The sequence below is a fragment of the Stegodyphus dumicola genome, chromosome 7 (assembly GCF_044657685.1).
Source record: "Stegodyphus dumicola isolate Sdum_Otavi_A_Nest chromosome 7, ASM4465768v1".
NCBI lineage: Eukaryota > Metazoa > Arthropoda > Arachnida > Araneae > Eresidae > Stegodyphus > Stegodyphus dumicola.
Genome location: NC_140774.1, coordinates 73,657,931 through 73,802,109, shown reverse-complemented (window position 1 = coordinate 73,802,109; position 144,179 = coordinate 73,657,931). Strand labels below are relative to the sequence as shown.

Sequence of the window (144,179 nt, the reverse complement as noted above, 5' to 3'; positions counted from 1 at the left end):
ATCGCCAGAAAACCGAAATACAGAACATGGCATCATACATTTAAATGAGCCATTAAAAAAGCAATGCCAAAAGTAATAGTAAAAAGAGATGATTTTTGATTTTCTAAGGATGTTTTTAACGTCATAAGCTTTTAAAAGATCAAGAATTCTGATTGCTAATTAACGATATTTATTATTAAAATTTTTAAAAACGTTCTGCGTCATTAATAGTGATTATTAATTGAAGGTACCTTATATGTTCAAATTCTCTTTCTTCTCTACACCTTTTGTACACTATTACCCTTTCACGTACGTTTAGAACAGGATACCGGTCGTATAAAGAAGTTAAAAAAAACTATCTTCTATTTAGAGTTCTTAACTTATAGTATCAACAACATCGGAGTGACTTGAATTTAAGCATCTCTGGCGCCAGTTGTCTTAAAATACGACAACGAAAATAAAAAGAAACTTTAAAACTATTACTTTTTTATCCTTCTTTTCAGACTTGTAAGGTCAAATTGTAACGACTGATGTCAAAATTCCAGTAGGACAAGTTTATTTAAAAGGTGGGTGTCGGCTCACTGAAAATAACGACTTACGAATCCGTGCCGTATTGCTACTGTCTTCCCAGCAAGTTGGGTGCAAAAGGTCACGATTCATGAAACGTGAGCTATTTTACAATGTCGAACCGCAGATAACATGTTTCCGCTCCCGAAGTTAGCTCTCATTATTAAAGATAGTAGGAAAGCGTATCGCTTTTTAACAAGGCAGAGCTTCTCAAATGAATGGGACCTATTGATACCCTTCACACTGTACAGAGAGATACAAAGAACTACATGTTGTGATGTAAAGTATATCCAGTCGAACTACCTTTATAGAATAACGTTAAATTTCAAATGTTACAATCTAAATTTTAAATTCAGAAAGCATTTCATCGATGCGTAGTTTTTTTTTTTTAACATTTTTTGGAGGTGTGACGAACTTTATTTTGCTCTTACATTTACCCTCGAAAATGAGTTTCGTTGGCCCAGTCGCGGGGATATCGTGTCAGCGCGCACATATATGCGTCACATGCCCATAAATTTAGAACTATAAAAAATTGAATCATTCTTTTTCACCTCATTCATATCGTAAAATCTTTATTAACTGAGTTTAATCTATAGTTATGCTCCGAGTTATCGATTATAGAATCAGAAATTCAAAACGAAATGGGTTGTGCTCTGCCACGTCCTGTTTCTCTCAGCCCATTCTCCATTATACGAGGATAGTACATGACGAAGAGCATACCGCATTCAGTCGGTACAGGAGCAAAGAGGTCTCCTCCCTTCTTCGCTTTCTTCCCACAATGCGAGAGACAGGTCGAATTGCATTGAGTTACAGCTACAAGCAGCGAATATTCATTGTTTACTAATGAATTTAACACAATGTATTATAAGAAATAAGTATGTTAAAAGCGGTTTTTCTGCTTTGAGGTTTACGTTGTACTACCTGTTTAATTTAAGGCTGGTTAATCCTTATTTCTGAACGTGGTACTTATATATTATCTCGACGACCATGAATCTGTCGCCAAGCAGCGCAATTTAGCGCCAGTTATAGATAAGCATGACGTCACAACACATTCGTAATATCTACGCCTTATTTTAATGTAACATCCACTGATACTCGATATGTTACCTTTTGTTTTTGAGAACAAAACTATAAATGTTATTGCTATAAATGTTTCTTGCATTTTGGAAAAAAAATTAGTTCGAGGATTGTAAAAACACGTTTAGGACTACACTCCGATTTATTTATATCTGGTTGAAGAAATTAACTTGTATTCAAGATGTGGATAGCTGGATATGACCGACACAACAATATTAGATTAGAACAAGTACCTGCGAGAAATGTATACTCATAGCCAAAGCTTAAATTGCGCCGGAACCCACCGGAGCCAGGTTCCAATACTTCTTAGTTTTGGGGATAAATAATAATTCTGGCCCAGGTGTGGGCCATCTACGGCCCGCCGGAGGGTACTATCCGCCTCGCGGATAGAATTTTAATTTGCCGATCCGAGGCAAATTAAAAGAAATATATGTTTATATATATAAACATCTCCTTTTCTACTTTGTTTAAATATTATTTTTTTCTTCCTTTTTTTCCAAAGGACTGATGACCTTTTTACTTTCTCTATTTTTGCTCTACAAAACATAAATCGACGGAAACAGCAAGCACAGACAGCGTTCAATCGGTAAAGTGTTAATTTGTTAGCTATAGTTGTAGATCGGCGCCAACAAGCGCTATCTCTTTCTCGGGAAGCAGACATATGGGAATCCAATATAGGTAAATTAGTCTTCACACGTGGTAGACTGCGCATTTTAAGCTTCAGCCAGCGGCTTTTTCTTTTGACGCAAGTTCTAATATTATTGATTGCGTATTGTGAACATATATAGCATCATCGTGAATAGTGGCGATATTAAAGGTATAGCATAGTGCCTGTTAGGGTTATTTGTAAAATATTTCAACCCCAAAATGGTTACTAAAAAACGTAAAGGTGATTCAGAGTGCCGTGCTTTTAATAATGGATGGACCTGGGAATATTTTTTACAGTTGTAAAAGATAAACCAGTGTGTCTCATCTGCAATGAAGCTGTCTTCAAAGAATATATCATTTCCCATCATTTCACATGTAAGCATGAGAATTTTAATTACGAAGCAATGCCCGAATATGAAAGAAAACAAAATGCAGAAAGTCTTTGTAAAATATTATCAGGCCGACAAAATTTTTTTAAGCAGGTAAACAGTATCCAAGAAACCATGCAAGTTACACATGCCATGCAAGTTAGTAACACACGCAAGTTACATTGTAGCATATAATATTGCTAAAAATAATAAAGCTCTCACTGATGGGGAGTTCGATAAACAATGCGTGCTCCAAGTTTGTGATGTTTTATGTCCAGACAAGAAAAATAATTTTGAGACTGCAAGCTTATCTCGAAAAACGGTGACTTCTAGAATCGAAGACATCGATAAAAATTTGACATCACAATTAGAGTCAAATATTGGCCAGTTTAAATTTTGCTTCATACCTATGGATGAAAGCACTGATATATATGATCAATTAGTATTATTTATAAGAGGTGTTACTGAGAACTTTGAAATTATCGAGAAACTGGCGTGCATGCGTTCTTTAAAGGGAACTACAACAGGATGTGATATTTTTCGTGAATTTTAGGAAGGGCTTTTAACTTTGAAAGCGCCTATAACAAATACATGTAATATTAGGACCGATGGAGCACCACATATGATAGGAAAAAAATCTGGATTTCTTGGACTCTTTAATCAAACCTGTCCCGGGAACAATGTTGTTTTTCAATATTATGTTTTTCAATGAAGATGCTCTGTGTAAATTTACATTGAATATGAGACCCGTGCTTGATGCAGTTGTGAAGCTTGTAGATATTAGTCGATCTCGTGAGCTTACTCACAGGCAATTTCGAGATTTTTTTCAGTCCGTGCAATCTGAATACTCTGATGTACTGTATTACACTAAAGTAAGGTGACTTAGTGCAGGATGTGTTTTCGAGCGAGTTTGCCAGCTGAAACTACATTACACTGGTGTGCAAAAATTAAGGACGAAGTCGAAAAATTAGCATATCAGCTGAACGAAGAGGCAGAGCGGACAGAAAGACCAATCATGAGATTAAGTAAGGTGATGTACGGTAGCACATGCGCAGATATGCAGGTAGACGTAATGGGGTATTTTCTGAGTAGTATAAAGCATGTTGTCGGTGTAAGATCAGTATTTCTGGCAAAGAGATTGCACGCCGTGTAGCAGTTAAAATCACACCGAGTTGCTGCCTCAGCGAGAAATGGCGAATAATCAATCTGTTAGACGACATCTGGATGCTTTAACCCGAGGTCGAATCATTGGGAAGTTGGAGGAAGGCCGCAGTGTGACAAGTGTGGCTGTAGAGTTCGGAATTGCTCACAGCATCGTTTCACGTCTTTGGAGACAATTTCAAACTACAGGAACAGCTATCCGGGGGTTTAGTAGTGGTCGTCCACGAGGAACCACACCCGCAGATGACCAGTATATTGCCTTACAGGCCAGAAGAAACAGGCGGCAGACAGCGGGAGAAATCGCTAGACATACGACACAGGCGACTGGACGACCGATATCGCGTTTTACCGTAGCCAGAAGACTGCACGGTGGTGGTCTGTTTGTACGACGCCCTGTACGGTGTGTACCTCTAACGCCTGCCCATCGGAGAAAGCGTTCTCTGTGGTGCCGGGAACACCGGAATTGGAGAGACAATGAATGGGGACGAGTACTCTTTACAGATGAGAGCAGATTCAGTCTGAGTAGCGATTCTCATCGCATACTTATCTGGAGAGAGCGGGGAAGCCGCAATCATCCCTCGAACATCATTGAAAGGGACAGGTATGGAGGTGGCGGTGTTTTCGTTTGGGGAGGCATCATGCTTGGTAGTCGTACAAACCTTCACATCTTCGACGCAGGTTCAGTCAACGGGACCCGTTATTGTAACGAGATTCTTCTTCCACATGTACGTCTTTTTAGAGGCGCTATGGGTCCGCAGTTCCTTTTCATGGACGACAATGCACCATGTCATCGCACAGTAGCTGCCGAACAGCTCTTAGAGAGTGAGGATATTGAACGTATGTATTGGCCGGCACGATCTCCGGATCTCAATCCCATCGAGCATGTATGGGATTTTCTAGGCAGACGCTTGGCAGCTCGTACCTTACCACCAGTAACGATTCCGGAGCTTCGATTGGCGCTGCAAGACGAATGGGAAGCAATGCCTCAACAACTCATTGACACCCTCATTCTCAGCGTGGGCAGACGCTGTGAAACCTGCCTAGCAGTCAGGGGAGATCATATCTCCTATTAAAGACGGGATGTTTCTTGCTGGACACCCATCACAGGGATGTTTCGGCCTTCAGTCGCATTGCGCTCCATGCTACTTTTTCAATAAAGCTTCTTTTTATCCCTCTGATTTCTCTTTTAATAAGTGTTGCTTACATTACTCATGTCCTTACGTATTAGGAATCTTACGGTATTAAATGTGTTGATTTGGAAAGCTTTTGTACAAAGTTATATTGAAAAAACCGTCTCGTCCTTAATTTTTGCACACCAGTGTATGTCGCTCTTCCATGAGAAACAGTATTCTGCGGAATGCGAAATGTTAGAAGATACAGAATGGCTTTCGGATTTTGCATTTTTCTCAGATCTTTTTCATATGAGCAACTTGAATGCCAAGATGCAAGGAGAAAATCAATTTATCGATGATATCTGGGCCCAACTCAAAGCTTTTAAACTAAAACTTCATTTGTTTGCTGGGCAGCTAGCTAAGAACGACTCGTCTCATTACCCGAGGTTAAATTTAATACCTTCAATAGATGAAGAGAAGCTTAAGAATTATGAAGATGGCTTGAAAAATCTGCATTTCGAGTACGAACTCAGGTTTCAAGATTTCAGTGCCATTCAAACAGAATTGGATATTTTTACCCTGTCTTTCAACTTAAAATGTTCAACGTAAAATGAGGTCAGTTTTGCAGCTTGAATTAATTGAGTTGCAATTTAACAGTCATCTCAAGCAGTTTGAGTTTTAAAATTTAACAGTCATCTCAATATGCCAAAGTTAGAGTTTTACAAATCATTATCGAAACTAAGTTTTCCAAATTTAATATCTTACGTCCAGAAAATCAGTGCTATGTTTGCTTCATTTTATATATGCGAGCAAGTGTTTTCAACTATGAACCTTAGAAAGAAGTTTTCAGAAGTAGACTGACAGATAAGCATTTAGCCTAGTTCCTTTACTTCGAGGCTCAATATAAGGAAATTTTAAAAATGAAATCGCAATTTCATTCATGTCATTAACATATTTAAATAGTAATACTTAAATATTGTTTTTAAAATTATAGAAAAATTTATCTTGGTTCACCAAACTTTTTTTTTTTTCGATTTTTGGCCCGCAACCGAAAACACTTGCAGATCCCTCTTCTAGCCGGAGCGCACCGTAGCCTTAAATCAGAATGCTTTGGCGCATCTTTGATGTAAGTGATCTCGAAAATTTTATGTTTCGCAATCAAATTATACTACAAATCGTTTATTAAATTTTAATTTATCCCTTTACACTTTATTTAATTTTAATTATTTAATTAGTTTAATATTTAATTAACTATTTTAATAATAATGATAATTAATTAATTTTATTTAATTAAATAATAATCATTAATTATATAGTTATTGACAACTATTAGTTATTAATATTAATTAAATAATAATCAATTTCGTAAGACTTAACAATTTGATTTTAAATTATTATTCCAAAGGGGCTTTGTCCCTGAGGGACTATTGTTTTCGTTTTGCGATTTTGTGTCGAATCACTCTAAATGTCCGTTTCACTTTCAAACTGTTTCCACGAAATATTATCGTCCTGTATCATATTTGAAGAAATTAAATAATAAAGAATCTCCATAAATGTAAGTATGTTTGTCGCATTGTGATAAAACAGCGGTACCTAGAGCCCCCAATTTTGAATGACGTAATTCTACTGAGAATATGGGCATCTGGAAGCCTTTGAAATTTGAAATTTGTTTTATTATCTATTTCCTATCTCGTAAAACTTTAAAGAATTTGCGATTAACGAACTCAAAGATTTCAAAGCAAACAATGGCAACGTTGTACAGAAAAAACATTTTTTTATCTCCAGCGCGTGAGAGTGTGTACCGAAAATTCTAAAGACATGCTCAATTTTGCAATTCAAGTTTTTGCGATATTGCTATTGAACTGAATTTTATGGTTTTAAGTGCGAAGGACATAATATTGAATAAGTAAAGGTAGCCCACAAAATGTTAAAAAAAAAAAAGACGTAATTTAAAATCTGAAACCTTAATAATTTTAATTATTATTTATTTTATTTATTTACTTTTGTTCTCTTTGCTGATGGTCTTCCATAGGGCTCCTACTTTTAGATTGCAGCTTTTTCTTTTTGATAATTGACAAATCTATTTTTATTAACTTGACATTTGTACATTAAGTACCTTTCAAACATGTCATAAAAAGTCCTCGCGTGGAATTTGAATAAACTTTTTTAATATTCAGATAAACGATATTTGAAGGCTATAAGCTAATTATTACGCTTCATGTTTAGATTGTAAATTATTTATTACTTTGAGCATAGTAGCCGAATGCTGCTGACCTCAGAAGAGATTCCTTCATAAAGGAAAAAAACTAGATTTTTATGTATTCAACCTATGCAGCTGACGGAAATACAGGTCTGGTAAGATCGAAAATCTTACAAAACATCAACCAAAAATGTTAGCAATGGCGATTTTACTGCTGATGTGCAGGCATTAAAAGGCATTTTAAGTAGGCATTAAAAATTACTCTAAATTCTAGATTATACGTGTGTGAATTATCTATGTATAGCCATAAAAAAGCGTCGTGAAAGTAATATTTATACCTTTTTGCTCTTGTCCTTCTTTTAGATTAAACTTGATGCTGATAAAGCTGAAACTGATGGTATGTCTGATGCGGTATATCTCAGTTCCATGCATCGAATGAAGTAAAAAGCTTATTGCTTAGTCATGGTTCTAGAGAAGGAGTGGTTGATTAATTAATTAAGATAAAGCGCGCAAGGGTTACAATTAATTAAGACAAAGCGTCCAAGGATGCTTTCGTGCAGGACTTCCTGAAGGAAACTGTCTTTATGTATTCTGTGCACGGTCAAAACACTAAACTCCACGTTCTAAAGAAAGGTTCTGCTAATGAAAAGACGAAAGCATATGTACTTTTTGAAAATTAGTTTTCAGTTCAGCAATTCGAAACTTTAAGTAAGGAAAACGTGGAAGAATGGCTATCGAAAGAAGGCAACGATAAAAACTGCAGAATTTCAATAAACTAACATTTTCTGGTGTAGTTATTTAAGAGGTACTAGTGCAAAAGCAAAAAGGAGTGAAGATGAAGTTTTAAGCGTAAACATGAAGGGACTGCAATGTATCCAAAAAGGCTGATAGACTATATGGTTGTAACGACCTCCCTTTGAAGAATTTTACTGTTAAGAAGCAAGACTACATGTTGCTGCCACAAACTGCATTTTATTTTCAACGGTTAACTGTTAATTTGTCAATTATCGAGAAAACTGTGCCATCCGCAGATACGTCAGGGATCTCTTTTCATAACCTCTGGTCAAAACTGAAATATTTCGTCTTGGGTGTTATACAAGAGACAGAGTGTTTGGAATGAGGGGGGGGGGGCAGAAACGGACGTGGTACCTTCTCTTTGTCTCATCTCTTGCAGCGAAATGTGAACTAGATTTATTTTACTGTGGTATAAATTTTCATGCAAATAATAAATCATATTTAATTCCGAAATGCTCTCCTGGTTATTTCTTCGGCCAAATTACATTGCCAGCAAACTCATTTAATAAAATGTTCGGCGTTCGTTAAACTCTCCGAAAGACTGTTTACATTGGTGATGATCAAAGCAATATTTAACATCTACCCATAATAAGAGAGAGGGGAAGAAATTATTCTTTGTTTAAGTGCCTAATATGTGATGATAAAAATTCATTTTGCTAATCAACAATAATTCTGTAAATATTCATAAAAATTTTGAATTAGATAAATTATAAATAATAGCAACTGAATACATAGTTACAAAAGAAATACAATTTATAAATTATTGAAATCCTTTTTTAACCACTCTTTTTTCTATGCAAATATAGTATTTGAAAGATGAAGATCTCATATCCTGTTGAATGGCAGCACTCTGGAATCTGGCTATTTGTCAGGCTATGTGGAAAATAAATTAAAATTCTCAGATTTCATTTAGTGCTAACTCTACCGAGGTTATGTGAGCAATAAATATCATGCAGTATTTAATTACTCTATAATCGTTTAAATATTTCTAAATATTTTGTTAACATCAAAAATGAAAATCTATTTAGGTTGTATTGATATTTTAAATAAGTGTTATTTTGAATATGCAATTACTTTGAACTCTATGGTTTGAGATCTTTTAAGAATTCATTTTAAAAATCTGTAACTTCATTTGTAGATTATTCATATTTTTGTCCAGATTGATGCATTAATTAAAACGAATGTTCGATAAATAAGCATATATATGTCGAAAAATAATAATAAATTAATAATAAAAGAAAAAACTAGAGACTGAGTTAGGGGATGTTCCAACTTTAACTTGAAGGTTTCTCCTTAATTTAATGGGGGATAATGATAATATATTCAAATGTTCAGTGATAATGTGAAAATATGATCATATAACATGATCTTATGATCAAGCATATGGTTCTCTGAGAACCAGAATGAGCTTTGAGAGGAGCCGTGGAATAAAGACATCATATTTTACAGTACTGAAATATAAAGCAACTGGATAGCACGCCAAACATAATCTAACCGGAAGACGGAAAAAAGTGAAAATGTTCATCGGATTCTAGTTACTTGTAATGCAGAAGTGCAGTTGGATTCTCGTCGATGATGATTAATCTAGCAAAAAACATGGTCGTGTGTTTTTTTCAAGTAATTTCTCTGAGCGCGTATGTTCTCTTCTGCATCAGTTCGCTAGTCTTCAAACACACATTCGTCAAGTTTGATAATGAAACCCATTTTTTTAATCAAAAGATATTCATCACAAAGTTGTTGAAACAAATTATATGCAGACGTGGTTAATCTCTCAAAGCTCGCGGCAGCTGCTGCGGGGAGCCATCATTTTTTCAAAAGATGTTGAATGAGAAATGATAAGAGCAAACAAGGTCTGGCATCACTGAGGGCGATTTGGAACGCCAGCTGCGGGATTCAAAGAGTTTAAATTAAGCAGTGACCTTTTGAACTTGCATTAATAATAAAACAACAAAATAATAAGTGCATAACTCTGCCACAAATTCTTTCGCGCTCATTTCGCTTCTTCACAATCAATTAGTTGGCTTGAATAGGACATTAATTTCAGAAAACTAGCATATTTTTTTTCCTCTCAAGAAGAACCGTAACGCCATTATGCTTGGATATAGTTGTATTTCTAAAAATCGACTACATCCAATAATAATAATAATAATAATAATAAATAATTAATTACGTCCAAAGGAGCGGTTTTTTAACATTTTGTGTGTTACCTTTACTTATTAAATATCATGTTCTTTGCACATAAAATTCAGTTCAACAGCAACGTCGCAAAATATCTTTAGAATTTCCGATACACAATTCCTCGCGCTGGAGATTAAAAGTTTTTTTTTTTTTTTTTTACTTCCTTGTACGAAGTAAAAAAGAAGTATTGTAATCGCGAAAAGTTTCAGGCAGCATATTTCAACGAAAATATCCATTTTGACCGCTATCGAATGCAATTTAACGATGTTTTTACGTAATATCTGTATGTAAGGACAGAATAAAAGACTCGTTTCCTCAAAAAAAAAAAAAAAAAAAATTATAAAACTACTTTGAAATTAATTCTGAAGAGAATTTTTCGTGGCGTCTGTACGAACGTATGTACGTACGTGCGTGCGTGCGTACGTACGTATCTAGCGTAACTCAAAAACGAGTAGTCTCAGAACGTTGAAATTTTGTATATAGGACTGCTATAACATGTAGATGTGCACCTCGTATTTTGGTTGCAATCGGCCGCACCAAACGTATATAAATACTATATTTATATATTTTGTTAAAACTTTTGTTACTCGTTTTGTACTTTGTTACTCGGCACAGTGATCTCAGTTTCTTTACTCTTATATGTTTGTAAATTGTACATCTTTTGCATTAAAAATGATTGAATTATGTTGTTCTTATCTTCCGGTTAAGGTTTTTATACCTTTCGTAATTCTGAAAGCAATATTTGTACAATTATCAACAATTTAAAAGCTGTTTAAGTGCGGTTAAGTTTTAAATAACATGGCGGACATATTTGTTTACATTTTAAACAGCAGAATTGTAGATTTGTTTCCAATCTAGAGAGACTAAGCTTCGCAACAACAAAAATAACGCCTTCATTTATTATTGCGAATTAAATCATGCTTAATCCTTTCTGGAATTTTTTCGAGGAAATAAGTGTGTAAGATTTACTTAATTTTTAATAATTAGTAATTTTTAATACAGATATTTTGAGCTTTTATGTATTTTTGTCTTATCGCGAAGTTAAAACTGAATTAATTGAATGAGAAATACTCAATCGTCTGTGAAAAACTGTTCTTTTTTGTTTTGTTTGCTTAATTTCTTTTTTACATCGTTCTAGCTTTATTATAGTATTTGAAAAGAACACGTGGCAACGATTAGATAATTCTCTAAATGATATACATTTTGTGCATTCTGAGTTATAATATGAATAAAATATAATAATGTTAAGTGAACCTAGTGCCAGAGTGTCGCTATGTTAAACAAATAGAGTGAATTTTAAAGAATGCCTTTATTCTATTGTGGTTTATGCGTTGTCGGCGAAGTAGATTCAATTAAATCCAATAAGTCTAAAAGAAATGCAAGAAACAAATGCGTATAATTTAATATTCCGTACAAGGAAGTCAAGGGTCTTCCTTCACTTCTGTATGTATTGTCAAATTTGGAATAGCAACAACAACCTTAAGATAATACATTCTTTCGCGTATGATTATCAGAGTTTTAGAAATTTTCCATTACTCTATCATGATAAGTGGATGATGCTTTTAAGATTCTCCTTATGCATATATGTAATATCGAGGTTCAGAATAACAACATTAGGACAGTATAACTCTTTCCCACTATCCTATCATGATTATTTTTACACATATGACGCCGGAAAGACTGGCTTCACAAATAAGACATGACAAGAATGTATTACGATAAGTGTTGATGAAATCATTTCGTTAATGTATGTTTTAGATAATTTTTGCTATTTAAGAATGCTACGTATTTCTATATCATTCAGAATTGTCGTTAGATTCAGAAGCGAATATGAGGAATATATGTGATACAGAGTTAAATGTGGAATTATACGAAGAATTTTATTCACGAAATGAAGCTGATATTTTGCTAGATGAACTATCAAATTATGATTTTAAAAATATTAGTTTTGAAATTAATGGGACTCAGTATGTTCCACGAAGAAAAGTACTCGGTTTTGGTGATGAAGGACTTAGTTACGAATTCTCTGGAACGAGCATTTGTGCAGAACCATGGACTCAAACTCTTCTAAATGTAAAAGATTATGTTGAAACGATAACTGGCAAAAAATATAATTTTGCTTTATTGAACAATTATCCTGACGGAGTGGCGAAAATTTCAACGCATAAAGACAATGAAACTTGTCTCGAACCTGAAAGTGATATACCTATCATCAGTTTAGGTGCAAAACGTCAAATGGTATTTACCAGGCGAAATTTCACATCTCGAAGCGTGGACTTAACTCATGGAACTCTCCTTGTAATGAAACCCCCAACGAATCAATTTTGGATGCACGGAATACCCTCTCAACCTGACGTTAAAGATCCTAGAATTAGTATCACATTCCGAAACATAAAAATTTCGAAAATTAAAAAACGACGCTTGGAAGATAATGAGGATGAACTTCCAGAGGATGACTGGTTTGCCCACTATATGAAGTCTGTTCCTGAAAATATCTTCATGCCGAATAATCGAGAACAGAAAAAAGAAAGTTCGAAGTTGATTGCACAGTGGACTCTTGGTTGGGGATATTTTGTGTCCATAAATCAGTTTGAAAACAGAATGAACATTCATCTACGTGAATGTGTGGAACAAAATAAAATATTATACCCTACTACACGCGGTGTTGTTATAACTCCTGCAACATGGCAAGAATTTTCCTCAAAAATATATGAATTTAACCTTGTCTATACGACTGCCAGCATCATTTGCAATAATGAGTTGGTAGTTTTCAACAAAGAAGGTGAGTGTATTTTTCAACAGGTTTTTAAACAAGATGAAAATTCTTTTAAACTAAAACCTACATACCTAAAAGTAAACTGTGATATTTTAAAAAAATTGAAAGAAATTATTCCTGATGTATCTAATACTTTATATAAAAGTATTTTTGAAATTATTTTACCGTTGCAAATCAAATGTAAAAACAATTGTTCGGATATGGTAAGTGATGATGATGAACTTTTTAAAGAACTCATAAACTCTATCAAAACTGAATTAAATTCAGTGATTACAAAACTATTTAAATGCGAAGGTTGTATTGTAAATCATCCTTCCCAAACAAGACATGATTGCATTATAATAAGTGTTGAGGATAGAATTAAATATATTGGGGAAGATATATTTTTATGTATTAATTTTAAAAATATAAGAGATTCTTTAAGGCAGAAAAAAATGTTTCATTTATTTTGTAATAGGTTTTTTGAATTGAAATGTTATGAAGATTATAAAAATGCACTAATATAAGTACAGCTATTCTATTTAAATTTCTGTCTTTGGTTGATGTTATGAGTATTTTTTTTTTCCTTATGTTTTTTTTAATAGAAATATATTGAAATTTTAGTTTTAATTTTAAAGCAAACATGTATATCAAATGTCAGTAAATGGATATTGCTGTTAATTTTATGTTAATTAATGTAAGAAAATTCTAAGTATATTTTATGTGTAATACAGAAACTTGTTCTTTGGAAATAAATAAATGTATTTAATAGAAAAGCTTCTTGGTGAAATGAATGTATTTTTATTTTTTATAACAATTTTTTTAAGTATTGTATGTTTACAGTGCAGTATATGCTTCAAGTGATTCACTCGTGTTGAAAATTTAAGAGTTTATGAAGCGATTATTCGCTGAACTTGTGTGATATATTTGTAAGGTTTCTTGAATACGAGTAATCTGAAGAGATATTTGAAATCTCATGAAAGAAACATCAGATGTAGTGTATGTCCTAAGAAATTTAAGTTTATAGTTTGAAAAGTCGCGAAGCTTCTCGTCTTAGAATTTTGTAGTGAATAATCACAAGTTCTTTTCATGTAAAAAGGATATGAAAACTTATAAAGTTACTTTTAAGAGTAAATCATGATAAAAAATATTTAGTGAGCATAAGAATTTAAAACAATATGAATCTTTACATCGTATTGAATGTTCGGACATTTTTTCAAGTAAAACAGAATTTGAAGAAAATCTCACGAACCTTTTTTTTTTTTTTAATTTTGCTGGTGTCAAAAGAAACAGAAATATGCTGATGATGATGTTTTGAAACAGCATGATACTTCTCTTCTTATAAATTGCATCCATTGTTTACAAGTGTTTAAAAGAAAAAGTGATCTCTTACACCACATTCGAATGCGAAATGGTTTGATACGAATCTTACAAAAACGAAGAAACGTTGACATCGTTAATACATGCAAGTCTTCTAAAATCGCAAGTCTTAATAGTATGTTCGCAATTGAATCGATTTGCTAGAACATAGAAAATGATCATGTCTTAGATGTACTTCTTGAATATATAAAATTGTAGTTAGTAGGGAAAAAATGAGTTATGATGTAGTTTTACACTGAGTTATGATATCGGTGTTTGAAATGGTAATCAATAGTTACATTTAAAATGTGTCGTAAGTGTGAAAATGCAGAAATAAAAGAGCTTTGGCGAATTTAATAAACGTGGTTCAATGTGGTTGATGGAAAAATTTGTTCCATGTGAATTAAATAGTGTAAGATATGAACCTCTTTCTCTCAATAGTTAATTATTCAATTGTAAGACAATTAAACTTTAAATATATATGCATATAGTACATGTAATGATTAATATTACATTGATTAATGTAAATAACTGATGATATGTGTATTAACATGGTGAATGTTCGCTTTTATGAAGTTCTAAGCATTACTTTAAATACCATTCATAAAACTTTTATCTCATATATACAAACATGAAAATATCTATTGAGTTTTCGTTTATTCTTTGGAATGTATGAAAGTTTAAATATTTTTTTAATTTAATGTAGATTGGAGTAAAATATCTGTATCTTTCTTCATTTCAATCGGTAATATCTGTATGCTGGTAAAGGTACGTATGTTCGTAAGAATTATACTGTGTCACATTTTTGACAATCTTCTTTCATTCATATTAGCTAATAAGAGAATTATTGAAGTTAGTAAAGTAATGAAAATCAACGTTATTGAAAGAAAACTCTAAAAGCATTTACATTTCCAGAAATATATCAAAGTTTCTTTTCTTAAAAACAGCAGGTGTATCGTAGTTTTTATTTCTATTTCATTAAAAGCTGAACTTGTAAAATAAAAATTTTCTATTAGTGTAAGGTAAACAAAAAGAAAATCAAGAGACAATCCGTATCATGAATGAAATTCAAGTCTTACATCAGATTAAAAACAAATATTCTGAATCTAAATGTTTATGCCTATTTAGCACAAAATGCGTTTATTTGTGTTATAAATTTAACTAAAACCATTCTTATAACAGTATGTTGCCTTTAAACTGGGTAAAAGTGTTAAGTATATTTTCTGATGGTATTGATATACTTGTCAAAGAAGTTCTAGAAACCTCAAATGTCGAAAGAGCATATGATAAGAATCTCCTTTCCTATCGCTACGTCAGTTACAGGTTAAGGGGTGGCTTGAATGGATAAAGGTAATGTTTGTGCAAAAATATAGTAGTTCTATTTTGAAATGAGAAATAATTCGCTTTTTGTCAATTAAGGAAACTTGTGGTATTATTAAACAGAATGTCAGTGAAAGACATTGCGTTTGCATAGTGAATTATGAAGGTACTGAAAGGTAGTAAAGAAGGTGAATGAAAGAATTAATTTGAACAAATAAGGTAAGGCTATCATTAAAAGAAAAAACTGTTTAAAAGATGTATGTTAGAATTAAAAGTAAGATGTTAAAATTTAAAAAGATGTAACAGAGTAAAACCAAAGAATACTGGTAATTCCCATCTGGAAAACAGTAATTTTAGTACGATATTGAAAAAGTTGGTTTTAAGAATTTCTTTATGCATGTGATGCAAAACAATTGATAGTTTATCATGAGTGCTGACATAGATGCAATTAGTGCAGAAAAAATAGTAAAATTAGTATAGTTAGTGTCTCTAAAACATGAAAAAATAATAGTGTGAGCAGTGTAAATTCATTTGAAGTACTGAAATATGACATAGACTAAATATCAGAAAATGTAAGAAATATTTTAGTATGTGTGGATGAAACACTGAACGTGGTTGTAAAATTAGAAATGAAAATTGAAAATTATCAACACACTTAAAGGTAATCGGGATTTAAAACTAAACATGATGTTATAAACTTTGAAGACCATAAAACTATGAGACCATAAAATTTCTGAGTAAAACCTGTAGATGATCTATTATGATCGAGGAATAAAACAAGTATTTTAAAAATTGCAAGGAAATATTTGAATATGGAGTAAATGAAAACAATCCATATCGTTAAAATGAATAAAAAGGGATAAAATGTTGGAATTACGGGTGATGAGACAGAAATAAAAACATTATAAATAAGTTAAGCTAGAATTAAGAAATATAAACACAGAAGGGAAATCATGAACGTAAGAAAAGCAATTAACAGTTATAGACTTAAGTTTTTTTTAAAAAATATTCGGTAATGTAAGGACGATATTGTTAAACACGTGAAAGAAATTAGAAATTCTGTAGAAAATTTAGTAAAAGAACTAAGATCATGAAAAATAAACGTTTCTTTTTAAATACAATTTCATACCACTAAGTTAAAGTGTGTATAGAATACTAGAATGGTTTAAAAAAAGTAAATGAAGTTAAAATTCAGAATATATTGAACATTATAACGTTAAAAAAAGTGTGAAATTGCATCTAAAATTAAGTAATGTAACAAATAACAGCACGTGCGGGAACGTTTGTGAAATATAACGTATAAGTTAAAAATCAGGTATTCTGAAATTTATGAAAGGTATGAAAAAAAATAGTATGTGGTAATTAAATAAAATATTACAAATTAGAAACGTTAAGTATTAAAAAAATATGACAGTAAATGAATATGTTATTATGAAACAGAAAACCTGAGAAATAAGTTAAAGTTTCATGAAAAACTAGAAAGGATAAAAGTATCAGAATAAATTGATGAGTCGATTCAAATTCCATTTTCTTAAATAGGCCTTTTTACCCGAATCTGAATGTATCACATCAGCTTAGTGGTTAAAATCTTCAAACTACTGAGCTGGTGAGATATTTTGTTTGAGAGTTCAATTCTATATTTTGAATAATAGAATTTTTTTTTTAAAAAAAAAAAGAAATTTCTAAAATAAATTAGTTTCTTTTTTCGTCCGTAGAGGACGCCATGAGCAATTCCTAAACAGATTATTTTCATTTTTCATCCCTAGAGGACGCCATGACCCCGTTGCCAATTTAAAAAAACTAACTTTAAATGAGAAGCAGGAGGTCTAACCCTCAATCAGCAATCTAAAAACAACTCAACTCCACTCGAAACCACGCCTCCTAGTGTGATGACGTTCCCTTTGGCCCCGCCTTCTGTGTGACGTCGTTGGTCACGCCCACACCGCACACCGCGTGTCGCAGAACCCGTATTTTTATACTACTCCGATGCCCATATTCGCAGGAAAATTACGTCATTCAAACTTGGATGTCTCTAGGTACCGTTGTTTTATTACCGTTGTTTTATCACAATGAGAGAAACATACATACATCTATGTAGATTTTTTATTATTTAATTTCTTTAAATATAATACAGGGTGATAGTATTTGGTGGCAACGATTTGAAAAGTGATACAGCCTTTTAAAGTTTTCAACGCAAAATCGCAAAACCAAAACAATAGTCCTTCAGGGACAAAGCCGCTTTGGATTAATAAATAAATAACAAATTAAAAAAAAAAGAATCGAACGTTTCGGCTTGTGACATAACACGCCATCTTGAATTTGTTTTAGTTGTAATTATGCATTGAGAACAACGGTGTTCAATAAATTAAATTGCTGGAGCTACGAAAGCAAAGCAAGCTACAAAAGGGCTTGAAACCTCCTTAAAATCTTCTGGTGAAAAATATGATACTCCTTCCGCTTTGCCATGAAATGCTTCAGAACTATTTTTAATATTCGTATCTTATTTCTATTTCGTCAGACTGTATTTCAAATAAGTAAAGAAATTGTTGTCATCACACATAACGTAATATAATTCGTTTGCTTTCCAAATCATAAGTGTATTTCTCATTACCGTAATAAAATAAGAATAACATGCACATCTTTACAAGATTATAATACTTTTCAAAGTAACAAGCATTATTAACAGTTGTAACTAGAATAAAATAAGTAAAAGAAGTTTTAATTCCCTATTTATGTACCTTTGATTATTTTTGTAACTGAAGAATGGCCAGACCTATCACATACTTCACTATCTCAGCGCCAAACTTTGCCAATATATATTAGAAGGTGTACGCTTATTTTGAACGCACCAAGGAGCAAACGAAAAGTTCGTCAACTTCCCTGCCTTGCTTGGGATTCGCACTCGGGCCCACAAAAGTGCAAGCTGCGTCACAAAAAACTGGCTTAGGGGTTTTGGTATATAGTTCGAAGTTTTCAGTTTTATGCCCCCTTTATTAGTATGAAAGTCGATCAATCAGAGCAAACGCTCGAAACCTATTGAGCGGGAAAGTTGTACATAAATCCACGCATGCGCAAATTTAGGTTCTCTAATTGGCTACGGCTTAGACCCTGTCTCTCAGGTGTGTATGGAACTCCTGTTTTTTATGCCTTATGACTATGCCTCCATGATATTTATTCTACCGTCTAAACGGTTCGTTAAAGCTTCGTTCTGATGACGATTTTGTTCTCATAAAGCTTTGTGGTTTAAGGCATAAAAGTCATTACGTCCGTTTACACCTGTTCAGCAGGGTTTAAGCTACAGCCAGTCAGGGAAGGGAAAATGGCGCATGCGTAAATGTGTAGTTGACTCAGCGAAACCATCGACTGATGTTTGCTTCGCTGTAATTGGCGGTTCTTATACAAGCTTGACAGCTAAAAAGTTAGACCTTTAAGTCAAAATCCTTAAACCTTTTATGGGACGCAGCAAGTTCTGCTTGCTTAGCAACGAAGCAAAATCACTTATGTCATTAAAATCACCGTCTGAATGAAGCTTTAACCACCGTACTGACATTGCGGCAAAGTATAAAGCCTAATGATAATAATTAAACTCTGCAGTAAAACACAGAATGCAATACTGTATTCTTAAAATATGTATTCTTAAATTCTTCTATCTCGCCAGCTCTGTGGCATTCCGTACATTAATATTTAGCATTGAGAAATTTTAATTATTGTTACTTGTTTCAATTCGTAGAGTTGAACAAATAATAGCTTACCGAACTTCCTGATCTCTGAGTTTTTCAGACTAAATTTTAGTTAATTAGCTAATTCATTGTGAAAAAATAAAATAAATATACCATGAAAGTTAATGTCATTCTTTTTAATATTACTTAGTTAATTGAGTGCTATGAGAAACATTCCTGTATTAAATTATAAGGTATTTCTCCCGCCTACTTAGCATGCCTTCATATTGCAGTGGTCTGCCCGCTGGGCGCGATTCCGGAGAGGGTGTTGCTCATCTTTCATACTTCCAAAAAATCCTAATGTCTCTACGAAGTAAGTAAATAAGTCAACAAACGGGTGCGATGTAAATTTTTGTGTACACATCCACATTGTAATCCTGATTATTTGGTCAACGAATCCCTCAAACATTGCTCAGGTATCATTAGATAAAAAAAATCTTTGAACTAAAATCACCATTTTTATTGTAATGAATCTCATTGCTAAGATTTGTGTATTTAGAAGCTAATTCATGGATGAAGAAAAATGTTAATTCAAATTGCCATAAAGTGAGAGGTTTCTCCAAACAGTGTTGGGCTTCACTGAAATCATTTGAGATATTAAAGAGGTTGGAAAAAAAAAAAGAAAAGAAAACACAAAAGCAGGAAAGGGGATAAACATTATAAGGTTTCCTTCAGAATGAAACATTTTTGATGCAGTGAATTTAAGGGAAACAGTAGGACAGAGAATAATTCACACTTTGTCTATACAATTCACTGCCTATAGTATACCAGTTTTCAAGCGTGATTAGAAAACTTAAAATAAATATGGCTAGCATTTTATTAAACAGTGCACAGAATTATGTTCATTTGAAATCTTCTGAAGAATTTCTTTCTTATTTTGACTATGCATTAATTTTGCGAGGGCGGCATGTTTGCATTATTCTGTTTCCCATTTATCCTTTCATACCAGTGTCTTAATTATCTCAAATAAACGAGAGTTCAGTGTATACACATATGATTATTTTGAATTTACTTATGTGCTAAGTACTATATTTTATACCCCTCATTTTCATTTGTTGGTATGAGTTGCCTAATTAAAGTGATATACTAAATATATTTTTTAATGCTTACTGTTAAATACATATATGCATAATTTTTCTTACGTAGATTAACGTCGAAAACAAATGACGGTTTTTAAAGCGAAATAGAACGCTAATAAAGTGGTAGTTTCTCAGTTCATTTACTGCAGAATTTCTCTACTTTGCATAGATAGTTTCATGTCTTATTATGAAGATCACACAACACAGTTACTCTGCTGGTAAATACATAATTGTTCTTGCGATGCCAAGGATGTGAAGCATCGCCTGGAAATTTTGCTGCACATACTCCTGAAACATACTCCTTGATCTCTTAATTCAACAGTGGTATAAGGACCTGTCTCTTTGAGATAGTCAAAATGAAAACCGTTTACGGCTAAGCGATTAGGCCGAAACAGTTAATATCCTCTCAAAGAGATATCAACAGGCTTGAAAGTAACTTTCACAAAATAGCCATAATGATCTCAGCAGTTGCCCAATCCTGCTGAAATACCAACTCATAGCTAGCAATAGCATATGCCATCTCGAAGAAGCATTTGAAGCATAACAGTGTACCTTACATTCACTGAAACTGCTTCATCTGTTGCATTATAAATAAAAAATACGAAAGAATGATACCAAGTTTCACGCTACCAGGAAGTCCATATATTGGGACTATGCAGAGAGAGTTGAATCTTCTAGAACCAGTACTAATATTTTTTTTTAATTAATAAATAATTTTTACACTGGTATTCCAACCCCATGCAGCACGCATTGTGTCTGACCGTAGTGACTATCACTACAACAGCATATGATTATTTCAATCATATATTTTTGAAGCAACCTATACTTATAATTATCTGAATTTTTCTTTAGTAAACCCTTCGCTTTCAGTATAACATGAATAGCTTATTTTGCAAGTTTAACACTAGCTCGTATTAAATATACCAATGTTTAGTGTCTTTGACCCTTGGCTTCTCTCAGTACCAGTGATAAATATATATCGCTAAGAATTAAAATACTTCAGGAGAAAAAAAATTTAATTAGCACTGAAATTCTTTGGATGAAAATGTCTCTGGGTTAACAATCACACATCCTAAAGAAACTCTGGAAGTCCCATTGAGTTCAAATAAAATTCCTGATATACGTGAATGAAATTCTGATGAGAAACAGATTCCGTTTATTTTCTTCAACAATCAAGCGGAGAACTTATGGAGATTAATTTAATTTTACTAACAGTTAATTTTTAGTTAAAGCAACTTTCCTTTCAGTCTCGTTTTCACCCACGCTTTCTTGCCAGAATGTTAATAAGCTAGCTCATATATTCAAATGTGGTACTATTTAAGGGAAGGTGATCTTAGAGCGTGTTATGCCTGCTTGGAGGCCCCGTTGTTGTTCTAAATCACTAGCGATTAGAGTGCTGTAGCAATAAGTGCTTTTAGCCATTAGATAGGTTTTCTACCGACTTCTACGAGTCATAGCCTTCCTGCGCATTAAATTATCCCGTGAAGCGTTAGGCTAGATGTACTATATTTTACTTTAAGTTCATCGTTACCTGGTTGAGTGAAACCCGAGTGTTGGCTTTGTGTGAGCCCAAGTCGAGCCATCTGTTAGATTGTATTGAATGAATAAAGGGTTCTTTATATCCTTGTTATGACCTTTCTTTTGTACCTTTAGATAATTCCTCATACAGTCTTTTAGAGCTCGTTAATTTATGCTTCCAAACAGAAACAGACTCTACAAACTGCAACTAATTCCTTGAACTTCTTGAATTCCTTGAAGCAAATAAAAATTTAAATCGAGAGATAATAAATATACTAATGCAAAAGAAGGTCCTATCCTTAATACGAGGAAATGGAAAAAAAAAAAAAAAAAAACGTGAGATATTCAAATCCTGACTCAGGCCAAAGATCAAAATGGCACCCAAGGACTCTTTCAATATACATCAAAAGCCCAAATTTTTGTTTTCTTATACACGGAAATGCAAAGGTGATGGTAGTCTTTGAAATGCTTTTTGACTTCAAAACTTTTGAAGTTTGATCCCATTAATAAAATGCTGAACCCGGAAAATTCCGTCGTCTGTAAGGAAATATGAATATTAACGAATGCAGATTTGAAACGACGGCAACTCTGAAGTTCTGGGTTAACCATGCTTACACAGTATTTTATAAAATACTGACTTTATCAAATATTTTTCTTTTAGTGCATAGGGAGAAAATATTTAAATTTAAAAGATTCTAATTAAAAATTGGTTTAAATTCAATTCATATTTCTAATAATAAGACTAACTTAGGCAACCCTAGGCAAAAAAACAGTAACAGTAAAATTAAACTAAAAACAATAAAGACCAGAAAAATTTTTATATTTTCTTATTTCAGTCAGAATTCTCACCCCCCCCCCCACACACACAATATTTAAAGATCACTTAACTCAGAATTTACCTTTCTTTTTAAATGAAAACTTTATATATTTTCGTATTTATTCTTTGTACAGAAAACTGCATAAGAAAATTACACTGCTGGATACACAGATGGAATAAAGATTTATACATTTTTATCGCTTTAAACTTTCTTAAAAAATGTCCTTCAGAATATTATAGCAATTTCTTGCTTCTTAGCTGCCAATTTCTGCAACCGGTTGGGATTCAAAATGATAGCTGTCTTGTATTTCTGCTTTGTGTATAACTATTGTTTCAATAGCATGTGTGTGATAAATACTGTGCATATTTTGTGCGTGCTTGAAACAACATTCAGAAAAATGCTTGAATGAATAATAGGAGAGTGCATAAAACTTTCAAATTCTTCTTTGGTAATGTAGAACATAAGTTAAATCGGTTCTGTAGCATTTAATCTAGCCCTCCAAAACCTATTGGCCCGAGAAACTTATGCAATCGAGATCACCCATTTTCATTCTGGTAATTAATTTGCCGCACGCTTTCTCAGCTATATTAGGGACCTAATTAAATAATGATTTGCTTAGCAATTGTTTCTATACGATAATTATAAACATTTGGTGCAATGTTACATCTCCGTGCAAAACTGAGTAACGAAAAAATTGAATTAATTTATCTTTAATCACATCTAAAATAAAAGATAATTAAACTGCTGCACGGAAGCGAAAATATGGGAAAACCCCCACTCACGTTATTCGAATTATGAAGCTCAACTAATTCATTATTAATTAGATCTCTCTGTCTTGGCAATTTAGAGCATCTAAACGAAGAGCGAGATAATTGCTTTAATGGCCTTATTTCTTTGGGGTAGTCATTTATCACGAAAATAAATTTTCATCTGAGTTTGGCCCTCTAATTTCCAAAGGACAACAAACGTGAATTACGGGTTGCTATTCTAACAAAAATACACACAATTTTTTTTCTGATTAAGTTCCATAAAATATTTTTTAAATCTGTTTTCTATAGAGTACTAATTTTTATCTAATATTTAAATTTTTTTTTGGGGGGGGAGGTATTTGCATTCTTGGCGAATGTTTCAAGTCATATTGCAAACGTATTCTTTGAAGACGTATTACGTACAGTATTTTATGCAACAGTATTTTTACAATTGCATAGTTTAAGTGTTCGAAGAATATTATTATAGGACTTGCAGTGCCATCCATACAAGTTGCAGATCGTCTAGGAACTGAAATCCAATGATAATGTTATGCGTCGACTGAATTAATGCTTCGAAAGATAAACAAGAACGAGGAGTTTATTAACAAGCTGTGGATGTCAGACGAAGCCCATTTCCACATTAGTGGATTTATTAACAAATAAAATTTTAGATATTGGGCACATGATAATCCTATGGAGCATCCATTGCACACCAAACTGTGGGGATATGCTATGTCATGACACAATATGATGGGCCCTTATTTTTTTGAGGACGAGAATAGCCATGCGATTACAACCACATCGAATCGTTACGCCGCCATGCTTCAAATTTTTGTTATGCAAAAACTACAGAGATATCCACACATTATTGACACTGTCTGGGTTCAAAAAGATGGATCAATGGTCCCACACAGCACGAATGTCGATGGCTGCCGTACGCTAAATGTTTACAAAACGTGTAATTTCGAATAACGGTGACATTCAGTGGCCTCCCAGATCCGCTGATTTGTCAGCTTGTGATTTCTTTTTGTGGGTCATATTAAAGACAAAGTGTTCCTTAGTTCACCTGCTACAATGGAAGAATTGAAAGCCAAAATCCGAGAAGCAATCGATCAAATTTTCAGTTGAGATGTTTCGTCAAACGACGAAATGTGTAACGAAAAGACTGTAGGAATGTTTACGTAGAGAAGGAGCTCACGTGCAAGATGTCATCTTAAAAAAAAAAAAAAAAAAAAAAAAATTGCACTGTATTTATTCTTAAATGACATAATTTTTACTATTAAATGAGATATATCATTTTTTAAACAATTTGTTTTCATAAAATTATTTAATTTTCAAAATTTCTCGGTTTTCTTTTTCTTTTTTTTTTTTTTTAAATCACTCTGTACCTATGTATGCTCGTTCTTGATTTTTGACCGCTGAAAGAGGTGAAGAAAGCACTGACGAAGCATGACGTTGATTTTTATCTCGGATTGACAACAACCTACGACTATCAGAACTCAAGGTCCTCGAGATCTTAAGTGTGAAAAAGCCATTCTGATTGTATTTCATTTAGATCACAACTGCCTTCTTAATGCGTACCCTCTCTGATCGGTATAACGGTTAGCGTTCCTGAGTTGTTGCTGCTGGGCCCGAATTCGAATGCAGGGGAAGATACGGATGTTTGTAAGCGTACAATGCCTGTACGCCATGAGGACGCTTAAAATAGTGATGAGTGTAACTTTCTGTCAAGAGGTTTGGTGGTAGGGGATCAAAAGGGGAAACCTTCGGATCTGTTTCCCGGGGTCATGACAGTATGTGGTGGCTAAGGTATTATCTAGTGTAATGTGCATATCGTGATGTGACTTCTAATGGATTTATTTCTGTGAATAATCTCATTCTTAACAAGGTTGCTCATATATTGTTATCATACTGTAGCACGTAAATGCAAAGATGTATTTTTGTATAGTCGAAATCAATGAAATAACGCATTTGTAACGTCTGAGTATGCTATAAAGTGTTTGAACGTGGAAGATGGTTTTTATATTCAGGATAAATAATCTGTTGTACCTTAGGTTGATCTGTTGTATCTGACTCGTACCTTAGATCAGAAGCCCTCTCAACGGTGTACGAGTTGTTCTTCATCAAAACAGAGAAGGAGCTGTACAGTTATTGCGATGGGTCTATATCTGTACAACTGCTTGTGAAATTCTGATGTCCTTTCCACGTAAGTTGTTGTGATTGCTGCAGAACAGCAGCATTAACAGTGAGAAACAAGCTGTATAATAACACAGTGATTAACATTACTTGCTTAAGTTACTAATAATATTACTGATAACATAGGAATTTGGTAATAATACTCGTAAAGCTTAAAATAACAGTAAATTTGGAAATACTATATGGCATTAATTGCAATCTCAAGTAGGCAGTCATGAGGTAACACTATACGACAAGCACTTTGTAAAAGGAAATAGATATCCGTAGGAAAGGTGATTATAATATAAATACCAAACTATTAAAAGTGGAAATTCTATGCATAATATCACAAGTTGAAAATAAGTTAGACACAATGACAAGTTGTAGCAATGGATGTCAAAATAGTAAATATGGCAGAAAAAGACATATGTTTGGTATATGTACAATAACCTGCTAAGTATAATAGTTACAATGTTCTTAACTAATCAGTTTTAAATTGTTAAATTATAAAATGAATATTTAATTTATTAGCAATATGAACAAATTTACATCACAAAACAGAAGTAATTAGATTTATATATAGCATTGTTCTCACACAGGTATTTTGACAAAAAATCGGACTTTTTCTGAAATAGCATACCAAATGTTTTCCATATTTTTTCCATTTTCTAAGGATAGTATGGGAGAGGGGTTCTCCGAAAACACCTTAAAGTTCTAAGGGTTCGGTGACTCGACAAAGTTTGAAGACCAATGCTCTAGGCAACTATCCTGATTTGTTCATAAGACATCTGTAGTTTTAATCAGTCTATACAGGTGAAAGGTTTTGTTGGTTTCTGGGAAGGAGGATTTAATTTACTTTGCAGGTTTAAATACTCTTTAGACAACAACAACAAAAAAAAAAAACAAAAAAAAAAAAAAAAAAAAAACGACGCACCAAGAAAGAGTTGTCTGAATGAGACGAAAATCGGTAGAAGTGATGTACATGTATAGAAAAACAAATGAGTTTGTTTTTTGAAAAGTTTGAGAAAAATTGGATGATTTATTGAAGTGATAGACCTTCACAAAGTGAAAAATTCAGTAACGCGTTTATCCACCTCTGGCCCTTATGCAAGCAGTTACAGTTATTCGGCTAGGCATCGATTGATAGAGGTTGCAGATGTCCTCCTGAAGGATATCGTGCCAAATTCTGTCCAACTGGCGCATTAGATCGTCAACATCCCGAGCTGATTGGAGGGCCCTGCCCATAATGCTCCAAACGTACTCAATAGGAGAGAGATCCGGCAACCTTGCTGGCCAAGGTAATGTTCAGTAAGCACTAAAGGAAAGCAGTAGAAACATGCACGGCGTAGTTCGGGCATTATCTTGCTGAAATGTAAGCCCAAGGGGGCGTGACATGAAGGGCAACACAACGGACTTAGAACTTCGTCGACGTACCGCTGTGCTGTAAGGTTGCGACGGATGACAACCAAAGGGGTCCTACTGTGAAATTAAATGGCACCCCAGACCATCACTCCTGGTTGCCGGCCTGTCTGCCGGAAGACAGTCAGGTTGGTATCACACCGCTGTCCGGGTCGTCTCCAGACTCACCTTCTCTGGTCATCTGGCCTCAGTTCAAAGCTGGACTCATCACTGAAGACTATCATACTCCAATCAGTGACATTCCAGAGTGAATGAGCCCGACACCACTGCAAAAGAGCTTGACGTTGTACAGAGGTCAAAGGTAGTCGGCGCAAGAGGCGACATGAACTCAGCCTCCTTTCTGTGAGCGTCCTTGCGGTCACTGAAGCACCAGTTACACTTGCAACAGATGATAATGATGCATCTGGGGCTGTGAGTACCGCTCTGACGATTGCTCGGTCTTCACGTTCTGCCGCTTTTCTAGGCCTGCCGCTTCCTTTTTGACGCTGTGTGCGGCCGTAGTTCACCCATTCCTGCCAACATCGTCTAATAGAGGTTTAGTGGTCGTGTGTGCTTAATGCATGATATAATTAAAGAAAATAAGAGTAGACAATCTCCTATAACAAAAGAATATATTAAGTACTAAATTATAATTTAAATTACATTGCGGAGATCAACGCAGAGCTCGGAACACAGTTCATGCTACCGTCGCGTACAGTTGTCTGACGAGAAGTCTGAGTGAGTAATGATGTCGCTTTGCTGCTCCGATTAAGAACTGGATTTTACACGTGGCGCCATCTCGTGAATAGAAGTTGAAGTATCTGTCGGAACGCCACAGTACTCCCCCCAAGTACCATCGGTACATTATAAGTACTTTGGGTTAAATTTAACCTTTCTTCCAGATCTGGTAGTTTTAGGTTGCTCTTTAACGGGATGTAAGCTTTCTTCCGGGAGTGATGTTGATGAGGAAGTTGTTGGATCTTGCATTAGAAATGCTGGTTTGAGACGATCGATTCCAATCACTGATTGTTTGCCATTGCAGATGATGGTGAAATGTTTCGGTGTTCGTTTGACAACTTTGGACCATCAAATGAAGGTGTTAAAGTTGGCTTAATTGCATCGTTGCGCACGAATACGTGCGAAGATGTCTCAAGCGCAGGATGTACAAAATAGCTTTTCTGGTTATGTGAAGATGCTGGCGTTGGCGAAATATTGCTCATGGTCTCACGTAAACGTTGAAGGAATGTTGGAGGGTCGATAACTGGAGTAGATTTTGGGTGAAAGAATTCACCTGGCAGATGGAGGGTTGCACCATATAACATTTCAGCACAAGTGCTACCAATGTCTTCTTTGAATGCTGTGCGAAGACCAAGCAAGACTAGGGCTAAGGCTTCTGTCCAGTGTGTGCTACTGTGGCACTTCAGACCTTGTTTGAGAGATCGGTGAAAGCGTTTCACCATCCCATTTCCAGATGGATGGTATGGTGTTGTGCGAATATGGCGAATGCCAAGAAGAGAGGTGAGGAATGCGAACAAGTGACATTGAAATTGTCGGCCTTGGTCAGTAGTGATGGTGGTAGCCATGCCAAATCTTGAAAGCCACTGGGAGATGAATGCTCGAGCTACAGTTTCAGCGGACATATTTTCAATAGAAATGGCTTCAGGCCATCTTGTGTACCGATCAATACAAGTGAGGAGGTAAGTGTAACCATTTGAAGGAGGCAATGGGCCAACCAAGTCTAAGTGCACATGATCAAAGCGTCTTGCTGGAAGGTTAAATTGTTGAATGGGGCTGTGAGTGTGACGGGATACTTTACACCGTTGACATCTAATACATGAACGAGTCCATTCTGTGATGTTTTGATTCATTGCTGGCCAGACAAATCTGTCTGCGATCAGCTTTTTGGTGGCACGGATTCCAGGATGTTCCAAATTGTGCAAGGCATTAAACACTTCACGTCTAAAATTGACAGGAATATAGGGACGTATTCTATTGTTCTTTATGTCACAGTAAATTTCAAGCGTTGGATCAATGTGCAGCGGTTGTAACTGAAGGGAGGTTTGTGGATTTGAGATTAGGTTCTTGAGTTCCTCATCATGCAATTGAGCTTTTGCAATTTCAGAGAAATCTGGGGTAGTGAGGTTGATATTGTTTACCCGAGACAAGGCATCAGCGACACAATTATCAGTACCAGAGACATATCTGATATCTGTACTAAACTGGGCGATGAAATCCAGATGTCGAAGCTGACGAGGAGAACATGAGTCAGAGTTTTTTCTAAAAGCGAAGGTTAATGGTCGACGATCGGTGAAAATGATGAAGTCGTGTCCTTCCAAGTTGTGCCGGAAGTATTTAACAGCACAGTACACAGCAAGTAGCTCTCTGTCATATGTGCTGTATTTACTTTCTGCAGTAGTAAGTTTTCTGGAGAAGAATGCCATTGGGGAAAGTCCTTTAGTGGTATGGGCTTGAAGCACTGCTCCTATGGCCGTGTCAGATGCATCTACCATTATAGAGAGCTGATCACTAGGTGAGTAATAAAAAAGTGTGGCTGCATTTTCCAGATCGTGTTTGCATTGCACGAATGCTGCAGATGCAGATTCAGTCCAAGGGACAGCTCGTTGATCTTTTTTTTTTTTTTTTTTTTTTTTTTTTTTTTTTTTTTTTTGCTATTCTTCAGAAACTCATGTAGGCAGGGTTGTGTTTTTTGCGGCATTTGGCAGAAAGCGTCGGTAGAAATTTAACATTGCTAGAAAATGCTTCAGTTCAGAGATGGTTTTGGGATGAGGTAGGTCGTTAATTGCTTTGACTCTTTCCGGTAAAGGTTTGACTCCATTCTGGGTGATAAGACATCCAAGAAAGGAAACTGAGGGTTGACCAAGTACACATTTGGATGGATTTAGTTTTAATCCATGATCTTTAAGGCGAGTGAAAATCTGACGCAGATGTTGAAAATGTTCTTCCGCATCTGTAGATGCAACCAGGATATCATCAAAATATGGGATGCAGAAATCGAGGCCAGACAGTACTTGGTGTATGAAACGCTGAAATGTTTGGCCAGCATTGCGAAGGCCAAATGGCATATATAAGTACTCAAAGAGACCAAATGGTGTAGTCACTGCGGTCTTGGGCACATCATGCACTGGGATCTGATGATATGCTCTGGCAAGATCGAGGGTAGAAAATATGTTTGTTCCATGAAAAAAATGGGTACAGTCTTGGATATGTGGGACTGGATATCTGTCAGGGACTGTGACGGCATTAAGTCGACGATAATCTCCACAAGGCCGCCAGTCATCATTAGACTTTTCAACCATGTGAAGTGGACTGGTCCATGGACTTTTAGATGGGCGAATGGTTCCCTGTGCTAGCATGAATTCAAATTCTTTGCGAGCAGCTTTTAGCATCTCTGGAGAAAGACGACGAGGCTTGGAAAATACAGGTGGGCCATGTGTTTCAATGTGATGATACACTTCTGGCTGATGAGTATGCTGCCCTGATTTGGATGGGTTTAAAATGTCAGGGAATTCTGCTAATAACCGATGAAACCGCGTGCTGCCCGATACAACACTTATGTTGGTAGGTACGTTCGATATGTGAGAAGCTTGGCCCTGTGATGTCAGCTGAGTTGTAGCATCAATTAAGCAATTATTCTTGACATCCACTAGAAGGTGGAAATGTGTCAAGAAGTCGACACCAATAATTGCTTGAGTTACATCCGCAATAATAAAAGGCCAGTTGAAAGTCCGGCGCAAATTTAAATCAAGTGTCAATAGTTTGGTGCCGTAGGTTGCAATTTGGGTACCATTGGCTGCATACAGTACAAGTTTATTAAGTTGGTGAGCATTTGTTTTAGTTCTTGGGAGCACTGATATGTCAGCTCCAGTATCTACTAGAAAACATAACTGAGTTGAACGATCAGCCAGTACTATTCTGTCGATGTGGCGGACATTCTGTTGGCCAGCAGAAGACCGCCCATTTAGTTTCCCGCTTGTTCAAAAGTGCATGGAGGGGCACACTTGCGAGCTTGAGCTCCAAAATTCATATGATAAAAACATATGCCACTTGTGGGTTCTTTGTACTGCGTTCGAGTATTAAGACGAGATGGACTCCTGCTTCGGGCACGAAATTTATTACGTGGGCCCTGATTTGATCGATTGTATCTCCGTGAAGCATGAAGACTTGTAGAGAGTTCAGATACTTTTTTGGTCAATTCAGCCACTTGTTGTTCGAGGGATGAACTGGAAGGTGCAGCATTAGCAGCACTGACATAAGCTGGAGTAACAAATTCATTAATTTTGTCAGCCATTGCTGCTAAACGGGTTAGATCTTCATTGGAAGCAGCAAGAATTATTTGTATGTTATTAGGGAGACGCGAAAGCCATAGTGACTTCAACAAGTCGTCACTAAAATGGCTTCCTGCCAGATCACGCATTCGTAACAGCAAGTATGAAGGTCGCTGATCTCCAAGTTCAAGTCCTTGTAGTAAAGTACGTATTTTTGAAGATTCACTTTCTGAATAGATTTTAATGAGCCGCTGTTTCAGTTTGGAGTATTTATCACAATCAGGTGGTTTGAGAATTAAGTCATGCACTGAATTCAGAATATCAGACTCCATTGCTGCAACTACATGGTTGAATTTTGGAGAATCCTCACTAATGCGAGCGATAGAAAATTGTGCTTCGATCTGAGCGAACCACAATGAAGGATTATTTTTCCAAAAAGGCGGTGGCTTCACCGCAACGCGTATGATTTGTGGCTCTGGTGGAATATCGTCGGGCATACTGATAGATAATTTTCACTTTAATTAATAAACACTTAACAGCATAAATATTGTAGCATGAGGATACACTATTGATATTTTACCATGATAACAATAAATATTTTAACCATGCAGAAAAAATTTACGTAACGATACACACACAAATAAGACAGGGTCAGCAATTACACACACAAATAATATTTTACAGAAATGCATTTGAAAGAAACCCCTATTTGAGAAAAAAAATGATGCGTTCATTTTGTATTGCAAAATCACCACTTCACACTGCTAAGGCACTTTCGAAGGAAAAAGGAAATCACTCCTGTAGCACATGGGAAAAAAATTCACTACTTTCGAACACTGAGGGAAGAATTTTGCCGTAGCACGTTGCAGAAAAATTACTGATGTAGCACATTTAGCGAAAATCACTATTGTATCACATTTGTCACAAAAGTTGAATGATCGAAGAATTATTGCACGACTGGCGAAGTCAGCGGAACGGAACAGATCCCATTGATGATTTGCTGAAGTTCCTTGCGATGATATGCACGACTTTGAAAAAAACACAAGCAATATATATCAATACTTCTAGAAATAATTGAAGGTGTACGTTGTAGCATACGTTTAATGTGCATATTCGTTGTTATTTTTAGTCAGTTCTTCAGAATGCCTTGGATGCACGTGGCTTAGGGTCGTTGAAAATCCATTGTCAGTAGCGTGCTCAGTCAAAAGGTCACCACTTTTGGTGGTCGTGTGTGCTTAATGCATGATATAATTAAAGAAAATAAGAGTAGACAATCTCCTATAACAAAAGAATATATTAAGTACTAAATTACAATTTAAATTACATTGCAGAGATCAACGCAGAGCTCGGAACACAGTTCATGCTACCGTCGCGTACAGTTGTCTGACGAGAAGTCTGAGTGAGTAATGATGTCACTTTGCTGCTCCGATTAAGAACTGGATTTTACACGTGGCACCATCTCATGAATAGAAGTTGAAGTATCTGTCGGAACGCCACAGAGGCATCGCTCCTGCTCAAATGTCGAGCTATTCGCCAATAAAACCAACCGGCTTCTTTGAGGCCAACTGCTCGACCTCTCTCAAATTCTGACATCTGCGCATATCGTTCGCGCACCTGTATGAGAGGCATAGTTACTGTCTACCTGAGTACACGGAATGAAATTCGTGAAGAATTTATGACCTGCAATCATAATTTCTCCTCTTAAATATCCCGCCAGTTGCGCAGATTAGATGAGCTGTAGCGACAACCGTTCATTCACTGGCAGCCAAAATGTAACATTTTGCATTTTCCGTCGAAACCTGTATACATATCAATTTGTGTCCAATTTGCTTTATACTTCTCGGTGCGTCGTTTTTTTTTTTTTTTTTTGGGGGGGGGGATCTAAGAGTGTATGTTGGACAGCAGGTAAGAACAGAACGAATGACTCAGTTTTCCTTGGAAGAGCAAAATGCATGATAAAATTCAGCAGCTGAGGAAGAAAATTCCCATTGTCAAAACGCGAACCCATCAGGAAGAGGAATTTTTATAGATTATATTTATGTGATGAAAGTGTCTAAATGCGTAAAACCAAAAATTAAAATGAATTTGTATCTCAGTGCGAAAAATACCAATAAAGTTATTATTTGTTTTATCGTTCCCCTGGATTATATAGCGGTTAGCGGAGGCTCACTGTTACTCTGAGCTACAAGTTGAGAGTTTAAATCTTGTGTAAGGCTTCGTTACTTAGTCTTTCCACCTTCTTGTGAGTATAATATCAGTCCAGCCTTAGTGGTATATCCTACACAACGTATTTTGGAAGGGGGGAGGAAGAGAGAGAAAAGAAAGAAAGAAAACTTGCCTTTTCTCATCCCCTGCATCATGCCTTGTTATTATGAACTTACTTATTTTTCATTTATTTAATCATTTAATTTAATGTTTTTATTCATATATTAATTTATAATTACTCATTTTCGTTAATTTTTTTTTTGAAATTTTGATGTATTATTTACTTTTATTAACATAATTCATTAATATTTCCCCGTTATATTTTATATCATTATTCATTATTTATAACTTTATCTATTATCTATTTCTGTTTCTGTTCCATCTGGCATTCTATAAAGAACCAGCACGTCTAACTTTAAAAATTAAGCCCTGGCTTTAACATTAGATTAGAGCTTTACACAATGATAAAGAATACATCTTCAGTAAAATAAGCATATAAACATATCTGTAAAAATTCATAAAGATGTGATAAAAAAGCAGTAAATCGATTAATAAATGTTAGCATAAATTTAGGTATTTTGCATAATGAAACTCGAAAGGCATACGAAACGAACGTAAGCCAAGATATATATTGGCGAGAGAAAGTACAGTTCGTGTGCAATGCAGTATATTTGATTTTCACCCTAGCTACTTGTACCTGGCCAAAGGTCTAATCAAGTTAGTACTTTCTTCTTTTTCAGGTGCGGTGTCAAAGTATATTCCTGTTTCTCTTTTCTTATTGCCTAAAATAGGTTAGCCTGGTGATATTTAGTACTGATGATGATTCTATGTAAGTTATTCTTTTGATACTTCAATTTTAATGTCTGTAAAGATTATTACTTTATTGTTATGCTTAAGTTAAGCAGAATTATCCTATTTTATTAAATAAAGATTTCGTAGTTAAAATTTTTGACTTATGATTCTTTAATTCTGTGCTTGAGGAAACGTACTCATTACGCCTTCAGTGCTAATGCACAATCCAACAAAAGATTATGAGACTGATAAATTGAAATTTTGTAATGTTGTAAGATTCCAGGGGCATAAAGTGTTAAAACTCTTTGTTGAAAATACTAGTTACAAAGTTTAAAAGAATAATTGTAACAAATAATAATGTCTATTCTAAAAGAATCAATTTGTATAGAAAAATTAACAGATGAAAATTATTCAGTGTGGAAATTTAAAATAGAACAAATTCTAATAAAAGAAGGTTTAGATGATGTTGTATTCGAAGAAAAATCGGAAATTGTTTCTGATATTTGGCTAAAGAACGATCGTAAAGCTAAAGCTTTAATGTGTCTAAACATTTCGGATTCGCAAATTATCCATGTTTTACATAATAAATCTGCAAAAGAAGTTTGGCAAAAGTTAAAATGTGTCCATGAACGTGTAAATTTAACAAATAAGTTATTTCTTCTTAGAAAACTATATTCCATTAGATATAATGAAAGTTCTAAAATGCAGGAACATATCAAAGGAGTACTAGAATTGGCTGAAAAGCTGCGTTATAGGTGAAGAAATTAAAGAAAATAACTTAATAGCAATATTACTATGTTCTTTACCAAATTCATACAACTCCTTAATAACTGCAATAGAAAGTAAATCGGAAGCTGAATTGTCGTTAGAATATGTTAAAAACAAACTAATAGATGAGTATTGTAGACGTGTGGAAATTAAGAAAGTTCAAAAATACGATTCAGTTGCTTTAAAAAAGTAAAAGCGAAAATAAATCACGATATTGTACTTATTGTAAGAGAAATAACCATACGATAAATGACTGTTTTAATTTAAAACGCAATGCTAGAACTTCCCCGAAAATAGATGTAAATAACAGTAAAGTAAGAAATTATTCTCAAAATTATAAAAGTAATGCATGCCAAATAGCAAATACGTAAAAAGTAGAAAACATAACAAAACTTAAAGAAAATAAGTATCTTAAAAGTATTGAAACTGAAAATTCGCAGATTCAGTTTAATGAAGTTCTAAAAGTGGAAAATAAACATGAAAACATGCATACGCAAGAATGGGTTATCGACTCAGGAGCCTCAACTCGTATGACGAGTGATAAGAATTTTTTCTCTCGGTTAAATGACTTTAATAAACAAATAGTAACTGTAGCCAATGGTGCTAAATTAAATTCTTATGGTATTGGTGAAGGTTATTTTAAAATTCAAAATTTAAAGGGTCAGGTTACACAAATAAAGTTATAAAATGTATTGTATGTACCAGGTTTAGATAGTAATTTACTTTCTGTTCAATCTGTTACCAGTAAAGGTTGCATTGTTACATTTGATAGTAATAAGTGTTACATAAAGCGTAACAATATACTCGTAGCCGACGGCAACGCTCAGCAGGGTTTATATAAATTGACCGTAAACTCAACTGACGAGAAAGCATACTTAGCTAATGATATTTCATGTTCTAATACGAACTGTATACTAAAATGGCATCAAAGATTAGGCCACAAAAATATAGATGCCATAAAAACACTTGAGAAAAATGATTTGGCAGACAGCATTAAACTTGGCAAATGCACTCATAATGTGGAATGTTCTACTTGTGTAAAAGCGAAACTAACTGAAACACCTTATCCCAAAATAGCTATAGATCTAAAAATCCACTGGATTTAGTGCACACAGATGTGTGTGGGCCAATTGAAGTCAACAGCTTAGGAGGGAAAAGATATTCGTAACTTTCATTGATGACTATTCGCGTTATACTCAAATTTATTTTATTACTTCAAAAGATGAAGTATTCGACAAACTTAAACAGTATGTTGCATCGACAACAAATAAATTTAGAAAGAAAATAAAGGTTCTCAGATCCGACAACGGTACAGAATACTGTAACAAAATCACTGAAAATTATTTAAAGAAACTTGGTATTTTCCATGAAACTTCGGTTCCTTATTGTCCGGCACAGAACGGCGTCGCAGAAAGGAAAAATCGCTCTTTAATAGAAATGACAAAAGCTATGCTAATAAACTCTAAATTACCGAAAGGATTCTGGGCTGAAGCAGCTGCTACTGCCGCATATCTTCAAAATAGGTTACCAACTAAAGCCACAGATAGAACACCATATGAACTGTGGAATGGTAGAAAACCAAACTTAAGTCACTTACGAGTATTTGGCTGTAAAGCATTTTATTACGTGAACAAACAAAAACGGCGTAAATTCGACAACAGACCTGAAGAAGGAATATTCGTAGGATACGATTTACTAAGTAAGGGATACAGGAGTTATGTAGGTGGAAGGAATATAATAATAAGTAGAACTGTTAAATTTTCAGAAAACGCGTCTTTATCTGACAAGCATGCAGAAAATAATGCTGAAAATTTAGAATTAATTCACTTCAATAACTCGCAAGAAGATGAAGAAAATAATGAAGAAACATCTCTTGGCGATGATTTTACAGAAGATTAAAAAAGTTCTGAAGAGTTAATTACATGTGAAGAAAATGTAGAAAGAAGAGCTTCGAGCAGATCAACCAAAGGGGTCCCACCGGAAAGATTCTCTTATAAAGCAGAAGACGAAGAATCAATCTTACCTAAAAATAAAGATTCAGAAAGCTTTGAAAAAATTCTAAACTTACCAAAATGTGAATAAGAAGCTTGGATCAAGGCTATGCAAGAAGAAATACATTCTCTAAAAGAAAATGAAACCTACACACTTACAGAATTACCACCAGGAAAACATGCAGTAGGCAGCAAATGGGTGTTTAAGACAAAATATGATGAAACTGGTAAAAATATAAAATTCAAAGCACGCTTAGTAGCCAAAGTATTTACTCAAAAATACGGCAGTGATTATGATGAAACATTTTCACCAGTAGTGAAACACACTACGATAAGAGCTTTCTTAGCATGGGCAGCGTATAATAATGCCAAGGTACATCAACTAGATGTTAAAACAGCCTTTTTGTATGGCAACTTAAATGAAGAAATATATGTGGAACAACCAGAAGGATTCGTGATTCCGGAAGAAAGACATAAAGTTTGTAAATTACAGAAGTCGATTTATGGTCTCAAACAAGCAGCTAGGTGCTGGAATGCAGAAATTAAAAATACATTGAAGAATCTTGGGTTCAATCAAAGCAAAGCAGATCCGTGTCTTTTCACAAAAGTGGTTCGTGATAAAAGAATTAATTTAATAGTGTATGTTGATGACATCCTAATAAGTTCTACAGAAGAAGGACTAATTCTTCAAACAATAAATAATTTAAAGAAACGTTACCAAATAACGCATCTTGGTGAAGCTAAATATTTCTTAGGCATGGAAATAAATCGCAAGGAAGATGGAAGTTATCTCTTATCACAGAAAAATAAAATAAATCAACTTGTCAAGCAATTCCAACTTGAAGAAGCGAAACTCGCTAGCACACCAATGGAAACAAACTATTATAACCTAAACAAGGAAGAAAATCTCCTAACTTCAAATGATAAATTTCGCCAAGCTATTGGAAGTCTCTTGTATATATCGTCTATCACAAGACCAGATATCACAGCTTCAACTCACATACTCAGCAGAAGGTGTAATAATCCACGTGAAAAGGACTGGAGTGCTGTTAAAAGAATCATTAGATACTTAAACACGACACAGAACCTATCCTTGCAAATTTCGTCGAGTGAAGAACCTAATATTACAGTTTATTCAGATGCTGATTGGGGACAAGATATTGAAGATAGAAAATCTACATCAGGAAGTGTTATTTTATTAGTAAAAATGTGTATATCGTGGTTTTCAAGAAAACAAACTTGTGTTTCTTTATCCTCAGCAGAAGCTGAATATGTTGCACTAACCCCTGGCCAAAGGTCTAATCAAGTTAGTACTTTCTTCTTTTTCAGGTGCGGTGTCAAAGTATATTCCTGTTTCTTTTTTCTTATTGCCTAAAATAGGTAAGCCTGGTGATATTTAGTACTGATGATGATTCAATGTAAGTTATTCTTTTGAATACTTCAATTTTAATGTCTGTGAAGATTATTACTTTATTGTTATGCTTAAGTTAAGCAGAATTATCCTATTTTATTAAAGATTTCGTAGTTAAAATTTTTGACTTATGATTCTTTAATTCTGTGCTTGAGGAAACTTACTCATTACGCCTTCAGTGCTAATGCACAATCCAACAATAAATTATATACATGCTTTCATAGCTGTCTTTAGAGGTCTTGATTTATCTGCTAGTTAAAAAATGGATAAAATTACATAAAATGGATATACAGTTAGTCAATATTCTGCCTACATCAAGAAAAGTAATATCAAATCCAAATTTTAAGGTGCGAAAAGGGTAGTTTCTTAAAGTTTTATTTTTTTAATATTTAGTTTCAATAAGGGACTTTGAAATTATTTAACTGTAATATTTTCATATCTAATAATTTATGCACACTAATTTTTAAAAGATAAGTGGCCAGAAATCAAAGCCAATAAAGTTTGCGTACGACGCGAAGGAGGCGGAGGATTTCTTATCTAACTTTTAAACATCAAACTTGAAAATGCAAAGAAGGTTACACTTTCAAGGTCATTGACTTCCGAAGCAACTTTCACGTTGGTTAGAAGTTGCTATTTCTATTTTCTTTGACGAAAATGACAACCAATAAAGAAATTCTTTTAGTTACGAGACAACTAATTATCAAATTGAGAGATGAAGGTAAAACTCTTCGTTATATTGGTAAAACTATTGGAAAACCATTTTCTAGTGTGCAAAGAGTTATTCAAAACTGTCTTGACACTGGTAGTCTTGCTGTAAAACCAAGATGTGGGAGACCGAAAAAGCTGACGCAGAGAGAAGAAAGAAAAATTCTTTTACGAATTAAACAAAATCCTAAACTTTCTGCTGCAAGCATTGCAAAAGACATTTTTTTTAACTAGCAACAAGGAAATTTCTCCTGAAACTGTACGAAAAGTGCTGCGAAAGTCCGATTATCATGGACGCAAACCTAGGTCTAAGCCATACATTTCCGAGACAAATAGAAAGAAAAGAATTGCTTTTGCCAAAACATATTTAAACTCTTCGCAGGACTTCTGGAACAATGTAATTTGGTCAGATGAAAGTAAATTTACAATATTTAAAGTTAATGGCCACCCTATTGTATGGAGAAAACCAGGAACAGAACTGAATCTGAGAAATTTAAATCCAACTGTCAAACATGGAGTTGGCGGTGTGATGGTATGGGGGTGTATGTCGTCGAAAGGAGTTGGAAATTTTCACATTATTGATAAAGTCATGGATAAGTATGTTTATCTGGATATTCTGAAGAAAAATCTACGAGACAGTGCCCGAAATTTAAACCTTTCTAATACCTTTATTTTCCAACAAGACAACGACCCGAAACATACAGCTAAAATTGTGAAGGAATATCTCCTCTACCACACTCCAAGACAGTTGCGTACTCCTCCACAGTCACCAGACCTCAATCCAATCGAACATTTGTGGGCAAAATTGGAGAAACGAATTCGAAAACACAATATTACGTCGCGAAATAAGCTAATTAGTAAATTGCAGGAAGAATGGGCGAAATTTACGTCGGATGACACTGAAAAACTAGTTCAGTCAATGCCCAGACGTCTGCAAGCTGTTTTGAAGAATAAAGGATATCCTACAAAGTATTGAAGTAATGTAAAAAACTTATATTTTGCTTTTTTTGAAAGTGTACGCAGACTTATTGGAGGGAATTTCTGAGTTTTTTTGACAAAATATATTTTTGAAAAAATGTAAAAAGTATTACACTGATATTATTTACTTTTTATTTAAGCTTACAATTTTAGCTAATAGAAGAAAAAAAATGCAATGATTAAAATACATTTTTCTATGCTTTAAGTGTTTTTTTAATTCAAAATTTAGTCTGTACGCAGACTTTTGTGACTAATTGTATTTGAATAAGAGGTGGAAGATACAGGCAAAATTTAGCATGGATATGTTTTATTCTGTAGAATGATTTAGAATGAGTTTTTTAGAATGATTGATGATATTTTATTGTCTAGAATGAAATGAAATTAAATTGAAGTTAAAAAATCGTATGAATCCGATATAAAAGAAACGGCTATTTTTCAGTATATTTCAATCAAAAAGCAGTAATAAGCCATAAAAAAGTACTTTTTTCCTCTAAAACAGAACATGTATAGAAAAATATGATATCATTTGCTTGAACTGTGAGACGACACAACACAATAGAACAAGAAAATAGACGAAAAAAGCTTAATTCTAATATTAATTGTGAATTAATCAGGTTTGCGAATGTAGAGAAGTTTGTTTCTTCTAATTTCAGTTTTTTCGAAATTTCATAAAAAACTTATTTAGCACTATTTTTGCAAATTATTTGTACTGGATGTTTTTTCTATTTATCTCTTAAGACAAAAAATAAACGTGTAAGTAAATTCATACATTTACAAATACCAGCGCGCCCACCAGCGGCCAAGCGGTAAAGTCGCTGAACACTGGTAGTTCGGTCCGAGGTTCGAATCCCGCGAACGGGCTGGCTGCATGGGCGTTTTCGTCGTTTTCCCCATGTGTAACATGTATGCGGGCCATTTTTCCTTAGAAAGTCCTCCACGAAGGCATCCTTCCCCTTAGGCAGATAGCCCTCGTGTGCTTTGCCATAATTAAATACACACACACAAATACCAGCGCTATTCGTAACACGATAAGTGAAACTTAAAATATTGAAACGCTGATTTTGCTTTCAGCATTAACTGTACCAATGTTCAATTTTTATCAGTCATTAATATCAGTCAATAATCACTTAACATAATTTACTTCCTGATCATACTCGGAAATATATTATAACGCAATCTGCGTAGAGTAACCAAAATTGAATAATTTGGAATAATTGAATAATCTGAAATTGTTCAAAAACTAAATTGTTTATAAACTTTAACTGAAATATAGAACCATTTCGGTTCTTAAATCTGAGAAATTCAAATCTTTTATTATGTGCATTTCATTATTTTACATTTTATGCAATATTTAACATTATATGCAAATGCATACAAGTTTCAAATACATGTAATCTAACTTATATTCATTTTGTGAAGTAGAATCATGAAAATAGCTCCACATTTTAAACGTAACACTTAAATATGAACCTTACATAAATTATAAGACACGGTTCAATCTAATACATCTCACCTACAATATTCTGAGATGTACATCGCCCACTCAAGGCTTTGCATAACTGAACTTCCGTTACACTTAGATTAGAGCTATTACAGTGTCCTCTACGAAAGATTTCAACACACTGTAATTTTTAAAAAACTGCTGTTCAACAGCGTGCTCTTTTTAAGAATTAAAGGATACACACTAAACTAACTCATTTACTTAACCACTGGTGGGTCCAAAATATGATCACACTGGAACTGATTGTTCTACATCGAGCAACCAAATCATACATCCATGGAGGTAGGAAGTAGCCCTAAACAGGTTTCTCCCGTACCCTGCTCTGAAGCACCGGCGATCCCTACGTGGTGATCAAAACATTGGGTCCTTTACCATTAATCTTCAATGGGTTTTGACGCGATCGGATGTAAATATTTTGTAATTACGTCGTAAATATACATATAAATGTATATATTTTCTTTTTCAACAACATATTTTTAAACATTTCCTTCTGAATGGATTTAAATGCTATACTTTTCGCAGAACAGTTTTCTCAAAATGGTTTAATTTGAATGAAATATTTTCACAAGTTTTCGTTAATTACATTAGAAAAAAAATTAAGGTAATTCGATTTTATTCGGTTAAGGTACAAAAATTAAGATCAAAGTTTATTGTATTATTAATATTAAAATTATGCATTAATTCTTTTCTATTTATAGAGTTTCTTCCTAAAATACGACATGATTTTTTTGGCTTCTGAGGCATCTTTTAAATCGAAAAATATAAGTCAATTTATAATTAATGCTCTATTCGGTTCATTTTAAATTAGAGAATTATTAGAAATTAACGAAATACTTTAAATAGTACTTAACTTTCTCTGAACATTTCTGAAAGGGAATAAAATAAGGATTTTTTTAAAGTATTATTTAAAACCTGTAACTGAGTTATTATAAAATGTAAGGGGAATAATTCTTTTAATTATACTTATCAGATTTTTTTTTAGCCTTAATTTCAACAATACATATTCCAAAACTCTTTATTAGTTTCTTAAGTACGCATCTCATAGCATTTGCTTTACAATGCCTTTTAACAGATTGCTTTCCAGTACGAACAATTCTTGCTTAAATAGTTAGATTAAATACATTTAATAATTAGATTTCTTCACAGTTGTTCATAAATGAATAAATTCTTCATTTCAAATACATTTATAAATAATTTAATAAATATTTATGTATTTTGTTAAAGGCAGATTAATGCTTTTTGCAAGCACATGCATAAATACCCATACATATTTCCTATTTTTCATTTCCGGCATGTGCAAATCTTTAATTTCTGTGCATTCACTATATTTTATTTTTAATTAACCCAAATAAGTAAAACGTGTAAGCCCAAAGGGATTATTTTTCAGATGTATAAAATTAAAATGATGGGTTTAAAATGAGCAACAGTAAAGCCTCTCCTCTAAAAAATTTTAAAAGGTACATGTTACAATACTATATGGATGTGAAAAAAAATTTATTTTATTTAAAACACTTTGGCGTTTGGAACATAAAATAAAAGTAGCGAATACTCTATGAAGGGTATCGAAAGACTTATACAATTTAAAAGGCACCGTAAGGTAGTTTTCATTCTTTAAGCATAAAATTTTTTGTTAAAACTTATGTTTGTAGTTCAACAGCTTAGAATTTTATAAAACAAATTCATAATCAAAATCGCTGTTGTTAGTTATCGAAAAATAACCAAGATGAGATTTTTGCGTAAATGTCACTAAACTATATAAATTGCTATTATCTAATCACACTATGAATGTTTCTTTCATGTGAAAGTGTCCCTTTTTCGATTTGTATGGAACTGTCGTGTGTCGAAATACTATCGGAACACTGTCAAGCCAGCTTCTGAATGTAAACATAGAACACCCCATCTGGTGACCGAAGCTTCAAAGCAATGCTTCACTTCTAGTTCCGGTTGGCCACTCCTTCCTTTCTTACCTCCATGCATACATCATATGAATATGTGCGCAACGTGGATTAATTTGGCAGCAATGGTAGGATTAATGCAGCAACTCTGACCTTTGCAGTTCGATTATAACTCTGAAATTTGTTTCCAGCTGTAATACTAAAAATTCGAAGCATTATCCCCGTACTACACGTTGAACTGTTTTTGGTGCGGTAGGCGACAGCAGAGTTGATTGTGATGACTTTAAGTTGTAATCCACAGATGAAGCTGAATGAATATTACGACGTCATAATAATGAATGAATAATACGACGTCATTACGCAGCATTATATTGCATATTTCTGCAATGCATTTCGTTTACCTCCAGGATTTATGAGCTGAAATTACTTGATGTGAATTCCTTCGTCTTAATAAAGAAGTCATTCTGAAACGAACAAATCAAAGGCTCACTGAAATGAGAAACTCGGATGGCTTTTGCATAATTTCATTAATTCGGGAATGAAAACATGAAATTCATAAAATTTGAAAAAGAAATTCTACTTTTATGTATGATTATTTCAGTCAAATGCCTCTTTCCAATATTCTGCTTAACATAAACGAGGTAACCCCATATCCTATAGTACATAAATAGCAAAGACACATTAAAAAAATGGGCCCACCAGCGGCCGAGTGGTAACGTCGCTGAACACTGGTAGTTAGGTCAGAGGTTCGAATCCCGCAAACGGGCTGGCCGCATGGGCGCTTTCGTGGCTTTTCCCATGTGCAACGTGTATACGAGCCAGTTTCCCCTAAAACGTCCTCCCTTAAGGCAGATAGCCCTCGAGTGCTTTGCCATAATCTAATAAAACCAAACCAAAACCATTACAAAAATATTTTTTTAATGTTCCTATAGCTTTACAGTCGAAGTTCCTTTTCCTTCGTAAAATTCTTCTTTTCTGTCTTCTTGATAGTCGCTTGCCACTCCCATCATAAATTTTATGAATATGCGTGAATTTAGAAACAAGTTATATTTATTCTATCGACTTGAGCATGTTTAGATTTTATTTAAACTATTTTTTTTTATATTAGTTTCCTTGATTTTAAAATATTTTCCTATGAAAATAAATATTAGGTCGATAAATCCACTATATACGGTCTCAACAGCGCGGTCGTTCGGTTAAAAAACTTAAACTAGTATTTGTGCATCGAAGTCTGATTCCAGCGAAAAAATGCATTACCTGCAAGAGTACTTTCGTAGTCTCCCTTACGTACAATGGCTCATCGGAGGCCCAGTAAATAGGATAGTTCGGCCCGCCTTAAAACCACTGCGAAAAGGGATTCTAATCCAATTTAGTACACTAGTGATTTTCCCATACGTACCATAAATGCGAGCCAGTTTCTCTTAGAAATGCAGCTTTCCTTTAGGCAGATAATTTTTATATACTTAATCATTTAAATTAAGACCTATTTATATACGAAATTATGTGCTAGTTTTTCATGAAGCTCCTTTCCAATAAAAGATAATTCTCGAATGCTTCGACGCAGTATATACTTAAAAACATACTGCACATAAAATTCTTGTGGAGTTCATGCCATTCATGGATCATAATTAAATGTGTAGAAAAATACCTTTGCCAGGATGCCATCGCAAAATTGTTTCTGAGGAAAACTGGATCGTATTTACGTTAACTCTTGTGGCGGAAGCGTTTAAAACGCTCGTTCATCACACGTTTAATCGTCGCCCGGTTGGCCGGGCCTAACTCTTTTCTTCCGTCACATTAATGCATGGCGCATTAGTTTCTGGAACTGTTGAATGTGTTGTTAATAATTTTTTCCTCTTTATCTGAATTGTTTCAATACTCAAAGTTCTTGTTGCTATTTTCCATCATGACTTTATTGTTAATGTCATCCATCAGTGCAATCCGCCCAAAAGACGGAACTGGAAAGTGATAATACATACGAAAGGATCTAATGTAAAAGAATTTCTAAATATTAACCATACTATTTCGGATTTTGTATAAATGTAAATAATTTCAATGAAATATGTAAAATTGTAGTATATTTTATATAATGTAACATGAAAGTCTAAAGAAGCGTAACTTTGCAAGAAAAGTAAGAATAGAGGGAAAAGTCTATTTAACATTCAGAAAATGACTATCTTGCTAAACTGGCAAGATACCACTAAACTGTTGATGGTTTTGGCGACTAACTTTTATTGCCGAATTTGGCGAGAAATCGCAAAAAGTCGCCAAACTATGAGACATTTTGGTCCATTCCCTGTAGAACTGTGATGGGTATTGTGATTGTATAATTGTAAATGATATGTATTAAAAAAACTGTAATTGTATAGTTAGATGTAACCGTATTCGGCCCTCATATGCCTTCCACTAATTTCGAGAAGTAGAAGGTACTACCGATTTCTCAGCGGCCAGTGGGAAAATTATGTAAAACCGGGGAGAGTATTAGTTTCTGAGAAGTTATTTACTTCAGCCTGAGTTCGGAGTATTGAGATATGTACGTGTGAGCTTCGCTCTTTAGGTACACTTTGCTTTGCGCTATGTTTAATATTCTTAGCAGTTTGAAGTGTAACTTCTGATTGCGCTCTTGATACTGTGAAGAGCTGTACGAGTACTTTTGTAGAAAGTTCCAGAGCCGTGAAGTGCTTCTTTTGGTAAAATAAATATCATCAAGCTGTCATCGGTTCTGTGTGCATTCAATCTATTACGAAACCGTACGCACGGAACAATATTCATATGCGTACATATATATGTACAGTAATTGGATTTCTGCAGTAATGGAATTTATTCAGTCAACTTTGTTATGGGTCATTACATTACAAAAGACAATAAAATGCGCTTTACATAGATTGAAAACATATTTAATTTTTACACAATAGTTTGCAAACTGTTGCCACACTGAAGACTTGTGGAACTAACAGAAACTCAAAGTTTCGAGGTGTAGTCGGTACATGCGATACAACCGGAATATCTAGAATTTTCGAAATTCCCCATCCTTCCGTCATTATTCTAGGCAAGAGACCACACCTGCGCTTAGGAATCGATTAGTCTTACTGGAATCTTCTGTTCAAATTCAATGCATTTATTTGAAAAATGACTCTCAATGAAAGAACTCGGAAAAGAAGCAGCCCAAAATATCAGTGCCACGACCCTAGACATAAAATGACCATGGTCATATCTTACCAAATGGATGAAGAATAAAGAGAACAAATAACGGCAAACTGATTGGGATAATATCTCTCAAAGTCCACGAATTTCGGCCACAAGTAAGATACGATAAGGTGCTAATTTCCTCATAAATCAGTATTTGGCTAGGCACGATCCGTTCCCAATATTTTTACAAAAAGAATTGAATTCTTAGTGACAATTGCATATGCGGGGAAAGAGAGGATCCTGATCATTATATTTTCAAATATCCATCGACGACTGCACATCGCAGAAAGCTTTCAGTGGCAGATTTATTACTTATCAAGAGGTACACTGCGCAAAAGGAGGGGGGGGGACAATTTTTTAACTCTCGTTCTACTGGGCCCGATTGAAGAAATTCAGCTTGCGTTTCCATGTCTAGAAAGCACGACTTAAGATATATATTAGATTTATATATAGCATTATTCTAACATAGGTATTTTGACACAAAATAGGCGTTTTTCTGAAATGGCATGCCAATTTTTTCCATATTTCGATTCTACGACTCAAATTATGCCAAACTGCCAAGTTTTGTAAAAATCGCAAGTTTTTAAAAAATTAGCTTTCAAAATTTTAGTTCCTTAATATTAACTTAATTGGATATATATTTATTAATATCTTTTTTTAAACTTACTTGATTCCTTCTTCCAGATCCCCCCCAAGTCCTGTTATGCTGCCTCAACGTGGCGGGGGGTGTCACTGGGCGGAACGGGCAAAGTACGTCGGGAGCGCAGCTCCTGGTAGGGCCACCCTAGGCGTGAAGGCCGTTCCAACATGCCCAGCTAAAGCATAGCAGGTGAAGATCCTTCAGGGGATTACCGTCTCGGTGATCGGGTGTCACAATCCTGGAGCCCTAGTGATCTCTCTTCCTTTCTGCCTTCTCTCCTCTTTACTGCAATTTTTCCCGTTTTCCTTCTCCCATGTGGTTTCCTCTTCCGAGATTCGGGCTCGTCATAAGAAACTGGAACAGCCTTGTCCGTAGTTCTTCGAGTGGCGAGAAAACTGCCCACGTGTTTGCCGTACGTGGAGACCCGTGTCACTGGAAAGGAGGGTCCTGATAGTTGAGGGGCGAGGTACTGTCCCCAACACACTGCTTTGGCCTCTGCTTCAGTTAAACGGGAGACACCTTGTCGTCCTCAGGGGTGTCAATCGGCTGGTCACTAGTCCTTGTGTTAGTGGCTTGGGGACAAGCTCTCGGGAGTACCTGCTTTTGGGAAAGCCGACTGTGGGACTTCAGATTGCGTATACGTCCGGCTAGCCCTGGCGTAGGAATCTGCGTCACCTTGTTGGGCTCCATGGTGGGTGGGGCAGTCGGACCCGAATCTTTCTCCATTTAAATATTAATGCTATGATACCTTTCTGCTCCAACAATGTACCCGATACTCCAACTGTGACTAAAAGACTAAGAAGCGACATAGAAAGCACTGCATCAGATGTACTTTGTCCCCGTTTCTTAATTATGACAAGCTCTGAAGAATTGAAAAAAATGTCACCATTTCTAATAAACAAATATCTTTTGTCTTTTGTAGGAGAACTGAAAAATATTAAGAAACTTCGATCTGGAGACTTTTGATAGAAACTGTGTCTGGAAAGTAGTCTAATAGTCTTTTGAAATTAACTAAATTAGGACAAGCAAATATTGTAGTTAAGCCACATAACACTCTAAATTCGTCCCGAGGAGTAATCTCTGAAATAGACGTACTGTCAGTAACTGAAGAGGAATTTGTTAAAGAGTTGGCAGATCAAAACGAGTGTGCTGCTCGTAGGATCAAAATACGGAAAGAAGGTCAACTCATTCCCACTAAATATGTCATACTTACTTTCAAGTCTCCTAACCTGCCTAAAAACATCAAAGTTGGATACCTAAACTGTTCAGTCAGGCCATACATACCGAATCCAATGCGTTGCTTTCAATGTCAGCGCTTTGGACATGGAAACACCTCTTGTCGCGGTAGCCTCACGTGCGCTCGATGTTCCATCGTAGGCCATGCTAGTGAAGACTGCTCTGCTGGCCCCTTGTGTATAAACTGTAAAGGCGAGCATTCAGCTTTTCCAAGATCCTGTCCGAAATGGCAGACAGAAAAACAAATTCAAAACATTAAAGTTACACAAAAGATATCATTCGCAGAAGCCAAAAGACTTGTTCTCTCTAATCAGCCAAGATCTAATAAATATTATGCATCCGCAACAAAATCATTCAGATCAATATCAACGCAAACCACAATAACCGCACAGAAGAAAGAACTAGCAACGACAGAAGATCCTAGAAACCAAAAATCAGGGGAAAAAAACCTGATGTTGAAAGTAATACGCCTATGACTGCGCCCAAAGGAAAACAGGATGTCCAACAGAACAAACATAGAGATGGTATCAAAGAGAAAAATAAGCAAAAACCCAGGACTCCGAGTCTAAGTTCCATCGCAAGCATGAGTTCAGAACGCTTAGACAACTCAGACGAAATGGACGTTGAAAAAGGGTTATCCATTTCGAAACACCTTTTGCCTCGAAAGTCAAAACACCAACACCGCCAAAGCAAGCATCCATAATGGACACCTTTATTTCGTGGAATTGCCGGGGCTTTCGTCAAAACCTGTATAACATCAAGGATTTAAGAAACATGCATCAACCTGCCTGCCTTGCGCTTCAGGAGACCTTGTTAAAACCAAGCAGACATGCTAGGACGGAGATATACAACAGTAAGAAAGGACAACCCATCTGGGGATCGTGCCTGTGGTGGTGTGAGCCTTATCACCTCCCACAATCACCCATACATTGCTCTCCCTTTGACGACCTTCCTTCAAGCTGTGGCGGTTCATATAAATTTACGCTTTTCAATCTCTGTATGCACCATTTATTTACCCCCATATGAGCATATTGATCAGCGAGAGTTGGACAGGATAATAGAGCAGCTCCCAGAACCTTTATTGCTTTTAGGTGACTTTAATGACCATAATACATTAGGGCCGGCAGATCGAACAATTAATGGAAGATCACTCTATTTGCCTCCTTAATAATCGAGAGTACACTTGCTTTCATCAGTCAACTAGAACATCTCATGCAATTGATCTGGTTTTTTTTCTCTATCTCTACTACTTTTCTGCTCTTTCAGTGTAGGGGAGAATCTCTACGATAGTGACCACTTCCCTGTCATTGTAAATATTACAGGAAATTCAAAGATCTCAAGACAACCACGCTTACTTTACGATAAAGCTGATTGAGATCTTATTGAATCTTGTGCTGCGCTGTCTGAAGAAAGGGTCAACGATGTGGACATTAATACAGCAGTAAAAAGGATCTCTGATACTATTGTACAAGCAGCTGAACTCTGTATCCCGAAGTCCTCAACAAAGTTCCCTAAACCCTGATGGAACAATGATTGCCATAAAACTTCGAGAAAGCAAAAGAAAGCTTAGCGTATCTTTCGCCGATATCCCACACTAGAAAATCTTCTGGCCTTTAAAAAAGCTAAGGCAAATGCAAGAAAAGTGAGGCGGCAAAGTCAGAGAAAATCATAAACAGCCTACGTGTCCACTATTACCTCCTCAATGTCTAGCAAACAGGTTTGGGAAAGAGTCTGCAAAGCCTCTGGACTATATAATGATTATTCCTTTTCTGTTCTAGAAAACGATGGAAAGTTAATAAGCACTAGAGAAGAAATAGCCGATGCTTTAGGTGATACATTTGCTGCTGTATCTGGCAGTAGCAATTACTCAAAAGAGTTGCTGCCCACAAAGATGCGCTTGGAAAGCATTCAAATCGACTTTTCCCATCCTAATGCAGAATCTTACAATAAAGATCTCACCATGTTTGAATTAAGACGTAATATCTCGCACTGATAGGACTTACTCTGAGTTATTTAAGTTATTTGATGATAAAGCACCTGCCCTATGAATCTCTAGTGGTCCTTCTTACTCTTTATAACTCTTGCTCTTTATTTATAATAAGTTATAGAAGGAACAAATTTTTCCTACTGCCTGGTGCAGGGCCTTTGTTATCCCTATAGTAAACCCGGCAACGACCCGAAAATCCTTTAAATTATCGCCCCATCGCGCTCACTAGCTGTCTTTGCAAGATTATGGAAAAAATAGTAAATCACCGTCTCACCTACTATCTGGAGACTAATCATTGCCTATCGCCTTATCAAAGTGGTTTCCGTAAGGGAAGATCTTCACTTGATAATGCCCTGTTTTTAGAAACCGCAGTACGCAATGCGTTTGTGAAAAGAAATCATGTGGTTTCAATCTTCTTTGACATGGAAAAGGCGTACGATAGAACTTGGCGGCATGGAACTCTTCATGACCTTTACGGCACTGGATTGCGAGGTAATTTACCCATCTTTATTCAAAACTTTTTGAAGGACCGTACTTTCCAAGTCAAGATTGATTCGTTGCTTTCTCAAGTATTTGTACAACAAGAAGGTGTACCACAAGGTTCAGTGCTTAGTGTCACTCTTTTCAGCCTGAAAATTAATTCCATTTTAAGAGAAATTCCTCCCACAGTGCATGGTTCCCTGTATGTTGATGATCTGATGATCTATTATCAAGGTCAAGATATGAGATACATTGAGAGACAACTACATATTGCTCTAAATAGAATCATAAAGTGGTCCAACAACAATGATTTTAAATTTTCTAGCCAGAAGACAGTATGCATGCACTTCTGTCGCAAAAGAAATCTACATCCTGATCCAGAGCTGCATTTTGACGGCTCTTTGATCCGCGTTGAGCCAGAAGCAAAATTCTTAGGAGTTATATTTGACAGAAAACTCACTTTCCTTCCGCATATCCTAAATCTAAAGAAAAAATGTGCTAAAGCTCTCAACATACTGAAAGTCCTGGCCAATACCTCATAGGGAGCAGAACGTTGTTCTATGCTCCGCATTTATCGAGCGTTAGTCCGTTCCAAATTTGACTATGGCTGTGTTATCTACGGAACAACAAGACCTTCTGTGCTCCTGAAATTGGATCCAGTCCACCATCAAGCGCTACGGATTTGCTGTGGAGTCTTTAGAACATCTCCAGTCCAAAGTTTATATGCCATCTGTTTTGAACCATCTTTGGAATTCAGACGCAAGCAGTTGTCCATTGATCTTCATTATAAAGTAATGTCACAGGCTGAACATCCTGCCCGACTCATGACATCTGATCAGTACTGGTGTCTTTACCAAGCCAGTGCTTCATGTATCCCACCTTTTGATTTCGCATTCACTCACTGATTGAAGAATTCAACCTAAATGATCTGCATCCCAAAAGCTTTGACCTATTCGGTATTGCTCTCTGGCAAGAAGTGAACATTCACCTACTTAACATTTTTGGAGAACTAAGGAAGAGCAGCACCAATGATATCCAGTATCAACAAATTTTCCTAGAGCATAGAAGCAGTCATTCTAACTACAAAGCAATTTTTACTGATGGCTCAAAGAATCATGATCATGTCGGACAGCTTTTGTTTGTGATAAAGAAATAAAGAGTAGTAAACTACATAAGGCTGCATCTGTCTTTACTGCGGAAACTTTTGCCATTTTGAATTCCTTAATCTTTATTTCTAGGCAGAATAGCAGAAAGTTCATCATCTACTCTGACTCTCTGAGTGCTCTTGAATCAATAAATACAAATACCAGCCACCTTTTGGTTTTAGAAATTTTAAAGGCACACCTCCGTTTGAGAAACACAGGTTATTATATTGCGAACTGCTGGGTGCCTGGACACGCTGGCATTAAAGGCAATGAACTCGCGGATATTGCAGCAAAATCTCCTGATATTACCTTAGAAAATGATGTTCCTTTTACAGACATACGGAATTACATTAGAACAAAGATCTTGTTCAGGTGGCAAGAATTCTGGGAATGCCAAACTCTGAACAAATTAAGGCAGGTAAAAACCAATTTGCGGTACTGGGAGTCGAGAGGGAATCGGAAGGAAAATGAACTACTGACTCGCTTACGAATTGGTCATTGCAGACTGACACATCAGCAACTCTTGAAAGGAGATAATGAGCCTATTTGTGGCACTTGCAACGTTCCCGTTTCAGTCAATCACATTTTAACCTGCTGTCCTGCTTTTAGTCATAAACGTGAATTTTATTTTAACTCTACGAATGTTAACACATCTCATTGGAAGAAACCCTCATAAGATTTTTTTTTTACCATATGATTTGAAGTTATCTCCATTTTATCCTGATCTACCTGTTGCTAGAGTGCCTGGACATTTTAAAGTCATTTCTCCATGCCTTCATCAGCATTTCATTTCATCAATCCACTTCATACAGTGTGTTTATGCATTTTGAATTTTATTCACCATTTGTCTGGCGTATAATAACCCTCGAGGTTTTGTGCCATTTAAAAAATCAACCAACCAACCAATCCTTCTTCCAGAATACGAAATTTAGGCTTAATCCAAATATAATTCGCACATTTTTATGATTTACTTTTAAAATTTGTATTTTTAAATATTTTTTTATAAATTTTTCGAAAACATTTTTGTATTATAACCCACAAAATTTTTAACATTGTCTTACCGTTTTAAAGTAGATGCATTTCTAAGCACACCTCCAAAAAAATTTAATTTTTACTACGAAATGCATGAAATTACATATAGGCGCGTTTTGAAATTTGGCATCTTTTTTGCTTGAACGATAATAAGGCCAAATGTGGTTTACGCACTTTATTAAAATTATTTGAAAGTATGAAAGACGACTTTTTTTCGTCTTGTCGGCAATGCAAAGCAGGAAAGGAAAATAGGTTGCTATAAATTAAGAAGTTCGCCAAGTAAATCATTCTTGGCGCAAACTGAAAAAAAAAAAAATACGCCAAGATAAATTTTTGAATTTCTGAGTAAATTTCGCAGCAAATTTTACAAAACTTAATATTCAGGCATAATTTGAGTCGTAGAATCGAAATATGGAAAAAAAAAAAAAAAAAAAAATTAGCATGTCATGTCAGAATTTCAGAATTTCAGAAATGTCATGTTCAGAAATGATTTTGTGTCAAAATACCTATGTTAGAATAATGCTATATATAAATGTAATATATATCCCAAGTCGAGCTTTCGAGACATGAAAAATGAGATTTGAATTTCGTCAATCGGCCCAGTAGAACGGGAGATATAGAACTGTCCCTTTTTAGTCCAAAGGGGCTTTGTCCCCGAGGGACTATTGTTTTCGTATTGCAATTTTGCGTGGAATCACTCTGAATGTCGTTTCACTTTTCAAACTGTTGCCACCAAATATTATCACCCTGTATTATATTTGAAGAAATTAAATAATGAAGAATCTGCGTAAATGTATGCATGTTTCTAGCATTGTGATAAAAAAACGGTACCTGAATGACGTAATCCTACTGCAAATATTGGCATCTGGAAGCCCATATTTGAAATTTGGAATTTGTTTTATTATTTATTTCATATTTTGTAAAACTTTAACGAATTTTTGATTAACAAACTCAAGGATTTCAAAGCGAGCAGTGGCAACGTTGTAGACAAAAAAAAAAAAAAAAAAAAACAATTTTATCTCCAGCACATGAGACTGTATATCAGAAATTCTAATATGCTCTTTTTAAATTTTTTGTGATATTGCTGTTGAACTGAATTTTATGGTTTAAGCGCGAAGATCATGATATTTAAAAAAAGTAACATACAAAACGTTAAAAAATGTCTCTTTGGACCTAATTTAAAATCTGATGCCTTTCAGATTTTCGATTTTGCTTTTATTTTTTTATTTATTTATTTTTTGCGCAGTGTACTTAGTAAAAAAAGATGAAACGCAAAATAATTAAAATAATGACTCTTCTCTGGTCCTACGATACTGAACTGTGTCACCTACAGACACCATCCAAATAGTCTTTACCTCTTCAAAATTATGACGCATTCCTTAGAGCTTCTTTAATATAATACTTAGTATCATAATAGCAACTTTGTTAAATAAGTGTAATAATAACTGCATATGTTGCTGTGATGGAGAAAATTTGCGCGAGATAAAAAGGCGCATCAGAGGCAGAGCACTCCACTTATTATCAAAATTAATTTTTCAAAGGGCAATATCGTAGCAATAAATATGGAGGTTATTACTAGTTTGTTTTTGTGCATAATTAAGCGTTCTCCATTACTTGTGTCTATCTTCCTATTTATACTTTTGGTGGATCAATTAGCTCCCGGTGAATAAATGTGGCTCAGGGAACTGAATGAAAATTAATTTCTCTGCTGGAAAATTACTCAGCGATACTTTCGGTGGTGTAAGATCTATCCGCCTTTGTCTTCCGATTATAATGTGTCTATGAAGTGTCACCCTAAAATTAAAAATACATGTGAGAATACAGTGGAACCTAGAGATACGAGCACCTCTATATACGAGAAATTCGAGATACGAGGAAAGTATGAGCGAAAGATTTATCTCTAAATACGAGCATTCATTCGAGTAGAGCCAGGCTGCTTGTATGCGTGGCGACATTTCCCGATCCGATCCGACTCGACTCGGGGAATCCCCTCATCGGATCACTCAGTGTTCTTCGTGTTTGTGCGCTTGTGAGTCAATTGTTTATGACAGTTAACGTCAAAATAATTATTTCACGATGCATCCCAAGAAGATTGTTGTCTCAGATAGTGCTGCAAAGAAAAATAAGGAAGCCATGGCCATTGAAATTAAGAAAGAAATCATAAACATAAGTGTGGTGTAAGAGTGACGAAATTGGCGAAGACTTACTGCCTTTTGACATCGACGATCTTCACTACCCTGAAGAAGCAGGAAGAAATTAAGAAACTTGATGTAGTCTTAGGAGTTACCGTTACTTCCAAGCACCGTCCAAAACTCCTAAAGATGTTGAGAAGCTGTTGTTGATGTGGGTTAACAAGAAGCAGTTAAAACGTCGGTGTAGGAAGCTATCAAGTCGATGTCGGAAGCAAAGTAAACTACTGTTATATTATTTACCAGTGTTGTTTTTTAGAAAAATTGATTTTTATGTCGATATTTTTTTTTTGGGGGGGGGTAGAACGGATTAACTGGATTCCCATTATTTTCAATAGGGAAGTTTTTTTCTAGACACGAGAAATTCGCTATACGAGCTTAATGCTGAAACGAATTATACTCGTATCTTGAGGTTTCACTGTACGCTTTTCTATGCTTGTAGACGGTGCGGTGGTTAAAGATGGCTGACTGCCAGCCCAAAACCGAGAGCATGGGTTTTAGATTCCCGTGACTAGTGATGGGTCGGTACTATCGAACCGGGTATTTTGTAACGGGTACTGAAAATCGGTACATCCAAGTACCCGTTACTTCAGTACCGAAATCGGTACTTTTCGATATTCGTTACTTCTGTACCGAAACGGGTACTTTTCGGCATTCGTTACTTCTGTACCGAAACGGATGCTTTTCAGTATTCGTTACTTCTGTACCGAAACGGGTGCTTTTCGGTATTCGTTACTTTGTAACGAAAATATGCGTCTCTTCTCGGTATTTCGGTATTCGTTACTGGAGGATCGATGAGGGTTCAGCTCACTTCGGTTTTGGTACGAGGACAGTAGTATCTGGTTGTATTTGCGAAATGGTGATATGCGCTCCTCGTGTCCATGAGTGGTCTGCTCCTCAGACACTTCCGCAGTTGACATGTTTTCTGATATTCAAAATCTTACTCCGTACAGATAAAATCAAACACGTGGTGACGTGGCAGAATTCCTTCAGTGCGCAAAATCGTTAGCTGCGTATTTCGGTACTCCAAATCGTTACTAGGGCACTTCGGTACTCCAAATCGTTACTAGGGTACTTTACTCCAAATCGTTACTAGGGTACTTCGGTACTGCAAACCGTTACTAGGGTACTACGGTACAGAAAACCGTTACTCCGGTATTTCGTTACTTCGGTACTCCAAATCGTTACTTGGGTACTCGGTACTTGAAATCGGTTTTCGGTACTTTTCAAAGTAACGGTTACTTGAGTAACGGGTATTTTGTACCGGGTACTTGTCTGTACCCATTACTCTCGTACCGGGTACAAGAATGTACCGAAGTTGCCCATCACTACCCGTGACAGGCTTAGTTATTAGCCTATCACCCCCCCTTATTTGCTAATTCATTTTTCTATTTTTTCGGTGACATCCTGCATTAAATCTTGGGTTGATTAATTAAAAAAAATAAATGATGAATGATGCTTCTGATGGATGGAAGTAAATGTAGATACAGAGAATGAATATGTTATGCTTACTTGTTAGCAAAATGCAAGAGAAAAGATACCTTCTTGGGGAAAGGATGTAACTTCCATCGTTTTTCGGATTTACATTAAACAAGACGAAAGCTATATAAACCTCATGTAGACTGTCCATACATCGCTGACCGAGCCTCACACTAACCACCCGTGTTCAGTGATTTGTCTAAGCGACCAATAATAGAATAAAAATTTAATTTGAAATGTAGAATAGCAAGCAAACCACCACGTATAACAAATTTCCTAAACTGATATTTATCCTTAAACAAGCAAAACTTAAAAGCCTATTGTACCACGATTGAAACTTTTTATAAAACATTATGATTTTCCCATCTTTTAATTTGTGAACCCTTCTATAAAACCACAAAACTGAGGCAAAAATTCATGTATGAATCGAGAAAAATGAACACTGTTGTTAATACTTGCTGAGAAACACAAACGGTTGTACTGAAGAGGTATCCATTCTCGCCAAGATTTTGTTTATTTGATTCCTCGCAGCGAATAATTGACGAAATATACGAAATTCATTCCTTCTGGAAGAGTGATAAATTATTCGAAAGGATACCAAGAAATAAAGCAAAGAAATTCTCTATAATTACGTACAAGTGCATAAACTAAATAATCTTTTCAACACGTAATAATTTATTAATTAATATTCCAGAGTTGAGGTCGTTGTCACGATGAGCATTAGGAAAAGGATTTGACGGAACGTTGCCCTATTTGTCAACTGAGATACGAGAAGAACGCATCCGGCAAAATTTTTCTGTCATCGAGCAGTGCGACACATCAAGAAGTGACAAATATGGGAGTTTCTCTTCCTCCAGTCATCGGGTCTTATTTTTAGTTTCGCACGTCTGTCATTGTCGTGCTAGTCGCGCTTTTCTCATTTCCTCATGCGAAGAATGAGTTTTCTATTTTTGCTTCTGTTGGTAAAATCTGAGAGTTGAAAGAGGAGTATAGAGCCTATAATAGGCCCCTAACATAATAGCCAAAGTGTTGTGCGGTAGAAAATCTATGTTCTGAGAATGCTTGTATCTAAGATACAGTTTGTGAAATCATCATGTTTTTTCATATAACTTTCGTTATATGCACGGTTTACCGTAGCTGGAGAAAAATAATTCTAAGAATTAAAGCTATAAATGGCTTGCAGAAAGCAGTCCAGAAGAACATGCTTTGCATGCAGGGCCCGATTTCTGCAAGGGTAAACGGGGTACGTATCCCGTATTAAATCCTCTTATTAAAATTAAAAAAAAAAAAAAACATTTTATGGATTATCATCAATTCTAGCTTTTAAAAATTTTAAATTAGAAGCAGGAATAAAATGTTAAACTTCATATTTTAGTTTTTTTTTAATCCTTTTCTATAAAAACTGGACGCTAGGTGTTTGTCTTGCACTCATATTGTCTAGAAAAATCGTTAAGCAAAGTCACAGTTCAGAAAATAACACACAGTAAACAAACACACCTGGCCGTTATTTTCGCAACTGTTGGCAGTAGACACATATTTCCAGTTACGTAAAATATTTAAATGGCGCAAATATTCATGTTTTTATATTCATAGAAATCAATTTTATAAAAACTACGAAAACTAACTTTCTGTACGTTCCTTCGATTCCCATACTTATATTGAAGACAATTTTGTACTCGTTATAAAACACAAAAAATTTGATTCCCGTATGTTAAAAACTGACCGATACTCGTGTTCAAAATTTGTGATATTTGACGTCATTTTTCAAATTCATTTGAGGGGTCGGTTAATAAAGAAATTAGTATAATTCGAGATTGATTTTCCACCCTTAAATGCTATTCAGTGACATTCTTTTGTGATTTATTAGTGTCTTTATTCACAATTTTCCTATATTTGATAGGCCGAAAGAGTTTTCACCCAAGTTAGATACATACAAAAGCAAACATTTCGCTCTTCAATTTGCGTACAGCCCCTAAGTTGATCTTCAATTTTAATATCAAATCTCTGTGTCATTTTTGATCGTACGGGAGTTTAAATTTTTGGTTTTATTTTTTATAACGAGTACACTTTCCTATTTACAAGTATAGGAACCGGAGAAACGTGTAAAAAATTATATTTCGTAATTTTTACGAATCTAATTTCTTTAAATTTAAAAATGTCGAAGCATGAATATTTGCATTATTTAAAACATTTCTGTAAGTGGAAATGATTACCCCAACGATTGCGAAAATAACGGCCAGGTAACGACTTCTGTGGACGTGTTGTCACAGCCAGTCACTCCTACTGTATCCAGGACCGGCGCGCGTCTGCGAATGTAAAAAATGTAATGTGTACACCATATGACTTCCTTGTACGGAATATTAAATTATACGCATTTTTTGCTTCATTTCATTTAAACTTATTGCCTCGAATTTCATTACAAATATATTTCTCATTTAATTAATCCCCTTCCCGACAAGGCAAAAATACATAAAAACCTCAAAATATCTTTATTAAAAACTGAAAACTATAGAAAAGTATAAAACACCAAACACAGTGCAAATAATTAAAAAAAATTTTTTTTTTTACAATTAAAATTACAGTTTCTGCGCAAAAACAAGCAATTTGGCTGGCGAGCAAGAAGGCAGATTTTTCCGTGCACAAAACTAAAAGTTTACTTTTGGTCCCATTTGGCAAAAAGCCATTGAAGGTGCGAAAACTGACTATTCTCCTAAGTTTCAAATGTGAACAAATATGGCTGCTATGGTAAAAAAAAAAAAAAAGGTTTAGCAGCACTTAAACAACTTTTAAAGTGTTGATAATTCTACAACTATTGCATAAAGGCATAAAAACCTTAATCGAAAATAAGTACAACATAAATCAATCATTTTTAAAGGGGAAAATGCACAGTCTACCAACATGCACTGCTGGCCATTAAAACTGCAACACCAGGAAGAAATGATCTGCGAACGTTAAAGTCACATGAAAGGAAGAAGTTGGAACATGAAAATAATTAGTATTTCAGCGCATTTAGATCATGCAGGAGGGAGAAACGACCATGGAGGTAGGAAGTTAGATGGAGCGGCCCTAAACCGGTTTTCCCATACCCTGCTTTGAAGCACTGGCGATCCCTTCTTTGGTGACCAAAACATTGGTTAATTTACCATTGAGTTGAATGGGTTTTGCACGATCGAATGTAAATATTTTGTAATTACGTCGTAAATATGCATATAAATGTATATATTTCTTTTCCTACAATACTTCAGAGGCCTAACTATATGAAAAGAATACATTTTTAAACAACATTTCATTCTGACCGGAATTAAATGCTATATTAAATTTCACAGAACAGTTTGCTGATGGTTTAATTTGAAATATTTTCACAAGTTTCCGTTAATTACATTAGAAAAAAAAATTAAGGAAATTCGATTTGATTCGGTTAAGGATTACAAAAATTAAGATCAAAGTTTATTGTATTATGAAAATTATGCATTATTTCTTTTCTATTTATAGATCTTCTTCCCAAAATACTTTCTCAAACATGACATGATTTTTTAGCTTCTGAGGCATCTTTTAAATAGAAAACTATAAGTCAATTTATAATTAATCCTCTATTCGGTCCATTTCAAATTAGAGCACCTTTTAATTTAATAGAGAAATACTTTAAATAGTACTTAACTTTCTCTGAATATTTCTGAAAGGGAATAAAATAAGGATTATTTTTTTAAATATTATTTAAAACTTGTAACTGACTTATATAAGGGGAATATATGACTGATAAAGGGAATAAATCTTTTAATTATACTTATTAGATTTTTTTACCCTTAATTTCAACAATACATATTCCAAAACTCATCTTTATTACTTTCTTGAAACACGCATCTCATAGAAATTGCTTCAGAATACCTTTTAACAGATTGCTTTCCAGTACGAGCAATTCATGCTTAAATAGTTTTATAACGTATTTGTCAACAGGATGTCAATTTATGTTTACAATTAAATGTTAAGGTTATTATATATTTAGATAATATTTATAATCATTATAAATTTAGTTACATTTAATAATTAGATTTCTTCACAGTTATTGATGAATGAATAAATCCTCCATTTCAAATACATTTATAAATAATTCAATAAATATTTACGTATTTTGTTAAAGGCAGATACATGCTTTTTGCAAGCACATGCATAAATACCCATACATATTTCATATTCTTCATTTCCGGCATGTGGAAATCTTTAATTTCTGTGCATTCACTATATTTTTCGAATAAAGAAATTTACACTAATTTGAAAAAAGTACATGTTACTCGTACAATAATATGTGGATGGGAAAAAAATTATTTTATTTAAAACATTTTGGCGTTTGAAACATAAAATAAAAGTAGCGAATACTGTATTAAGGGTATCGAAAAATGTATACAATTTTAAAGGTACGTGTGTGAGGTATGTTTCATTCTTTAAGCATAGCTTTTTTGCTAAAATCTATATTTTTGTAGTTCAACAGCTTAGAATTTTATAAAAAAATTCATAATCAAAATCGCTGTTGTTTGTTATCGAAAAATAACCAAGATGTGATTTTTGCGTAAATATCGCTAAACTATACAAATTGCTATTATCCATCATACTAGTAATGTTTTTTTTATGCGGAAGTGTCCCGTTTTTCGATTTGTATAGAAAACTGTCGTGTGTCAAAATACTATCAGAGCGCTGTCAAGCGAGCTTCTAAATGGGAAAAAAAAAAAAAAAAAAAAAAAAACACCCCATCTGGTGACCTTCGAAGCAGTGCTTCACTTCTAGTATTGGTTTGGCCACTCCTTCCTTTCTTACCTCCATGGAAACATCTGAAGCACTGCATAAAAGAAAAGTTGTGTAATGGATTTGTCACACGGAAAGTGCTTCGTAAGGTTGGAGTTTGGTCAGAATATCGTGTTATGCCTCCAATAAGAAAAGGTAACGCTTAGCAGCAACTTTCGGAATTCGATAGAGGCAGGATCGTTGCCTATCGAAAGTCTAGATTATCGTTCCGTGATATCGTCAGTCGCACTGGTCGACATACAACCACTGTCATGAGAATATGGGAACAATGGATTGCTGAGGGTTATACTGAACGGCATGCAGGATCTCAACGCCCTCCCATGTCTAAGGCGAGAGAGGATAGATATATTGCAAAATCGTACGACCGCATCATGGACCATTAGTCAGGAAATGGGCATGTTTGCAGCACGCCCACTATCAGCTTGTAAGGTGCATCAACGTTTGCAGCAGCGTGACCACTACTTCGGTTTCCCTTGACAATGCAGCGTAGAGAGAGACAGCGACTCTGGTGCGTCAAACGACAAAGTTGGGCACGCACTGGAGTGGCACAATGTCGCCTTTTCAAACGAGTTCCGGTTCTACGTGCATTATTCTGATGGCAGTAAATGTGTCTAGAGTGTCCGAGGAGACCGCAAGTCGCCTGCTTGCATTCGATATCGGCACAGGGGGCCTGCACATGGTGTGATGGTTTGGGCAGCCATTGGGTGCACAACATGCACATCTCTAGTTCGGATTGACGGTAAGTTGAACGCAGATAGGTACATTTCTGACATCTTACGTCCAGTGGTTGTGCTCTATCTTTAAGCCCTCAAACGCATGTTCCAACAAGATAATTCAAGACCACATGTTGCATGTTGCGTTCTGGCCTTCCTCGATACCCAGGGTATATTCGATTGATGCCCTGTCCTGCACGGTCTCCAGATCTGAAACATCTGGTCATGGGCTGCTGACAGACTGACCCCCCCCCGCTCCAGCTAATATGGTTGATGAAGTGTGGTATAGACTTGAAGCAGTATGGGATGAGTTGTCCATTTCTGCCATTCAAGTTCAGTTTGACTCCATGCCTAATGAGGTAAGGCCCGTTTTAGCTGCCAGGGCTGGCAGCTAAAACGGCACTACTAACAGGGACCCCTGTAAACCTCCAAAATGCTTACAAATTTAATCATTTTGTCTTCGTGCCATACTCTTTACGTGCAATAAATATGTTTTTTTGTATTTGCGTTCCTTTATGGTGTTGCAATTTTAGTGGCCAGCAGTGTATAAGAATAAAAAAAAAAGCTCACGCAGCGAAGTAACGGAGTGGGTATACATATATATTGTCTCATTAGAAACTATTTAATAGTTAAATAAAATAAATAATTCTATTGCGCCATAATTTAGCATTTTTTTAGATTGCATTTATTTTATATTATTTTTCATTTACTAGTCTTGCAATTTTTACGATGTTTAGAATATTTTTAAAGTTTATTTTGGTTTGCACGCATAATTCGTGTCGAAGAAGTACCTATATAGGTTTGGGATTCTAAATTACTTTGACTATGTACTATTAATTAATAACTTTGTTTCCTATGATGGAATTGCCTTCTAAATTTCTCAAAAATTCCTTAATTATTAAATTTCTTATTTAAACATTTGACTAATTTTGTTATTGTGTAATTCTTAACCCATACCTCTATGGATGACAAAACACGAATTGAGTGATTGAAGAGTTAGGTTTCGCCTTGAAAAGATCTGTCTCCTGCCTGCTCAACAATTATTCATTTTATGCAAATTAAATTTAGCTTAAAATTTTTTTTTACAGTTTTTAAAGTAAAATTTTTGGACTATTATATTTTTTCATGCATTTACATGCTGGCACTTTACTTACTTATGCTTTCTGAATCCGAATGATATTGCAAATTAGTTCGCAACAATAATTAATGATTTTATTTTGTTTACGATTCAGATTATATAATTTCAAATTTTAATTTGCTTTATATGAATGAGATAATTATTGTTATTTGTTAAATTCACATATTTATATACTTTTGGCGCGGCCCATTGAAACTGAAAAGGGACATGTACATCAACACATTACAGAAGTCCTATATACAAAATTCCAACATACTGTGGCTATTCGTTTTCGAGTTATGTGAGATACATACATACGTATAGACGTAACGAAAAAATCTCTTCTGAATCCTTTCTCCAACCCGTTTTGGGAAAATAGTCCTTTATTCTGTCTTTACTTACAGATGTCGCGCAAAAAAATTGTTAAATTGTATTCGGATAGTGATCAAAATCGATATTTTCGTCGAAATACGATTGCCGAAAATTTTCGTGATTACAATACTTCCTTTACTTCGTACAAGGAAGTACAAATTAGGCTTAGCCGCACTTAAACAACTTTTAAATTGTTAATAATTCTACAACTACAGCATGCAGATTAACTAAAGGCATAAAAACCTTAATCGGATGATAAGAACAATATAATTCAATCATTTTTAAAGCGAAAAACGCGCAGTTTATAAACATATAAGAATAAAAAATACCGAGCTCACGGAGCCGAGTAACAGAGTGGATGTATACATACATACACACTCTTTTGCAAAAAAATCGAAGCACCATGAAGGAAGTCGTTGTTTTTGATGAAACTGAACATGTGTATAGCTCATACACACATAATAAAATTGAGTAATAAATCAAAGTCATAGTACGTGTTCACGCTCACAATCACCCATTGAGTGTTCAAATTAGTAGTAGGTCAAACAACCCCTGGCGGCAATGCATGCTTGAATTCATCGAGGCACGGCGTGGTAGAAGTTCCTAATGTCATCTTACGACACATTTTGCCAGGCATTCATCAGTTATCGCGCCAGATCTGCGATATTTTGTGGTGCCAGAATCTGGCAGCCTATCATGTCCCAGACATGCTCGATTGGGGAAAGGTGTGATGACGTTGCTGGCCAAGGAAGAGTATCAACCGCACGGAGGCAGTCCAGAGATATGCAAGTGGTATGTGACCTCCTTGTTGAAAAATGGCCCCAGGGTGAAGTGCCATGAAGGTTAATGCAACCGGCCGCAGATTGTTTAGCTGTTAAAAGTGTACGGATGATGACTAAAGATGACCTGCTGTCATAAGAAATAGCGTTCCACACCATCACACCAGGGACCGCTGGCCCCGTCCTCTCCAGACACGAATACGGTGGTCATCTGCTTCAAGAGTGAAGCGGGATTCATCGCTGAACACTACACGATGCCAGTCTGATGGCAGCCAAAATGATAGGCTGCGACACCACTCCAGACGACTACGCCGATCTTGTGGGGTCAAAGGCAAACGTCTTAAAGGTCTCTGTGAGCGTAATTCCACCTCAGAAGCGCAGGGAGATGGTGGACAGTACCACGGGAGGTATAGACATGGCTGGAGTGCGTTGAAAATTTGACAATGATACCGTTGGGGCGGTTCGGGCCTGGCGAATAAACATTCTATTTTGCCTCGCACTTGTGATCCTCGGCCTTCTAGAGCCTTTATTTTGTCGGCAGTTTCCTTGTAGCAACTATTGCTGCCAACGTCTTTGCACAGCAATGTCTGTACGCTGCAGGTGGCGACCTATTGCTTGGTATGACCACCCAGCATCACGCAACCCTACAATGCGACCACGTTCGGAGTCGTTTAATTGTATGTAAAGTCTTCGATAGTGTTGAAATGGCATCTTTAGTTGATTCTTTACGGAATTACAATGGCAACAAAAAAGGAGATAAACTTTCCGCCTCTGTTACTGGTTTTATACTTTGCAAATTGTGCACTAGAAATACGGGCTATGATCGCAATTCCTGTTCATCTGCCTTGAAACTTCTGATCATTTAAATGTTCGATCAAGATGTTTTTGCATACCAAATTTCGTCACGATAGCAAAAGTACTTCTATGTGCTTCAATTTGTTTTGCAAAAGAGTGTATTTATGCACTTTTGGTGCGGCCCATTGCAACCAAAAATAGAGACGCACAGGTACATGTTATAGCAGTGATATATACTAAGTTTCAGCCTTCTGAGGCTACTCGTTTTTGAGTTATACGAGATACATATATACGTACGTACAGACGTCACCAAAAAAATCTCTTCTGAATTCATTTTAAATCCTTTTTGCAACTCGCTGTGAGGGAAAAAGTCTTTTATTCTGTCCTTAGGTACAGATATCACGCAAAAACATCGTTAAATCGCATTCGATAGCAGTCCAAATGGATATTTTCGTTGAAATATGATACCCGGAAATTTTCGGGATTACAGTACTTCCTTTCCTCCGTACTTAGACATAAAAAAGCGCCCGTCACTCTCAACTTTTTTATTTTAATTTTCTATCAATGACAGAAGGGAATTTTAAAGAAGGATTAAAGCTATAAAACCGTACTTGTGCATTTTGTTAAAACTCATTTATATATAAACATTTATTTAATTGAACAATAATTTAATTTTTTACACCTTAGTTTTAAATTTCTACATTTTTGATGAATGTAAGTTATTTTCTTTTATGTCTAATTTGGAACATATTTTCAATAATTATTAAAATATGTCTCAAAAATCTTTCAACATACTCGTATGTAAACATGTCTTAATTAATTTTACTTTGGAAAATGCGCTTTCATTGCTTGCAGCACCAACAGGCAAAATCAATAAAGATAAATTAATCATTTGATTAAATCAAATTAAATTTTATTAATGAAATGGGCAAGTTAGAAAAGAAAGATAAATCATTAACTGAAATCTTTTCTGCTTTAAATTTACCACTGTATATTTAAAAGTATATATCTTCAGAATTTTCTTTCAGATTTTTATAGGTTTTCAATACATCAATTTCTGATAAATTGTAATCTATAATAATAAAAGCAAGTGTAATGTGTCTGTCTGTCTGTCTGACCGAGCTCTCCAGCCAAATCTATCGCACGCAGGGACCTGGAATTTTTTATACGGAAGCACAAAGGGGCTGGCCACCAGACCTCGAAGCCCGATTTTCGATTTTTGAATTAGAAAAATTTTAAAAAAATTATTTATAATTAATTATCTGTCTGTCTGTCTGTCTGACCGAGCTCTCCAGCCAAATCTATCGCACGCAGGGACCTGGAATTTTTTATACGGAAGCACAAAGGGGCTGGCCACCAGACCTCGAAGCCCGATTTTCGATTTTTGAATTAGAAAAATTTTAAAAAAATTATTTATAATTAATTAATCACGGTTTTTTTGACTCACTGATATTATTATTTGTTTTCAAATAACGTTCGATTGTAACAATTGATTTCTTTATTCTAGCGTTAGTTTGCTGTTTTGACGATACATTAAATCGATTAATTACAATTCATTTCTTTTTTGTAGCTTGTGGGGGGGGGGAAGAGAGAGAGACAGTCTACATGTCCTACACTACTATTCCTGCGCTATTCACTTATCTGCAATTTTTAAATGCACGGGCAACGCCGGGCGGGTACAGCTAGTGGAAATTAAAACTGCCATTGCGTAATTTTAGTAGCTCAAAACACTCAGTTAAGGATGTCTACATAATATCAAAAAAAATATAAAATACATAATTCTAAATTTGTCTACAGGTGTTTGTAGTGATGCCAGTTGAATTTGTACTGAAACTGATGCGTCTTTTGCCTTCGTTAAATTTCGACTGCAGATTTAAATTTTAATACCCCATCTACATTTTTACCAAGTTTTCTGACAATTTCAAGCATATTTATTTATCAGAATTTGATATGTATTTTAATAAAAGTGTTTATTTTCCTTCTATGAATGCTAAAAGAAGTGTAATACTTGTAGTTTTGTCTTGAAGTTGTTTGCTGATAATATTTATTCTGCTAAGAATATTGTGCCAAACGATCATAAAAGAAATAAATTTCAAAATCTCCAGTTTTAACAAACAAATTTTGTGCTTCATGTTACACTGCTTTATTAAATGTGTTGTTGTTCATTATTTCATAAAATGCATCTTAAATTTCTCACAGCTGATCTCTTTGAATTTGCTTTCCAACTGGGTATCCAACAGCTGCTTTTACATTAAATTGTACATTAAAACTGGACTGAAAGAACTGCTCAACTCATTGGTGAAGAAGTGAAGAATGAACATCTGATTAATAATGTGAAAGAAAGCCTCTTAAACTGAAAACAGCAGAGCAAACTAAAATGTCAATTTTGTAAAATTCAGGAAGGGAATATAACACAGCACAGATAGATACAGGTGCAATTAGAGATTCTTTTTAATTACCTGAGAGAATATTAATTGATTTAGCTGTGCTTTTAATTTTAGACATCAGGAGACAAAGAATCCTTGAGGGTATAGTAGTACGAATCTTTTGTTACAAATTTTACGACTCCACCATTGCAAGCATTTTTTTTTTTTTTTTTTTTTCAGAATATCTTAGTCATAACCAAGTTTGGGGCCAATAATAGTATTTGGATTACAGAAAATTTCATACAAGGCAGTTTTCAATTTTAGATTAAGAATAGAAAGGAATATCTTGATATATAATTGAAGTTAACTTCACAGCATTAGTATTGCCACCTGGACAATTTTTCACATGGACAGTCAAATTTCCTGAATAGTCTGCCAGCTGCTGGTTTGATAGAGTGATTTGTGTCTGATATTTTTTTCTGTAAACCTAGTTATACACCTAAAATGTAACTAAATCTTTTCAGAAGATACTTTTAAATGCCTTTGATAGAGCATGTCAATTTGAAATTGTGCTGTATTAAACAAGCTAGAAGTTGCTAAACTGCTTAATCAGAAACATCAAGAAGTTTGATTACATTTAAAAATATTTTATAAACATCTTAAGTGTGTTTTGGTATTTTATGAGGAAATTTGTCAATAGTGAATCATTTAAGTTGGCAATGTACTGAACTCCTAATTATACATAAGTGAATTATTTCTGTTGTGCATACATTGTCTCTAGCTTTTTTGTAAGAGGAGAAAATGGAATACATGTGACTCTTTGGAAGAAATTCAGTTAGGTTACAGTGAATCTTATTGCTAGGACGAGTTGAGTTTAACATTAATTTATGGCTACTTGCTATCGCAAAGTAGTAATGTCCTGCCCACACTGAGGCAAAAATATTGAGCCTCTGAAGTTACTTCTGATATTCAAGAGTTTAAAAATACAAATGAAGGAAACAGAAGTGTAGCTGGGAAAAATGTAAGAACTATAAAGCCGTAGGATTTTATAGTACCAAGGCAGTCTAGTAACAGAGAATTAATATAATGTGCACAGAAGACATAAAAATGTGAAGTAAAGATGAAATAACAAGGATAACAATGAAGAGGCATTAAAATTTCATATATCAGTGCTTAGATTTCACGGGTGAATAAAGTGAGCTTGGAATTAATGTCATTATAGGTTTGTGCAAAGCTACTGGACTAATTCAAAAACATGACTGTAAAGAAAGTAGTACAATATACGTTTTCACAGAGAAATACTGAAATTATATATAGGGCTGTTGCTACACTTTCTGCATTGAGAATATAAAACATTCCTGTCCCTGAATTTTGCTGTCCTGTGCCAGATCTGGCGCTGGCCCTATGGAGCTTGCACGCCTTCTGCCAGCTGTCAAAGTATAGTCAAGGATGTATTTAAACACATTGCTTCTTTATATCTGATCTGTTTCAACAAAAATCGGATTAAAGTGAAATAAAGTGTTACATAAACATAATGTAATACTAGTTAAAAACTATCTGTTGCAGAAAGATCAGGAAAATTTAACTTCATTAAATTCCCTTTTTTACTTTATTGTACGAAGTAAAAAGGAAGTATTGTAATCGCTAAAAGTTTCAGACGGTGTATTTCAACGAAAATATCCCCTTTTGACCGCAATCAAATGCAATTTCACGATGTTTTTGCGTGACATCTGTACGTAAGAGCAGAATAAAAGACCCCTTTCCTCTAAAAAGGTATAACTGCTTTAAAATGAATTCTGAAGAGAATTTTTCTTGGTGTCTGTACGCATCTCGCATAACTCAAAAACAAGTAGCCCCAGAAAGTTGAATTTTTGTATACAGTACAAAGTCTATAATCCGGATGTCCTTATGCGGAATGATCTATAATCCGGACCTCAAAGCTACAAACTTTATGCGCATGCGTTTAACGTATAACAGACGGTATAAGCTAGGTTAAATTATCTAAGGCATTTCAGTTAATGTTGCAGATTGCGCTGTTCCTTAATCTTCTATTTGGATCCGACTTATTATTTTTTTGCAGACTGTTAGAACAATTTTATAAAAATTAAGTTTGAACTTTCGATTATGTCAAAAAGAGTTTCCAATTCTGGAGCTGCCAAAGGATCTACAAAGCGAAAGCATGTTTCGATGTCCATTAAACAAAAAGTAGAATTGCTGCAAAAAATGGATAAAGGCCTATCCGTCTCAAAATTATGCGAGAAGTATGGCATTGGAAAGTCCACTATATATGATACAAGAAAAAGGAACTTTTTGAATTTTTTGTAGAAGCATCTTAAAAAACTTACATTGAAAGAAATGTTTAATAAAGTAAACAAATATATATTAAGCTTTTTTTTTTTTTTTTTTTTTTGGTAAATTTTGATACCCTTTAGATTGTAATTGTTCTTTATTTCACAAATTACGATTTGATATTTTTAATTGTATAATTTCTGCATGCCATCTTACCATATTTAAATTGAAAATCTATAATCCGGAAAAAACCCTAATCCGGAATCGCCGAAGTCCCAACGAGTCCGAATTACGGACTTTGTACTGTATAGGGCTAGTATAACATGTAGATGTGCACTTTGTATTTTGGTTGCAATCAGCAGCACCAAACGTATATAAATATATTTATATATATATCCACTCTGTTACCTGGCTCAGTGATCTCAGTTTCTTTACTCTCATATGTTTGTAAGCTGTGCATTTTTTGCTTTAAAAATGATTTAATTATGTTGTTCTTATCTTCCGGTTAAGGTTTTTATGCCTTTAGGAAATCTGCATGCAATACTTGTAGAATTATCAACAATTTAAAAGTTGTTTAAGTGCGGCTATGCCTAATTATTTTTATTATAGCTGGCATATTTGTTTACATTTGAAACTAAGAAGAATAATGGATTTGTCGCCAATCTAGAGAAATTAAGCTTCGCAACAACAAAGATAATACCTTATTTATTATTGCGAATTAAATCATGCTTAATCCATTCCGGGATTTACTTGAAAAAATAAGTGTTTAAGATTTACTTCGTAATTTTTAATATAGATATTTTCAGTTTTTATGTATCTTTGCCACGTCACGAAATGAGAACTGAATTAATTAAATGAGAAATACTCAATCGTTTGTGAAAAACTGTTTCTTTTTTGCTTTGTTTGCTTAATTTCTTTTATAGATCATTCTAGATTTATTATAGTATTTGAATTGAACATGCAGCAACGATTAGATAAATTTTCAAATGATATAAATTTTGTGCATTCTGAGTTAATAATATGAACAAAATATAACGCTGTTGAGTGAACCTAACGCCAGAGTGTCGCTATAGTAAACAAATATAGTGAATTTTAAAGAGTGCATTTATTCTACTGTGGTTTATGCGCTATCGACGAAGGAGATTTAATTCAATCCTATAAGTTTAAATGAATTGCAAGAAAAAAATGCGTATATTTAATTATTCCGTGCAAGGAAGTCATGGTGTACACATTGCATTTTTTTCTATAAGAATATTCAGCTTACTGAAACCTTATTTACTTGAATAATTAGCCTATGTTAGTCTAAATGTACATTCATCTAGTTATCATCTAAAATGTCTCACTATTTTACCTAAGGCCATCTCTATTGATAAACTACATGAAACTTTGTGGGGTTCTGTTTATTTTTACTAATAGTTATTTTACTTTGTGACCTTTTCTGAATTCTCTTATTTCCCATTTCCTCGCCAGGATGTAAACGAAATAGGGTGAACAAGAGTATTTAAACTTCGGGAGTGAAAAGGTTAGACAGAACATGATTTTGCTATTGTGATAATATTGTTACGTTTTTCCTCTTCTTCTGACACCAGTTGTTACATTATTTTCTTCTTTCACGTTCGTACGAGGTTCGTAGATTTGGAGTGAATAACGACGACACTGGATGAAGTATCAAAACACACTTTATTTATCAATATTAATCGGGACAGCTCCAAAACATTTTTACAGTCGTCAAGATTTACTATAAACACGCTGGAACAATCAGCGAGACAGCCTTCACACTGTCTATCAATAACGGTGGAGACAGCTTCCTGCAAAGCACCTGACTCTGCTTTCCAGAGTACAGCTCCCGACTCTACTTTGTCGTTCTCGGAACTCCACGTACTCTTGAGATTCTCCATGCTACAACTCACAACAAACAAGCACAGCTTCCGACTCTTCGGTTCAGTCGTTCCCGGAGCTCAACACGCTCTCTCGACGATGCACTAACAGACTCCTTCGGTGAACTCAATGACGCAATCGGCTCTCGTTGGCCAGCTGTCAACTTGATCCACTCCACAAGAATTCACTAGGTAAACGAGGCACACACACTAACTGCAGACGATCAGAGTTTATATAGCTTTTGGCTTGTGTTCGGGAACATTCTGGGCTAAACCGGTAAGAATTCGTTCCAGGAGGTTCTCCATCCATCCATGGTATATCGCCGATTTTGTCGACAAATGGGCGATTTCTCACCAAATATGGAAACTCTACCTTTTTTTACCATTTTATGGCAACCCTAAAACTGCTTTGCGGGGAAGCTATCCTACCGCGCCTTTAAATTTCGTAACAATATGTTTGCTAGCTTCTACCAGCTTCGCATTCTTGATGTCGAGTTAGTATCCTGCTGGTGTAGTTTTCCGATCAACCCGTTAGTTTAAACTGAATTGCGTTTAAAGAGTTGCATTACCTTTTAAGTTTTTACTACAAGTGGCATTTTTAGTCCAAAGGAATTTGAATCCCGAAGGACTATTAGTTTCGTTTTGGCATTTTGCGTCGGACTCGTAAATGTCGGTTCACTTTTCAAACTGTTGCCACAAAATGTTAGAGTCCTGCATTATATTTGAAGAAATTAAGTAATGAAAAATCTGCATAAATGTATGTATATTTCTCGTATTGTGATAAAACAACGGTACATAGAGTCATCGAATTTTGAATAACGTAATCCTCCAACGAATATGAGCATGTGGAAGACCAAATTTGAAATTTGTTTTAGTATTGACTTCCTATTTTGCAAAACTTTAATGAATTTTTGATTAACAAACTTAAGGATTTCAAAGCGAGCAATGGCAACGTTGTACAGAAAAAACATTTTTGTCTCCAGCGTGTGAATCAGAAATTCTAAAGGATATGCTCATTTTAAAACTATTATGTGATACTGCCGTTGAACTGAATTTTATGGTTTAAAAATGCAAAGAATGTGATCTCTACATATAATAAAAGAAAGAGTCTGTCTGTGTGTGTGTTTTTCGTTCGCACTGCATGTAAGCTAATAGAACCACGACTACGAAGTTTGGTACATAGACAAGAGCCAGTGCACCTCGAAGCGATTTTTTTTTTTAATTCGAATTAAAATTCTTTTAATTTTATGTTTTGTGATGAAATCGCGTCATTTTGAGACATAATGGGCTATAGGAAAGCGAGATTTTACTCTACGCACTAGATTTTCCCATCGTCATGAAACGTAGGTACTTAGCTATTTTACGAACTTAAAATAAATTTTGTGTTTCAATAAATCGATTAAATACGAATTTATTTAACAAAGGGAGCTTAACACCTTTACAATGGGATTTTTTCTAAAAAAGTTTATTTTTAAAAAGGTACAGTTTATTTTTCTTTGATTTTTGGACACGTTAAACTTTCATCCTGGCAACTGCTTTTACAAAAAGAATTTTGGAAAAATGATAACATGTTGTAGTTTTAAAAATTCTTTTAAATGAAGCTCCCAAGTACACTTCTCACATCTCACATGTTTAAAAATGTGATTTTTGCAACAATTTTCCTTCTTACTGTTGTTGATAGATTTTTGATGAAATCGCATCATTTTGAATAGTTTCATTCTTTTAGAAATATAGGTTTGGCAACAATTTTTCATCGTATTTCTTATGTCACTGTTTTTAAGAGATTGGCATATTTCATTGTCATTTTTTATATATATAATACACTTTTATCTTCTTCTTCTTTTTTTTTTGATAAAGTTGTTCTGCAGAGTAAAATTCTGCACGGAAATTTTTGTTTTTTGAGTTTCTTTCATGTTATTTTTTGCTTATTTCACTATTTGTAAGACATTGAAAAGTTTTGCATTATTTTTTTTCTTCAACGGAAAGTTGGTTAATTTTTTATTAGGATAATTAATATTTGTATTAAGGGATATCACTTATTTCATTGTAATTTTGTTATACGTAATAACTTTTTTTTTTTATGAAGTTGTTCTGCAGAGTAAAATTCTACGCAGTTTTTAAATTTAACGTTTGGTGTTCCCTTCAGCCATTTTTCCAGTACATTTAAAAGCCAGACGAAGACTGTCAGCGAAGCTGCTAGTATTTAATAAATAAATAAATGTAACACACAAAATGTAAAAAAAAAAAAAAAAAAAAAAAAAAAAAAAAAAAAAAAAACGCCCCTCTGGACATAATTTAAAATCTGAAACGTTTCATATTTTTTTGTTTTTGTTTCGTTTTGGTGTGTGTGTGTAAGCATGTAAGTCAGTGCCAACTGTGAAATATTTTGTGATTCATAAAAGGGTCTTTTTACACTCTTCCCCTATTTGTGTTCATCTTCAAGCCTGTGCAAAAATTCGCACGGATCACGCTTAGGTAGATTTAGTCACATTTTATGATCCCATTAGATCCTACAACTTTAAAAAAGCTGTTTTGTGTGAAAGAAATAATCTGAAACCTTTCAGATTTTTTGTTTGTTGTTAGTGTTTATTTCATTTTCGATTTAATAAATTGTAATAGCTTTATACAACTTTTTCCTTAATTATTAAGAAATAAAGTGTAAAAAAAGAAGTGCATTTTTTTATTTAAAATTACAGATTATTAAACTAGATTTAATTTTTTTTTTTTTTTTAAATCAGAACATAAACACCATAGAATGCACTATCAGATGATGTGCTTTCTTCCATGTTTGAAAGAAACTGATATTTTTAATTCTACATTTCATTTGTATAATTAATTTATAAATTAATAAACAATTTAATTATGTTAATTTGATCACATTTCCTATAAAATTAAGATGTGTAGTAAAATCAATAAGAATGTTTCAGTGACATAGCAACAACTTTTACTGCCCCTCTTGATACACAAATTACTAAAGAAATATCAAAACAATATACATGGGAAATAAACCCTGTTTATATTTTTGCAATTTTATTTCCACATTTTAAAATAATATTTTTTTGTTCATTAAACGATAAATTATATGACTCTCAACTCTGAACTATCAACTTTGTTCGAATGCTCTAGTTGCTATTATGTAGACCAGTAATTCCCAACCGGTGGTTCCCGAACTCTGGAGTTCGCGAAAATAATATTGTAATGGCAAATTTTTTAAAACGCCATTAAAATCAAAAGAAAAAAAAATTAAAGAACACACCCACTGTAAAACAGATTGTTTGCTGCCTGTTTGTTAAGAAATCTATAATAAATTTCAATATTTTCATTTCTTTTTTCCTTATTTGTTTTTCAAAATTACTTCATCAATATCAAATTATATCAACAATTTTATACATTATAATTTATTCCTCTTATTCAAGTAATCAAATACTATTCTCTTTTTATTACAAACATTTATTTATATTTAAAACATTTTTTCAATGGCATTAGTATTATGTTCAGCTTTATATTTAAAATCATTGCAGCAGTTTTCCCTTCTATGTAATATTTTTTTTACAATACAATTGGAAATAAATATCAAATTAAGGCACTTTACTACAGATTTTAGAATTAGATACTTGTTCACAACCGGGAACTGGGAGAGTAGTGTTGTATTAACTGTCTATTTTGTCTGTCTGTCGAAGTTCATACATAGGCTTAGCACTTGTAAAGCTTGAGTGATAGTAATACTGTGACTGTCAAGTTCTTGTGTAAATGATTTAATAATTATTAATTTAATTATTATTATAGCTTAATTTTATTATGGATCGATGGTTAAAAACGGGTTGTTTAGAAACGAGACATGATAGTACTGAAAGCTGTAGTGAGGCACCGTTTCACCAGACGAAAAACAAAGGAAATGATGATAGAAAAGGGGAAAAGCGAAAATATGACAGCGACTATCTACAATTGGGTTTTCATTTTACTAGGAATGAGTCGGAACCTAAACCGCTTTGTGTTATATGTAACGAAGTTCTTGCTAACAGCAGTTTAAAATCTTTATAAGTGCATACAATAGCAGAAAATTTAGCTGGACCGTGTGTGAAAGATATCGCCAAATGTATGCTTGGGGAAAAGGCAGCAAAGAAAATCGAGCTCGTTCCATTATCAAACAACACAGTGTCGCGTAGAATTAATGACTTGGCAAGTTACCTGGAGAACAAACTTGTAAAAAGAATAAAATTGAATTATTTTGCAATTCAACTTGACGAATCGACGAATGTAACAAATGCCGCAGTCTTACACGTCTAGGTTAGATATCTTTTTACGAATATTGTTCAAGATGTATTATTTGCAAAACCTTTGAAAACCTACACAATTGGAGAAGCAATTTTCGATATGATGAATGGGTATTTTGAAAAGAATGAATATGCTGGTCTTATTGTGTGGGTTGCGTACAGATGGTGCAAAATCAATGACAAGAAAATTTTCTGGTTTTGTGGCACAGGTGAAGAAGATCAACAAGGAAATTCAATGGACTCATTGTTATATTCATAGACAAGCTTTAGTATGTAAGCATATTCCTGCAGAGTTATCTACTACTTTAAGTGATGCTGTGAAAATTGTGAACTTTATAAAATTGCGTGCTAGTAGGAATTGCCGTTTATTCCATACGCTTGGAAGTATTTTGGAAGTTTCCATGTTTCTTTACTACTTCACACAGAAGTTAGATGGCTTTCCCGTGGTAAAGATTTGACGCGTTTGTTTGAATTGAAGTCAAGCATTTTTTATTGATCATCCATTTCATTTCTTCTTGTATATCCGATGTTCTTTGGCTGCAAAAGCTTGCATATTTAGCTGACATTTTTTGTAAACTGAATGAATTAAATATGTCTTTACAAGGCGAGGGTGTCACCATTTTCAGTGTACATGATAGAATTGAGGCTATGTTGAAAAAGATCAATTTTTGGATTCAATGCGTGCAGATGAATGAGCATGGATGTTTCGATTCTGTCAGCACTTTTTTATCAAAAAATTCAATTAAACTTGACGAAAACATTAAAAGGAGTATATGTGAACATCTGAACTATCTTCGATTAACTTTCGATGACTATTTTCCCAATAGATGCAATATATCCAGCTCAAACAACTGGATACGTAATCCATTTCAAGAAAATGTAAGTTCAGAAACCTCTCTAAATATACTGGAAAAAGAAAAACTCATAGAGTTATCTTGTGACAGTTCTCTAGAAGCAATTTTTAAAGATCAGTCTTTAATTGACTTCTGGCTCAGTATACAAAATGAAATATCCTGTTCTGTCAAAAAAAAAAAAAAAAAAAAAAAAAAAAAGGCCATTGAAGTTCTATTACCATTTTGCACAACATATCTATGCGAGAAAGGATTTTCAACATATACTTATCTGCAAGATAAATACAGAAACAGGTTAAATGCAGAACCTGATCTAAGACTGAAATTGTCAGATATTGAGCCTAACTTTGAATTTCTTTGTTCTATCAAACAGCCACAAATATCCCATTAAGAGTTTTTCCAAATGTAAAACATAAGAACCAGTTTGTTAAATTTATCTTGTTTTCAACTTTTATAGCCATCATTTTAGTCTTATTAATGTTTTATTTAAATGTTCCACGATTAATATAATCAATTATTCTGCAATATGAAAAATATATATTCTATCAGATTTTATTGCTTTTTTTTACCTGTCATTAATACATAGGGGGTTCGTCAAATTTTTTCGGACCTTTCTTTTGGTTCGCGAGGAAAAAAAGGTTGGGAAACACTGCAAGAGAGAAAGATTATTTAAATGCAAAACATATATTTGTAACTCTTAAATAATTTTTACTTAGAAAACGCTTAGAACTAGCAACACATACAGCAGGTGAGTTTGTATCAGTATTACAATATTTGCAATTTTGTTTTGGAATCCGTTTTAGAATAAACTGCAGAAATTGTAAAGGACTGCACTTCCCCATTGTGTTTTGATTTTCCTAGCAATAACGGAAATAAAACTCTGGAAGATTTTTTCCTTATTAATGTCACCATGATTATAATTTAATTTCCATTCATAATTTTCAAGTTTTGGTGGAATAAAAAAGATATAACAAAAGTATGCTAAGTACTGAAATCACATTCTTTGAATACTTTATCTAGAGTAAAAACTTTTTATTCCCCAATTTAATTCTGTATGGCAATTCCGAGTGTAATTACTCTTTACCTTCCTCGACGATCCATCTGACTTAACGGTATAAAATTATGTTTTATGGCATAGTAGAAAGGGCAGACTATCCCTTCTAAATATGCCATTGGAATGCTTTAGACTTTTCTTTCTCTCTCTTTTTTCTCAGAATCATATGTTATGTATAAATGTAACTATGAAATTATACAGTTAAGGTTGATACAAGAGTTAGCTGTGACAAAAGTTTTAGAATTTAATGAAGTACAGAACATCAAAATTTAAGGATGGTAAAACTTTTAGACTTTAGGACAGGCACGGAGCAGCAGAATTTAGGAACCACACAGCACCAAGCAGCAAAATGCCGTGTGTATGGTGTTCTGAGACACAGAAAATGAATCTTTTAAATTCTCAATTTACGAGGGTTGGAACTTTAATAGTGGCAACACAGCTGAAAAAACGCTACGCAACAAAACCAAAGAATATTGTGTATACTACACGTAAACTACATACCTACCTTACCTCTCAGCAAAAAGACTCGTCCTGCCTACATCACGTGCATGCGGAGTGACGCGAAGAACGAATCCTTGTATTAGCTCGCGGTCTAAAGTAAGTGTTGTCAGGATGTTTTCAAAACAAGAATGAAGATGTTGGATAAAATTGAATGTGCCAGAGGTCGTACAGCACGACAGTTTCATCAAGGGCTTCAAGAGGCTTGCGGGGAATCTGCATTGCCTTACAGAACCATAGCAAGATGGGTGAAAGCATTCAATGAAGGACGGCAAAACGTGGCAGACATGCTGCAGCCAGGTCATCTGAGTGTCAGCGATGCAGACGTGCGAGCTGTCGCCACACTAATGGACAGTGATCAGCGCCAAACGATTCGTCAGCTGGCTGGACAAACAGGATTAGTGCATACAACTGTGCTGCACATTCTGAAGGAATGCCTGTCCATGAGAAAAATTGCTTCACGATGGGTTCCACATCAATTGACGGAAATGCAGAAATGGCTACGATACGATGCTGCCCGAACCCACCTGGAGCGCTATGAGCGGGAAGGAGATGCTTTTTGACGCCGTATCATTACGCTGGATGAGACTTGGGCCCGATCATACCAGCCAGAACTGAAACACCAATTAAACGAATGGCGTCATCACGGGTCACCACGACATTCGAAATTTCGTCAGAACTCCAGCAATGTGAAAGTTATGGTGATTCTCGTGTACGACTGTGATGGTGTCATCCTAACGCATACTGTTCCCCCACAGCAGATCATCACTGCACAGTATTACTGCTCATTTTTGGAGCACAATCTCTGACCAGCTTTGAGAAAAAAACGGCAGCACTTTCTGCAGAACGCTTCTCTCATTTTGCATGACAATGCTCGGCCGCATGCAGCGCAAGCTGTGACTGATTTGTTCAAGCGATGGGGAGGGAAGTGCTTTACCATCCACCCTACTCCCCAGATCTAAGCCCTTGTGACTATGACTTAATTCCTAAGATGAAGGAACCACTTCGTGGTACTCGCTTCCAAACTGTTCCCGAGATTCTTGCGGCAGTAGACCGGTTCATTCAAACTATCAACAAAATAGGCGCTGCTACAGGTATTCTGCGACTTCCACATCGTTGGAAACGGGTTGTACACAATGCTGGCGACTATATTGTAGGACTGTAAAACATGGTGACATGAATCACTTTTGTATTCCTTGTAAATAAATAGTTGCCACTATTAAAGTTCCAACCCTCGTATTAATAAAAAAGTTCTTTCTTATTCCTGTATGCCCACGCCCATGTGACAAGATTAGAACTATTTCTGTAATTTTCCTTTCTTGTATCTAGAGAATAGGAAAGAAAATAAAGGAAAGAGAAACATGTTAAGAGAAAGACTTATAGGATCAAAAACAAAAAATTATTAATTATAATTTAAAATAATTTTGTTTTCACTGTTCCTCCAAAATATAAGCAATTCATCACAAACTTTCTGTAAAACACATCCATTGCATCTTAATAAAATGAAGACACTTTTCATTTCGTCACATTTTTCTGGAATGTTTTGGTGGTGTGGTGTGGTGTATTTAATTATGGCAAAGCACACTAGAGCTATCTGCCTGCAGATAGCTCTAGTGTGCCTTCGTGGAGGACTTTCTAAGGGAAACTGGCTCGTATACATGTTACACATGGGGAAACCACGAAAACGCCCATGCAGCCAGCCCGCTCGCGAGATTCGAACCTCGGACCAAACTACCAGTGTTCAGCGACTTTGCCGCTCTGGAATGTTTTGGAATCATAGGTGTATAAGCCTTGCTTTTGAATCCTTCTACACCTTCAGAGGTGCAAGGTACAAAATTTGAAAGAATATAATTTCTACCAACCCTCTAAGAGCAAAAAGGTCAGACTTTTGGGAAAAATTTAAGAAAAAGAGAATTTTTGCAAATATCTAAATTAAAATTTTTATTTATAAATTGGTCTTAAAATTGCCAAAATGTTGCTAAATCCCCAAATCTAGCAATGCATAACAGAAGAATTCATATCCCCCAAAGGGAAAAGTTTTTCCGATGTAATATTTTATGAACCTAAAAAATAGGAAAACATTAGATTAGATTTTTAAACTATGCTTTTATTAGCATTTTAAATACAGTATGGTTTAGATATTGTTTGAAAATTATACAGCCAAATATTTGAAGATAACAGATTTTTATGCAGGTGCCTCTTAAACTGTAAAATCTAATTTCTGAAATATTAAACAAATATAAAAGTGACTGTTGATAAAATAAGATACATCATCACCTTAACAGTTGTAGAGATTGACTATTAAAATAAATCAGGTAACATAAAGTGAATTCATATGTGCTTTGCCAAATAATGAGTATGAAATGAACTAATGCCTATCACAGAATTATAAGCAAAAGATAGTAAAATTCTGAAAATTTATAAAATGAAGGGGGAGGTAGCTTTAGGTGCCCTGAACAAATTCAGGCAGGTTAAAAGTTTACAGCATTCTATTATTAGAAGAAAAAGTTCCATAAGTCTGATGACTGCAGAAAGATTGGATTATTCAATTATGGCAAAGCACACGAGGGCTATCTGCCTAAAGGGAGGGATGCCTTCATGGAGGACTTTCTAAGGGAAACTGGCTCGTATACATGTTACACATGGGGAAAATTACGAAATTGCCATGCAGCCAGCCCGTTACCGGGATTCGAACCTCGGACCGAACTACCAGTGTTCAGCGTCTTTCCCGCTCGGCCGCTGGTGGGCCGATGACTGCAGAAAGAAAAAGCAGAAAATAAGCAAACAATTAAAATGGGACCTTTTTAAAAGAAATGGTTAATATTCGTGTTACACATGAGGGAAACTCCGAAAACTCCCATGAAGCCAACCGGTTTATTAGAATTTGAAACCAATTCAAACTACCAGGGTTCAGTGGTTTTACCATTTGGCTGCTTGTGGGCTTTTCTGAAATTTTAATATGATTCAGGTCACTAATTGCACATTATATAAATGATAATTTATTTATAATATAATATTTTAATAATAATATTAATTTTATAATAATTTATAATAATATTAATTATAATTTATTTACTAAATTTAACTCGCAGTCGGCACATTTATTCTTGTGCAAGAGATGTACTATTTATGTTGCACTAAAATGACAATATAAGACATCTCTGTACAGTAAGATACATGGCTTTCAGAATTTTTTATATTCTGACTTAATTTTCAAAGATTAAATTTAAATCAGTTCTTCCCCCTTTCATTTTAAGTATTGCATCCTAACAACTAAAATATATATCTTTAACGTTTTATGTCTCACACTGCATGAATTGATCAGCCTAGCAACTGCATGAATTGATCAGCCATATTTTCAAAGTTAAATTATCAAATTAGGAAAATCATTAAACAGCAGTATATCGTCAAATCTCATCATGCTCTAGATAAGCAGATTCATATTTATATTTCAGAAAAAATTATAGTTCAAATTTGGAAGATCTTCCTTATTAAGAGTCTAAGTGATGTATAGAGCTTTTGACCCTAGAGAAAACATAATGACCAGATGTCAATTGGGGAAAAAAATTAACTACCAATTTAATGTAACACCTCAAAGAAAAGTTTATCATCAGAAAGTTTTTCATATATAAAAACATCATACAAATATTCCCCCTTTTTTATCAATAAAAATAATGCCTACAACAATTTTTAGGGTGGTGTAAAATGAAACAGAAAGATACACAATCACTTTAGAGAAAGGACTGTAATGTTCATGTTACTGCCTAATTTCATCTTCACCATAAGCTTTTACTTTAGATGCAAACATTAGGGTATAGAAGTAAAGTTAGAAAATTTTTTGCAATCAAAATATCATAGAGCAGTGGTATTCAAACTATTGGTTGCTGACCCCATTGGGGGTTGAAAAAACTTATGGTGAGGTTGCAAGGTGGATATCAATCCTAAAAATTCTGAATTGATGGTATATAACTAAGGGACAAAGCTCTAATTAAGGTTGTGAAATTGCTTTTTGGGGTCATTTGCATTTTTAAGAAGTTGCACTGTTTGAATACTACTGTCATAGAGCGTTTCAAACAGTGCAAATAATAAGTAGTGCAAATAATAACAGTGTAAATAATAAGTGTTAATAAATACAAAATGTATTTTATTAACACTTAATGATATTAAAAACATTTGACACTAATAAAAATATTGTTACAAAATGTTATTAATATAAAACTGCTTTTTAGATCTAATTGGAAGAGATAAACATTGCAAAATTATAGGTTATTGCACCCAAAATTCATAATTTCATTTTATTCAAAATTTATATTACTTTTTTTGCCTAATTTTAACTTTCTAAATATTTTACTTGGCTTAAATTGATGAGAAATGCTTTTTTCATAATACTGAATGATAAATAAATAGATTTTACATATAATCGATCAGTTGCAACATTTATTTGATAATGGACAAGATTTTGCCACTAACTGGAAATAATACCACCTCTCCAAGTTTTTTTACATACTTAATACACCAGCTGCCATCTAATAGAATAAGTAAAAATCAATTTCTCCTAGCAGCTAGAAATATGTAAAAAAACATTCACTCCAAGCTCAATATGGAAATATAGTTTAGTGCAGTTAAAAAAATGTGATGTCTCTGATAGATTATTTGAAACATAACTTCTTATTCAGAAACTTTTTTTTTTTTTTTAATGATATAAAAATAACCTGGTTGACTTTTGAATACTTCTGAATTTTATCATTTGGCTCTTATTGATAGTTTAATCATGCCTATTAAAGCATACATTTAAATTTATTTTTCATTTGGCTCTAATTAATATGAAGTTTAATCACCCCTATTAGAGCATATTTAAGTTATTTTTCACCTTTGAAAATGAGAAAAAAAATGAACAACAAGACAACTTTTTAAAAAAGATTTTTCTTTCATTCCAAGACACATACTAAGTAATATACACTTCTTAATAAAAAAGCATTAACATAAAATATTGAAGAACAAAAGTCATTACTTTTATTTATACAATTCATTTTTAATTAGTCAGAATAATGGTCTTCCATTCTGGTCTGAATGAAGAAATTATGGTGAAGTATAATAGGTGAATTATTTCACATAGTGAAATATATAGGTCAAGCCATTTGCAATCTCAAATGTCCAGCAACAATGCCAAAATTAATGTTGAAATGCCTCTTATGATGTACCTACTTGTTGTTCTTCAGTTTTTTCCTCTTCGGGTACTTCTAAAACTCGAGGCCCATACAACAGCAAATACGCACAGTGCCAATCACCTAATTAGAAAATATAATGTATTTTTTTAACAAAAGTAAAGAATGCAAATTCACAATAGTTTTTTTTTTTTTTTTTTTTTTTTTTTTTTTTGTCCCAAATTTCTTCAGATGCATATACAAATAGGGTCACTAAGATAAATTCTGCTGGAATTGACCTTATTTATGATCACAACAAAATTTAGTACATACCCTGTTCAGATCATGTCGAAGGGGTTTATGCAAAAGAAAAAAAAAAGTGTAATTCATATTTTCATCACCAAACGGAGTTTTCAGTGGAATCATTACATAAATTTAAAAGAATAATATGACTGTACTATGAATAGCTAGCAATCAGAGCATGAAACTCATTTTACATTGACACTGACATTTTTGTTGTACTGTTTGCAGAACTGTTTTAATAAAATGGCAGCTACACAAAAGACTGCGAAAAGAGTCCACAATGGAAAATATGTTTGAATAAAAATGATAAAAAAACTGAATGGACTGGAAAGCAAGACATGTCATCAAAAATACGATGTCAGCTAACTTCAAAAGAAGATATGAACAAAATGGCTACCACTGCGGTTATCAAAGATACATATGCCTTAAATTCTTCAACAAAGACTTTAATGTACATCTCTAGATCTATGACATAAAAGAGACTACTGTTCATATAAGATATACACGGTGTAACAGCTAAACTACTGACAGCCACAGCAAGAGGTAATTTTATATATTGTTTTTCTGGTGTTAATAGTTGTTGATGACATATGGCAATGAACCTATAGACATTTTAAGTGCATTTAAATTTAATAGGAATGATGAATATACAGAATTGTTGTAAACAAAACACAGGAAAAGCAGGTGCATCAAATCTAACTATACAAATATATGGCATGGTTTTTTTCAGCAAATTATATTCCCAGATTCGTTTCTTTGAGGAACTGATATCTCAAAGTCCAGTTCAGTATATTGTTATATGAGGGCACATTACACTGAATTTCCCATGTTTATTGTTCTTGAAGGAACAAGAAAGCTTGGCTACCACTACCTCCATGCAAAATGGAACAAAATCTCATATGATCAAAAAATGAAGGTAACTGTTTTGTTTCAGACTTCAGTGAAGGTCATGTCATCTCCTGATGTTTCCCAGATGCTAGCCTTTCTTTTTCAAAACTTCAGTATCTGCAATTTCTGTGAAGATTTTAAAAGATCATGCGCACCACAGTACACTGTTTATGCGTCAACTGAAGGCTAGCATAAATGCAGAACTGCCTAGGAACAAAGACATACCTGCCTTATACCACCACTGATTGTACTGTGCTATTTCTTAATGTAACTGCTTGCTGAACACAAGCTGTAACTGTTAAAAAAAGGTCTTCCTTTTTTACTTACGGGTGTTGTACTTAAAATGCCACACTTTTTTTTTTACTTGGTCGAGAATTTTTTAAATAACTTTAAATCCCCTGGTCAATTTCTCATCCATGAACTGAACAATATACTTCGTTTCACTGATATATGTTAATTAGAAACAACTCCAGATAATACTGAGCAGAATTACTTTAGTTATAAACACTCTGGAGTTTATAAGCGATCTTCAGTTTATAAATAAAATCTTTTAAAATAAGTCAAGCAAATATATTAAAAACTTTTGCAAATAATATCTTATAAGAAGTTTACTTTGAAAAAGCTTACCAAAAATATAACAGAAAAATTAATTTAGATTCCAATACTAGTAAATAAAAAAAGCAGGGGTTTAAAAAAGGGGTGCATTAATATTAAAACAGTTTGGTACAAATTTTTACGTCCAGCCATTTTTAATAGACTCATAGAGACCAGCCATAATTGCTCATATTCAAAGTAAAAATATTTAAAAGAGAGTTTATTTTTTCTTGCAATTAAATAAAAGCTGTTAGAATTTTTGAAAAAAGGTTTTTGAATGAAATAGAACTTTAAATTTACCTCCTCCAGAAAGCTTTAATATTTCTTCAGATGTAACCATAGAGACATTATCATCATCACATTTGAACCACTCATCTAAATTTTTAAAATATTTATTTCAAAATTAATCTATAATTAAAACAGTCTAATAACGAAAATTGAGATTTTAAAAATATGATTTAAAAATGAGATTTAAAAATATATGCATAACAGTCTAGTAAACGTTTGCTATATGAAAATGCTGTAAATTCATTACTAGATGGTACCGAAATAATTATTTTGTAACACACTGTATTGAAATATCTTTTATTAATTATATTAATTAAATATATTGTTAAAAATAAAGTTAAGAATCACAGTGTTGTTACAGATGGAAACAAAGTTATGATGTGATAACCAGGTAAGAGTAAGGTTTGTCCAGTTAATCAGAATACTATGTGTTATCAAGCTAAACTGATTTCTAAGAAATTGAAAGAAGTTGGAGAAGCAACCAAAGATGAAAATTTTGCAGGTAGTAATGTATGACTTAACTGATTTAAAACTCACTGTAACTGGCACAGCATCTTGGACACTGCAGATAAAGTGGCTAAGTCTCCTTTTCCTGGGACACCAAATGCTATGCGTGATAAAGAAAAGAACTATAGCAGCCAAATCATATTTGATGTGAATGAGACCAGCCTCTCCTAAAGAAAATGCCTAAAACAACTTTTATTGAGCATGAAGGGGGGAACATTTCAGGCTTTGAGGTTTTCAAAGATGGATTAACAGTGATAGTTAATGCAAATATAGATGCTGATTTCAAGTTAAAACTTGTTTTAATTTATACTTTGAAAATCCATTCTAAAAAAATATTCAAAAAGTGACCTGCCAGTGATTTGAAAATGAAATTCTAAAGCTCAGGTGAAAACAAGATGAAGATAAGATTTAAGGATATATATATTTATGAGAACTGATTTGATCACCACTTTATACCCAAAGTTAAATGTTACTTCCAGTTTAAACAAATTCTATTCAAAGTAATGCTTCTTATCAATAATGAACCAGATAAACCACCTACCACTTGAACTGATTTGAACTGACATGTGAAAGTTGCCCTCTCCTTTAAATGTAACCAGCTTGCTCCATCTGATGGGTCAAGGAGTCAACAAAACATTAAAGGCTTATTACATGAGAAAATCATATGCACATCTTAATACTAACTCTCATAACACATAACATTCACCTGATGAAATAAAAAATAATTTAAAAAAAAAAAAAACCTTAAATGTTGCATAGAGGAAAATTTGTCTTTTCTTTTTCAAAGGTGAGAGGAAGACAACACCTAAAATTGATCAGGTCATTCATGGAACAGAAAGTGTAAATTTTTTGCAGGCAACTAGATTTGGAAGTTTAAAGTGATAAACTCAATGAGTTGTTAGACTCACATACCAAACAGCTGACAAACAACAACCTTAGCAAATCTGTGAACAAATCACTATAGAAAAAGACAAAACCTCAAACCCAGATCCATCAAAAAGTATATGACAACTGAAAGCTTGACAGAAGGTCTTGGGTTAACTGGAAAAGAGTTACAAATTTTGAAGACTATAGATTTGAATGAGAAATATCTTCCACGAGGTGGATAATCAGCAACTACGAATATGTTTGCAAGTATAGAAAAACTGGACATTTTGTAGGCCAAACACAGAGCAGTAAACTGTCTGTCACAGAGTTTCTTTAGCATTTCATTTGATTTTACAAAGTTCAATTCTAACACACTTTTAATGAAATGAAATATTATTTCACACAGTAATAATTACATTCTTGATAGTTTAGGGTAATTTTTTCATTTAGTTACTATCCCTTGAAATCATCTTTTTAAAGGATAATTATGTTTTAAGAATATAAAAGAAATGGAAATTTATATTTATTAGCAAAAATAGATTAAATGAACATAAGGCAACTTTGTTATGTTTATATTATTTTATTTGTATTATATTTTAATAATCAGAACTAAAAGAAACACTTTGAAAAAGAAATTACAAAATTTTCAACAATTTAAAAAAAGAGAAGAGAAAATACTTACATTTGCAATGGAATAATTTCAATCATCAGAATTCATTAAATAAAATATTTGTCTGTAACAAAAGTTTTCCCACCAGAAAACGTTCTTAATAAATTTAGAAACGGGGGGGGGGGAGAGAAGAAAAAAAAAGCAGTATCTTTAGAGCGAGTAGAAATCACCACCCAAATGTATGCTGCCAACGCTTTGGTAGCTTTTCAAAACCTATGGGCCCAGAAACCTGGTAGCCATAAGTCCAAACACAGATCAACCTCATTTCAGACATCCTGTGCAGAATGGAAGATCAAACAGCAAGATGTAGCTGCAGGTGTGAAAAAAGGCAGAAGTGCAAAGGAGCGATGGTGGGGCTATGTGGTAGGTGTGGCAAAAGATCTCATTTGAGTCTATACAGAGACCAGCCGGTGTCTTGCATTATCTTGGTGGAACACTACTTTTTTGCAGCATAGCATAACTCAGTTCAACGTTTTTGCTTGATAGCAGAGCCAACAAAGACTAGTGTCTCGCTGTACACCTTACTGTCAAGGGTTTTACCTTTTTCCAGATTCTCTTTGTGGATCATGACAATCCTACCAGATACAAAGCATGATTCTTTTGTTAGTAAAATTGCACTTAGCAGTGCTGCTGATGGACTCAGCGGGTGCAGACCAACCCTCCTTTATGCCTGTATTGTTGAAGTAAATCCACTTTTCATCACAAGTGATGATCCGGTGCAGAATTTTGTCCTCGTGCTGACATTCAAGTAGCTTAGTGCAGGTACAAACATGCATGTCTATATCTGCTTGAGTCAGCTCAAGTGGCACCCAACGACTGAACTTGTATGTTAAGTTTATGCGATTACCATTAGTCGCGCTAATGGACATAGCACTAACGTCTAACTCCTTAGCAAGCTCTCAAGTGGTTGCATACTGATCTTCCACAAGTTCTCACAGACAGGCCTCATCAACATCAATTGCAAGCTCTCAAGTGGTTGCATACTGATCTTCCACAAGTTCTCACAGACAGGCCTCATCAACATCAATTGGACAACCAGGGCACTCTGCTTCTTGAATGAATTTCATAGCTCTTGTTTTTTATCTTTCGGTACCAACCTTCACAGTGTCATACGATACAACATTAGTGAAAAAACTTATACACATGATTTGGTGAATTTTGTAGCTGACTTTCTGCAACAGAACTGGAAGTAAATGATGGTTCTAATATAGTAACATGATAGTTCCATTTCAGACACATTGTACTTAATGATAACGATATTTTTTTAAAAACACATTTCACAACACAGTGTTCTAAAGCAAGTCTTTCTCTTTCAAATGTCAAAAATTGTTTGACAAAATATGATCAAACATGACAATATGAACTGTTTGCGCAGATGATATTTGTGGTGGCGTGAAACTTTTGTTAAGACCTAATATTACAACAAACAACCTCTAAATATAATCTTAGCCATACTTTTAAAGAAGCTACTAAAATATAATCACACAAACATGTACAACTTTCCTTTTTATTCTAATACTAAAATAGACAAACATGTGCTGCCACCTTTTGTAATGATTTGATTTACACTGCATTTGTACACAAACACACATACACTCATGCATATATACAGTACAAAGTCCATAATACAGAGGTCCATTACCCAGAATGATCTATAATCTGGACCTCAAAGCCACAAACCTTTTTTTTTTTTGTATGCTTTACGCATGTGCGTAATGCATTTAATGTATAACGGTATAAGCCAGGCTAAAATTATCTTTACTGATTCTGAGGCATTTCAGTTAATGTTGCAGATTGCGCTATTCCTTAATCTTCTAAATGGATCCGGCTTATTTTTTTTTATTTTTATTTATTTATTTATTTTTTATTTTATTTATTTATTTTTTTTTTTTTTTGCAGACTGTAAGAGCAATTTTATAAAAATTAAGTTTGAACATTTGAATATGTCAAAAAGCGTTTCCAATTCTGGAACTGCAAAGCAAAAGCATGTTTCGATGTCCATCAAGCAAAATGTGGAATTGCTGCAAATCGATAAAGGCATAACCGTCTCAAAATTATGTAAGAAATATGACATTGGAAAGTCAACTGCATCTGACATAAGCAAAAAGAAAAAGGAACTTTTTGAATTTTTTGTGGATTCCGACACCCCCACTTGCAATGAATAACAGAAAAAGGGTTCGTTATGCTAAAAGTGACAATCATGACAAAATGATGATTGAATGGGTCAGACAGCGTCGCAGCGAAGGCGTGCCATCAAAGGTCCAATGCTAATGGCTCAAGCCAAAATATTTCATGAAGAAATGAACTTAAACACTGAGTGCACATATTCAACAGGTTGGTTAACTAAATTTAAAAATCGCCATGGTATAAGACAATTAAAAATTTCAGGTGAAAACGCTTCAGCTGATACTGAAGCTGCTGATATTTCAGCTGATACTGAAGCTGCTGAACAATTTGTAGATGAATTTATTGAACTCATTAATAGTGAAGAATTATCTAGAGAACAAATTTACAACACTGATGAAACTGGTCTTTTCTGGCAATATGTACCGCAGAATACCTTAGCAACCTCTACAGAAAAGGCTCCAACTAGTGCCAAAGATTCCAAAGCGAGACTAACAATTTTAGCGTGCGCAAATGCTGCAGGAATGCACAAGTGCAAACCTTTCGTAATCAGAAAACATGCACAACCTCGAGCATTTAAAGGCGTAACGATTTTCCCCGTTATATATCGTGCAAATAAAGGAGCATGGATGACACAAGCATTGATGAATGATTGGTTTGAAAATCATTTTATACCCGAGGCTTGGCGACATTTGAATTCGGTTGGTTTACCTGATGACTCAAAAATAGTCAGTGAAAGATAATGTATCCGTATTATTATTCCCTCCAAATTGTACGTCTATCATTCAGCCTATGGATATGGGAATAGCGCATGTGCTGAAATGCAAACATAAAGTAGCATTTTTAAAATCTATGTTAAATTTCTTGAACAATGGCAAGACTATTCAAGACTTTTTAAAATTTTTTAACATAAAATCTGCTGTTCAGAGCATCGCAAGATCGTGGGAGGATGTGTCTCCAGATATATTAAAAAATGCTAGGCATAATATATGGCCAGCTACCATATTTCATGGTGAAGACGATGAAGATGATAGCCACGAATTTGAAAGTTCTCAGACATCTCAAACTAAAGGTGAAATTTTCAAGTTATTGGATTTTGTAAAGAAATGTGGAGAAATGATGATATAAACAGAAGTTTTTCATTGCGACACCAATGCCCCAATCATCAGTCAATTAATGGATGGCAAAATCTGTTGTATGGTTCTAAATCCAGGAAATACCGCTTCCAATAGTGAAGAAAGTGACAGAGAGGTTATTGAAAACAAAAAAATTTCGATCGACAAGTTAGTCGGTATCCTCGACACAGCAATTACAGACTTGAACAGTGGAACTTTGTAACTGAACAAGAAATTATGCCTGTTTATAGAATTAAAGAGAAAGTATTAGCGCAAAAAACGAAGCAACTTAAACAACTTACATTGAAAGAAATGTTTAATAAAGTAAACAAATAAATATTAAGCTTTTTCTTTTTTGTCAATTTTGATATCCTTTAGATCATAATTGCTCTTTATTTCATTAATTATGGTTTCATATTTTTTAATGTATAATTTCTGCATGCCATCTTACCAGATTTAAACTGATGTTCTATTATCCGGAAAAACCCCTAATCTGGAAACGCAGAAGTCCCGACGAGTCCGTATTACTGACTTTGTAATGTATAAGCAAAAAAAATAGAATATGATGCTGTATAACAAGTTGATTAATATTTTTATTAGAGATTATATTTCCCTGACATTTACCTCTTTTCCTTTTTATCCATGCTACATAATGACCACTTGAACTAGACCTGCCTTTATGGGTGAGGACAGCATTTAGTTCATAATAGCCACTGTTATTTGACCCAATATCTACACAAAAAATCAATACCATAAATTAAGGAGACAAATATAAATTTTAAGAATTTTAGTTTTAGAAGCAGAGTAAAAACAACTAAATAGTAATTACAAAACTTTTAAAACCAATATTTGAAATCAAAGAAAAAGTTTTTAACTGTTTTCTCACATAGAAAAAAATATTAAACTATTATTGAACATAGAAAATGCCGTGGTTCGCAAAACAAATATTTATTACTAAGTTATACGCAGAGTTACATGCAGAGAAATACAAGCAAACAGACACTGAAAATGTTTACAGAGGTCATATATATAACAGATCATTGTTTAACAAATCATAAAAAAGACACAATAAACAACCAATCAAAATTAACATAAAAAATAGAATTAAGTTTCAGAGTAATTCGGACCTGACTGAACACTAATGAATGTATCGGACGTGACAGAAAGCTATACTTCCTTTTAACCAGTAAGAATGCGATTACAAATATCTCAACACTCCCCCTTAATTGCACATTTATAGAAAAGATAAAAGAATTACATAACAAAGTCTGCTTGGTTATGCCTTAGTTAACATATCTGAAATTTGTAAACCTGATTGTACATATTCAATTCTAATATTATTTTCCTTAACAGTCTTACAAGTGAACTTTAATTTTATATCGATATGTTTCAACCTACCTGAAAAGTTTTCATTAACACAATACTTTTAATATATGACTGGTTATCTTCAAAAATATAAACATTTTTAACACTGGAAATTTCATTTACTACATTTTTTATCCATAAAATATCTTGAATACCTTTGCATAAAGCAATTATTTCAGCTTCTGTTGACGAAAGTGCAATACACTTTTGCTTGTCACAGCACCACATAATAGGACAATTTGAAAACATTATAAAGCATACTTGCCAACCTATGACACTCAAAAATCAGGAGATTTTTTTAAGAAATCGGGAGATTTTTCACAATGTTAAAAAGACTTTAAATGATGAAAATATAGTTTTTAATAATGAATTAATTTTAAATAGTAACTAATTCTTAAATGCAAGCAACACAAAAATACCTTACACATAAAAAACATTTTTATTACTTGCATCGTTTAAGAAAACGGAAAAAAAAAACTTTAATCAGTTTTCGTACAAATGTTATAAACAGTGACAGATTTTGCTTTCTTTAAGAAAGAAATGTCATAAGTTTGTTCATAGCAATTGCCACGTAGGCCTGCTTTCGCTAATAAAAGTTTTTTTTTAATGTGTCATCACGAATAGTAGATCTAAATTTAGTCCTCGTTTTCGCAACAACACTGAAAATCCTCTCACACTCTGCATTACTATGGGGAACTGTCAAGATGGCCAACATAATTCTAGACAGTTCACTATATTTCAAAATTCCATCAGCATCTTTCAGTTTTCTAATTAAACTCCACTGGGTGTCAATCTTAGCTGATTTTATAACTTCATCCAAGTTCTCTAATTGTAAACTGCTGTTATGCAGCTGTTGGAACTGTTTCAATTTTTCCTTCTTTTTAGAACTCCTTTCAAGATAATAATAAATATCAACAATGTGTTCATCCACATTTATTGGTAAAAAAGCTGCCCTTTTTTCAGCTGCTAAATTTAACCCTTTGCGACACGCATATTAAAAAAATATTTTAATCTTTAAAAAAATGCCTTAGAATAAGTCAGATGGACTTACCTAAGTGCCTTTCAAACTTGAAAAAAATTCTGCGTTTTTATTTTTTACGGGGGTAGGTGGGATACCGTTTGTCCCACCATGCAACTAGCACATGTCTTATAGCATATTGGTGTATAGCAGGGAAAAAAATCATATGTGGAATGAATAAACAAAATAAAGCATGCATTCTAAAATATTGATAATAAACACATTAAAATGCATTTTGTACAATATATTTAATATTTTTAAATTTTAGGAACAAAAGAAAATATTTTCTTGGACATTATTTTAAGATTAAAATTTGATACTCGTACATATGATACTAAATAAAATATTAAAATTGGCACTTGATTCAAAAACATTTATATATGATTAAAATTGAAAAAAGTTATTTTTCATGAAAATTTTAAAAACATATTTTTTCATTCTTTTGTAAGCATAGAGGCACTTCACATGTTTCACACATCCAAAATGTTCTTCGTTCTTCTTTCGATGTGCTGCAATATGTACATCTTCTCCTGCTCATTCTCTCTGGCGCGTAACTTACATTTTTTAGTCTCTTTTCTGGTTGTACGAACGGTTTTTTAGTTTTTATTTGAACTGGGGATTTCAGTTTTCTTTTCAGCTTTTTCTTGCCTCGAAGTGCCAATAGACCTTCTATAACTGAGAGAAGAAAATCTTTCATTGTTTTTACATCATGAACGGGTTCGCGAACAAACTTAAATAGAATAAATGCATTTACTATACTCGCATCTAAAAAGTAAAAAAAGATCCTGTGCCACCATTTCTTGCTTTTGTTTTCTATTTTATATAGTAATTTCAGTTGATCAAATAAGTCAACATATCCCATATTCTTATTATATGAAATAATGCTGTTTGGGCACAGTACTTTTTTTTTTTTTTTTCATCTCGTTCTTTTCTATTAATTTCTTTCATTTCAGTTGCCTTTTCCAAGCAAGACAGGACAGAAATGGATCTTTTATCCTTCAATTTTATGCAATAAATTGAATCATCGCTAACTGAAAAGTCTATATCTCCTCTCGACATAAATTTGTCTTCTTTTAAATTTTGGGGTAGATACTTCCGATTCATATTTACAGTGCCACATGCATAGATGCTCTGTGTCTTTAAAAAGTAAAACAAATTATAACTACTTCCCTTTCTTCTTCAGCAATAACTTCAACCTCAGTATTCTCTCCTGGATTTCAATTTCATCTAATCAGAACTGACATCTGAAGCATTTGAGTCGCAATCGGATGGCAATTCAGCAAAAAGATCCAAAGCTTCCTGAGTTGTTAATTTTTTTTTCTAGACATTTTAGCACATCAGAGCATACAACGGATGTAAATACGCGTGCAATCACGAAAAAAGTAGATGCAAAAAAGAAAAGAAAAAATAATCGTGAGTGCTGCCATCTATTGAGCGGAAATTCAAGTGTGTGGTGGGACAAATTTTAACCCACTTATTTCAACTGCAAAATTAATGTTATAAAATATTGAATCCAATTAAGATTTTTGAAAATAAAATACCTTTGAATATTAAAAAGAATCATACATATCCTAAATTGTATACCAAAATTTTTTAAATATTGAAAAATGTGAGATACCTGAATATCACTCTTGTGATCCTATTTTGAATATTTTTTGCTTATAAACTTAAGCCCTGGCATAGTAGTGACATCTATTGAGAAAAATAATGACTAAAATCGATTACTTTTAAAAGATTAGAAAATTTCTAATGGAAATTGCTAACTGAGAAAATAAATATTAATTAGGTGGGACACATATTGACCCACCATGCCGCAAAGGGTTAAGGGGTGACAGGTGCACCTCATAATCTGCAAATCTGAATTTTCCTAAGATGCCTGCAACACCAGTATTCAAGCCTACCAATACTGGTGTATTATCAGCACCAAGTGCTAAGCAATTATACAGAGGGACTACATTTTCTTTTAAAGTTTTAATAATTAGCTGTGGTATATTAAAGCTGTCAAATGTCCTTCTAAAGTGGGGACAGAAAGTAAACTGCATTCAATTTCTGAAGACTCTGGATTATAAAAAGAAACAACAATTGGATACAGTTTTGAATTGGTATTATTGCTTCCATCCATAGAGAGGCAGAACGGAGCTGTTTTATTGCAATCAATAACTGATGATTTATTTTTCAAACCCATTTCTTTAACAATTGCACCTGTTTTGGTTCTTGCACTTGAATATTTCTTAGCGATATCATTATCGGGAAACATTTTTCTAAATAAAGCTGCAGCGTGATCCGATGCATTCAGTGGCAGGTTGTACTCCTGCAAAAAGGCAGTGAACAGACATTCTGCATTAATAACTTTTTGGTCCTCTGTTTCTGAAGAAAAATTTAATTTTCCGTTTTTTTTTTTTTTTTTCAAAACAACTCCTGTTGTCCTTGTGTTTTTGTGTACGCAGATGTTTGAGAACATCTGCCCTTCCACCATGCGAAATAAAAAAATCGCAATGACAGGCGGTACACATCCACCGCAAATTTATTACATTTCTCGAGGAAATAATGGAAGGAAAGTCAACTGTGTAGGATTTTTGAAACGTACATGAGTATTTCACCTTTCTCACAGACATAACAAAAGATGATAATTTCTAAAACTATTTCTCGAAGGCATGTGTACTCACACAACTCAGGACAAAATGACCGAAATAACTAAAGAACATCCAAATAACAGTTTGCGTTGTCCTCATTGGCTAACATATGCCAGATGACACGCAGTGGAGCACGATGCCCATTGGAGAACTGGAGAACGACCTTTCTGGATACATATATGCTCTCACTCACAAAGCAGAAGTTATCTAATTCGCAAGGTTTTGTTTTAGATATAAGCTAGAGAAAATTCAATTGCTTTCAGACGTCCAAAATCACTTTTTTTTTTTTTTTGTTCATATAACAAAGCATTAAGCCAAGTTCCATAAAAATCTTGAGAAATTTTAAGAATAAGAAAAAGTCGGGAGAAATATCTTGTAAATCGGGTTGGCGGGAGAGCGGTCGAAAATCGGGAGAGTTGGAAACTCTGATAAAGTAACCAGTAATTGATTTCCAATCTTGAGTATCTCCCCCCCCCCAATCTGCTTCTACATACAAACAGAAGTTTGCCTTTTCCAAATCACCCTTTTTGTATATCAGTTTTAAATTTAAGGTGTTTTTCAAGTAGCTAAGAATTCTCTTTAGAGCACACCAGGCAACATCAGCAGGATGCTCCTGCAGTTGGCTTACGCAATTTACTGCAAATAAAATATCTGGCCTTGTAATATATGCTAAGTAAAATAAAGATCCAATTAATTCTTTGTATGGGCCATGAAATGCATTTCCTTTCTGAAAATCAGCTGCTGTAGATTTTGGTTCAATGGGAGTTTAGGCTGCTTTACAATCAGACATTTTAAATTTATCAAGTAATTTTTCAACATATGGTTTCTGATCTAAATATAAACAACCAGACTCAAACTTCAATGCCTAAAAATTCTGAAACACTTTCAGATTTTGACATTTGAAACTCTAGATAACAATGATATTATAATATTTGTTTCTTTTACATCCGAACCTGCAATCAATAAGTCATCTACATAAAGAACAATAATTAGTTTCTTACAATTTAGATTTCTGATGAAAATACATGGTTCAGAGTACAATTGTTTAAAATCTAATTTAATAACAAAATTAAGAAATTTCTGATACCATTGTCGAGGAGACTGTTTAACACCATATAAACTCTTTTTAAGTTTACATTTCTTACCACTCATATCATCATATCCTTTTTGGCCATGTAGATGGTTTCATCTAACTTACCGTTCAAGAAAGCCATCTTGACATCTAAACTAAAAGTTTGCAAACCTTCATTATTTATAATTACCAGGATTAAACGTAAAGACCACATACTAATTACTGGAGAAAATGTGTCTGTATAGTCTATGCCTTCCTTTTTGCATGAAGCCACGAGCAACAAGCCTGGCTTTGTAAGTTCCATCTCGTTTTTTATGTAGATTCCATTTGCAGGAAATAGCTCTTTTATCAGGGGGTAAACTTTGTAGATCCCAGATGTCGTTATCTTCCATAGATTTCATTTCCTAATCCATAGCTCTTTTCCATAGTTCTTGTTCTACTTGTGGTAGATTTACAATATCTTCAAATGTCAGAGTGTACAAACATTACTTCGTAAATCTCAGGATTAGGATACCTAACTGGTTGTTTCTTTTCTCTTGTAGATTTCTTTTGCTCCTCCTTATTTTTAGCATTTAATTTGCCGTTAGCAGTGTCTGAAATTGATTTGTCTTCATTTTTAATGTCATCATTGTCATTTTCACTCAAATCAGAACTATCGGGAATGTACTTTTGATTTTCTACTTTTTTCTTTACTTCATTAAATTTAACATTTCTGGAAACAATGATGTGTCTTGTTTCTGGAATCATTAAACGACATCCCATTGTGGAATAACCTACACATATCATTCTGACAGATTTTTCATCTAGTTTCTTTCTTTGCGATGGTGGCACAAGAGAATAAGCATTACAGCCAAATACACTCATATTTTTCAAATCAGGATTTTCATCATACTTCAGAAAATAAGGAATACGATTTTCAATTGAACTATTTGGGAGTCGATTATTTATATAAGCAGCCGTAAGTACTGCTTCACCCCAAAGACATTTTGATAAATTTGCCTCAGGTATCATTGCTCTAGCTTTTTTTAGTACAGTTTTATTTGCTCTTTCAGCAACACCATTTAGAAAAGGTGTATAGGGAGGTGCAGGATCTATTTTTACACCTGCTCTTTTAGCAACTTCGTAAACCACTGACATATTCTTTGGCATTGTCACAGTGCAGTTTTGTGACAGTTGGATTCAATTTAAAGAATAATTTAAGTTCATCAGCAATGTCACTTTTTCTTTTGAGCAGTCTTATTTCCATAAATCGCGAGTATTCATCAAATATAGTTAATTACCTCTCCCCATGGAGTGTTTGAGGTTCTATTGGACCACATATATCAGTGTGTATAGTTATAAGCGGTTTGGATTTTTTTTATGTGAGGATCCTTTCCTATAGACAATGCACTTTGTTTGGCACGAACACATACTTCACAAAAGGTTTCTTTTGCAGGAATATTCATTAGTTTTAATTTTTGATAACAGTATCCTAGTCTTCTGCGACATAAATCATCATTCTTTACTGCTAAAGCTGTAAATAGGTTTGCTGAAAAATCACTAAAATATTGTCCGCATTTATCCAAATATCCAAATCGAAAATGTGTGTTTTTGTTTTCAATGTAAACTATTTTATTTTTAAAAATTAAGCTCAAACCTGCTGCTTCAATATTTTTGACAGAAATTAATCGTCCATTTAATTTTGGAACGTAAAGAACATTTTTTAACATTATTTCAACACCATTCTTATTTCTGCCGGAAATATCACCAATTCTTCTAAAACCGCCGACTTAGATGCGCACTTAACAGTTCCAGTCCTAGGCTTTATTGAGGTAAACCATTCCTTGTGAGAAGTTGCACCAGAATCAATAATAAATTGATCATGCAAAAGATTTCCAGCCATAAAAGATATTGCAGGTAATGCATACTTATTACTATTTGAATTTGCCTGCTTTTTAGAATTATTAAAACATTCACTTTTGAAATGGCCAGTTTTCCCACAGGTATGACAGACGCTGTTCTTTTTTCTACAGAATTTAACAGAATGTCCTTTTCTTTTACAATAAGTACAAAACAGTTCTTTACGAGCATTAATAAAAACAGAGTTGCCCATATTTGGTTTAGAATACTTATTTTCACTTTTATACTCAAACATAAGAGATTCAGAATCAATAAGTCTACTTGTAACAAAATTCAAACTCAACTTGGTTGATTTTCTAGTGATGCCTTAAAATTTTCATATCAATTCAATGACATTAAAATGTAAATAATAATATCAAAGTCACTTACTTCAGATCTTCAGGCATGTAGATTACTAACCAAGTTCATTATGCTGTCTCATTTACACATCTTTGGATTTTCTTATGGTAGCTAAACGTTTACACGTTAAAATTCGACTCACTGCTCCTTTAGCGATATACGTTGCTTGCAGCTTCTTCCATATTTTACATGCCGTGTCTTCACGTTGAAGAGAAGCAATAATATTATCACATAGAAGCGCAAGTATTAAGGCATAAGCCTTTTTTTATCTCAAAACATCTGCAACTCTGTGAGCAATTGCTTCTGTTTCTAAAAATGTATCCAATTCCTTTGCAGTAAATACTGCTTGAACTCTTCGACACCAAACAGCAAAGTTATTAACGCCATCAAATGGCACAACACCAAAAGCTTCCCATTCAATTCCGGTTGAAAAAGCCGTCATTCATGAAACACCAAAACAAAATCCCGCGAACGATAAATTATTACACTGGAATAGAAGGTTCAATTAGGAAACAATATTAGCAAATTTTAATTTTTGACGACCCATGCTCTGCTGTTGAACATAGAAAATGCCGTGGTTTGCAAAACAAATATTTATTACTAAGTAATACACAGAGATACAAGCAGAGTTACATGCAGAGAAATACAAGCAAACAGACAGTGAAAACGTTTACAGAGGTCATATGTATAACTTTACAACAGATCATGGTTTAACAAATCATAAACAAGACACAATAAACAACCAATCAAAAGTAACATAAAGAATAGGATTAAGTTTCAGAATAATTCGAACCTGACTGAATGCTAATGAATGTATCGGATGTGTCAGAAAGCTATACTTCCTTTTAACCGGTAAGAATGCGATTACAAACATCTCAACAAACATTAAAGTATTTATTTCAGCATTTCTGCTTAAATAAAACGTAATACTGTTTGCTAGAAAATCTTTTTAAATCAATAACCTACATTTATTCTATAATATACAGTAAGACCCCGCTTAACACGGGGGATACATTCCATCAAAGTACAGCGTAATGTAAAACAGAGCTAAACAAGGTTATCTTAACATGTAAATAATGGGGTTAGGGAAAGATGGATAGAAAATTGGTTAGGTATTAAATTTAATATTTTTTTAATAAAAATAAAACCAAACATTTATTTCTTGCAAAAATAAAAACAATATAAATAAATATACTTATAAAAACAAATAAAATTCTGTCATTCAGATCATTCAGTCTATTCTGTGTATCCAATTTTCTGCCTTTTTGTCAAAAAGGCATTATGATAGATTGGCTTAATGGCATATTGTGTTCAATTTCGTCGTCAATCCATATAGACAGTCATTTTTCCATTTCCTCTATAATGTTATTTCTAGAACGGGTAATTCTAGTTGCAGAGCTTGACGTAGTTGCAGTTGTCGATGACAGTATTTTTTCTTTATTCTTAAGAATTGTCCTTATTGTTAAAGTTGCCAAATTCAATGCAGGACTAATTTGAGATTGACGTTCACCAGAATCTAATCACTTGCATTTTAGTTTCCAGTGAAATACTTTTTCTGGTTTCTTTTCTTCTTGTTTTTTTATTATCACCCATGATAAAAACTAAAGATCATAATATTTGTTACTGTATTAATTGTTATAGTATTATATAAATTTATACTTACAATAATGTCAACAAATGTTTCAAATGATAAAAATGCATCCATACAGCACTGCACCAAACAAGAAACACGACTACATTCTTTCGGATATGTTATTTGGAAGCCTAGCGCTGCGCACAATTTCGGGGAATCCCCGTAGTGCTACGAGCAATTTTGGGGAATCCCCGGGTTGAAATAAAAGAGCTCTAAACCGAAACAGCGTTAAGTGGGGTCTTACTGTACTTGCATTACTTAGAGATGGAAAGAAATTAATTTTGAATTTACACCTAAGAACACAACAATTTACTCTAATAGTAGAAATCTCATTACACTTTTGTTGAGTATTGAAAAGATTTAAATCTGCTGTTTTTTTTATAAAAAAAAACAGCAGATTTAAATCTTTTCAATCTTTTTTTTTTTAAAAAAAAATCACTTGGAAACAAAAAATTCCATACCCGCAAAAGATTATCACATCTCTCTGACACTACTAATAGTATTAACAGATATATAAATGTTGGTCTTTCCAAAATTACAGTATTTTTCCATTTCGCGGGCGCAAATCTCGCCAAGCAGTCTTTGTTAGCAACAACATACTGTATACACATAAAAAGTGTTAACAAATGTTAGGTCTAAGAATTTTTTATTTTGTAGACATAAACATTTTAATATGGTTTAAAATTTTGAAAAAAGCTAATAAATAAAGATAATAAATTTGTAAAAAGACATTAATTTAAGAATTTACTATGCTTTCATGGTTGAAAATCTTGACTCGTCAGTTCGTATCACGTGAACCGAAGTGATCTCACCTCACGTAAACTGTGCTACAAAAATCTCTAATTCTCTCAGTAATTATCTACATTAATTTCAAGTTAAATCTTAATTTGGAATACAAGCTTAAATGCAAGAATTATTTCAATTTGTATGAATAGCTTCCTCAGAAAGAATGTAAAACCGCAGTGCTTTACTTCGCTAGTGTATTCTCATTAGAATTGATGAATTTAACCCTTGATTTTGCCTTTTCTATATTTTCGCCATCAAGTGAGTGGTTTCATTGCATCCTAATTGACTTAATTACCGCGAATGGTCTTAGGGCATAAAATTTAGCTATTTTGTAAAAATTCTATGTAATTGTATGCCAGTATTGAAAGAAAATCAATCTGATAAGAAATGGCTGCGTCTTGTTTTGAAAACGAGCCGTAAAATGTTACCAGTGAAGATATTCCGTTTGGCATCAGTTGTACCATTACTGGCGACTTTATCGTTTGAGCTGGCAAAACGGAAAAGTACCGATAATTCTTCAACTAAAATTTGGAGGTAACAGGGAATAAAACTGCTCTGCTCTGATTTAAAAATAATACATATTTTTCCATCAACATTAAAGTTGGTGCATAACTCCCCAAACTTATGCCAGTCATTTAAACAGAAATTTAATGGAATATATCATTTTTACTTCAATTAGATAATCAACAGATACAAGGTATAGATATAGCATATAAAAAAATAAATAAATAGGAGTTTATGTTTTGAAATTACCTGATTATCTCACAAACAAATTTTTTAAAACTTATACCAATCATTCCAGCAGCCAAAATTCTTTAATGACATTTACAATCGCAACTAAATAATTGTCATCTTTGTGAACTAGGCACAATATACATTCCATTAAAATACAAATCTAAGCAGTCTTATGCTATTGGCAATGTTTTATTTAATTATTTATTTATATTTTATCTTTTTGCTAAACTTTTTTAATGATTTGAGTGCATGTACCAGTATAACCAGTCCCACAACTCTGAAAATTCCCCACTCCTTGCTTTGAGAAGGCAGATTAAAAATTTTAATAATTTTTTGCAAAATGCCAAAGGCAAAACATTAGAAATAGCAGTTAATGTACATCCTTCATTACAAAAACTAAACTAGCTTACTACGGATAGCAGTTACATAAAACCAAAATGAAGATCATACGAGTATGTCATAGTATTATATTTATCTATTACACTGTTTGACAACAGTTTTTCTTGTCAAAAACAGTCGGTGGGAAAATATATAAGCACCCTACATCCTTATCATTTTCAGAAGGAGCATATTAAGTCTAATTTCTTATTTATTTCCATACCCTTTACTCTGATATACTGAAAAAAGAAAAATTAAAGATAATCAGATTTATAAATAATAATAATAATAATAATAATAATAATTCATTGTATCTGACACTTAAATGAAATCAGCTTGAAAGTATTAATAATGTTTTACCATCTTCGAAGTAATAAGGGTATCGTTTCATTTTTTTCTCTTTCTGTTGGGGTGGCTCTTGTGGAACTAACTTAGCCTGAAAAACAATTCATTTGTTACAAATAAATAAAACAAAGGCAGTTTTGCATTAAAACAACTTAAAAAACATTTATCTGCTCATCAAAATACATAAAATTTTCTTAAGCTTAATGATATTATATTCAACACAGCAAATCTAGACTATATTTTTCATAAAATGTAATTTTGTAATAAAAATGTTACGAAAAACAACAACAACAACAAAAAAAAAAAAAAAAAAAAATTTCAAATTCACTGTGTACAGAAAATACATTCTTTCTCATCACCATTTGAGGAACATTTATAATTACACTGAAAACTCCTGTTACTTGTTTTCATTTAATTTGGAAACATAATGAGTATAAGAAGTTAGATTAAAGACAACTTTATGATTTCTAGCAATTTACTTATTATCAATTCCAATGTTAAATACCACTCTGATTATACATACTGAATATAAATTAAATTCACATGCAAAATCATAATATAATAGCATCATAAAACCTAATTCAGAAGTCAAACAACAAAAATCAGTGTTATATTTTCAAAATTTTCACAGGACTAGTTTTGATGGTTTTACTGAACCACCATCCTCAGCTGCAAAACCGCAAATGAACAAGATAGGAAATAATGATTAGATAAGATAAGAAAGTCCCTACAAGAATAAGCAAATGGCGCCATATGGCATTTGCAGCAGAGGATGGTGGTTCGGTAAAACCATCAAAACTAGTCCTGTGAAAATTTTGAAAATATAACACTGATTTTTGCTGTTTGACTTCTGAATTAGTATTTATTCGGCGTGTTATTGTGTTTTGATTATCATAAAACCTGTTAAAATAATACTAATATAGAGCATTAAAATAACAATAATTAAAAGAAATTACAGAAATATAAAACAATTAACCTTTTGAGCTTCTTCTACTTTCTTATCTTCATATTCTTTGAATTTTGCTCGCATAGGTGTTAATTTAGCTTGAAGTTCTTCTGTACATAATTCAAATACATCTAAATCTAAAGAAAATTTTACATCCTAAAATGGAAAAAAAAAGTTTCAAATGAAAATTAGTAAAGAGAAGATACAATTTCACATAAATTCTTTAAAAAATTAATCAAATAAAATTAACATGAAAGAATAAAACCATTAATAGATTAGAATATAACAATAACCTTTATAATACTTATTTCAGAAGTCACAAAAAGTGAGAAAGAAATAAAAGGCTGTTTTTCTCTGCATGGCTGATAATGCTTTGAATGGCTGATAAACACAATATAAAGCTCTAATCAATGATAGAAATGTTTAATATACACAAATAGCATTTTGTATAAAATGATATAACACAGAAATTGAAGAGAAATGAAATCTGATTTTTAGAAAGCTGAAAATCAAACTTAAAATAGTATTTTATGATTATGCACCCCCCCCCGAAAAGTATTCACTGTGCAATGCATGGTTCATCAAAATAGATAAAATATGATGTCACCAAATTTTTATGTAGAAATCCAGGCATGCATGCAGGTGTAGCAGAAGAGTGCTCGTCATTAGCATTTGGGCCCACCAGCGGCCGAGCGTAAAAGTAAATCGAGTAGTAAAGTCGCTGAACACTGGTAGTTCAGTCCGAGGTTCGAATCCCGCGTACGGGCTGGCTGCATGGGCGTTTTCCCCATGTGTAACGTGTATACGAGCCAGTTTCCCTTAGAAAGTCCTCCACGAAGGCATCCCTCACCTCAGGCAGATAGCCCTAGTGTGCTTTGTCGTAATTAAATCAACCAACCATTAGCGTTTGTTTTTGTTGCATTGAGGATAATCATTAGAGCTGGTTTTAGTTATATTGTGTGCTCCCCCCCCCTTTTTGTGCATTTCTCTGTTTTGTGTGAGAGAACACCAGTGTATGCAGTGCATAGTTATATGCGATGCCAAGTTTCTGCAATTCTCTAATGTTTACAAAACTAAAATAGATCACTGCATATAGAGAGAATAGAACACGCAAAAATAAGTAAGTTGTTATTATGGATGTTTCTTACATTTTTACTTTTGTTAATTGGTTCTGTAATGCGTTGCTATTTCGAGTAATTCTTAGTACAGAGCCATTTTTGAAAATGGCCATTGTCTTTTGCATCTTAGCTTGGTGAAAAATTAGTTCCCAACAGTCGGTTACTCTTCCAGAGGGGAATGCGAATAATCAGAAAGTAACATTAAAATTATATAGAAGCACTAATATTTTCAATTAAAAGACAAAGCACTATTACCTGAAATATTGATAGTTTCAATGGTTTTTATGTTCTTTTATACAAAATTTTGTGTATAAAAATTTTATGTACCAAATGTAAAAAAATTCAAAAATAATTACAATGGTCTAAAATCGTCCCTCACCAAATAGTAATGATAATATCAATATTGAAACTTTCTGGAATGTATGACTATTATTCAGTACTGCTGAATATAACACAAATAACGAAGAATAAATCAATATTTAAAATGCAAACAATTTTAAGTAAAATTTTAAAACTTTTATAATACATAAAAACCAATACAGTTAAAAATTACTTACTTTTAAAATTTTAGCATTTATAGATTCCTTTTCTTTATAAAAAAATCTAACAAACTGTATTGTTAAATATGTTGGCAAACGACTAATTTTACTCTGAAAGAAAAGGAAATTAATAAAATATGCAATAAATGCACTTTATCACATAATGTAATCTGAATGGGAAAAAAAGCATTGAAAATATTGATCATTTTATCCTGCACATTATCTGATAATATACAAATCAAAATATCAATCAATATTACTTTTTTAACAGACACAGAAAAGTTTGAAATGCTTAATTAAGAGGATATTTAACTTTTTTAAAACATTAAAAACTGACAATACAAAATACAAAATCAATTTTAAAAAAATTTAAATCCTTTTCAGCTTTCATTTTATTTAGAGTAACAATTTTTAATACATAAAGATAATCCAATATAACACTTATTTTATCGAAATAGTAAATTAGCACTTCATATTCAAAATATGAATGCTCAAGAATAATAATATAAATCAGTTTTTTATGATTTTTCATGACTGTAAAGTTCTTATTTTTTAGGCAATTTTACATAAGTGACCAAAAAAATTTATTTTTTAATTGACTCTTCATTATTTTTTTATAACTATAATTTCTCAAAAAAAAGGGGGGGGAGAAAATGAAGAAGAAGGAGGCCTATCTTTAGAAGAAATCTTTGAAACTTTAAGTTTGCTGTATCTAGTACCTATATAATAACAACTTTAGAATTATTTTCTGAAGATTACAGAAGAGACTGAAAAAGCAGATTTGGAAATATTTATAACAGATTCAGCTCATGTAATAGATAAGGAATGTACTGATAATGAAAAATTATGTACCGCATTTCTGATAATCATAGGTAAGGAAGATGTATTAAGATATTAAAAATAAAAGAAATGCTAGAGCAAAAAAATCTCACGTGTACACCACATGACTTCCTTGTGTGGAATATTAAATTATACACATTTTTTCTTGCATTTCATTTAAACTTATTAGATTGAATTAAACCTACTTCGCCGACAGCGCATAAACCACAATAGAATAAATGCATTCTTTAAAATTCACTTTGTTTACCATAGCGACACTCTGGCGCTAGGTTTATTAACAGTATTATATTTCGTTCATATTATAACTCAGAATGCACAAAATTTATATCATTTAAAGAATTATCTAATCGTTGCCACATGTTCTATTCAAATACTGTAATAAAGCTAGAACTATGTATAAAAGAAATTAAGTAAACAAAACAAAAAAGAAAGTTTTTCACAGACGACTGAGTATTACTCATTCAATTAATTCAGTTTTCACTTCGCGACAAGGCAAAAATACATAAAAACTCAAAATATCTGTATTAAAAATTACGAAGTAAATCTTAAACGCTTATTTCCTCGAAAAAATTCCAGAAAGGATTAAGCATGATTTAAATAATAAATGAAGGTGTTATCTTTGTTGTTGCGAAGCTAAGTTTCTCTAGATTGGCAATAAATCCACTAGTTTCAAATGTAAACATCAATGGCCGCCATTAAAAACAGGCTTAGCGGCAATTAAACAACTTTAAAATTGCTGATAATTTTAAAAATATTGCACGCAGATTTACTAAAGGCATAAAATCCTTAACCGGAAGATAAAAACAACATAATTAAGCCGGGTAACAGAGTGGATATATTTATATACGTTTGGCGCGGCCGATTGAAACCAAAATACGAGGTGCACATCTACATGTTATAGTAGTGTTATATATAAAATTTCAACGTTCTGAGGCTACTCATTTTTGAGTTATGCGAGATACATACGTACATACGTTCGTACAGACGCCACAAAAAATTCTCTTCAGAATACATTTTAAAGCAGTTTTATAATTTTTTTGGAGGAAAAGTGTGTTTTATTCTGTCCTTATGTACAGATATCACGCAAAAACATCGTTAAATTGCATTCGAAAGTGGTCAAAGTGGATATTTTTGTTGAAATATGCTGCCTGAAGCTTTTCGCGATTACAATACTTCCTTTTTACTTCGTACAAGGAAGTAAAAATAGATAAATATATTATTGGAAATGTAAGTTTCTAACGTAATAAAATGTACTGAAACAAAAGACAAATTGCAGTCTAAAGAGCAGGTACTTTTAATTTACTTTACAAGAATTCATGACATGCAGTGGAATTTAAATCATAAGAAATAAGTAATATCAGCTTATTCCACGAAGATCTTAAAGAAAGGCCCCTTGAAAATGTCGACTGATTTGCAAAAAGCTACTGTTACTCCCTCAATAAAAAGGTCAAGAAAAAGAAGGAATCTCAAATACAATAAAAAATCAAATATGAGTATACTAGTCTTCTGCCATCTCAAATAGTTTCATCCAGTTACATAGCAAACCATGTAAAAACAATCGTTCAGCATTCAGCAGTAAAGCCAAAGGTAGAGAAATAGAAAAAATACAGAAATTTCTGTACTACTGGACATTAAACAAAGGCCAGCAATGCAATGAATGCTGTAGTGGAGGAGTAATATGATATGGTTAGATTTTTTACTGCTGAAAATGTTTCATATCATTACATGTATTGCATGCATTTTAGATAGCAGTGCATTTGTTTGGCTATTATTCAATGATGACAGAAACATTTTAAGAAAGGATACACCATCTATAGAAATGACCTCTGACCTTCAAAACTATTGTGCCATAACAACAAAACTGTTACAATTTTATAGCAAATTGTGACCTGAAAGATTTAATTTACATTTAAATACACAAACTATTTTTTCATGCTTATTCTTGATAACCTTCCTAAAACTAAAGATTTTGCCCTTTCATTAAAAATATTCATTCCAAACAGCTAAGTTTTTAAAATGAGTGATGGACATATTAAACTAATAAAGCAAACTGTGTTTACAGAAACAAATTTTCATCAATAATGTCACTCGAATAATAATCAATAAATGTCACTCGAAATTTGTCAAATTTTTTTGCAAACAATAACATAATGCCCACAAAATTCATAAAATACCACTGATAAATAAACGAATCTTATTATGCATGAAATACATCAATTTAATAAAGGTACATACAAGTAAAATCGAAAAACTTACAGATTTTTTATACTGAGCATCCCTGCCTAAAGTTGAAGAATATTTTGTAAGGGTCTCTTGCATACGCTAGGAAGGAAATAAAATAATTATAGAGATGAAATAAAGGTTTTAGACTTTAAAAAGCCAAGCTAAGGATTACAAAAATTAAATGTACTATGTATGCAGTGACTATAGTATATAAAATATTCATTTTAAATACATACCAATGAATAAAATTTCATATAAGTTAAAAATATTTATAATAGATTTACAAAAATAATTACAAGTGAACTCACCTGTTTAAGACCTGTAAGCATGAACTTGACATCTGGAAAAATAATTTAATAAATTTCAATAAAAGAAAAAGTAATGCAATAAGCCACAGTAAAACAATAAACATATTGCAAATAATAAAAAAATTACAAGCTGAAACTCTAAAAATATACTCCAATAATTTTTTTCCAATATTTTCGCATCTTTTTTTCTCTATCTCTCCATAGAAAATACCGTATTTACGCGAATCTAATGTGCATCGTTTTTGGCCAAATGTAGTACTCAAAATTGGAGTGCGCATTAGATTCGATGGCGCATTAGATTCGAGTGCAAAGTTCGCCGATGACGTCAGCAGTTCGCCAATGACGTCAACCGAATTAAATCGTAACAATGGATTACTGTATTTCTCGACTACATTTACCGTTACATTTATCGTTGACACATTATTGCATAGAGGGTACAAACTGCAGAGTACGTAGTCACGAGATGGAGAACAAGCTGAGAAGAATGTCATATGACGCTACTTTCAAACGTAAAGTAATTCTTTATCCTGAAAGAAATGGCAATAGAAAGGCTGGGAGAGAGTTAAACGTAGCTGAGAGCAATGTTCGCTTGTGGCGGCAACAGAAATTGGCACTGTTTGCAACTAAAACTAGTAGAAAGAAATTCACTGGCCCTCGCAAAAGAAGACACCCTAAAATTGAAGAAAAAGTTATGGAATTTGTACGTGAAAGGAGGAAGAATGGACAACCTGTGACTAGCCACACTATAAGAAATAAAGCAAAAGAGGAGGCTGAAGTTCTTGGAATACCGAAACGAGAGTTTAAAGCTAGCCGTCGATGGGTGGATCGGTTTATGAAGCGAATGGGCTTATTTCTAAGACGCCGTACAACAATATGCCAAAAGCTTCCTGTAGATTTTGAGGGAAAACTACTAACATTTTAGCGGTATGTCATCACACTTCGGAAGGAAAAGAATTTTTCAATGGGGCAAATTGACAACGCTGACGAGATGCCAATTTGGTTTGATATGCCTCGTAACTACACCATTACGGAGAAGGGGACTAAAAAAGTTATCATCAAAATAGTGAATAAAGACATTTACTATTAATCACTGATTGTAGAAACTGTTAGCTAGATAGAAATGTTACCATTTATTTCATGTTCATACTTTACGATATGTACCGTATATACGGTAGTGGTAATTAACAATGATTGTTTCACATAACGATAGCCCACTAATAGGTTAATTCTATGTTCTGTTACTTTATGTATAAATCCATTGCTGTATAAAATATGTTATCTAAATTTAAATAAAATTATCATACCATTGATTGATAGTTTATATACAAATCCATTGTTGTATAAAATAAGATTCAATAAATTCCTCATACCATTGATGCGCATTACATTCGCCGACAAACAATTTTTTTATTATTTAAAGTTTTAAAATGGGGATGCGCATTAGATTCGATGGCGCATTAGATTCGCATAAATACGGTATATATATATATATATAATTCTAACTTTACAAAAATCTTCAGAAAAGCATACTTACAGAAAAATTAAAAAGAGACATTTTGATGACAAATTTTGAAACTTTAATAAAAAATAAATTATTGTATCAGATTTCACTTACCGTATTTGACGGCATATAAGACACACTTTTTTTCTTAAATTTGGTCTCAAAAAGGTTACTTGCATCTTATACTTGAAGGACACAGGTTAACTTTCAATACTGAATGCTATTTTTAGCCCGGATAAAGGTCTAGACACACATAACGTTTTCTACATCTGCCATAATTATTTTGCACATGCACGAAATATCTGTTGCCAAAAGGCGCCAAAGCTCGAAGCTGATGACGAAGTTCGAACAGGTTCGACGGTCACATTACGTCTATGGAGCCTTTCCTTTTTTACATAAACTTTCTTTGACTCAGCCGACACACATGTAGGTATCAGTGCTACTCTGTATAAACGCATCGGTGCTTAAATCTATTTGTTTTAAAAAAATACTCTGAAAATATGACTACGGGAAACAAGAGATTCATTATTGAAATTTACATATTATGTTCAAAATAGCTTGTCGTTTGTTAATTTTCCTTAATAAAAATATGTTTCGTAATTGCATTCAATGATTGTTTATTTGGCTTTTACGAAACGTGAGAACTAAAAGAAACCGCATTTTAAGTTATTGTGGTACTGTGCTATTGCACGGACTATCGAGACTTTTTTTCCCTGTGTGTTGCCTTCTAAATAAGGGTGTGTCTTATATGCCATCAAATACGGTAACTGGCTAGACAGCGATAACGCTACAAAATTTTATAATATTACAAGTTTTGAATTAGCCCCAACATTACATAATTTTCGTATTTTCTTGTTAAAATGACCACCATGTTTAGATATCAGAACAGGCAAATTTAATTGTCTAATCTGTAACGTGCAAACTTCAGATACTGATAAAAGTTCAGGTGGTTTTAACTAATTATTAACTAACATTACCATTACTACTAACTAATCAACAGATATAAAATATGAAACGAAGTAAAAATTTTTCTATTATTTTTACTAATTAAGAGTATCTGTATCAATGCAGACTATCTGAAAAATAACAAATAATTTGTTCTCAACAAAATGCTTTTATTTTTTTTATTTTTTTTTTTTTTCTGCAATAAAAATCTGATGTGGATATCACTTGACTTCCTAACTTAATTAAACAATTCCCAAGGCAATTTAAAAATGACATCAAAAATAGCACATTTTTAAATTAAATATCCCAGTCAATTTTTGTCATAAGGGAATTTAATTTCTTTTATATATATATATTGTAGTGAGTATAAAACTTTCCCAAATATAAGTAAACAAACTGCGAGACCCCATTAAAATGGCATTGCCCAAATCTAAAGAGAATTACTTAACTCTCAGACTGAATGTCTTAGAAATAAATTTACAAAAAAAAAGGGGGGAGAAAGAAAAGAAAGAGGAATCTAAACAGATCAAGTCCACTCCACAATCTTTCCAACAAACAGAGCTTTCGAGTTCTTTTTTCTAACTACGTAAACCACAATACAATAAACACATTCATTCTGGATATATGTGCCACTTTTTTTCATCAGTCCATTCCCAGTTGTCTGGTATTTCAATCAAATTTCACTTAAATGAAAAATCTTTATTGCAGACTTAATCCTTTTAAAAATTTTGATATATAACTACAAGAAAAAGTTTGATTTCTGAAACACATATCACTGACCTCTCTCTTTTACACTTGATTATAACAGTGAGTCAATTTTTCTATATTTATTTCATTAAAACACATTAAAATACACTAAAAAGCCATGAATTAAGTCTGCAAAGTATGCAATGATAGCAAAAGGGATAATAAGTAACAACAATTTATGCACAATTAAAAGTAATTGGCATTTTTCACATTAATATTCCATAAAATGATTAAAATGTAAATGTTAGAACAACTTAAATAAAAATTGAGTCATAATTTGTAAAAGCAAATTGAAAATTTAAATGTGTTACCAGTTGATATAAAACAACTCAGTTGTAAGAAACTTTCTTTTAAATGAGTTTCTGGTTCCTCTTCTGATTCAATGCATTTTAATCTTCATTAGTTAAAGAACAGGTATTGAATTATTTGATTGAAAAGTATACAGACATTACTTTAAAAGAAAATAAACACATTTTTTAACAGATCCATATTTATTATTTCCATATAACAAAGGATACGTGCAATCTAAAGTCCCACCAAAGTACTGATCGATAAAACTAGTGTACTTTGAAGCTGTAGCTTGAGAGGATTGTTCTTTATTTGGAACAGAAGGCAATTTCTGTTGTAACATTCTCATAACTTCTGTCCAACATTCATTGGCATCCTAAACATATTAAATAAAGTTGGATAAAATATAGTTATGCAAATTCTCTAAAAGTAGAACTAAAATTTTGGTAGAAAATCTTTTGACTTCCAATACAATAATCCACAATTAATTTAATTTTAAAGAGAAAAATCCTCCATCATGTACCTGCTGAATGTATGTACCATGCTCATTTTTTTCTGCAAACCGAGGAAAAGCCATATGGAGCACTTGCAGCAAAATAATTGGCTGATACTCTGTCCCACAATGATCCATAGCTTCATATAAATCTCTTAAAGCTGGAAAAAGCACTCATATAATTCATCATGTATGTATTTAAAATTAAAAAAAAAAAAAAAAAAAAATTTGCTAAACTTTTATTTTTTCTGAAAAATAAAAAATATGACCAAATTATGTAACTGAATTCAAATATATGAATACCTGCTGTAATAGACTGAGCAGGAACAATTGAAGAGCCTGATGCTAAGCCTCCAGGAAATCTATAAAAGGACTATACATTACAAATAATGAATATATGAAAGTTAACATAAAATGAGAGAACAAATAGACTACAGTTTTTATACTGTTCATTATTATGGTATCAGTACTTCAAACTATTTATTTAAATAATAATAATAAGACAAATAACTATGCAAATCAAATAAGACATTTTATATGACTTGCAACTACATATAATGGAACTGTTTTATAATGTTATAAAAAATTATCTATAATTAATGGGTAATTAATACTTTTAATTAATGGTTTTTTATGATTAAGCCATTAAACATAGTTACTCAAAACTTTAAAAAACGGGAGGGCAATTTTAAATAACATTATTATATAAAACAAATAAGCAACTCTACTTAAAACTGTCAATAACAAATATAAACTTTTTAAACACAATTATTGCTTCAGACTACTACAGAAGCAAAATTACAACAAATACTTGCTAAGGCTGCTAAGTAAAATATATCATTACCCTTTTTCTGACTACTTTTAAATGATGTATTAACTTATATATTTCCTTCATTTAATAAAATTAAATAATAAAATAATTCATTGCAAATTTAAAAACTGAAAGAACAAAAATAATGATAAAAGTAAATCAAGACTACTTCTGCAGGACTGGCACATAATACACAACTAAAAAGAAATACATTAGGAACTGCATCTAAAATCAACAAAAGTTATTTAGTTATTACCCAGTGGTCTGAAATTCAAACTGCTTGTGGGTAAAATGTGCAATCTGAAAGCAGCTGATGAGACAGATTGTTTTATTGACAGAATAAAAAAACACTTTAAATTTTTTTTTTTTTTAATTTTGGCTGCTAAATATTTATCAAAGCATACATAATAATCATAATATTGCAAAGGTTAAAATATCAAATTTATAGTTATTTTTCATTTAAAATCAATAGATTGTAACCTGAAAAACATTTTTGTTGGTTACAAATTTGTTACTCAAATATACTGATAGTTAAATACTAAATTTTCAGACTGATTTTTATTTAAAATAGTTCTGGCTTGTTTTAACAAATAATTAAATAATTTACAACCTAAGTTTTCAGAATTTTTTTATTTTTAGTTTAACACATTGATGCCAGTTTGACCTACCAGAGGGTTATACTTGTCTGTTCCGTGTCCACCAGTGGGTCATGCTTGATTGTTCCGCGAGCCGGCATGACTCACCGATGTGCCACGCTTGTATATAAAAAAATAATATAATTTGGCACTGTGCCACCCCACGAGATGAGCCGCTAATTCAAGTAGCGCCACACAAAAAGAACAATGAATATCCATGCCAGCGTCAAAGTGTTAAATTACACTGCCACTCAGACAGGAAAGTTAGTTATTTTGACTGCTGTATCAAAGGATCTGGAGAAGGCATGAATGAAAATTGTCTGCCCATTCATAGGAGGCAACAGTAGTCCACCTATTAGGTGCCTCCATAATAAAGTGATCACTTCCGGCCTTAGTAGTGGCCAACACCTAAAATGGTTAGTGCTTATCATTGGGGGATTTTTTTTTTTTTTAAATTAAACTAAAAATAAACAAATTATGAAAGTTTCTATGTTTTTAGAAAAGACTTTCCATGTGCTACAAAACTTTAGAATAAATAATGACAACCTAATTTATTTATCTTGGGTATTAAATTTTTCCTTCAACACTTTAATAAAAATGCATATGTCTGCATGTAAATGATTGTACACTTCTTTATTTCTTACAACAGCCTGACTGTAAATGGTGTTTCAGATAAAAGTTATGGCCTTGAAGAGAAATCACTAGAATTTCATTGTGGATTGCAGATGCTTATCAATCAATCGTGCATCCCCCTCATTAATTTTACTTGTGAAAACAAGCTATTCACATACGAACGTGTTCCCAAACAAAGTAATTATTTTGGGTGCAAATGTTCATAACTGAGGTTACATATGTTTGATAAGTACAAATAAATGTTAATAAAACCTACATCTTCAAATTTTTAATAAGATTTATATCACTCTTGAAATTAATTAGCTCAATTTATAAATTTTCTGGTGTATCATTCATGTTCGGTTTTAATGGTAACAAAAATAATGTAAACATCAATTTCAAATAACTAAAATTTTGAAATCTTGGTATTTGCAACAAATACATATGTTAAACATATTTTCAGGCCACATAAAATTGCTCTGGGGTCTTGTGGCCAATTTGAGAGCACTGCTATATCATTTTAATTAATCTTCACTGATCAAGTATCCAAGATGAAATATATCTCATATCTCAAGTTTAAATAAATTAATAAATAAAAACTACAATGTTAAAGAGAACTTTTAAATCAATAACTTAAAATATATACAAATTAATTAAATATATAGCAGAAAATTTGTTTCAACATTATCGCACTTTCATTAAAATTACAAAAAAAGGCAAAACAATATTTATACATTATTATTTAATTTAAATAACTTAAATGCAGCATACAGTTTTTTAAAAAAACTTGAGTACTTAAAATACTGTAATAAAGTTTTCATATGCAAAGTTATCTAAATCCAGAATAAAAATTCCTTTGACTCACTCTTTAAGAGCTTTCCTCAACTCAGGAACAGTCTTAAGACACTGTATGGTAGCATTCATATAACATGTATTACCTAAGTTTGTCAGACCAGGAGGAAGTTCAAGCTGTGAGAGAAAGAGAAGAGTTTAGAAAAGATACAAAATGTAAATTGAACAAAACCAAGGGGCAAAAATTAAAACTGTCCGAATTGGTGATCTACCGAATGACGTTAGTTAATCAACTTTATACTAGATGGCACCACCACTTTTCCAGCTTATCGTTTCTTTCACATGCAGTTTTTCTGCTGAATTTGCAGACAGTTTTAAAAATGCTGTCTTCGAATCTTTGTTATCAATTTACTTTCAAATAGGAACTTATATTTTTCGTGTTCATATTCCAAAGAGTTGAAACAAGAAGCAGATGAATTAACTGTTACCCTACATGGCAACAATGTTTAATTTATCTTTCTTAAATTAATTATCTCTCTTTTTTTAATCCTCTGCTTACAAAAAATTGTTTATAAATAGGTTTTGAAACAACTCAATATAGCAGTACAAAATCAGGTGTATTTTGTCTTACCTCTTACCTGTTTCATTCACTATATGTGCAAAATTATTGATATAATCTATATCCATAACATTAAGGGACTTACTTATAGTTATATTAATATCAAGTAATTCACTGAAATATTTAAACCAGCTAATCTAATTTTAAAAAAATATTTCACCCTTTTGTTCGCAAACTGAAAGTTTCTTATACGCAGCATAAAACACAGCAAAAGAAATAAATATTTTTGCAAAACATAAAGAAATATTAATATTAAATAATAATAAATCTGATCCTGCACATTTTAATAAAATGGTGGAAAAAAATAAAATGTATGAAAAAATTTTTAGTTGTGCCACCTATCAATCCATAAATGAACCACACAGTTACTACAGTAAGGTAGATAGATCACCTATTAGGAGAATTCGAAAAAATTTAAACATATACAGTGAAAATTCGTCAATCCGGAATGATCTATAATCCGGACCTCAAAGCTACAAGCTTTCTACGCATGCGTCAACGCATAATGTGTTCACGCATGCGCACAGGCGTTTACGCATGCACGTAATACTTTTACACATGCGCATAATGTGTTTACGCATGCGCGTTTAATGTATAACGGATGGTATAAGCTAAGCTAAAATTATCTAATTATCTATTTCAGTTAATGTTGCAGATTGCGTTGTTCCTTAATTTTCGAATTGGATCCGGCTTATTATTTTTTGCAGACTGTTAGAGCAATTTTATAAAAGTAAGCTTGAACTTTCGATTATGTCAAATAGAATTTCCAATGCTGGAGCTGCCAAAGGATCTACAAAGCGAAAGTATGTTTCGATGTCCATCACACAAAAAGTGGAATTGTTGCAAAAACTGGATAAAGGCATATCCTTTGTTTCTCTAACCATTCCAAAATCTGTTTATCAATTTCACGCTGCTCTGCGGGGGAGGGGAACGTCAAGGTGCGCAATGAACTGGAAGTTGATCTGTCAGCACTATACTTATCTTCAGGGCAGATGTTTTTATTTTATTCGGCTTATAGTTCATTACTAAATGTAGTATTTCATCTCGATGTACTCTGTCTTTGATATGATTTAAATCAAATTCTTTATAAATAGCATGAATACACAAACAGTTTTCTGGTTGCAATTTTCTAATTTCGACTATGCGTAATATATGCTTTACGCATGCGCGCATTGAAAGAAATGTTTAATAAAGTAAAAAAATAAATATTAAGCTTTTTTTTTAATTTTGATACTCTTTAGATCATAATTGCTCTTTATTTCATAAATTACAGTTTCATATTTTTAATTTTATAATTTCTGCATGCCATCTTACCAGTTTTAAACTGATGATCTACAATCCAGAAAAATCGATAATCCGGAATCGCCGAAGTCCTGACGAGTCCGGATTAAAGATTTCCGACTGTATTAATCAAAATTAGCTATTTTTTATCAATTTCTTTAAAATTCACATTGCAAATATCTATTATTGTATACAGTGTTAAAAAGAGATGTGGTCCTACACGAGCATTTACAATCACAAAATTTCTCCTGACTAAATAAGGAATTTTATAAAAACATTAAATAGTGGAGCTTAGAAAGTTCTGTAAATTTAAAATTTAATTTTCTATAGGATTCTTTTAGCATTAAAGTATACAGAAGATTTTTGACATCTCAAACATCAATAAGGTTAAATTTTTGGTAAATCAAACTAAATGCCAAAATACAGAATTTGAAACAAATGTTAACTTCTCAATCAGTCAAACTTTTGATTACCTGAATTCTTCTCCCCCCTTACTCTGCTCTCAAGTTTGGATTTATAGTTTGGATTTATCGAAATAGCAAAAGTCAAAGCCTCTTCATAATTTTATATTTTAAATTTCATGTTACTTGGTCAAATAACTATAAGAAAACAGAATTCTCTTATTTTCATTCATAGCTAAAATAGTCTTGGTATAAAAAAGAGAGAGAGAATCCAATTATCTGGATTTTTTTAATATCCAGAAGAGCTGAGGTCCTAATTAGTTTGCATGTTTGTAGTTTTACTGTTATACATTCTGAAATGCAGAATTTCTAAGTACAAAATAAATTGGAACTTAAGATGATCACCAAAAATTTAAAACAATTCAAATAAGATATGTATTTTAAGTAATTTATTTAATTTAGGAGGTCATTTGAAATAAGAATGACAGTTGTTATTTTCTCCTCAGGTCCAAATATAAAAAAAACTCTCTTAAAAAAAAAAAAAAAAAAAAAAAAAAAAAAAAAAAAAAAAATTAATGTTATTTAAAAAGCCTTTTTTAAAGTTATTTTTAAAATTTTTACAATTAAAATATTTACATAATCAAACCCTTCAATTTTTTCTATGATGCTATTTTCTTCACATTATGTTATACAACAAAAACAGAATTCAACCAACAGTCTGGTAAACTGGCAGTTTTTGCAACTGCTGCCAGCCTTGCAACAAAAGGTCTCTGATTTATCTCTAGTGGTAGATTGCAAATTTCAAGTGTGCTAAGAGTCTTGGAACACGAAATTTTTAATTTATTTTCAAATTACTAAGAAAATGTTCATATAGAGAGATCAGCTTGGTAGTTTATAAGCAACATACGCGTTTCTGATTAATTTTTATCTTTATCTCATCTTTAATAATGCATCTACTTAAATACATTTAAAAAATAATTTTGATAAACCCCTACATCACTGATATAGTTAATACAAGAAGTTAAATGGCATATAACATACACATTCAGCTGTATAATAAATTCTCCCCTTTTAAAATTTACTCATTTTAAACTCGCACATTTAAAAAACAAGCTAATTTGTAACATTTGAAATTAATTAAAAATATTTATGCATATTATTTTTACATAAAGGTCATTTAATTATTTACATCAAGGCCATTTAATTATATTTCTTGTAGAACAACTTTAGCCTACTAAGCAGTCTTAAATCCAAGCTCCTTCTTTTCTTGTATAATAAATTTAAAAAAGCAAACAGCTCATATTTCAGCCAACAATTCTTAATAAAATCCATAAAAATTCATGTTTAAAAAGACTATCAAATCAGCATGCAGAAGTATGAAAACAATTAATATCCAATCTGACTACGTTTCATCTTTCCAATCCAATTAAGTTTACCCATTTTTGACATCAGCTTCCAATCAGTTCTCTCTTTTCTTCACAATACATAAATTAAAGGGAAAAGTGGAAGAATGAATACAAAATTTTAAAAATACATTCTTCACCAAGTACATAATACAAGATTAAATCTGAAAGCTAAACATAAAATCTTATATTTTGCAGAACGGCAACAATTTCAGAAACTCTGAGAACTTGACTATGGAGTAGATGCCTGGAAGATAAATCAAATGCCTCATGTTTTGAGCAATGGCAACACTTGCTAAGTCAAGTAAATATTATCTCTATGGTAGCATATTTTGGAATAATTCCGCTAGGAACATTTTTAATATCAAAATAAACGAAAGAAAAGATAATGATTTTTCTAAAGCCAAAATTCTGTGATATTTTAGAACTGACAGTGATTTTTAAAGCTGTAATAAGAAATTCTTTGAATGCAAAATTGTTCTATTTACATAAAAATATGTTTTTAACATGAACCATATAAAAAAAAGTATTACTACTTCTAAAAGTACAACCAAAATTACATAAATTTTACTTCTAATTCAGTTATTGATTTTTTATGACCTAATATATAATACAAAAACTAGCTATTAAATTTAAAGAAAAAACTTTGAACATACTGCAGTTGCCAGCTCATGATCAGACATGTCTTCCATGAAAACAGTTTTCTCAGCAGGCTCAGGAGGCAATTCCTCTTTGCTGCCCATCATCAGAATACTGGCACCCTGAATAAAAAAGAGAACAAATGAAATTTCCTACGCTTTCAAAAAATAATAGCAGCAATAATTTTAAAAATGCATGTATCAGTTTTAATCATAAAGGTTTCTAAACACTAATCATACTTGATTGTTTTTTCAGTTAAGATTCTATAATAAGAGATTTGATATAACACATAAAAAATTATTTTAACTTGAAATTTCTAAGAAAACAAACATTTTCACAAATTTCAGAATTAAAATAACTCTCAAAATACACACTATCAAAATTTTATCCATAGCATTAAATTAGAGGAGGAAATGTATTTTTATGCTAGAAATACTGCCTCTGATAGACTTTGTTGCCAAACTATAGCAAATTATCAAATGTTGCTTTGAAGATTTTCAGTGGGATCAAGAACTATTTCAGTGGAATCAAGATTTTCAGTGGGACCAACTTTTCTGATAAACAATATGAAAAATTTGAACTGATTAAAAAAAAAAGTCAATACATGAAACTAATTAATTTAATTAACCCCTCCGAGTTGCTCTGTATTTTATACCTGTACTTTAAACAGTATTGTATTCGTATAATTACTTATTTTAATCTCTCTTTCCATAAAGTTACATTCATTAAGTTGATATTAAAAAAACTAAAGCAAGATATCTTAAATTATAAGCTAATATATGCCAAGTGACAAAAATCTGATGACAGGGTAAAGCTGGTCAAGGCAGTCAGTTAATTAATACATCTAAAGTGACACAACATATAAAATTTAAATGCATCATATATATGTTTAAATAAGACTAGCAAAGTTCAATTTAACACATTCAACACATGCTTAATTTTAAAGGTTGCATAGTGAAATATGCACAGAATGTGATGAAAATGAAAATACCTTTTATATCATTTTTCAAAAGCATGTACACAGCAAACAAGTCTAGCTCCACTTAACAAAAAGTAAAGTAATTATCAGATAAGCATTTCTGGTACCATCCTGATAATTAACAGAAATATTTAATAAATAAATTAATACAGAAACCTATAAAATTCTCAAAGCTAATACAGTACAAAGTCTTTAATCCAGATTCGTCGGGACTTCGGCAATTCCGGATTATAGATCATCAATTTAAATCTGGTAATATGGCATGCAGAAATTATAAAACTTAAAATATGAAACCGTAATTTATGATCTAAAGGGTATCAAAATTTACAAAAAAAAAAAAAAAAAAGCTTAATATTTATTTGTTTACTTTATTAAACATTTCTTTCAATGTAAGTTTGCTTCATTTTATGTGCTAATATTTTCTCTCTAATTCTATAAACACACATAACTTCTTGTTTAGTTACAAAGTTCCGCTGTTCAAGTCCTGTAATTGCTGTGCCGAGAATACAGACTACCTTGTCAATCGAAATTTTTTCGTTTTCACTAACCTCTCTGTCACTTTCTTCATGCCTTTATCTATTTTTTGCAGCAATTCCACTTTTTGTTTGATGGACATCGAAAATGCTTTCGCTTTGTAGATCCTTTGGCAGCTATAGAATTGGGGAACTCTTTTTGACATAATCGAAAGTTCAAGCTTACTTTTTATAAAATTGCTCTAACAGTCTGCAAAAAATAAGCCGGATCCAATTAGAAGATTAAGGAACAACGCAATCTGCAACATTAACTGAAATAGATAATTAGATTATTTTAGCCTAGCTTATACCGTCCGTTATAGATTAAATGCACATGCGTAAACGTATTATGCACATGTGTAAACGTATTATGCGCATGTGTAAATGCTACGCATGTGCAGAAAATTTGTAGCTTTCAGGTCTGTATTATGGAAGTCCAGATTAAAGACTTTGTATAAACTAATAAAATAAACATTTACATTTTGTTAATATTTATTGCAAAGTTATTTTTCCATATCACTTGCAATCACACAGTAATTGTTTACTGGTTGATTAACATGCTAAATCGTTTTAAAGAAAGTATTCACTTAAAACTTTTATGCATAAAATATGCTTTGCATATATTTTTTTAAGAGTAAATGATCATTGATTTTAAAAAAGCTACTAGCAAATAATGATAAATGTTCATAATATAATAAAATATAGTTCACAGAATCCTAGAATAAAATGAGTTGCATTTTAGAGAATAAAAAAGCTTAAAATTAATTTTACAGATTAAAAAAGATAAAAGCAGATACATTTTGACATCACTTAGTCATTATCCTTAACAGCTGGCAGTATACAGTTTTGATATATAGCTTCATCTACTGGTTGAGAGCTCAAGCATCTATAAAGCAGAGCCAGAAAGTGCATTTTAAAGTTTTAATTGCATATTAAATTCTGAATTGCTTAACCATTTCATCAAACAATTACATTTGTGAACTACTCTAAATAATACACTTAAAAAAAAAAAAAAACAAAAAAACAAAAAAAAAACCTCTTATTGTCAAATCTAAGCAGATTAATTTTAATTTAAATGAGTCATACAAGATATATGACTGCATATTTGATTCACATGTACCTCTTATTTTTTATTTATTTATACAGTATCATTTAGAAAAATACCAACTGTTATTTTCAAAAGAAAATTTTCATTACCAAAATCTATGTCAAAATAATAATAACCTTTGCAATATGAGTAAATAATGATTAACATTCTAGAATAAATCAAGCAACACTTTGAAGATTGGATTGATCTGAACTGGATCTCTATTAAAATTTGAATAACTATAGTTACAAAAAACTATATTAAAAAATGTCTTTTACAATAATTCCAGACAACAATAAGTGAAAATACAATTTTAAACTTACATCTTTAAGTTTTATATTGCCCCATGCTTCATCCTTGAAGAAAAAAAAGCATTATAAATTTCAACAATAAAAACGTAGCACAACACATTGTTTCCATAAATGGTACAATCAAATACAGAAATTTCATATTTTAGTAATACAGTCAAAAGTCGTTAATTCAGATGGCCATAATCTGGAATGATCTATAATCAGGACCTCAAAGCTACAAACTTTCTGTGCATGCGTCGCGTTGACGCATGCGCATAGGCGTTTACGTGTGCGCCTAAGACCTTTATGGCTGCGAATATGCGTGTGCACATGTGCATAATACGTTTACGCATGCGCATTTAATGTATAACGAATGGTATAAGCTAAGCTAAAATTATCTATTTCAGTTAATGTTGCAGATTGTGTTGTTCCTTAATCTTTTAATTGGATCCGGCTTATTATTTTTTGTGGACTGTTACAGCAATTTTATAAAAGTAAGCTTGAACTTTTGATTATGTCAAAAAGAATTTCCGATTCTGGAGGTGACAAAGGATGTACAAAGCGAAAGCATGTTTCGATGTCCATCAAACAAAAAGTGGAATTGCTTCAAAAAATGGATTAAGACATATCCTTTGTTTTTCTAACCATTCCAAAATCTGTCTATCAATTTCACGCTGCTCTTGGGGGGGGGGGGACTTCGCGGAGCACAATGAACTCGAAGTTGATCTGTCAGCACTATCCTTATCTTCAGGGCAGATGTTTTTATTTTATTTGGCTTTTAATTCCTTACTAAATGTAGTATTTCATCTCGATGTACTCAGTCTTTGATATGATTTATATCAAGTTCCTCGTCATTATAATTCGCTTCCGAAGTGAAGAAAGTGGTGCAGAGGTTATAGAAAACGAAAAAATTTCGATTGATAAATTAGTCGGTATTTTCGACTCAGCAATTATAGGACTTGAACAGCGGAACTTTGTAACTAAACAAGAAGTTATGTCTGTTTAATAGAATTAAAGAGAAAGTATTATCACATAAAACAAAGCAACTTAAACAAATTACATTGAAAGAAATGTTTAGTAAAGTAAACAAATAAATATTAAGCTTTTTGTAAATTTTGATACCCTTTAAATCATAATTGTTCTTTATTTCATAAATTAGGGTTTTATATTTTTAATTTTATAATTTCTACATGTCATCTTACCAGATTTAAACTGATGATCTATAATCCGGAATCGCCGAAGTCCAGACAAGTTCGGATTAACGACTTTTGACTGTACAAGAAAAAAATAATAATAATAAAGGGAACACTTTTAAATTTTGACATTAGAAATGTCTTTATTGGAGTCTCAAAAAACTTTTTTAACCATTACCATTTACTATAGAAGATTCTAAATACATTACCATGCATTTATTATCTATAAGATTTGGCAAATATTTCCTTTTGTGAGATCTTTAATTTGCCTTACCCCTGTTTCATAAATAGTCGATTTGCAGAGTGCTGCCATTCAAATTTTTCAGTTAATCTTTTAAATTTAATCAATAGAGAATGGTATAAGCAGAGAGGTAAATAAAACACACCTTAACAATTTAGGCTCTTTATTTCATTTTAATAACATATTTAATTAATATAATTTACAATATATATAAACTGATCATTTGTAACATGTGTTAGTATAATTAATAAATGATTTCTATACTATATATTACACAACTTATTATAAAATCACCTGGTTTAAATTCTTCCCCACCTGACGACCTAATAAGTCTGTAAATCTTCCACAAGACTAGACTCAAATTTATGATATACAGTAAACCCTTGCCGAAGGTGAACAGCAAAACCCGAGTTTTAAAGTTCCCTTAATTCTTAATAATGTTCCACGACGTGGTACTGAAGTTCTCACGGCACTGCATCCAAATGTAGAGGTTTTACTCTTCCCACAGAACACCACTTCTTTAATGCAACCAATGGATCAAGGAACTGTGAAAACATTCAAACCTGTAAGTTAGGAATGTTTACATCTCTGCAAATAAGACACCAGACTAAGGAAAGCACTGCAGACTAATGGCATTTTCAACATAAATCACTGCCCAGAAATGATTAAACTCGCATGGCGATAAGTGAATTCATTAACAATAAATGATTGTTTACATAAGTGCAGGCTAGATGTTTTTATCAGTTCTGAAGGCTTATTAAGTTTGAAAAACAATTTAAGAAAATCATATTGTTATGAAATGTCCAGGCCAGGTGGGATAGCTTCCCCTCCCTGCAAAGCAGTTTAGGTTGCCATAAAATGGCAAGGGGAGCATGGTTGCCATATTTGGCAAGAAATCGGACATTTGGCGACAAAATTGGCGCCGTGACATGGACGGATGGAAATCCTTCTGGAACGAATTCTTACCGGTTTGGCCTCGAATGTTCTCAAACACAAGCCGAAAGCTATACAAACCCTGCTGGTTCGTAGTCAGTTAGTGTGTGTGCGTCATCTAGAGTGCGAGATAGTTGGTGTCTCATCTAGCAAGTCAGTCCGTGTGGAGTCGATCGAGTTAACAGCCGGGCAGCAACTGCCGAGTGGGTCGTCAAGTGCATCGAAGAGTCCCTTAATGTATCACGGTTAGTGCATCGTCGAGAGAGTGTGTTAAGCTCCGGGAACGACTGAACCGAAACGTCGGGAGCTGTACTCTGTGTCTCGTCTAGTGCATCACGAGTTGTAGCGTGGAGCGTATCGAGAGTACGTGAAGTTCCAAGAACGACCAAGTTGAGTCGGGAGCTGTACTCTGGTGCTTTGCAGTGAAGCTGTCTCTACCATTACTGCCTGACGGTGTGAAGGCTGTGTCGCTGATTGTTCCAGCGTGTTTATAGTAGATCTTCGACGACTGTAAAAAGTGACTTGGAGCTATCCTGATTAATACCGGCCAATAAAGTCTGTTTTTCGATACTTCATCAAGCATCATTGTTATTCACTCCAAATATACGAACCCCGTACGAATGTGAAGGAAGAATATAACGTAACAACTGGTGTCAGAAAAAAAAAGCACAACAATTTAACTTGCAAAAACAATAAGTGGCAAAAAATTTTTAGATATAGCAGAAGGAGAAATTAAAAAATTTGTCGAGAATGATTATCATGAAATGATAAATGAAGAATATGCTGATCCTATAACACCAGCCTACAGTGGAAACAGCAATAGTGAAGAATATAAAATCTTTAACATACAAGAAGTTAAACAAGTTTTATGAGAGGTATTGAAGAAATTAGCATACCTTACCACAAAAACATTTAATAAGTTGCATCAGACAGTTCCAAGTAAAAATCACTAGCTATTTAAAAAAACAATCACATCTTGTACACATTTATTAAGCAGTAATAGAAATTTTTCAGTTAACATTTGCTTTAACCCACCTATTTAGGTTCGTATACATTATAAATACTTTCTTATCTAAGCTATACTTGTTTTTTCTACAGAAATTTAGCTTTGAAGAATGTGATTTTGCCATACCTGCAGTGTGTTAATGATGCAGCTTTATCAATATCCGACTCCTAATTTTTATAAATTTATTCACTTAACTGAAGTACTTCCATGATACCATTTAATAGTTATCTGAAATGAATTAAATTTAGGACATGCATATGACTACTACTTAATCTGATCTCCATCCTACTTTTGACCAAAAGCATCCAAGAGCCTTCAAGTTTAATATTCATTACTTTTTCTGTATTTGTTATATAGCTAGAAACTTATGAGCTAAGCTTGAAATTTTTAAGGATACTGAATGGAGGAGAGAAAGACATTTGTAGCTGATAAGCAGAATATTTATTGATATTAAAATATTTTCCTGGAATCAGTATTAATTCAAATTATTAAAAAGTATTTTGTTTTGTGTTACTGCTACCTACTAATATAAAATATCTGATGTGGACACCATTATTTCCTTGTATGGCCTATTAAATTATATACATTTTTTGGTGCACTTCATTTCAACTTCTTTCCTCAAATTTTATTATAGCACTATACAGTCAAAAGTCGTTAATTTGGACACCCATAATCTGGAATGATCTATAATCTGGACCTCAAAGCTAAAAACTTTCTGCGCATGTGCCACATCGATGCATGCGCATAGGCGTTTACGCATGCGCATAAGACCTTTATGGCTGCGCATATGGTGTGCACATCTGCATAATACGTTTACGCATGCGCGTTTAATGTATAACGGACGGTATAAGCTAAAATTATCTAATTATCTATTTCAGTATCCTTTGTTTCTCTAACCATTCCCAAATCTGTTTATCAATTTCACGCCACGGCGCAATGAATTGGAAGTTGATCTGTCAGCACTATCCTTATCTTCAGAGCAGATGTTTTTATTTTATTTGGCTTATAATTCCTTACTAAATGTAGTATTTCATCTCGATGTACTCCGTCTTTGATATGATTTAAATCAAATTCCTCATCATTATAATTTGCTTGCGATAGTGAAGAAAGTTACACAGAGGTTATTGAAAACAAAAAAATTTCGATTGACAAATTACTCGGTATTCTCGACACAGCAATTATAGGACTTGAACAGCGAAACTTTGTAACTGAACAAGAAATTATGTCTGTTTATAGAATTAAAGAGAAAGTATTATCACATAAAACGAAGCAACTTAAACAACTTACAATGAAAGAAATGTTTAATAAAGTAAACAAATAAATATTAAGCTTTTTTTTTTTTTTTTTTTTTGTAAATTTTGATACCCTTTAGATCATAATTGTTCTTTATTTCATATATTACGGTTTCATATTTTTAATTTTATAATTTCTGCATGCCATCTTACCAGATTTAAACTGATGATCTATATAATCTGGAAAAATGAATAATCTGGAATCGCCGAAGTCCCGACGAATCCGGATTAACGACTTTTGACTGTATCTGTCATTTAATCAATTCAGTTCTCACTTTGCAATAAGGAAAAAATACATAACTTGGAACTGAAAACATATACACTATAAAAACTCAAGACATCTTCATTAAAAACTGTAAAATACAGAAAAACCTAAAGTTAAAAACAGTTTAAAAAAATTGGTTGTAATGCAGGAGTAGACTTTGATTGGTGCCAAATACCAACAATATTACTGGTTTTTTGGTTTGTTTTCCTCAATGTTATGGTAGCTTTTGTTATGTGCCATGCAAGGCACTTTTTAAAATTAGTTTCTATGCCAAAGTAAGTAATTCGGGCAGGAAGACCAAATTTTCAGTGCACAAAATTTAAAGTTAATTTTTGGTCCCACTGAGCAAAACATTGAATTAAGTCACTTGGTGCACAAACTGACTTAATTTACTGTTCGACTACAAGTTTCAAATGTAAATAAATGGCGGCCTCATTAGGCCTAGTGCCTCTTAAAACTTTTTTGTTGAAAATTCTACAAATATTAAAGGCATAAAAATCTTAACTGGAACATAAGAACAACATAATTAAACCACTTTTACAGTGAAAAATGCACAATTTACTACTCTAAGAATAAAAATACCGAGTTCACTGATCTGGATAGGTATATATATATATTTGGTGCGGCCGATTATAATGAAAAAGGGAGGTGCACAACTAAATGTTATAACAGTCCCATATACAAAATTTCAACATGCTACAGCTACTTGTTTTTGAGTTTTGCGAAATATGTACATACAGACGTCACGAAAAAAACCTGTTTTGAATCTATTTTAAAATCCAGTTTGGGGGGAAAAAAAAAAAAAGAGTCCTTTTTTCGGTTCATACGTACAGATTTCATGCAAAAAAATCATTCGAATGGATTAAAAAGTGGTCAAAATGCTATTTTTGTTGAAATATCATACCAGAATGTTTTTGGTGATTACAATACTTCCTTTACTTTGTGCAAGGAAGTAATAAGGCACTAGAAATGCAAGACAGACAATATAATACATGGCGATTAGTAACAATTTCATCCACATTATTTTATTTGGCAACAAAGAGAAATAAATGTTACAAATAAAGAATTAGCAGGTACATTATTGCAATCAGTTGAAAATTTAAAGGTAGCAAATATCTTTCAGTTATTTCCAATCGCAAGCATTACAGGTATAAAATTTTAAAGGAACTGAAGGGATTATTGAACTTATAAAATCTCTGAAATGAATAAATTATCGCAAACAAGATGTCTTTCCAAATATGCATTACGAGTGCCCTTCCAACCCTGTCTTTTTACTATTTTAATTATGATTTGTGGAATAAAAGCCTTGAACACAGATGCTTCCATTTTACACCTTGTTTATTCCCTTATGATGGGGACATATATCCAGACATTTTATATGTAATTGAGCAATGTTTTGAATAATTAATGAAAAAATTACATATTAGATTCAAGTTCATGATCAGCAAATATTGAGTTGCGATTGCTTCTGCAAATAAAAGTCTATAGCTGCAAGGTTCCAATATTTTATAAATTTAAGTCTTTTGTGGTGATGGCGATAAGGAGCGCGCCTTGCGCCCTCCGATAAGTGTGGCAACCCTAGAGGAGAAGTTTCTTACGAGTAGCGAGCAGAGCGAAACAGGCAGGCTGTCAGGGAGTATGCGCGATGTTCCTAAATAAAGCTTAATTTTTATTGTGCACTATGTCTTGTTAATATTTATATTAATGCAGTAAGAACATAATCTGTGATATGGAATTCGAGGATTGGTGGTAAAACATAACAGGAAATCTCCATAATGGTAACCCGGACTGTGTTAAATCGTATGAACAGTTAGTTCTCAAGCACTTTCGGTTTTGACTACAAGCCATCACTCAAGATCTCCAAACCAGAAGTAATGGATTACATCGGTTTTCGTCCTCCAGATCACAGATGAGTAGTAATTATAGATCATTTTATAATTCTGTTTTCTACTTATCATTTAATTTCATTTTCTTTAGTTAAATTTTTGCTTTTATTTTGGCTTAAAAACCTTGCACAATGTCTGATGTTCATGCCGTCCAAATTCCGGCTTATAACCGATCAGACCCATCTTTATGGTTTATTATGTGTGAAAGTACCTTTGCTCTTGCCACCCCCAAACCTATCACAGAATCCATTACTAAATATAATTATGTAGTTGCTCATCTTCCTCCATATATTGCATCAATAGTACGGGATTTACTTATGAAACCAGACCCTATTGATCCATATGCAAAGCTTAAAACTGAGTTAATAAATTGTTCAGGAGAATCTTCTCCGCAAGAAATTCGCCAATTATTATCTGGAGAAGAATTAGGTTCTCGAAAACCTTCCGATTTGCTTAGAAATATGAAACGTCGAGCAGAATCTTTAAATGTTCCTGATAATTTAATGTTAGAATTATTCCTTCAACGTTTGCCTTCGACTGTTCAGTCTATTTTGGCAGCGGTTTCCAAGTTAACTGTAGATAAAGCTGCAGAAATTGCTGACAGAATTTTAGAAGTAAATCCAACCCCAGGGATTTGTGCCGTTTCTCGCACAGTCGATCAGTCTCTTGAGGATAAATTATTTAAACAAATAGAAAAATTAAACAAACGTATTGATCGCATTTCTCTTTGTCTTGGTCCCTCACCAAATCGCGGAGATCGCAATAAGGAAAGAAGCAATTCCAAAAGGAGAGATTATTCTGTTTGCTGGTATCATAGATGTTTTGGGAAAAAGTGTAGAGATGACAAATGTACAAAACCTTGTTCATGGCAGGGAAACGAAACCAGCAAAGAATAGAGGCGACTTATTCTTTGCCTCAAGTTTCATGTTGCCTGTTCGTTCGTGACCGTAGAACAAACCTTTCATTCTTGGTTGATACCAGCTCTGACGTGTCCTTACTTCCAGCAAATAATTCTCAAAAACGGAATTCGTCCCAACAAACACTTTTCGCTGCTAATTCTTCTACTATTCATGTTTATGGTCAAAAAACACTTTCTTTGGATTTCAAATTAAGACGACAGTTTACATGGACTTTTCTTATAGCAAATGTTAGTACACCCATTCTTGGAGCAGATTTTCTCCATTCCTTTGAATTGGTGCCTGATCTCAGAAACAAATGTCTCAAAGATTTAAAAACGCATTTTAAAACCGTCGGTTGCGTGAAAAATGCAAGCATTTATTCAGTAAAAACTGTATTTAGTGATACACCATATCACAAAATTTTAAAAGAATTTCCTTCAGTTACTAGATTACCAGATCCTAACCAACCTGTTAAACACAACACCGTTCATTATATCATAACTAAAGGTCCACCTGTGGTTGCAAAACCTCGTCGGTTAGCTCCAGATCGCTTAAAAATAGCAAAACAAGAATTTCAAACTATGATGCAATTGGGGCATTTGAGACCTTCGAGCAGGAATTATGCATCCCCACTTCACATGGTTCCAAAAAAGGGAAGTCTGGAATGGAGACCTGTAGGAGATTATCGAGCATTGAACGCTCAAACAATAAAAGACAAATATCCTATTCCATGCTTAGCCGATTTTACTGCTGCATTGCACGGTACTAAAATTTTTAGTCATGTCGATCTGATAAAGGCATACCATCAAATACCAATTAACCCAGCCGACATCCACAAAACCGCCATATGCACACCATTCAGTTTATTCGAAAGTACCCGTATGCAATTCGGCTTATGCAATGCATCCGCGACTTTTCAACGTTTTATAGATGAAGTCACGCGGGATTTAGAAGGTGTTTACGCTTTCGTCGATGACTTGCTCATAGCCTCTAAAGATTCTGAGGAACATTGCAGGCATTTGAAAGCTTTATTTTTCAAACTTCAGGAATATGGACTTTGCATAAATGTTTCAAAATGCACCTTTGGTCAAACGTCTATTGATTTCTTAGGTTTTCACCTTAGTGAAAACGGAATTGAACCTCTTCCTGACAAAGTCAAATGTATTTTAGAATTTCCTCAACCTGCCACTCTCACTCAGCTTCGCCGATTTTTAGGCATGTTTAACTTTTACAGATGTTTCATACCTAAAGCAGCACATATTCTTTCTCCTTTAATAAAATTGTCAGAAGGCTATATTAATAAAAAGAAACCTCGTTCTCGTGTTCAGGATTCATCCCCACAATTAAATTGGAACGAGAATGCTGAACAAGCCTTTATTGCTGCCAAAAATGCCATTGCTCAGGCTACCCTTTTGAGACACCCTATTCCCGGAGCCCAGCTAAGCATCTGGGTAGATGCCTCAGACGTCGCAATAGGCGGCACACTTATGCAGTTGTCTCAACAAACATGGGAACCTATAACATTTTTCTCTATGAAACTCAATAAAAGTCAACAGAAATGGTCTGCGTACGATAGGGAATTATTTTCTATTTATTCTGCAATTAAGAAATTGCGACACATGTTAGAGGGCAGAAATTTTATAATTTATACAGATCAGAAACCGTTAATATACGCTTTTAAACAGAACCCTCATAAATGTTCACCTCGACAATTGCGCCATTTAGATTTTATTTCTCAGTACTCTACTGATATTAGGCATGTGCAAGGTTCAAAAAATGTTGTTGCTGACGCTCTTTCAAGAATCGAAATTGATTCCATAACAAAATCTCCATTTTTGGATTTTAAAAAAATTTCGGAAGCTCAACGGCATGATCCGGAGGTACAAGACCTTCTCAAAAACAACACATCATCTTTGAAACTGGAATTTAAACCGTGCCAATATTCTGATGGTAATATTCTTTGTGACATATCAACAGACATTCCTCGTCCATTTGTTCCGAATTCCTTTCGCAGACTCATCTTTAATCATCTGCATAATCTGTCACATCCAGGAATTGCAGCTACTACGAAACTTATTTGTTCTCGTTATGTATGGCCCGATATGAAACGTCATATCAAAAATTGGGTGAAATCCTGTGAATCTTGCCAAAAATCGAAAATTACTAGGCATACTAAACACCACTGGGCACATTCTCTCTTCCTGATGCACGTTTTTCAGAAATCCATATGGATATCGTCGGACCGTTACCTCCATCAGAAGGCAACGTGTACCTTTTGACTCTAATAGATTTTCCAGATGGCCTGAAGCCATTCCCATCCTGGATATGAAAACGGAAACCATTTGCAGAGCCATCTTCAACTGTTGGATATCTCGTTTTGGCTGCCCATCGATCATAACAACAGACCAAGGTTCTCAAATGAGATCCGCACTTTTTGCAGAATTCACGTGCATTTTGGGTACGAACAGAATCACAACAACAGCCTATCATCCAATGTCCAATGGCATTGTTGAACGATTTCATCGACATTTAAAATCTTCTCTCAAGGCTCACGAGACCAATAACTGGACTGAAACACTACCAGTTGTTATGCTTGGTATTCGGACAGCCGTAAAGGAAGATCTACAGTCATCTTGTGCTGAACTGGTGTACGGCACAACTCTCAAACTGCCTAGTAATATGATAACGTCATCTAAGATATCTCCGTATGACACACAATTTATCACGAATCTTCGGCATAGAATGCAACAATTGAATCCAATAGCAACATCTGCACATTGCCAAGAAAAGTGTTATGTAAGTGCTACCTTAAAGTCGTGTACGCATGTATACTTACGTGTCGATCGAGTAAAGCCACCTCTGTGCCAACCATATACAGGTCCGCATAAAGTCCTTTCTAGAACGGACAAAACTTTCACAATTGATATTAACTGTCTGAAATCTACTGTGTCTATAGACCGTGTGAAACCAGCCTATTTGCTTTCGGACTCTAAATTGCCTGAACTGAAAACAAATAAAGACTTAAAGACAGTTCAGCAGAATAAATCTGCAAACGAACTCTCTAAGACACAAACTGTCACCAGATCGGGAAGACATGTTCACTTCCCTAAGAAACTTGCTTCTTACACAACAATTTAAAATACTTTTTTAAAATTCATATCTTAACATATTTCTTGTTATTTCATGTTTATTATATGTGTCAATACCTTGTTATATACTGAATTGCATTTTCATCTTTTCTAATTTTATATTCTAATTTTGTAATCATGTAAAAAATACCCGACAGTCCGGATCCTATGAAATAATTTCATAACCTATGTTGTTCCTTTGAATAGCCATTAAAGGAACTGGGGGGAAACTCTGTGGTGATGGCGATAAGGAGTGCGCCTTGCGCCCTCCGATAAGTTTGGCAACCCTAGAGGAGAAGTTTCTTATGATTAGCGAGGAGAGCGAAACAGGCAGGCTGTCGGGGAGTATGCGCGATGTTCCTAAATAAAGCTTAATTTTTATTGTGCACTATGTCTTGTTAATATTTATATTAATGCAGTAAGAACATAATCTGTGATATGGAATTCGAGGATAGGTGGTAAAACATATAGGAAGTCACCATACTTTTAATAAAATGTTCAATTCCTACGGCATGTTATACTTCATTAAAATCTAAATATGCACCTTGTAAATAAATAAATAAAACACTCAGGTAAAAAATAAAAGGTCAGAACAAAACAAATTAAAAACTTTAGCAAAAACTCATTGATATTCTATAAAATGACTGGATATTTTATGCGGTACCTAAGTTTCATACAATACCAATACAAACTGGTTAACATTCACTTTGAATTATTAACCGCTTAACAATTTTGCCCATATGTCACACAGGCAACCCTTTTTAGTGCAGTATGACTTGCCCCTACGTGGCACACACGTCTTATTTTGAAAGTTTAGTTTTTGACTATTATTTATTGGTACTATTCGGTTTCGAGGGCCGTAAAAAAATTGCAGCGAAAATGTATGCGCGAAAGCGCCAAATCTAGCAAATACGCCCATTTAATAGCGTGCCAAATCTAGCGTATGCGCTGATTTCAGATTGCGTAAGTTTATATAGTTCTATATTTCTGAAGACACCATTGAAATACTAGTTTAATTTTTAATTCCTTTTTTTGATATCCTATGAATTTAACAATTTGGGAATTGCCTATGATGAAAAGTCTGTGATAGAATTTTGGGTAAAGTGCAGAATCACCCACTGCTTGACGCGTTTTTAAGAATTGCACATACTCGGTATCCATGTACACATCGACTTATTTTCACTTGAAAAAAATCACAGAATTTCACAAAAATGGCACTGCGCACACACCTTTGACTTTATCTATGTACACATCGACCTATTGTCACTTAAACAGTAAAAGAAAATTGACAAAATTCCAATTGTTTTTTCCCTTGTAAAAAGCGGCAAAGAAATAAGTGGGCGATCCTGCACTTTACCGAAAATGTTTTCAAAGAAAAGGCATCATTCATTATAGAAAATTATGTTTGAACAACCAACGAGATGAGATTATGCTTTAGCGATAACTCGGTAGCGAAATATTATATGAAATTAACCTTTCATCTGAATTAAAACATCAATATTTAGATAGTTATTTATATTATACTTCTTTTCTTGCGTTAGGGTTGCCGCAATTACTTTTGGCAGCACTGGCATCAACAATAAATTGGCGATTTTTTATGGTCCTCGAAACTGAATAGTGCCTATTTATTTTAGTTTTTCTGTTTTTAGATGATGTTACCTAACTGTAATAACAAGTCTGTGTTTTTTTTTTCTTTTCTTTTGCAGTAAAACATCTGCTTTCTTACAGATACATTGTGTTGAAATATTTCACTAAGGAAAGTTTTATTACAAATTAGTAAACTTTTATAATCTTACTATTAAAAGCATATGAAACAACTTTAAGTTAAATAAATGTAATAAGTGAGTTTAAATAGTCATTTGCTCCTAGTTTTATAAAATATGCTAGGAAATTCTTCCTGTATCATTCTGGTTTTAAAATAGACCATACCAAGATGGATTTGGATTGGATTATTCAATTATGGCAAAGCACACGAGAGCTATCTGCCTAAAGGGAGAGATGCCTTCATGGAGGACTTTCTAAGGGAAATGGCTCGTATACATGTTACACATGGGGAAAACCATGAAAATGCCCTTGCAGCCAGCCCGTTAGCGGGATTCGAACCTCGGACCAAACTACCAGTGTTCAGCATCTTTACCGCTCGGCCGCTGGTGGACACCCATACCAAGATGAATATAGTTAAAATAGGAAGTTAAAATTTTCAATGTGCAATAAATGCAAAATGTAAAGCTATGTAAAATGTTTATTATTAATTCCATGTGCTAAAAAAGCCAACATTATAGGGGTATTTAATATAAATAAGTTTATTGCTCATACTTACATATGTGAAAAAGCTTACATTACGGGGATAATTGTAATTTTTATCTCTCTCTATATATACACTTTATTTTTTGACATAAGACTGATTTTTTTAACATAATTCATCTAAAAATGCACGTTTCTTTCAAATTCTGTAGTAAAAAATACAAAATTTTTGGAAGATTTTCAGAAATTTATTGAGCTGAGAAGTCATTAAGAAAATCAGTACATACCTTTAAGGTAGTTCCTTTTATCATTACTTTCTGCCTATCAGGGGGAACTCCAGTGATTGCATACAACTGTGCTTTGAAAACGATAGGCTCTTCATCAGTATTTACTTCTACATCATTAAACATTTCTTTGCCCCATTTTACTTTCACTATAAAATATATGCATATGTTACACAGACAATAATTATATGAAGTATAATTATAGATTATTATGTATAATACAAAAAAATTAACCATGGCATTGTTTATGACTAATAACACAGATTTTTCCATTCACTTAGTGATACTGACTACTAACAACAACATAACCAAAGATATATAAGGCTTGTTCAAAAAAAAAAAGATCAATTCTTGCTATTCCAGTTTTATTGCTAATTATACTGACTTTCCACCACTATCTCCTTCATAGCAATACCCTCTGGTGTCAACATGCCATTGCCACCATTTCTTCCACTTTCTAAAAGCCTGCTGAAAATTACTTTTTCCAATACTGTCGTTGCATTTTCCTGAATTTCTTCTACGGACTGGAAATGAGATCCTTTCAAAGTGGTTTAAGTTTGAGAAAGAAAAAAAAAAAAAAAAAAATCTAATTGGAACAAGTCCAGAGAACATGGGGCCAAAGGAATTAAGCTGGAGCATTATCATGATGCAAAATCCAGATCTGATTCCCCCCCCCCATAATTCAGGTCTCTTCCTAAGCAGAGCCACTCTTAATCATATTAGAATTTTCTGGTAGACTTCCTTGTTTTCCATCTGACAATGTGTCTGACCATACATTAAATATCCCTATAATGTTTTTCATCAAATTCACAATACAGTCTGAAAATATTGGGTGTCAGTTGATGTGAGATGTCGTCAAGTCCTTGGATCTTTGTCAACTGAACTTCTGCCCTAAAATGTTTTAACATCGAAATCAATCACAGTATAGTGCACTCTTGCAGTCGATTTTGTGCATTTGGTTAAGTGAAGATTTTTGTTTTACAAAGATAATTGTGGTTCAAAATTTCTTTTAAAGATATTTTTTGGTAAAAAGAGGTGCAAGTCCCAAACATAATTGTTGGCCCTAAATCTAACTACAGCAAACTCATTCTTAACAAATATGAAGCAATGAAAAGTATAATTAATGAAACTTGCTCAAATGAACTAATTTTCACAGCAGAACATTACTTCGCAGCAAGCAAGACAATAAGATTGTTTCTTATTGCATTGCTTGCTATTAATATTATTGCTTATTATTAAAATTCTGGTCTTATCATAAATTAATAATACATTTTTATATTTTTTGCAGATATTTAAAATATTTATTTTAAATTTTATCATTTTTATGACATTTTAACATTTTTATATTTTCTGTACACAATTTCTTTTCATATTGATGGTTAGTGATAGCATTTTTCTATCAAAATAATTTTCAGACAGGGCCTGGTTAATCGAATTGGCTTCTGGATTAAGCAGTAATTATGTAACATTGGGACTCCAACATAACTTGAGTTAAAAACATGAACACATATTCATGAAATTATGTGTAGTTAATAATGTCAAAATAAAAGTTAACAAATTTCATTAACTTGAAATGAATTACATAAGAAAAGTACAGTACTGTGTGGCTATTGGTAGGTACATATGTACATATCATGTATATTTTGCAACATCTTCATTCTTTGAAATGATGCATAAGAGGTATTGTGGCAATGTATAAGAGGCAATGCATAAGAGGTACTATGTCATGATATTTTTTTTTTTCCGCAGGTGTATTTTCAAGTTTTTTACTTTTGCGACCTTTTGCAACAAAACCAAAGTCTGTCTTTACTGTGTTTTTCCTCAATTTCACAGCCACTATCAAATATTTTGGTTAGATTACATTGAAGGGTGTCCCTTGTATTATCACAAAGTTGTTGTTTCATTTATTGCCAAGTTGTTTCATTTATGGTAACCCCAGTAGTTGAATGTTATGGAAACCCTATTATGATGCAATTGGCTGCGTGATTGCGGTAAATTTTGAATTATGGGAAAAGATTTGTAAGGACTTGTGGTGTGTCTTGGTTAGGAACTGCATTGCTTGTTTTACAGTTTAGACGGTTGATGGCTGAATGTGGTAAGATTAATTCGAAGTTTCTGTACAATTTGAAAAGAAAGGGGAAAAGAGAATTAATTGACCGCTGTGGTAAATGAAGGTTTACTTAGTAGCTATTATTAAGTGTCCTGTTTGTAGGAAGGAAATGCGTTATGGTCGAACATCGGATGATACTAGTGCTACAGAAGATATTTTTTACTCTTATTTTTGTGAATTTATGTGGTGATGCCAATATATAGATTCTAGTTCAGATAATTTTATGAAGTTTCTAGGTGCTGTTAAGGAATTTTGTTTGACTGAATTTCCTTTTGTGTTGTGCAAAGATGAATTTCCTTTGTTATGTTATTTCATTGTTTGATTTAAAATGTAGTTTACGCTGCTCCTTTGACTTTTTAAGTGAATATAGATCGATGTGTACATGGACAAAGTCAAGGCAATGCGAAATGCCTAGCTTGTGCAATTCTCTGAATTTTTTTTTTAAGTGAAAATAGGTCGATGTGTAGACAGATAAAGTCAAGAAAGTGAGCAATGCCAGGTTTGTGAAATTCTCTGATGTTTTTTAAAGTGAAAATAGGTCAATGTATACATGGCTACCAAATTTGTGCAATTCTTTGACTTGTTATTTTGGCTTTGTGTAGTGGTGTTTTTTGCACCCAAAATAACAAGTCAATTGCATGATTGCGGTGAATTTGACTGATGGGAAAATATTACTTATGTGTCAGATGTTGGTTAGGAAGTACGCTGCTTATTTTGTATTTTTTTTTTTTTTTTTTTTTTTTTACATTGTAAAATGCCTGCTGAAGGTATGATTAACCTGAAGTTTCTGTACACTATAAAACAATTGGAAAAGAAAACATTGATTGACTGATGTGTAAATGAAAATTTAAGTGGCTTCAGTTTGGAAACCGTAGCCCAAAGCAACACAATGGAAGGTATGTGGGGTGTAATAAAAAGGGATTTTTGAAAGAAATGCCATCGACAAGCCAGCAAGTAGCACAGAGAATATTTTTCATTTTTACTTATGAGAATTTATGTAGCGATGGCAGTATACACATTCCAGTTTAGAAAACTTTAAATAGTTTTTGGCCCCTGTTAAGGAATTCTGTGTCTCACATACCGAAGAAACAGAAATTTTTAAATAAGGCAAGCCGATATTTCCTTTCTGTATTGTGTAGATTACATAAAATGTATTTCCATTCTTGCTACATCCTTGTTTGATTTAAAATGCAGTTTATTGAGTTTATATATTTTTTTGATTTAATTATGTTTTATTATATTATGTTTTGAGTGCCATTTTACTGGGAAGAGTGTTAGATGTAAACAGGAATGGCACCAAAAAATCGGCAATTTTCGCCAAGAAGTACTCTGAAATATATTTTTACCACTGCTTTAAGTAAAAATATATTGATGTATATATGGATGAAATAACAGAAGAAGAATTTCTAAAAAAAAAGAAGAACAAAGAAGAAAGAAGAAGAATTTCTAAAAAAATTGAGGTATTTTATTGACATATTTTGCCTTTTAAATTTTATCGATTACTTTTAAATGGAATTCTTAGTATATTGCCATTTTCAAAATTGTTGTTGCCTTCCAGACATTATCTTAAGAACAAATTAGTCAGCAACAAGTTCATGAATGTTCTTCAAATGACAAACAAATTCATGACTTTTTGATAAGGATGCTGAAAATCAGAAAGTATGCTTTTTGTTTCCTTTTAGCATGATTTACAAATAGAATAATAACCATGAGCCATAAAGATAAGTAAACAAACTTTAACCCCCCCCCCCCCCATTTCACAAAGTTGCCAATGAAGTGATAATTTTTTTGTTGGAGAAAGGAAGTACATAATTTCATTTACTCTGGTGCAGCAAAAATTGCCTTAAAAATCATAAATTTGAAACTCGCCGTCGGTGCAATCCTTCCTCTACTACTTTTAGATACTTTAACTTTTCCTTTACCATTTTAATGATATTGTAATTTTCTATTACTGCATTTTTGCATAGATTTTGTCATTTACACTTTATAGGGACAATACGTCATAAGAAAAATTTCCTGTTTTGAAAAAAATTATATTTCTTAACTTAGGAAATAAGTTTGGGAAGTGATACATTAGTACTTTATGAAACAAACATACAGAGAAAACTTCAGAATACTATTTATAATATTAAACATTTCCAGCAATTTAAACATGTCTCATCTTAAAAATTTAATTTGTAATCTCTCCAAGCAGGAATTCTCACTTTATGGACTAATTTTTTCTTAACAATATCTTATTAAACAGCAGTTATGAAGAAACCTATAAGTACCAACTTTGTTTCCAAGATGGCATTGACATGATAATGATGCAATGCTAAAAAAATCATTCTGCATTTGTTGGAAAAACCCAGACAATTTCCAGTCCAATTTTTTTTTAAATTCAATATGTTTTTTCAAAAGGTTAATTTACAATTCCAGGGTTTCATAAAGTGGGAGTTCATGTGGTGAAATATGAAAAACACATCATAGAAGACACATGATTGGACAAATGAAATAAGATGCAACAAAATACAAATAATATAGTACAAGATGCAGGAAGAATACCCATACCAAATAGGCAAGACAACAACATTTAGGATACCAAAATTTTTAAACATTTAGTTTGAGACTTCATTACAAAGTTTGCAAAATGTAGAGCAAAATACTTAGCCAATCAAATTTCAAACGAAAAGCATTAAATTAAGAAAATAAATAAACAAATATCTACACATTCTATTGTATTATAACTTCATATATCCATTTAAGATATATGCTTCCTAAAAATTGCTATCATTCCATAAACGCTTCTGTATATGCATTTTGGATTTTGTAAAAACCGTAAGTAAACTAGAGCTTTCTTTAGTTACTATTTCAATATATTTAGAGAAAGAAAGATGGAAAAGCTTGAGGTAATATAATTTTAATAAAAGACTAAACATAAAATTTCAAATTAGGTAAATTATTGTTTTTTAATAAAAAGAAATTTTAAACTCTGTGCATCAAATACTATTGCAGTCAGTTTTCATGATCATAATAATATCACAGTTTTTAATGCGGAATAATTCTCATAATTTAGCACCTGAATGAAAGAGTGCAAAGTCATAGTTTCAAGTAAAACTTTGGAAAATGATTTGACAGTTTTTAAACAGCAACAATTTTACCTTTATAGGAAGGCATGGTTCCCTAACTGGACGATTTCTGGGAAAGAAAATAACAATTAAATATTTATTATTTTATTTAAATAATATATTAAATAATTATACGATTTAAACACCGATTCTAATCGTCGGCACTTTTCCGATGAAAACGTTGATGCCACTCAATGAAAATTTGAAAGAAACCGGAAATGGAAATAACTAAATTGTTTGTTAAGCCTCAACATTATTATGAAGTGTAGAAATATTACTGTTTATTTTACTAACTATAAGATTATTCATATGAAAAAAAAATCAAGCCAAGAATTTTTCCAAGATTAATAATGATGAATTATAACTTCATTACAAATCTTCTGTTCGCATAATGAATTATTTTGAACCCATTTCTGTGGAATGGAAACCAGAAAAACGGCCTTTGAAGGGTGTGAAATTTTATGATATTTTAATCCCGGTCAGACTGGGACTGACCTCTTTTGACATGCTATGGAGAGATGTTACCATCCCCCCCCCAGCAAGTCGCAGCTAGGGTTTTCAGCTCCCGGGAACAGCTTAAGATTTCGGGCCCCCTCCTGTTTACAAAGTGTGGAAATATTTCATTTGAAATTTCCTAAAACTCTGATATTCTGATTATCTGATATTCCTTAAAAAAAGATATCGGCAAAAAACACTACCAAAGCAAATTCTAATACTTTTTTATTTCAAACTAAAATGTCTAATATACAGTTGCCGTTAAATATATTATAAATTTGCCATATCATTTTTAAAAATATACATCGTGAGGATTTCATAATTAGCTCACGTGGAAGATCTTTGTATGAACTTTTAGACAGCTATAATCTTTTGTCTTCAAGTATCTTTAACTATTACCATTCCCAACATATCCTTTTCCATACATTTCTAAGAAATCATTTAGAAAGGGGCTAAATTGTTAAGACTACAAGGTGCACCGACAAAGCTTCAAAATTCACTAAATATTATTTCCCAAAGAAGTTGGTGATTGCATTTATGTTGCATAATATAATTAAAAAAAAACAAGCGCAGACAATTCAACTATAACAAAGGAATATGCTGAGTACTAAATTACAATCAAAAATACAATGAATCTGAAGCAGAACTCGGGACACAGTTCATGCCACCGTTGCATGTGATTTCCCCACGAGACATTCGCCTGACCACTGACTTTACTTCACTGCTCTGATTACACACTGGATTTGATTAAGGCTCCTATAAAGGGATATGTCTAGCAGCTCTAGATTTAATAGGTGGCGTCATTTCTTGAAGGGAAGTTAAAGTATCTGTGAGAACGCCACAGAAGTAATTTATGAGAATTAATACCATGCAACATATTAATTATGCTAGTCTCATGTTTTACAATAGTAACGATATTAAAAACAAACAAAATAAAAAAAAATAAATAAATAAATAAAAAAAACAGAATTTCAAAACTATATCAATCAGCATAATATTGATATAATTCTATTAAGTGAAACAACACAAACTATTAAGTGAAACATCACCTCAAGCCAAACAACAGATTTAAAATAGCCAATTATAACATCTTTAGATCTGACCGTTTACATAACCGTGGTGGCGGTATGGCTATCATCAATGAAGATCGGTACGGTTATCATCATCTAACTCATTCTAAGAACTGCATCAACTCTCTTGGATATTCTCCATTTCCCAAAGAAAAGCACAAATATCCATCTGACATTCTCCATCCTTAACAATTTTTACCCATACTAGATTCTTCAGTTCACTGATTTAGACCTTCGAGCTGAAACTCACCTTATTCGTAGACTGATGGCGGCCACTTGACTTTTACTTTGGTCTTTTTTGTTTTACTGATGTTCTTCCCCTGCTACTGAGTAAAAGGAGGCGTTACTTTCTAAAACGCAAATTCACTATATGTTCTTAGTATGAAGAAATGCCTTAATAGTACTATTTTTCCTCTACCCCTCATGTCGAAGCATGTGCCTGTGTCTTAAACAGTAATAACAAAGAATCTCTAATAACTGCGGCTTATAAGCCTCCCAACAATAGCATTAATACACAAGATTTAGATTACATCTTTAACTTAGGCTATCCAGCTGCTATAGCTGGAGACCTAAATAGTAAGCATGTAAACTGGAACTGTAGAGAAAACAACCCTGATGGAATTATTCTCAGTAGTTATATTAACAACA

General features: G+C 33.2%; 1 protein-coding gene across 2 annotated transcripts; it reads right to left on the bottom strand.

The window, feature by feature from the left end:
• Positions 1-83,573: 83,573 nt before the first annotated feature.
• On the bottom strand, positions 83,574-142,157 carry Usp14 (ubiquitin specific protease 14). 2 transcript variants are annotated; one of them, XM_035356610.2, is made up of 17 exons: positions 142,000-142,157; positions 136,753-136,898; positions 123,412-123,444; positions 120,528-120,632; positions 116,241-116,344; positions 113,621-113,679; positions 113,348-113,478; positions 113,055-113,200; positions 112,848-112,930; positions 109,344-109,375; positions 109,069-109,134; positions 105,991-106,083; positions 104,346-104,471; positions 103,385-103,460; positions 91,791-91,898; positions 85,896-85,970; positions 83,574-83,954 (listed from the first exon to the last, which is right to left on the bottom strand). In XM_035356610.2, the coding sequence occupies exons 1-17, from the start codon at positions 142,013-142,015 to the stop codon at positions 83,857-83,859; spliced, it is 1,497 nt and encodes a 498-aa protein (XP_035212501.1). In that variant the 5' UTR covers positions 142,016-142,157; the 3' UTR covers positions 83,574-83,856. The 2 variants fall into 2 exon arrangements, with proteins under 2 accessions (XP_035212501.1, XP_035212502.1); XM_035356611.2 differs by lacking the exon at positions 123,412-123,444.
• Positions 142,158-144,179: the final 2,022 nt, after the last annotated feature.

Bases quoted from the DNA above. Each gene is read 5' to 3' on its own strand.
- Usp14 (XM_035356610.2), bottom strand. The intron at 113,201-113,347 runs GTACATGATGGA...TAATATGTTTAG, and splicing joins ATGGTACATACATTCAGCAG to GATGCCAATGAATGTTGGAC. The intron at 106,084-109,068 runs GTAAGTTTTTCG...CTTTTCTTTCAG, and splicing joins ATGCTCAGTATAAAAAATCT to AGTAAAATTAGTCGTTTGCC.